The following is a 144,179-nucleotide window of genomic DNA, read 5'->3' as shown; positions in this document are numbered from 1 at the left end:
ATGCGCGGGTTTAAAAACGTCGTTTTAAACGTCGTTTTTTGCTACACACGGTCAATTTCTGTGAAACAAAAACGACGTTTTGAAAAACGACACAAAAAATTCGAGCATGTTCGAATTTTTTTTTGGTCGTTTTTTTGAAGACATAAAACGACGTTTTGCCCACACACGATCATTTTAAATGACGTTTTTTAAAACGTCGTTTTTTTTCATCACAAAAAACGACCGTCTGTACGCGGCATTAGAATCAGGTGCATGGATACGACGGCTAGGACTCAGAGTTACGACGGCGTATCTGGAGATACGCCGGCGTAACTCGTACGAGAATCCGGGCCCTTGTTTTTGGTTCTGAGTACATTTAGGGGTCCATTTATGAAGCAGTGAATGTGACTTTCACCAAACAGCACTTTGAGGCTGCATTCACACCTGAACGCGGCGTATTTTACAGCGATTGCCACGACAAATTGCGGCGTTTTGTCCCGCGATTTGCCGCGACAAAACGCGGTAAAATACACAGAAGGGGTGATCAACATTTTCGGCTATGGCCGAACGCCGCCTGAAAAAAAGGTCCGGGACTTGTTTTGAGCTTCAGGCGTTTTGGCGTTCGGCGTGTGAACCATCTCCATAGCCGACAATGTAAAATCATCCCTCCAGCGTATTAGGGGCTGCTGCGGCGTCGCGCTTCAGGCGTATATACGCCTAGGTGTGAATGGAGCCTGAAGATGAACCTATGATGAATGTGTGCTGAATGTCAGATTTAGGGGCAGATCCAGAAGTCTGTGAGTGCCTGTATCATCTGATCACAGCGGTGGAGGGCTGGATTAGCATTCAGATTGAAGAGAGTGATTTTTTCCCTGCATGGAATCCTGCTAATCACTGTGCACTAATTAAGGACATATTAGTAATTCACAGTTTATGGAGTATTCTCCCTGATTAGTTTTTCTTTGTACGTTTTATCACCTTTTAAGTTAATATTAGCGCATCTATATTTTATATGTTTCACTGTTTGGATTTGGTATCACTCAAGATAGCAGCTATATTATTTGTTTTTTTATTTAGGTGCACGTGGAATTGATTATTTAATTAGCGCTGTAGTATATTTTTCACATTACTTGTTTATTTCACCTACAATCACTATTAGCAGCAATTATGGATATTTTTAATTTCATGGAAAATCGTACTATTGATCTGAAAGAAGTTTTTACCACCAAAACTATCTCTCAAACGGGTGACCTGGATACTAATTTTAGGAAATTCGGGCACCTGATGGAGAAGAAAGTTAGTGCTTGGTGGGATCTCACAACACATGAGCAATATATTAAAGAAGGAATAGTCCCAAGAAGACTGAGATGGGATATTCCTATTAATGATGGGTTAATGGATAATGATTCCATTGAGGAATGGTATAAATTCTTCAATGAAAAAGGTCTGGAAGCTTTGCAATTCCTCATTAAAAGGAAACAACGGAAAATTGCTAATATGAACAAATTAATAGCAGAGTGCAAAACTTCTTTGGAGAGTCATAAAGACACTCCATCCTTTGCAACACTTACGAGCCAACTTAATAAGGTCTTGGAACAAAAAGACCTTGAAATAAAGCAACGAAAAAGGAGTAAATACCTTAGAGATACTAATGACTATCGTCTACATCAAACATTTAAATGGCAATTTAATTTAAAACAAGGTGGGGATGGTTCAGTATCCTCTTCACCTGATAGGGAAGTACGGATTATCTCACCTGAGAGGGATTTGAGATATAGAACACCTGAACCTGGGAGATCGTATGAGGATGACCATAGTAGACATCCAAGGGATCACCACATTAACCCACCAAGACCACCAAGAGATGAACATAATGAACCAAGAACACCAAAACAATGGTGGAAAAATAAAAACAATGGTAAACCCCGATCAAAATCTCCAAGAAAGCCTAATTGGAAGAATAAGGGGAACCAAAAACCATCTAACCCCCCTAAAAATCAACAGGAATCTCAGGGTGGGAACACACAAGGATACCACCATGATCCTTACTATCACACTCAGGATAGAAGAGATCCAAGAGATTATCATGCACCCCCACAATACCATCATACAGGGGGACAGCCGCATGCCTACTATCAAAGGGGACCACCAAATTATGAACATCACCAATATGATGTGAGAAGAAGTCCAGTACCGACTCACAACCAATATGAGCCTCTATCTAGTTATAGAGAGGATGTGGATCCTCGTTCCTCATCTTTTTTAGAGTATCGCCGGGAGGAGAGGTCCTCACCCACGCGTCAAAGGGAGTGCCGAAGCCCAAATCGAAGAGGGGATGCAGAGGGGGACACAAAAAGAAGAAAACTAGAATAGGAGAAGGCATTATCAATCTAAGTGGGATAGACCTAAGCCCAACAGAATTGATAACACTTGATAAGGGTCTCAAGTTTGCCCCTAAGCGGAATTTGAGCAAATTTGATACTTATGTAGACATCAAAAAGTTTACACGCAAACTAAACATCAAGAAATACATGCTAACACAGCCAATAACGTATCAGGCTGTACCTAATATGCCAGGAAGGGTTGAACATAGTCAGTTGAGAAACAAATCACTGTTCAACCCGCAAGTTGTAAATAATCAACATATTGAGGTCTTTTCAAAGATGGTACTGAAAGATTTGGACCAACTTAAAGTGAAGAAGTTACCGAACCCCATGGCCATACATAAGGGTATTAAGATGTTGGAAGAAAACAAAGAGGTTATAATAAGACCAGCCGATAAGGGTGGAGCCATTGTGGTCCTCGCCAAAGACTATTACTATGAAGAATTGGCCAAGCAACTCGAGGACACCAATACCTATATCAAATTACGCTCCAATCCGACAGGAGAATACAAGGAGGAGCTAGTTGACTTGATCTATAGAGGAAAAGAAAAAGGAGTGCTGAACAAAAGAGAAGCTAAATACCTAATACCTGAGGTGTGCCGAGTACCCATTATATATACTGTTCCCAAAGTCCACAAGGATCCTGAGAAACCCCCTGGACGTCCCATTATCAATGGGATTCAATCCATCAGCTCACGCCTAGGGGAGTATGTGGATAGATTTATTCAGCCGTTAGTGCCCCAAACTAGGGCTTACCTCAGGGACACAAAGCATTTAATACAGATCCTTGAGAGCACAGTACTGGAACCTAATTGTGGTTACTTGTTGGCCACAGCTGATGTGGCCTCATTGTATACTGTGATAAACCATGAAGAAGCCATTGGGGCCACAAAATGGGCATTGAACAGTTTTGGTCATCTCATATCGAAACAAAAAAGGTTTATTTTGAGATGTCTTGCATATGGGCTACAGCACAACTACTTCTGGCATAAATCAGAGTATTACCGGCAACTGAATGGTATAGGAATGGGTGCTAAATATGCACCGAGTGTAGCCAACGTGTACATGTCTGAGTGGGAGGAGTCGTCCATATATGAAGGTATGCCGGAGCAGCTCATACTCTACAGAAGATTTATAGACGACTGTATCATCATTTGGAAGGGGGATGAGAATACCCTAACTCAGTTTTTTGAGAAATTAAATGATAACCAGAAGAACATAAAACTCACCTACACTTTGAGCAACACTACTATTCAGTTCCTTGATTTAGAGATTACTATAGACAATCAACAACTAAAAACTAGAACACACTTTAAGCCGGTCCAGAGGAACAGCTATATCCCTGTGGATAGCTGCCACCATGACCCGTGGCTAATCAATATACCAAAGGGTCAAATGCTAAGGATTCGCAGGAATTGCTCAGACCCTGAGGTATTTTTGGATCAAGCTAAAACGATCGGAAAAAAATTTATTGATAAAGGGTATAACAAGGACTTTATAATGGAACAAATACAAAAGGTGTATGAAACTCCACGTACCTCTCTAACACAAGACAAAATCAAGACAAAAAGGCTGGAAACTGAATTACCCATAATTCTAAATTATAACACCCAACACAAGCAACTTGAAGCTATTATAAAGAAACACTGGCCAATTTTGAAAGCAGACAGACAGCTACAGGGAATTTTACCGAGTTACCCACGGGTGGTGTACAGAAGAGCACCAACTTTAAGGGATTTGGTGGCAAAAAATATTCCTGACCCACCAGTGAGAAACAATTTACTCACTTTTTACCAAGGAAAAGGTTTTTTTCCATGTAAACGATGTTTTGCGTGTAGGCAAACCAATTTCAATGGACAAAAATGTTCTAAATTCAAATCTACAGTGACTCAGAAGGAATACAACATAAAGGATCTGATCACGTGTAGGACTGAAGGGGTAGTATATGTATTGGAGTGCTCTTGCTCACTCCAATATGTTGGACGCACGAAGCGCCCAATGTGGAAGCGCATCAGAGAACATGTCCAAAATATCCAAAAAGCCTTCCCCAAACACAATGTGTCTCGGCACTTTGATCTATGCCACCACAACAATCCCAAGGAAATTAAATTTTGGGCCATTGCCAAATACACTCCACACTGGAGGGGCAGTCATAAAGTAAGGGAATTAAGTAAAACTGAGTCTCGCTGGATACATGAGATGCAGACTCTATCTCCCAATGGCCTTAATATCGAATTTGATTTAAATTGCTTCATTTCCAATTCGTAAACATACTCTTGGTTTTGTATTAATAATTAATTTTATTAATATATATTGATTTTTATTCATTATGATGGTTTTTATTACTGTTATTATAGTAATAATCTTTTAACTCTTTAGTACAATTTTTATTACATATTTTTGATGGTTTTATATGTTTTATTGATAATATTGAATAGTGTTGATGCATCTATTTAATTGTATTTTTAAATGTTCATCTACTTATTCTATGCTTGTTGTATATCTGGCCACAAGAGGGCAGTAGATTGCATATGCAAATGCAAATGCACCATTCGCATAGCAAACAACATAGAATGTTTTTAAAGTTTTATATCAATTAAATTTTTTTAAATTTGTTTATTAAAATTATGTGTGTCTATGCATCGACATTTGATCTCACTAGAATTCAGCTATGTGAGTAAAGTTTTGCCGCAATGATGTTTGTCTTTCCCTTTGGTTGCTCACACTAATGTAAACGCTGTCAATGAGAAGGCTATCTAAACCCCAAGCCATTCTCATAACGTATGAACCCATGAGTAAGTCGCGTGCCTGTGACGTAACGCGTAGGGAGGAGCCTGCGATCGAATCCGAGTGCATCGGATCGAGCTGAGGAAACAACATACTGAGTGGCGTTTTCATGCTTTACTGAAAGCCGGGATTCGTGAGTGCATATGTCAATGCTCTGATTACATTTTTTGATCTGTCATCGAATATTGCGCAATGAGATTTTTTCTCTTTTCTTTCATGCAATCCCTGTCTGTGAGTGCCTGTATCATCTGATCACAGCGGTGGAGGGCTGGATTAGCATTCAGATTGAAGAGAGTGATTTTTTCCCTGCATGGAATCCTGCTAATCACTGTGCACTAATTAAGGACATATTAGTAATTCACAGTTTATGGAGTATTCTCCCTGATTAGTTTTTCTTTGTACGTTTTATCACCTTTTAAGTTAATATTAGCGCATCTATATTTTATATGTTCCAGAAAGAATTGCATGGGCGCAGCGTATGTGAGATACGCTACGCCGCTGTAACTTACTTGTTGTCGCTTTGAATCCACAAAGAATTTGCGCCGTAAGTTACGGCGGCGTAGTGTATCTCTCGCGGCGTAACGGTGCCTAATTCAAATCGGCGAGTAGGGGGTGTGTTTCATTTAAATGAAGCGCGTCCCCGCCCTGAACGAACTGCGCGTGCGCCGTCCCTAAATTTCCCGCTGTGCATTGCGCAAGATGACGTCGCAAGGACGTCATTGTTTAGACTTGGACGTAAATTACGTCCATCCCGCGATTCACGGACGACTTACGCAAACGAAAAAAAAATTCAAATCAAACGCGGGAACGACGGCCATACTTAACATAGCAAATCTAACTATACGCCACAAAAAAGCAGCTTTAACTATACGCCGGAAAAAGCCGTCTAGAGACGACGTAAAAGAATGCGACGGCCTCTCGTACGTTTGTGGATCGTCGGAAATAGCTAATTTGCATACTCGACGCGGAAAACGACAGGAACGCCACCCAGCGGACGCCGAAGAATTGCATCTTAGATCCGAAGGCGTACGAATCTAACCTGTCGGATCTAACCCAGATACCGTCGTATCTTGTTTTTAGGATTCAAAACAACGATACGACGCGGGAAATTTGAAAGTACGCCGGCGTATCAGTAGATACGCTGGCGTACTCTCTCTGTGGATCTGGCCCTTACTGTGTTTTAAATATTCCCCTTGGTGTAATGAACCTCATAAGTTTATATCTGGTTTCTGCAGGAGGCCGTACAACGTGTTTGTTCAGCCATGAAGGAAAGAGCTTCATGCTGTTAGTAGAACGACCTCAACGTAACATATAATGCATAAAATAGATGTTTACCACAAGTATGGAGCCAAGACAGTATGTGGAATGGGTAAAATAACTTCAGTGTTTCATAAAATCTATACTGCTAGTATAATACTCCTAGCCTTGAAATGCCCCCCATGAGGAGAGACTGGACCTCTTCAGGAACAAAATCACTTTGTCCCTCTATTCTCCTCAGTTCATAAAAAATGTCCTATCTAACTAACGCACGTTTTTTTCTTTAACCACTTGCAGACCACCCTATAGCAGATTTACTGATACTGGGCGCCCGTTCTCTGCAGAATCACATGAGGCTCTAATTGGCTTCAAAATGGGTGGGCTGGGGGCGCAAAGCACTGCGCCCCGAGCCCATCCAGTTGTGAGACATTAGCAAATTATTGAAAAAGAATATGATCAGCGCATTAATACATTTATAGCACTGAAAAGATGGCTGTGATAACCAACAATTAAATAAACAGTGTGCAAAGAGAAAAGGTCCCATATATGACCACTTAAGACCCGGTCCAAAATGCAGCTAAAGGACCTTGCCCCTTTTTGCGATTCGGCACTGCGTCACTTTAACTGACAATTGCGCGGTCGTGCAACGTGGCTCCCAAACAAAATTGGCAGCCTTTTTGTCCCCACAAATAGAGCTTTCTTTTGGTGGTATTTGATCACCTCTGCGGTTTTTATTTTTTGCTTTATAAACAAAAATAGAGCGACAGTTTTGAAAAAAATGCAATATTTTTTACTTTTTGCTATAATAAATATCCCCCAAAAATATATAAAAAAAAATGTATTACTCAGTTTAGGCCGATACGTATTCTTCTATCTATTTTTGGTAAAAAAATATTGCAATAAGCGTTTATTGGTTGGTTTGCGCAAAATTTATAGCGTTTACAAAATAGGGAATAGTTTTATTGCATTTTTATAAAAAAAATATTTTTTAACTACTAATGGCGGCGATCAGCATGTTTTTTTTGCGACTGCGACATTATGGCGGACACTTCGGACAATTTTGACACATTTTTGGGACCATTTAAAATGCATTGTTTATTGTGAAAATTACAGTTGCAGTTTGGGAGTTAACCACAAGGGGGCGCTGATGGGGTTATGTGTTCCCTGAAGTGTGTTTGCAACTGTAGGGGGGTGTGGCTGTAAGTGTGACGTCATCGATTGTGTCCCCCTATAAAAGGGATGACACTATCAATTCAGCCGGCACAGTGAAGAACGGGGAAGCCGTGTTTACACACGGCTCTCCCCGTTATTCAGTTCCGGGGACAGATCGCGGGTCTCCAGCAGCGATCGGGTCCACTGGTCCCGGTCACGGAGCTTTGGACAGGGTCGCAGCACTGATATGCAGCACTGATGGGTATCCGGCACTGATATGCAGCACTGATGGGCACCGATAGGTGGCACTAATGGAGCACAGATAGGTGGCACTGATGGGCACTGATAGGGGGCACTGACAGGCAGCTGTGATGGGTACTGACAGGCGGCACTGATAGGCGGTACTGATTGGCACTGACAGGTGGCACTAATGGGCAGCACTGATGATGAGGTTCTGACAGGTGTTACTGTAGGGCACTGATTGATAAGGTGATGGGCACTGACTGGCACTGTGGTGAGCACTAGTTGCAATGATTAGCACTTTATTGGGCTTTTTATTTTTTGCTAAACAAACTAAAAAAGACCAACATTTTGGAAAAAAAAAGGTTTTCTTTGTGTTTTTTTTCTCCTTCACTGACGGGCACTGATGTGGCGGAACTGATGGGCACTGACGTAAATGACGCTTTCTACGAACGGCGCATGCGCCGTCCGTGAAAGTATCCCAGTGCGCATGCTCCAAATTAACCCGCAAAAAGCCAATGCTTTCTACGTGAACGTAAATTACGCACAGCCCTATTCGCGAACAACTTACGCAAACGACGGAAAAATCGACGCTGGCCCGACGTCCATACTTAACATTGGTTACGCCTCATCTACATCTCATATAGCAGGGGTAACTTTACGCCGGGAAAAGCCTAACGTAAACGACGTATCTGTAATGCGACGGCCGGGCGTACGTTTGTGAATTGGCGTATGTAGCTGATTTACATATTTCTAGGCGTAAATCAGCGTACACGCCCCTAGCGGCCATCGTAAATATGCTGGTCGTATCTTATACAAATTCTGGCGTATCTGATTCTTTTAATCAGGCGCCAAGATACGACGGCTCAGACTCAGAGTTACGGCGGCGTATCTGGAGATACGCCGGCGTAACTCGTACGAGAATCTGGGCCACACTCTTTAAAGACTTTGTTCAATCCCTATTGGCCCTTTAAAGTAGATTATCCCTACACTACTATCTGTGGCAAGCAATCACTCTGTGGCCCCCTCCCCACTCCTTACCCCTACCAATGCATTCCCAACCTACATCATGCTTTTTTCTCTTCTTTTCCTATCATGACTGTCCTTTTAACCTGTTACTCACTACACCGCCAGCTATAACCTCCCTTAACATGGCCCCTGCTCTGTGTTTATATGCTAAGTAACCCATTGCCAGGGCAATAAACAGAGCTGAACACAGCCTTACATTCCACCACATTTCCATTTCCACCTCTTTCTTGACTACTAAAGAAAGCCTCTGTTTGAAAAACTCATCCACTGGTAGGTAAAGTTATGTACTTATGTTGTAACACTACTTACACAATTGAGTTGTAGACTATAAAGAGTAGGGATGAGCCGAACACCCCCCGTTCGGTTTGCACCAGAACCTTCGAAAGGACCAAACGTTTGTGCAAACATTTAGAACCCCATTGACATCAATGGGACTCAAACGTTCGAATTCAAAAGTGCTCATTTTAAAGCCTAATACGCAAGTTATTGTCGGAAAAAAAAATGGTTTGGGGACCCGGGTCTTGCCCCAGGGAACATGTATCAATGGAAAAAAAAGTTTTAAAAACGGTCATTTTTTCTGGAGCAGCGATTTTAATGATGCCTGAAGTGGGAAAAAAATGAAAAATTACTTTAAATATCGTACCTGCTGGGTGTCTATAGTAGTGGCACGTGTTTAGAACTGTCCCTGCACAAAATTAGATTACTATAAGAAAAAAAGTAATTTAAGACTGCTTGCGGCTTTAATGTAATGTTTGGTCCCTGCAATATGGATGAAAATCACTGAGAAAAATAGCATGGGTTTTCCCGCCCCCCTCCCCCCAGGTCATTACAAAACCCTCTGGCCCTATATACTTTGAACAGCCGTATACAGGCGGTGCAAACAAGACAGGGACTGTAGTTTTGTTGTTAAGTAGAATCTGTTTGAAATTTTCAACTGGTACTTCTTTAAAGTGTAGCTTCAGCCATAAAATCTTTTTTTAAGCTTTTCTGAAAACATAGAGAAGGGTTATCACCCCTGTAACATTTGTTTTGCCGTCTGTGTGCATCTGTTCAGAAGATTGCACCTCACTTTCTGTCCCAATGACAAATGATTTTTTGAAAAAAAATTTTTTTTTTGTGAAACAAGGATTGTGATAAAGCATCAGTGGATAGGAGACACTTTTTACAGAAGAGATTTCCCTTCCTAGGGGTAGATTTCCTCTCGTTTCCTGTTTTCCCCTTCCGTTTGCAAGTAGGAGTCGTTTGTAAGTTGGATGTTTGAAAGTAGGGGCCTGCCGTATATACTCTGCATAAATTTGGGCCCTAGGTGTTGGTGTTGCCACAACACTGTAAGCCCTCACAGTTAGTCTTGGTGGGCGCTGGAACGCCCTGCTGTGAAATATTAGATCAAGAATTGTAATTACATGCCCCTGTTGAACAGGGGCAGAAAAATTGGGCCTTAGGCACTGGTGCTGGTGCCACAACACTGCAACCCCTCACAGATACTCTAGTTGGAGCACAGCAATGAGCCCGCTGCAAAGTATTGCATCAAAAAATGTAATTACATGCCCCTGTTTAACAGGGGCAGAAAAATTGGGCCTTAGGCACTGGTGGCGGTGCCCAGAACCAACAATGTTCTTACAAGCTATCAGCAAGATCATTGAGGAGGAAAAGGATATTCACTCAGCATAACAGGATAGTCACTCAGCATCAGCATAGGCAGTCTTGAAGGGATCTAAAATTTCAAAAAAAATTACTCAGTTACATCAGCATCAGGTGCTTGGTAGCTGGTGGTGATCCAAGCCTGATTAATTTTTATGAAGGTCAGTCAATCGACCGAGTCGGTGGAGAGGCGCACCCTGTGATCGGTTACAAAGCCTCCAGCAGCACTGAATGTGCGTTCTGAAAGAACGCTGGATGCAGGACAAGCCAGTAGCTCAATTGCATACTGTGCAAGCTCTGGCCAGTGATCCATCCTCAAGACCCAGTAAGCCAGAGGATTTTCAGTGGGAAAGGTGTCCAAGTCTGATCTTGCCCCTAGGTATTCCCGCACCATGTAAAACAGACGCTGGCGATGGTTGCTGGAACCGGCCATACCTTGGGGCTGCGGACTAAAATATTGTCTGAACGCATCGGTCAGAGGGCCACCTTCTCCACCGCTCCTCCTGTGACTGACCGAAGCCTCAGCAACACGTTGTTCAGGACCAGAATTTTGTAACCCCCCAGTCTCTGGAAACGCGTTGCACAGACCTTTCTGCAAGGCCTCCCGAAGATGTTTCATCTTCTGCTCCCTCTGTGCCGGCAAGATGAGGTCCGCAACCTTATTCTTGTAACGTGGATCAAGGAGAGTTGTCAGTCAGTAATGATCCCTCTCCTTAATAGCACGAATATGAGGATCCTTCTGCAGGCTTTGCAGGAGAAGGGAGGCCATGCAGCGTAGGTTTGCTGAGGTATTCGGTGTGGAGTCCTCTGGGTCACTGAGGATGAAAGGATCTGCAGCAACCTCATCCCAGCACACGTACAAGTCCATGGGTTCCTTGGGACTGTAATTGATTCCTTGAAGACTGCTGCTGATGCTGAGTGCTAGGCTCCACCTCCATGCTGACACAATCCTCCTCCTCCTCTTCCTGTGTGATAGGCGGGCAAGCAGGAACACTGTCTGGATAAAGGGGGCCTTGAGAGGTAAGGAAGTCCTCCTCTTCCTCCCTCTGTTCTGCCTCAAGGGCCCTGTCCATTATTCCACGCAGTGTGTGCTCCAACATGTGAATAAGAGGGACAGTCTCACTGATGCATGCACTGTCACTGCTCACCATCCTCGTGGCCTCCTCAAATGGTGACAGGACAGTGCATGCATCCCTGATCAAGGCCCACTGGCATGGGGAAAAAAAACAAGCTCCCCTGACCCAGTTCTGCTACCATATTGGCACAGATACTCATTGATGGCCCTCTGCTGCGTGTGCAGCCGCTGCAGCATGGCCAACGTAGAGTTCCACCTGGTGGGCATGTCACAGTCTCAGATTAGACGGTTCTTGGGCAGGTTGTATTCCCTTTGGAGGTCTGCCAGCCGAGCACTGGCATTATATGACCGTCGGAAATGCACACAGACTTTCCTGGCCTGCTTCAGGACATCCTGTAAGCCTGGGTACCTGCCCAAGAACCGCTGCACCACCAAATTAAGGACATGAGCAAAACAGGGCACATGGGTCAGTTGTCCCTGTCGCAGGGCGGAGAGGAGGTTGGTGCCATTGTCTCAATCCACCATTCCTGGCTTAAGCTGGCGTGGCGTCAACCACCTCTGAGCCTGCCCCTGCAGAGCTGACAGAACCTCTGCCCCATTGTGGCTCCTGTCTCCCAAGCACACCAGCTCAAGCACCGCATGGCATCTCTTTGCCTCCGTAACCCCTTGAATGCCCACGGAGCACCGCTGGTTCCGAGGACACATCAGCACAGGAAGAGGCCACAGAGGAAGAAGAAGAGGGGGTGGAGGAGAGAGGTGTGTCACAACCAGTAGTTGCAATTTGGAGGCGTGGTGGCGGAACAACCTCCAACACTACTGTACCTTGTCCTGCGTCCTTCCCAGCTGCCAGCAGAGTCACCCAATGCGCCGTGAAAGATAGGTAACGTCCCAGTCCATGCCTGCTGCACCATGAGTCAGCGGTAATATGCACCTTACCACTGACCGCCCTGTCCAGCGAGGCATGGACATTGCCTTCCACATGGCGGTAGAGAGCCGGAATCGCCTTCCGTGAGAAAAAGTGGCGTTTGGGAACTTGTCACTGAGGTACCCCTCATTCGACAAACTCACGGAAGGGGGCAGAATCTACCAACTGAAAAGGCAGCAGTTGAATTGCTAGCAATTTAGCATTGAACCGCTGGGCATGTGGATGGCTGGGAGAGAACTTCTTTCGGCGCTGAAGCAGCTGGGGCAGGGAAATTTGCTTGGTACAATCTGCCATCGGTGTACCGATAGTAGATTGCCCGCATGTACTAGGCTGTGACACACCTAATTCTACACCTTCAGTCCTATAAGTGCAGGCTTCAGAGAGGACTGAGGGTATAGTGGGGTTGGAGATCCCAGCTGATGAGGGGTAAGGGGAGGTCCGCTTTGTTCTTTGGTGTGGGTCTTTGAGGTACGCTTGCCAACGAACTGCATGGCAGGTCGACATATGTCTGGTCAAGCATGTGGTGCCCAAGCGGGTGATGTTTTGGCCACGCGAGATACGCTTGAGACATATGTTGCAAATAGCAGCGGTGTGATCTGATACACTCGTCTCAAAAAAGGCCCACACCAAAAGAACTTTTGGAATAACGCTGAGACACAGCAGCGCCCTGCACATGCGTAGCTCTGCGTTGTGATGCAGTCGGTGTGCTGCCCTTAAGCTGGCCCCTGGAGGGCATCCTGCTTCGTTGGAGATGTGCCTGTGCCTCCTCCTCCTCACTCCTATCAGGCACCCACGTAGAGTCAGTGACCTCATCATCCCCTCCCTCCTCATCACTGTAGAAAACCTGGCAGTATGCTGCAGCTGGGGTAACATGACTGCCAGATTGCTGCCCTTCTTGGGCACCCCCTTTCTCTGGGCTCACGTTACTGCCTTCCTCTATCTGTGTACCATCATCGGAGCCTTCAAAACGATGCGCATTCTCATGCAGCATATACCCAACACTGTGGTCAAACAGTTCGGGGGACTCCTCAGGAGGGCATGGTGGGGCTAGGGAAGGAGTGAGTGATGCCATTGAGCAGAGGGAAGAGGACGCCTTGGCAGCTGCTTTGCCAGACAAAGTACCCTAAGTCTGGGTGAGAGAGGATGAGGAGGTTGAGGACGGCTTGGTCATCCACTCTACCAAGTCTTCGGCATGTTGCGGCTCAACACGGCCAGCTGCCGAAAACAAGGGCGAGCGTGTCCAACGGCCACGTGCTGATGAGGATGCACCGTGTCCACGACCATCATTGTTGCCCCTAGACGCAGAGCCTGCTTGCCCTCGTGACTCTCTGCCTCTCCTTGTTGTCCTTCCAGACATACTAATGGTCTGCAGAGGACAAAGGCAGTACACACACCTTGTAGCTTTAGGTGCAAACTGCAGAGGACACGGGCAGTACACACCAAGTAGCTTTAGGTGCAAACTACAGAGGACACGGACAGTACACACCAAGGAGCTTTAGGTGCAAACCACAGAGGACACGTGCAGTACACACCAAGTAGCTTTAGGTGCAAACTACAGAGCGAACGTGCAGTACACACCTTGTAGCTTTAGGTGCAAACTGCAGAGGACACGGGCAGTACACACCAAGTAGCTTTAGGTGCAAACTACAGAGGACACGGACAGTACACACCAAGGAGCTTTAGGTGCAAACCACAGAGGACACGTGCAGTACACACCAAGTAGCTTTAGGTGCAAACTACAGAGCGAACGTGCAGTACACACCAAGTAGCTTTAGGTGCAAACTACAGAGCACACGTGCAGTACACACCAAGTAGCTTTAGGTGAAAACTACAGAGCACACATGCAGTACACACCAAGTAGCTTTAGGTGCAAACTACAGAGGACACGGCCAGTACACACCAAGTAGCTTTAGGTGCAAACTACAGAGCACACGTGCAGTACACACCAAGTAGCTTTAGGTGCAAACTACAGAGCACACGTGCAGTACACACCAAGTAGCTTTAGGTGCAAACTACAGAGCACACGTGCAGTACACACCAAGTAGCTTTAGGTGCAAACTACAGAGGACACAGACAGTACACACCAAGTAGCTTTAGGTGCAAACCACAGAGGACACGTGCAGTACACACCAAGTAGCTTTAGGTGCAAACCACAGAGGACACGTGCAGTACACACCAAGTAGCTTTAGGTGCAAACTACAGAGCGAACGTGCAGTACACACCAAGTAGCTTTAGGTGAAAACTACAGAGCACACGTGCAGCACACACCAAGTAGCTTTAGGTGCAAACTACAGAGGACACGGCCAGTACACACCAAGTAGCTTTAGGTGCAAACTACAGAGCACACGTGCCGTACACACCAAGTAGCTTTAGGTGCAAACTACAGAGCACACGTGCAGTACACACCAAGTAGCTTTAGGTGCAAACTACAGAGGACACGGGCAGTACACACCAAGTAGCTTTAGGTGCAAACTACAGAGCACACGTGCAGTACACACCAAGTAGCTTTAGGTGCAAACTACAGAGCACACGTGCAGTACACACCAAGTAGCTTTAGGTGCAAACTACAGAACACACGTGCAGTACACACCAAGTAGCTTTAGGTGCAAACTACAGAGGACACGGCCAGTACACACCAAGTAGCTTTAGGTGCAAACTACAGAGCACACGTGCAGTACACACCAAGTAGCTTTAGGTGCAAACTACAGAACACACGTGCAGTACACACCAAGTAGCTTTAGGTGCAAACTACAGAGGACACGGCCAGTACACACCAAGTAGCTTTAGGTGCAAACTACAGAGCACACGTGCAGTACACACCAAGTAGCTTTAGGTGCAAACTACAGAGCACACGTGCAGTACACACCAAGTAGCTTTAGGCGCAAACTACAGAGCACAAGTGCAGTACACACCAAGTAGCTTTAGGCGCAAACTACAGAGCACACGGGCAGTACACAGTAAGTAGCTTTAGGTGCAAACTACAGAGGACACATGCAGTACACACCAAGTAGCTTTAGGTGAAAACTACAGAGGACACAGGCAATACACCACGTGAGAATACTGCAGCTAGCACAATCAACTGCCTGCCAGTAAATTAGGAAGAACTGATCTAGCTAAACTATACAGTGTATAAATATATGTACAACACCTGGGATGTATATATATCCTCTACACATTGTAACTTTAACTGACTAGCCTGCCTGCTCTATCTACCTAGAAAAAAAGACACTCTCTCTCTCTTAGACAGATCTCTAACCACCGCCACAACACACTACACAAGGCCGACCTGCAGGTGGCCTTTTATAGTGTGGGGTGTGTACTAAACCCCCTGAGCCATAATTGGCCAAAGCCACCCTGGCTTTGGCCAATTATGGCTCTCCGTTTTTTGCGCACTGTGATTGGCCAAGCATGCGGGTCATAGTGCATACTTGGCCAATCATCAGCCAGCAATGTCGCAGTGAATTATGGGCCGTGACGCGCCACTCGAATTTGGCGCGAACGGCCCGTAACGTTCGTATTTCAACGAACGATCGAACATACGAAGTTCGAGTCGAACATGAAGCTCATCCCTAATAAAGAGATTTACATTCGCATGTCTTCAATTCTTGGAGATATAATATCCAATTAACCATGATTGTTGATGTAACACCCTCCTAGTTCAGAGTAGGCTGCTAGGTAAGTTTAGTGGCTCCTCTGTAATCAGTGGCGCAGGGGTTGAGTGCTTAGAGCTGTTCAGTGTCTCACAGACTATTATTCTGCTACTCCTCCTGCATAGGTGTGCGCAGCCTATTGCATAAGGGTGTGCACCCCAAAGCTCAAACTCACATAGGTCTGTATATACACAAAGGGCCAGATTCTCGTAGAATGGCGTATCTTAGGAAAAGTTTGTATTACTTACCTATCGCCCCCACTCCAGCCAGCTCCTGCAGTCTCTGCCTCTCCCCGAAACTCTGGTCTCTGGGCGGTCCATTGGTGTTATCACATACAATGAAGGTCTAATAACACTGCATTGTACGTGGATGAGTCAGGACTGCGACCGCGGCTAGGAGCACCGTAAGCCTCATACACACGATTGGACTTCCATCGTACAAATCCGTGGATTTTTGTCCGAAGGGGCGTTGGCTGTGAACTTGTTCTGCATACAGACGGCAGAACTTTTTCAGCCAACATTCACGAAACTATGTGTTTTTTCTGCTGTTTAGCGTCACCCTTTGGGCAACTTCTACTAATGTTTTCTTATGGTTAGCATTGGTTCGGAGCATGCGCGTTTGTACTTTTAGTCCAACGGATTTGTGTATTTATCTTTCATCAAATCAGTTAATAAGAACACTCCTTGTAGAATGGATTTTACTGCTCTGACAGTCCAAAAAACGCTCAACAGAGCAAGAGGTGAATTACATTTTGTGCAAAGCAGATGCTGCCATGAAAAGGCTTAAAGTGGATGTAAAGTGTAAAGTGGATTTTATTTTTTATGTCACAATGTAGAGAATAAGGCCTCGTACACACGACCGGACATGTCCGCTGAAACTGGTCCGCGGACCAGTTTCCGCGGACATGTCCGACCGTGTGTAGGGCCTACTGGATGGTTTTCCGGCCTAGCGGACAGGTTTCCAGCGGACAAAAGTTTCTTAGCATGCTAAGAAACATGTCCGGTGGAAACCTGTCCGTCGGACACGTCCGATGGTTAGTACACCTAACCATCGGACCGAAATCCCCCGCATGCGTCAAAGTGATTCGACGCATTGAACTTCCTGGGTCGCGCACGTCGCCGCCACATCGCCGCGTTTGCTGTCCGCGGGGATTTTGGTCTGATGGTGTGTACACACATCATACCAAAATCTGCCAGCAGACATGTCCGATGAAAACGGTCCGCGGACCGTTTTCATCGGACATGTCCGGTCGTGTGTACGAGGCCTCAGATTTCCTATCATCTGTGCCCATTCTTGCCACACAGAGTTAATCCAGCTCTGAGCAATCCTCTTTTTATTGTTCAGGGAAATAAAACAGACTTCCAGATAAAAACTAAAGTCCTTGCTTGAGTGACAGGTTATTTACATATCTCGTGCACTAGCTTGCAGACATACACAGCTTCTGTAAAAAGTGCTCAATTCACATCCCCCTCCCCTCTTCCCTCCAGCTCTATGTATATTCTGATGGCTGTTGCATTTTCTCATGGCACTGAACTGTGACTCACTCCATATTTTGAAAACATTTAATCAAAACACAGGGGAGGGGATGTGAATTGTGCACTTTTTTTCAGAAGCAAGGACTTTGGTTTTTATCTGGAAGTCTGTTGTATTTCACTGAACAATAAAAGAGGATTGCTCAGAGCTGGATTAACTCTGTGTGGCAAGACTGGGCACAGATGATAGGAAATCTTATACTCTACATTGTGACATAAAAAAAAAAATTGGGTGTTTACATCCACTTTAAGCCTTTTCATGGCAGCATCTGCTTTGCACAAAATGTAATTCACCTCTTGCTCTGTTGAGCGTTTTTTGGACTGTCAGAGAAGTAAAATCCATTCTACAAGGAGTGTTCTTATTAACTGATTTGATGAAAGATAAATCGCTGACTTTGATTTAAAGGGAAAAAGCAATGAAGAGAGGAATTTATCAGGGATACTGGAAGTAGTACATTGATCCGCACAGTTGGATTCTTGGAAAGACACCTTTACATATTTATAACTTTACTTGTTATTACAAAACACAGTATGCATGATTAAAATATTGCTCCCAGCCGCAGGGTCCCATATATTATTACAGATCAAACATCATTAATGTAAAAATTTGTTTGACTTAATTAGACAAGGTCTGAAACACATCATTGCTGTAATCTCAGTTTTCTTTTTTTTACTAAAACTGGAGCATACAAAATCTGGGGTAGCTCTGCATAGAAACCAATCGGCTTCCAGGTTTTATTGCCAAAGTTTAACTGAACAAGCTAAAGGGAAAAGGTGATTGGCTGCCATATACAGCTGAACCAGATTTTGAGAGCACCTGTTTTAGTAAATCTCCTCCCAATGCAACGCTGTATCCCAGCCTAGGCCAACAAGGCCCAGGCCTAGGGCAGCACTTTGCAGGGGGGCAGCACAGAAAGTGTCCCCGCTGGATTGTGCTACACTGTTGGTGTAACGCAAGCTGTTTCTAATTTTGGCTGTTCTATCATCCTGGACCACAAACCTTCCTCACTGTGCTATATGTTTTCTGCTGTACCATTGGCATGGTTATATCTTCTTAGTCCTCTCCATAAAATTATAAAAAATTTGTTTTTAAAGTAGAACTATAGGCAACACTTTTTTTTTTTCATTTTGGATAGAGTAGGGTTATAGCCCCTGTCAGTTTATTTTTTTTAACATCCCTGTCCCATTGCAGAGATTTCCCTTCACTTTCTTCCCCATAGCTAAACAGGAAGTGATAGGAAATATATGCAAGTTAAGGGAATCTATTCCCCCCAACCCAGGAATTGAGAACTCTCCCCACTCGAAAATGTCAGGGTGGGTTTAAAACAGAAAGGGGTGTGGCCTTGACAGGAAGGGGGTGGGTCATATTTAAATTAGGGGGTGCACAAGTTTAGTCAGGCCTAGGGCAGCACAAAACCTAAATACACCACTGCCCCAATATATAGCAATCTATCAGAGAATTTGTTAACCCATTCACAACCGTAACCAAGCTAACTTATCTACTGAATTGTTAAAGTGTAATCCCAAAAACAAATTTCCTGGGTCTCCTAGGGTTGCCACCCGTCCGGGATTCACCTGGAGAGTCCAGTTTTTGAACCCGGACACAGTATTCAGACTGTGGCTCCCTGAGTAACCAAGATAGTCATACACAAATCTGTTGCCATATTTTTTTTCTGGTGCATATATATATATATATATATATATATATATATATATATATTTTTAACAATAGAGCATTCTGCATTTTTAAACCCGTGTTTTTTGCATACAGTTTTGATGAATTTTGCGTTTCACATTTTATTTTTCTCTTTAACACACTATATCGCTGGTTGCTAAGGAGCGGGCAGAGAAGCCAGCCGTGTCCTTAACAATCGATGAGTCATCAGCAGTCAGTGGGCTTCCCCCCTGACAGCTGAATGTAAATAAAAGAATTGCCGTCAAAAAAATAAAATGTATCCAAAAAAAATAAATAAAAAAAAACAACGTGGGGTTTCCCCCCAAAATCTATACCAGACCCTTATCCAAACATTTAGCCCGACAGGTCGGCATGAACCATACCAAGCCACATGCCCTCAACATGGGGGGCAAAGCACCTTGTCCCCATGTTGATGGGGAAATGGGCCTCTTCCCCACAACCCTGGGCTGTGATTGTGGGGTCTGCGGGTTGAAGGCTTATCAGAATTTAACAAGGAGGCCCCTAGATCCCGATCCCCATTTGAATGGGTATGGGGTACATAGTGCCACCCCAAGGCACCTTGTCCCCATGTTGATGGGGACAAGAGTCTCTTCCCCACAACGTTGGGCTGTGGTTGTAGGAGTCTGCGGGAGGGGGGCTCATCGGAATCCGGGAATGGGAATGAGTATGGGATACCCCACCTATTCACTGAAAAAGTGTAAAAGTGAAGAAAGACAGTGCAAGAGATTTTGACAAGTCCTTTATTAAAAACGAAAAAAACAATTACGACGCCCGCCGCACTGCCGGACCTGAAAAACAAACGCTCCCATGGGCCGCCTGCTCAGTGTGACATTTCACAAGTAAGTAGCTAAGGGGGGCTACCCGGCTACATCTACTGGCGGCCCAGCGTGCACCGGTTAATGACTTCACGGGGCTGACCTTTTTTTCTTTGCTTTCCAGCGGTGGTGGTGGCTGGCATCGCGATTGACGATGGATCTACAGCGGTTAATGTTGTTTTTTTTTTTTTTTTTAATAAAGGACTACTATGTACCCCATACTCATTCACATGGGGGGTGGGATTTTGATGAGCCCCCCTCCCCCAGACTCCCACAGCCCAGGGTTGGGGGGAAGAGGCCCTTGTCCCCATCAAGAGGCCCTTGTCCCCATCTTGCTTCTGGATATGTCCCCAGACAGCCTGGCAGCCAGCTGCCCCCAGGATAGGCCCAATCAACGGCAGCCTGACACATGTTCACCCAGACAGTCGTCCGGGGGGCACAGAACACTGATCACCTGACTCCACCCAAATATATAGATGCTCCCAGCAGGCCAAGGGATCCAATAAAACCCCTGCCCATAGGCTGAGATACCCCATATACCCATAACCTGACCTTGGTTTGCCCTTCTCATATCTAGTACCACCAAGTACCCTGCCACCTAGTGATAGAGGAGAAAAGTGCAACAAGGCCAAGTAGGAGGAAATCAATAGATCTCTAATGCCGCGTACACACGACCGTTTTTTCGGGTTCAACGTTTTTTTCAACCCGATCATTAAAACGGCCTTGCCTACACACGATCGTGAAAAAAAATGCTCTAGCAAAGCGCGTGATGTACAACACGTACGACGGCACTATAAAGGGGAAGTTCCATTCGAATGGCGCCACCCTTGGGGCTGCTTTAGCTGATTTCGTGTTAGTAAAAGACGATTCATGCTTTTCTGTCTGTTACAGCGTGATGAATGTGCTTACTCCATTACGAACGGTAGTTTTACCAGAACGAGCGCTCCCGTCTCATAACTTGCTTCTGAGCATGTGCGGATTTTTCACGTCGTTAAAGCCCACACGCTACCATTTTTTACAAAAAACGACAACGTTAAAAACGTTGTGAAAAAATAGAGCATATTCAAATATTTTTTTTGCCTATTTTTTAGAACCCGAAAAATGCTCTGAAGCCCACACACAATGGTTTTTAATGACATTAAAAAAAATTATTTTTTTAGACCCTGAAAAATGGTCATAATAATTGACCAAACTCCTGGCAAGTAAACTTGTGAGGAGCAACCCTGCCTAAACTCCAGGGTGCTACATGGGCAATGCCCCCATGGTAAATTCTGGGGCCAGTCTAATGCCTGTCTGGCACTGATGGTAAGGACAGGCCTCTTAGAATATGTGAGTTTATGTTTTTTGCATGCTCACTGTATAACTGTGGTTGGTATTGCTGTTTGGTACATTTGTAAAGTTGTTACATTTGTAAAGTTCAATAAAGCTTCAAACTAATCAGCCTCCGTGTCTTTTTGCGGCGGCAAGGTTTTGTTTATTAGCAGGTTATAAATGAGCCTATGCTTATCAGCAGTCAAGACCGCACCTTACAAAATACTCTCTGAAATACTCAGTGGCAGCTTTACATGACATCAACATATCACATGCCTCCCATCTGTCTTCTGAGGATGGGGGGGCACCTGGAGCCAAACACTGCCTGACTCCCAGGGGGCACCGAGCACCAGACTGCCCAGGTACTGGATCATTGCAGAACAGTGTTCAAGATTGCAGAATGGGATCCAGCAAATTTAGCAAATCTCCCACACCCAATATGCTGTGCTGTATTCTGCATACTCATGGCCACACTATGTACAGTGCCTTGAAAAAGTATTCATACCCCTTGAAATTCTGCACATTTTATCATGTTACAACCCAAAAAAAACTTAAATATATTTTATTGGGATTGTATGTGATAGACCAACAAAAAGTGGCACTTAATTGTGAAATGGAAGGAAAATGATAAATCGTTTTCAATCTTGCCACAGATTCTCAATTGGATTTAGGTCTGAACTTTATCTGGGCCATTCTAAAACATGAATATGCTCTGATCCAAACCATTCCATTGTAGCTCTGGCTGTATGTTTAGGGTCATTGTCCTGCTGGAAGGTGAACCTCCGCCCCAGTCTCAAGTGTTTCACAGTGGGGATGCAGTGTTAGTTTTCCGCCACACATAGCATTTTTCTTTTAGGCCAAAAAGTTAAATCTGACCAGAGCACCTTCTTCCATATGTTTGCTGTGTCCCCCACATGGCTTCTCGCAAACTGTAAACAGGACTTCTTATGGCTTTCTCTCAACAATGGCTTTCTTCTTGGCACTCTTCCATAAAGGGCAGATTTGTGGAGAGCACAACTATTAGTTGTCCTGTGGACAGATTCTCCCATCTGAGCTGTGGATCTCTGCAGCTCCTCCAGAGTTAACATGGGCCTCTTGGCTGCTTCTCTGATTATTCCTCTCCTTGCCCGGCCTGTCAGTTTAGGTGGACAGCCATGTCTTGGTAGGTTTGCAGTTGTGCCATACTCTTTCCATTTCAGATGATGGATTGAACAGTGCTCCAGGAGATGTTCAAAGATTGGGATATTTTTTTATTAACCTGACCCTGCTTTAAACTTCTCCACAACTTTATCCCTGACCTGTCTGGTGTGAGTCACATTGGGAGCAGTGGCTGTGTCTGTGAATCCGGCTAAAGGGCTGATCCTGGGTGGCAGTGATGTCATCCTCCAGCCTACTGTCCCCCTTCTCCACCCCCCTCCATTCTCCTCCAGCCTGCTGTCCTCCTCCAGCGCCTCCCCCCTCCGCAGCCGGCTTCCCTCCTCTCCTGCGGACTGCGGGTGGGATGTGTCAGGATGGAGAGCAGAGGAAGGGGCCGGTAAATATGTAATTTACCAGCCCCTTCCATTTCTGATTGTACACAGTGAGCGATCGCTCCTGTGTCCTGTAATAACTGAGCAGAATAAACTGTGATTACTCGGTTTCAGTTTATGAATGGACAGGAGACTGTTTCCAGTCCATTCATCTTCAGTGCTGAGAAAGGGACTGGGGAATTTGTGTCCTCAGTCCCTTTCTATGTCTCAAAGGGGCGATGTGAGGGGTCTGTTTAGACCCCTGATATCCTACCAAAGCACCCCCACAGGGCTGATAAGAAAAAAAAAAATAATAATACATAAAAAATAAAAAAAATAATTGTAAAAAGATTATAAAAATGGAATTGTTAAAAATATATATATAAAATAAAAAATTACTGACACCACTGCCCCCTGCCCTACAAACACTGTCTACTGCCCCAACCCCCTCCCCCCAAAAAGCATTGTGAAAAAAATAAAAAATAAATTAAATTGTAAAAAAATCATTACGTAAAAATATAAAACTTCTGACACCATCCACTGCCTTACTGACATGGTCCACTGCATTACTAACACCATCCACTGCTCTACTGTCACCGTCCTCTGCTCTATTGACACCATCCACTGCCTTACTGACACCGTCCACTGCTCTACTGACACAAATATCTGCTCTACTGAGACCGTCCACTGCCCTACTGACACTGTCCACTGCCCTACTGACACTGTCCACTGCTCTACTGAAACTGTCCACTGCTCTACTGACACCATCCACTGTCTTCCTAACATGGTCCACTGCCTTACTAACACCATCCACTGCCTTACTGACACCGTCCTCTTCTCTACTGACACCAATCTCTGCTCTACTGACACCGTCCACTGCTCTACTGACACCGTCCACTGCTCTACTGACATCATCCACTGCTCTACTGACACCGTCCTCTGCTCTACTGACACCGTCCACTGCTCTACTGACACCGTCCACTGCTCTACTGACACCGTCCTCTGCTCTACTGACACTGTCCTCTGCTCTACTGTTACCGTCCTCTGCTCTACTGACACCGTCCACTGCTCTATTGTTACCGTCCTCTGCTCTACTGACACCGTCCACTGCTCTATTGTTACCGTCCTCTGCTCTACTGACACCATCCACTGCTCTACTGACACCGTCCACTGCCTTACTGACACCGTCCACTGCTCTACTGACACCGATCTCTGCTCTACTGACACCGTCCACTGCTCTACTGACACCGTCCTCTGCTCTACTGACACCATCCACTGCTCTACTGACACCGTCCTCTGCTCTACTGACACCGTCCACTGCTCTACTGACACCGTCCTCTGCTCTACTGACACCGTCCACTGCTCTATTGTTACCGTCCTCTGCTCTACTGACACCGTCCACTGCTCTATTGTTACCGTCCTCTGCTCTACTGACACCATCCACTGCTCTACTGACACCGTCCACTGCCTTACTGACACCGTCCACTGCTCTACTGACACCAATCTCTGCTCTACTGACACCATCCACTGCTCTACTGACACCGTCCACTGCCTTACTGACACCGTCCACTGCTCTACTGACACCAATCTCTGCTCTACTGACACCGTCCACTGCTCTACTGTTACCGTCCTCTGCTCTATTGACACTGTCCACTGCTTTACTGACACCGTCCACTGCTCTATTGACACTGTCCACTGCTTTACTGACACTGTCCACTGCTCTACTGACACTGTCCACTGCCCTACTGACACTGTCCACTGCTCTACTGACACCATACACTGTCTTCCTTACATGGTCCACTGCCTTACTAACACCATCCACTGCCTTACTGATACCGTCCTCTTCTCTACTGACACCAATCTCTGCTCTACTGACACCGTCCACTGCTCTACTGACACCGTCCACTGCCCTACTGACACCGTCCTCTGCTCTACTGACACCGTCCACTGCTCTACTGACACCATCCACTGCCCTACTGACATCATCCACTGCCCTACTGACACCATCCACTGCCCTACTGACACCGTCCACTGCTCTACTGACACCGTCCACTGCTCTACTGACACCGTCCTCTGCTCTACTGACACCGTCCTCTGCTCTACTGACACCGTCCTCTGCTCTACTGACACTGTCCACTGCTTTACTAACACCGTCCACTGCTCTCTGCCCCCCTCCATTCTCCTCCCCCCCTCCCCAGCCAGCTTCCCTCCTCTCTCGCAGGCTGCGGGTGGGATGTGCCAGGATGGAGAGCGGAGGAAGGGGGCGGTAAATATGTAATTTATTTGTAAAAAATCATTACATAAAAATAAAAAACTTCTGACACCATCCACTGCCTTACTGACATGGTCCACTGCCTTACTGACACCGTCCACTGCTCTACTGACACCGTCCACTGCTCTACTGACACCAATCTCTGCTCTACTGACACCGTCCACTGCTCTACTGATACCATCCACTGCTCTACTGACACTGTCCACTGCTCTACTGACACTGTCCACTGCTCTACTGACACCGTCCTCTGCTCTACTGACACCGTCCTCTGCTCTACTGACACCGTCCTCTGCTCTACTGACACCGTCCACTGCTCTACTGACACCGTCCACTGCTCTACTGACACCGTCCACTGCTCTACTGACACCGTCCACTGCTCTACTGACACCATCCATTGCTCTACTGACACCATCCACTGCCTTACTGACACCGTCCACTGCTCTACTGACACCATCCACTGCCCTACTGACACCGTTCTACTGACAAGGTCCACGTTGGGGGTGCGGAGCGCCACCTTCCTGAAATGAGTTTTTGCAGGTTGGGATGTCAGTTCCAGAACAAAATGTAGAATATGCTGCATTTTTCTGCACAGAACTGTAGTGGAATGCGGTAAACCATGCATGCAGGAATGCATTCGGAACACATTTGCATTTCTATGGCGTGCAGTGAAGTGCCCCTTAGTCGCTTGTATTAATGATTCCTATTATAGGGTTACCAGACATCCCCGGTTTCCAGGGACAGTCCCCAGATTGAGGACACTGTCCCTGGACCAAATCTGTCCCTAGTTTTGTCCCCGGATTGGCTTTGAACAGGGGCTGGGGCAATTTCAAAGACGGTCAGTGCAGAATAAAAAAAAAAAAAATCTGAATTGCACCCCGCCACCCACTCCACCGCACCTACTAGCTTAGGGATGTAGGTTTTCCCATTATCTGTGCCCCTTTCTGATGATCATGTGCTGGTCGGAGTGGAAGGAAACATTTCTTCAGTTTCGGGCGCATGCCCATTCAGTTCCGCTTGCATGTTCTTTTGCCTTGGCTCAAGTCCCGGCCAGCCACCTGCCTATCTCCTTGCCTTCCCTGGCGGAGTGATCTTCCCCCACACCCCACCCAGTAGTAGCCGGGGCCCGAAGAGTTATGCCGCGTACACACAGTCGTTTTTCGGCATGAAAAAAAAACAACGTTTTTCAGCATGTCCAAAAAACAAAGTTTTTCCAACTTCATCATTAAAAACGACGTTGCCCACACACCATCGTTTAAAAAAAATGATGAACAAAGCGCGGTGACGTACAACTGCACTCTGAAGGGGACATTCTATTCGCCTTTGGGCTGCTTTTAGCTGATTCCTTGTTAGGAAAAGACGATTTGCGCTTTTTTGTCTGTTACAGCGTGATGAATGTGCTTACTCCATTATGAACGGTAGTTTTACCAGAACGAGCGCTCCCGTCTCATAACTCGCTTCTGGGCATGCGTGGATTTAAAATGTCGTTTTAGCCCACACACGATCATTTTTTACAACCCGAAAAACAACATTTTAAAAAACGACATTAAAAAATGCAGCATGTTCGATTTTTTGTTTTGTCGGAAGCCGAAAAACGATGTGCAGCCCACACACGATGATTTTAACCACTTGGTTACTGCCCCATAGTCAAAAGACGTCCTGTTTTTAAAGATGGATATCTCGGTAACGGCAGCAGCTGCTGCCACAACCGAGGTATCCATCTTTAGTGCCAACGGTCCTGTAAACGATAACGGCGGTCTCCGTGGCGGATTCGCCGCTTACCGGAGCCGTCGGTAGCGGCGGAGGCGATTGGGTCCGTTCGGCAGCTGTGTGGGCATGCGAGTGAGGGAAAAATCCCCCCCACCCGTCCCCATAGCTCTGCTGGGCGGAAGTGACGTCAAAACGTCAGTCCCGCCCAGCGTCTTAAAGAAACATTTTTTTTTTCTGTCATTTGAAAAAATTACAGTTTAATTTTTTTTTTTTTTGCATTTAAGCCTAAATATGAGATCTGAGGTCTTTTTGACCCCAGATCTCATATTTAAGAGGACCTGTCATGCTTTTTTCTATTATAAGGGATGTTTACATTCCTTGCAATAGGAATAAAAGTGATAATTTTTTTTTTTTATTTCAGTGTAAAAAATTATAAACAAAATAAAAATAAATAAGAAAACAAAATCCCGACACAGAAGCGAACGCATACGCGAGTAGCGCCCGCATATGAAAACTGTGTTAAAACCACACAAGTGAGGTATCGCCGCGATCGTTAGAGCGAGAGCAATAATTCTAGCCCTAGACCTCCTCTGTCACTCAAAAAATGCAACCTGTAGAATTTTTTAAACGTCGCCTATCGAGATTTTTAAGGGTAAAAGTTTGACGCCATGCCACGAGCGGGCGCAATTTTTAAGCGTGACATGTTGGGTATCATTTTACTCGGCGTAACATTATCTTTCACAATATATAAAAAAATTGGGCAAAATTTATTGTTGTCTTATTTTATAATTCAAAAAAGTGTTTTTTTTTCCAAAAAAAGTGCGCTTGTAAGACCGCTGCACAAATACGGTGTGACAAAAAGTATTGCAATGACTGCCATTTTATTCTCTAGGGTGTTAGAAAAAAATATATAATGTTTGGGGGTTTTAAGTAATTTTCTAGCAAAAAAAAATGTTTTAGTTTCGTAAACACCGAATCTGAAAAACAGGCTTGGTAATCAAGTGGTTAAATGACGTTTTTAAAAACGTTGTTTTTTTTCATGCCGAAAAACGGCCGTGTGTACGGGGCATAAGACTTGACAGGCTGTAAGGCGGGGGGCAGAAAGTCACTGATTGCCACCATTACTAGTAAAAAAAAAAATGTCCCAGGATTTCATTTAAAAAATCTGGTCACCTTATCCTATTAGAAATATTGAATGTCTGGCCGCCTTGTGTGTGAAATGTGAGTGGAATTGTCATTTGGAATTGGCTCACATAAATAAGGTGCTGCAAACCTAGCCCTGTCTGTGTATACCGGTGTATTGTCACATTCTCCGGAGCTGAGCCCTCTCTGTATCACACACACACTGCCATATTAGGTATAGGCTGAGCCTTCCCGCATCATCAGTGGGCGGAGCCAGCCGAGGAATCCTGCGAGCACAGCCGGGTACACTGCACTGTAAGGCGGAGGCGGCAGCTGGGAAACACCGCGGCTTGGGTTGAGGCCTTCGTAGTGGAAATGGGAGAGCCCGGCGCCGAGAAGGTCTGTGTGGGTTATGAGAAGGGGTGTTGTGGGTGTCAGGAGGGCCGGAGTATTATACGTTTTATACGGCGCTGTCACTGAATTGCGATGCTTGTGTGTCTCAGTGGTGGGTCAGGAAATATTGAAGCCAGGAGGCCTGAATGAATGAGAAGGGGTCACGTGTCCCCATATCTGGGTTAGCACACAGCTCCTGTCTGCAGGAAGAAGTGTGAGTCTGTGTCCGGACACAAAACTTCCCCTGGATGGGGAGGGGGGTTAGAACTGTCTATGACCCCATTGGGGAGATTTCTCCTCACTTCCTGTCCCAGTTACTGGGGTGGGGGGTCAGCAGGACAGGAAGTGAGGACAGATCTCCCCAATGGACTTGATATGGAAGTAAATGTAAACAGGGCTCAAGTGTGACAGGTACTCCAAAAAAGATCCACACTGGAATTGCCTTGACAGGCGGGATGGAGGTGATATGATGCCTTCCCACCGTCTTTTTATCCCTATAATTGCCGAAGTATCACACTACAATTGTGTGCATTGCGGATATTGGTGCGTCCCCTCAGAGCTGCACTCGAGGCGCCACCGCCTGCGCAAAGTGACATTATAGAGGAGTGCTGCTCTCCCCACCAGCAACAAATGAATCACTTCAGCCCCGGACCATTTGGCTGCCAAATGACCGGGCCACTTTTTGCGATTCGGCATTGTGTAGCTTTAATTGACAATTGCGCGGTCGTGCGACGTGGCTCCAAAACAAAATTGACGTCCTTTTTTTTCCTCACAAATTGAGCTTTCTTTTGGTGGTATTTGATCACCTCTGCGGTTATTATTTGTTGTTATATAAACAAAAATAGAGCGACAATTTTGGGGAAAAAACTATATTTTTTACTTTTTGCTACAATAAATATCCCCAAAAAATCTATTAAATGTTTTTTGTTTTCCTCAGTTTAGGCCGTATTCTAAAAAAAATCGCAATACGCGTATATTGATTGGTTTGCGCAAAAGTTATAACCTCTACAAAATAGGGGATAGTTTTATGGCATTTTTATAATATTTTTTTTACTAGTAGTGGCGGCGATCAGCGATTCTTATCGTGACTGCGACATTACGGCGGACACTTTTGACGCTTTTTTGGGACCATTCACATTTATACAGCGGTCAGTGCTATACAAATGCACGGATTACTGTATAAACGTGACTGGCAGTGAAGGGGTTGACCACTAGGGGGCCAGGAAGGGGTTAAGTGTGTCCTAGGGAGTGATTCTAACTTTTGGGGGGGCGTGGCTTACTGTCACACATCACTGATCGCTGCTCCCGATGAGAGGGAACAGACGATCAGTGTTGTGTCACTAGGCAGAACGGGAAGATGTCTTGTTTACACTGGCCTCTCCCCGTTCTGCAGCTCTGTGACCCGATCGCGGGACACCAGCGGACATCGGGTCCCATGGGCACAGAGCTCACGGCAGGGGCGCCCGCACAATGGGCCATTCTGCCGACGTATATCCTCGTGACACGGTCGTCAAGAGGTTAAAAGGCAGCTACAAATACTGTAACTGCTGACTTATATTATTGGGACACTTACCTGTCCAGGGATCTTATTGGGACACTTACCTGTCCAGGGATCCAGCGATGTCGGCACCCCAACCGATGTTTCCATCGACTCTCGGGTGCCACCCCCGCCATTGTCTGTAAGGGAAACTGGCAGTGAAGATTTGCTGCTTCACAGCTGGTTCTCTACTGCGCATGCGTGAAGCACGCTGCACTCTCTGAATGGCCCAGCGGCGGGGGAAGGAGGAGGGGGGGACCAATGAGATATCACCGCGGAAATGGGTACCTGGTAAAAACCCCTCCCCCACATCGGAAGGTGCCAAATATGACAGCGGGAGGGGGAGAGGCAGATAAGTGGAGCTTCCACTATTGGGACCAGTACCGTGAAGCACATCATGGTGGTGCCTGTAGGTTCCTGGGATGTGAAGGTAAAAGTCTTCGGGCAGATCCAAGAGTACGGGTATAACTCACGTAGAATGCCAGGTGTACAAGCACCCAGAAGACAGCCAGAAAACTGGGGCTCATTCACATGGGGGAGGTAAAAGCAGGCGGTTGAACCACAGTTCTGCTGCCCTGCCCCCTCCCACTTCCCCGGCCGCCCCCCTGACATCATGTGCAGAATAAGGATGAGCTCAGGCGTTTTCGCAACTTCATGCACCCGCCAGGAAGCTGACACTCCACAGCGCCAATCACAGGCAGTGAGAAATTTTCTGATCCGCGCCCGCACAGATCTGGAAATGTCTCACTACCTGTGAATAGCGCTGTGGAGTGTCAGCTTCCTGACGGGCACGTGGAGTTGCGAAAACGCCTGAGCTCAACCTTAATCAAACAGCGTGTTGGGATATCGACCGCGACCCATTTACGTAAGTGGGGTTGATTGATAACTACTCTGCAACCGATTGCAATGCATGCGATTGCGGTGGGTCAGTATTTTCATGGTTAAAATTCAGAGTGAAAAGGCGCCATATCTTTGGGGGGAGGGGGGTTCATGGATTTATGTTGCACATGCTTAGTTTTGGATCGGTCCGCAGATGAGAAAAATTTGTTTCCAGCCTGAAAGAAGTAACATTTATAGGTAAAGTTATTCCCGGATCAACTTTACCTAAAAACGCCGATCGCCACCATTACTAGTAAAAAAAAAAAAATGCCATAAATCTATCCCCTATTTTGTAGACGCTGTAACTTTTGCACAAACTTTTGCCGTTATTGCGATTTTATTTTTACCAAAAACATGTAGAAGAATACTGAATACTAAACTGAGGAACATTTTTTTTATTTGGGATATTTATTATAGCAAAAAGTAAAAGGATATTGGGCCGGATTCAGGTAGCCGGGCGCATTGTTACGGCGGCGTAGCGTATCGTATTTACGCTACGCCGCCGTAAATCGGAGAGGCAAGTGCTGTATTCACAAAGCACTTGCCTCCTAAGTTACGGCGGCGTAGCGTAAATGGGGCCGGCGTGAGCACGCCTAATTCAAATGAGGATGAGGGGGGCGTGTTTTATGTAAATGGATGGTGACCCGACGTGATTGACGTTTTTGACAAAAGGCGCATGCGCCGTCCGTGTGCATTGCTCCAAAGTACGCCGCAAGGACGTATTGGTTTCGACGTGAACGTAAATTACGTCCAGCCCTATTCGTGAAGGACTTACGCAAACAACGTAAAAAGTAAAAAATTCGACGCGGGAACGACGTCCATACTTAACATTGCGTACGCCTCATAGAAGCGGGAGCAACGTTACGCCGGAAAAGCCTTACGCAAACGACGTAAAAAAATTCCGCCGGGGGCACGTACGTTTGTGAATCGGCGTATCTAGGTCATTTGCATGTTCTACGCCGAAAATGACGGAAGTGCCACCTAGCGGCCAGCGTAAATATGCATCCTAAGATACGACGGCGTAAGAGACTTACGCCAGTCAGATCTTAGCCTAATTTCGGCATATCTTGCTTTCTGAATACAGAAAGAAGATACGCTGGCGCAGCTTTGAATTTACGCGTCGTATCTATAGATACGCCGGCGTAAATTTTTGCTGAATCTGGCCCATTGTGTGTTTTTTTTTTTTTTTTTTCCCAAATCTTCGTTTTTCTTTTGTTTATAGAGCAAAAAATAAAAACCGCAGAGATGATCAAATACCACCAAAAGAAAGCTCTATTTGTGGGGAAAAAAAGGACGTCAATTTTGTTTGGGTACAGCGTCGCACGACTGTGCAATTGTCAGAGTGATGCAGTGCCGAATCACAAAAAATGGCCTGGTCAGAAAGGGGTTAACTTCTGGTTAAAAGCAGGGTCTTTAACCACTTGCCGTCGCCGCACCGTCATAATACGTCCACAAGGTGGCTCTCCTAGGCGAGATCACGTATTATGACGTCCTGCCTTTTAGCCGCCACTAGAGGCGCGCGCGCGCCCCCCGCTCGCCCCCGACCCCCGTGCGTGTGCCCGGCGGGCGCGATCGCCGCCGGGCACACGCGATCGCTCGTTACAGAGCGGGGACCGGGAGCTGTGTGTGTAAACACACAGCTCTCGGTCCTGTCAGCAGGGGAAATGCTTTTCTTCGGTTCATACAATGTATGAACCGAGGATCAGTGTTTCCCCTAGTGAGGCCACCCCCCCCCCACACAGTAAGAACACACCCAGGGACATACTTAACCCCTTCCCCGCCCCCTAGTGTTAACCCCTTCACTGCCAGTGGCATTTTTATAGTAATCTAATGCATTTTTATAGCACTGATCGCTATAAAAATGCCAATGGTCCCAAAAATGTGTCAAAAATGTCCGAAGTGTCCGCCATAATGTCGCAATACCGAAAAAAAAATCGCTGATCGCCGCCATTACTAGTAAAAAAAATATTAATAAAAATGCCATAAAAATACCCCCTATTTTGTAAACGCTATAACTTTTGCGCAAACCAATCAATAAACGCTTATTTCGATTTTTTTTTTTTACGAAAAATATGTAGAAGAATACGTATCGGCCTAAACTGAGGAAAAAAAATGTTTTTTTATATATTTTTGGGGGATATTTATTAAAGCAAAAAGTAAAAAATATTCATTTTTTTCAAAATTGTCATTCTATTTTCGTTTATAGCGCAAAAAATAAAAAACGCAGAGGTGATCAAATACCACCAAAAGAAAGCTCTATTTGTGGGAAAAAAAGGACGCCAATTTTGTTTGGGAGCCACGTCGCACGACCGCGCAATTGTCTGTTAAAGCGACGCAGTCCCGAATCGCAAAAAGTACTCTGGTCTTTGGGCAGCAATATGGTCCGGGGGGTAAGTGGTTAAAATCTGTTGGGGTCTTCCTCTTCTAAATGGATTCCATTTGCCATCCCATTGAAATTGATAAAGTGACAGTCACATGTGCCGAGTGTCACTATTGTCCTCCCACTTGGCACTATGACCTGCATCAACGTTGGGCAGTCTTCTTCAGAGACATATTTTCCCCCAAGATGGATAGGAAGGTCTGGGAGTGTTAAAGCGGAGGTCCACCTGTTTTTTTTTTTTTTTTTGTTTCAAAGCCAGCCGCTACAAATACTGCAGCTGCTGACTTTTAAAAAATGGACACTTACCTGTCCAGTGCGCCAGTGATGTCAGCAGACAAGGCTGAGCAATCGCTTGGTCCTCTGCTACTTCTGCCGCCATCCTCAGTGAGGGAATCAGGAAGTGAAGCCTTGTGGCTTCACTACCCGATTCCCTACTGCGCATGCACGAGGATCGCGGCGCGACGTCACTGGTCCCCGCTCTCTCCCGGGAACTGTGTGTTTCCCATAAGACATCGGGGGGGGGGTCACGTGACGAGGTTGGACTCCCGCGGGAGTCAGAACCTGGAAGTGGTCCAAATACCTGTCTCAGACAGGTATCTGCACCCCCCTCCCCCTGAAAGGTGCAACATGTGACCCTGGAGGTGGGAGGGATCCAAAAAGCGGAGGTTCACTTTTTGTGTGAACCTCCGCTTTAACCAGTTGCCGACCGGCCGCCGCAGTTTTAAAGCGGCAGGTCGGCTCGGCTGTGCAAAATCACGTAATTTTGCATTTTAACCACTAGGAGCGCTCGCGCGCCCCCTGCTCGCCCCTGATACCGACGCACGTGCCCGGCGGGCGAGATCACCGCCGGGCACCCACGATCGCTCGTTACAGAGCGTAAACACACACCTCCGGTCCTTTCAGGGGGAGAAGTGACTGATCGCATGTTCGTACAATGTATGAACAGCGATCTGTCATTTCCCCTAGTCAGTCCCACCCCCCCTTTCAGTTAGAACACAGAGAGGGAACATACTTAACCCCTTCCTCGCCCCCTAGTGTTAACCCATTCCCTGCCAGTGATCAATGCATTTTTATAGCACTGATCGCTATAAAAATGGCAATGGTCCCAAAAATGTGTCAAGTGTCCGAAGTGTCCGCCATAAGGTCGCAGTACCGATAAAAATCGCAGATCGCCGCCATTACTAGTAAAACATTTTTTTATAAAAATGCCATAAAACTATCCACTATTTTGTAGATGTTATAACTTTTTCGCAAACCAATCAATAAACGCTTATTGTGTTTTTTTTTTTTTTTACGAAAAATATGTAGAAGAATTAGTATCGGCCTAAACTGAGGGAAAATTTTTTTTTTTATATATATATTTTTTGGGCATATTTATTGTAGCAAAAAGTAAAAAAAATATTGAATTTTTTTCAAAATTGTCGCTCTATTTTTGTTTATAGCGCAAAAAATAAGCTCTATTTGTGGGAAAAAAAGGACGCCAATTTTGTTTGGGAGCCACGTCCCATGACCGCACAATTGTCAGTTAAAGCGACGCAGTGCCGAATCGCAAAAAGTGGCCCGATCATTGACCAGCAAAATTGTCCAGGGATGAAGTTGTTAAAGTAGGTGATGACCTCCAATTATAAGGAGATCTATGGTGACAGCATCAACTTTCATTTTTGTAATAGAGACAATGGTTATTTTTAACAGTCCAACATAAACTTACTTGAAAAATCTCCTTTCGTGTTGTGAGTTCTGCCTGTTTGCTAGCCGTCTTTTCCCACAACTTCCTGGGTTCCCAGCATTCTTTGCAGCTTCTCCTCTGCTGTTTACTTTACATTTCTAAGGACTACATATCCCATGGTACCTTGCTACCTGCAAGCAGTGATTCCTGTACTGACTCTGCCTCCTGAAACGCCTTCTTAACCACTTTAAGACAGACCCTGTTTTCTTTATCGTACATCACGGGACACAGAGCGGCATATTCATTACTATATGGGTTATATGGAGTACCTTCAGGTGTTGACACTGGCAATCTCAAACAGGAAATGCCCCTCCCTATATAACCCCCTCCCATAGGAGGAGTACCTCAGTTTTTACGCCAGTGTCTTAGGTGTTAGTCATGGTTTAGCTTGCCTCCGCATCCTTGGGATTAGGTGAGCTACCGGTTCTGTCCAAAAAAGCCTCAGCGCTAAAGTGGTCAGTAACCGGACCCCAAACCCTTGGGGTATAGCCCATAATGCTTTTCTTTTTAGAGAGCTGGACCCTGGGCCCAGAACTTAGAAACCTTTGGGTGCCTAATGTTTTCTGTTGCCAGGGTGCTATATGGGCCCAGGACAGTGGATCCTTCATAGGAACCCAGGGCCTGAAGGTCTAGACATCCCCACGGAGATGGGGGAAGATTGGGCCTCTTGCTTGGCAAAGTCCTGCGGCATGGAGCAGGTAAGTGAGGGGAAAACTTGCGGAACTTGGTTCTTAGCAGGTTTTTTTCTGGGGGGTCACAGGGGACATGCCTAAAGTTATGCACTGCATCTGGCAAACTAGTCACATATCATAAAGATAGGATGGCTCTATATGTATTATTCCCCATAAGATGTGACCTCCCTTGTAGTGTTGGAAAAGCATTGAGTGGGGCCTGTGTGATATAAAAATATATGTGTGTGTCAGAGAGCTGTGCTTACCTGCAAGCCTCCAGGCGATGCTCCATTCAGTCTTCCTCCTCAGAGCCTGCAAAGCAGGCAAAACGCTGACCTCCTCATGGTTCCAGGCTGCAGGCTGCAGTTTGCTGGAACAGAGAGGTCCCTTCCTCCCAAACCCCCCCCCCCCCTCTGTCGGGAGGGGCATTTCCTGTTTGAGATTGCTGGGGGGGGAAGGGCGGGTCAGTGGCTTAAGGAAGGGGCGGCCCTTCCTTGTTTGTTCCATTCAATACTTTGGAACGGGGGAGGAAAGACCAGAACGGCAGCACGGGGCGCCGAGGACTCACAGTGGCCAGAAAGGATATTGCAGTCTTCAGAAGACTGTTTTTCAAGCCTAGAAATAGGCTGTTTTCTTTTCCATCTCATAGTTTTTCTTTGCAATACTACTCAGGGGGACAGAATGTTTTTTTCTTTCCTGGATTTGAAACAAAAACGAAAAAAAAAAAAAAAAAAAGTCATCTAGGGGAGAGGAAGCATTTTTTATCCCCCAAACAGGTGTTTGGGCAATTAACTTTTATAGTTCCAAATACCAATAGGTAGCAGGTGTACCTTGGTATTGTACCATAGGCATCCGGAGAGTCTAAGGTCTCGGACAAAGTTATGCCGCTGCTTTCCCCACAGGGAGCCTTGGGGCCATCGGGATCTGGGGCTGGAGCTGGCGCGGGTCAGTCCAACCCTAAGATGGTCACGGACGAGGTATTACTCACCTCTTTAAGAGAGATGGAGAAAAGAATGGGAAAAATGATAGCCACAGCTATGCGGGGCAGTAAACGGATTAGATCTCCGTCGCCCGAGCGCAGACCCTCAGAAGAGGAGGTCCTTTCCTCAGGGGAATTGGACGACCTCTTGGACAAGGACCAAGTAGGTTCAGGGATCGAAGATCCGGATACAGAGGAGTCTGGAGCAGTCTCCCAAGGGGAGAGCTGGTGGACTCAAGCCTTAACGGACTTGGTCCATAAATGCATTCAACTTGCCAGTACCAGATCTCCAGGTATCTACGGTTTCAGCTTTGGGCTCACTGAGGGCGCCTCAAAGCAATGCAGTATTTCCGATCCACCCTCTACTAGAGGGAGTTTTGTTCCAAGATTGGAACAAGCCAGAAAAATCTTCTTACCACCTAAAAGATTCTCTGCCCTATATCCTATGGAAGATAAATTTTCCAAGAAATGGGCTACTCCTGCAGTGGACGCAGCCATCTCATGTATTAACAAATCATTAACATGCCCTGTAGAAAACATACAGGTATTCAAGGATCCAGTTGATAAACGCTTGGAAGCACTACTTAAGAACTCCTTCACTACTGCAGGGGCAGTAGTACAGCCAGCCGTGGCTGCGATTGGGGTTGCTCAAGCATTATCGGATCAGGTTAAGCAGATGCTTAAACTTATTCCTGCCCAGCAGGCAGAAGAATTTTCGGATGTCCCTAAGGCCATATGTTTTACAGTAGACGCAATTAAGGATTCTATCCAGCAAGCGTCACGTTTATCGTTATCCCTTATCCATATGAGAAGACTCTTATGGTTAAAAAGCTGGGAGGCCGAGCCCCCATGCAAGAAGCTCCTGGTAGGGTTCCCCTTCCATGGAGGACGACTCTTCGGAGAAGACCTAGATAAATACATTCAAACCATTTCAAATGGCAAAAGTACTCTCTTGCCAACTAAGAGGAAGTTTCAGGGGCCTGCGTTTAAACGACAGTACTCCCCTGGGCAGGGGCCCTCTAATGCCAAACAGTATCGACGGCCTCCTGCGAAAGCAAACTTCGGCTTCAACAGCAAATCACAAGGACAGGCTGCTAAAGGCAGAAAGCAGTGGGTTCGCAAACCAGCAAACCCAGCCCCCAAGCCGACCTTATGAAGGGGCGCCCCCACCCACGAAGGTGGGGGGAAGGCTGCGACTCTTTTCAGAGGTTTGGGAAGCCAGCATTCCCGACGAGTGGGTACGGTCTTCCGTGGCCACGGGCTACAAATTAGATTTCCTAAAGGTTTCCTCCTCTTCATTTCCAGGAGTCGAGGATTCCAAACGATCCGGAGAAAGGAGCCGCATTAATGTCGGCATTAAATCATCTACTTTCCCAGGAAGTAATAGTAGAGGTACCAGTCCTGGAACAGGGGCTAGGTTTCTACTCCAACCTATTCATCATCCCGAAGTCCAATTGAGATGTCAGGCCAATTTTGGACCTAAAGATGGTAAATACATACCTAGAGATCCGCTCATTTCGGATGGAAACCGTGCGGTCAGCAGCTACCACACTCCAAAAGGACGACTTCATGGCGTCCATAGACATAAAGGATGCCTACCTTCATCTTCCAATTTATCAGCCACATCAAAGATATCTACGCTTCATGGTGGCTTCGCGTCACTTCCAATTCGTGGCGCTTCCCTTCGGGTTGGCTACGGCCCCCCGGGTGTTCACGAAGGTCCTAGCTCCAATCCTAGCCAAACTAAGGATCCAAGGGGTCACGATCCTAGCATACCTGGACGACCTCCTAGTCATAGATCACTCGTCTCCCGGCTTGGAGCGAGCAGTGGCCCTCACGGTCCAATACCTCGAGAAGTTCGGCTGGGTCCTAAATCGAGAAAAGTCAGCTTTCCTGCCCACAAGGCAGTTGAAATATCTCGGCATGAGATTAGACACAGAACAACAAAGAGTGTTTCTACCTCTGAGGAAGGTCAAAGCCATCAAGGAATTAATCCTACTGGTTCTAAGCAAGAAGGAACCGACTATTCGCCTATGTATGAGATTACTAGGCAAGATGGTGGCCACATTCGAGGCGGTACCATACGCCCAGAGCCACACTCGCATCCTGCAGGCAGCCATCCTGTCAGCATGGAGCAGAAGGCCGCAGGCCTTGGATATCCCGTTGCCGCTCTCATCAAGAGTCCGACAAAGTCTGTGCTGGTGGTTAGACCCTCAGAATCTACTGAAGGGGAAGTCTTTCAGCTCAGTGGCTTGGAAGATAGTGACCACAGACGCCAGCCTGACGGGCTGGGGAGCAATTTTGGATGGTTGCACTCGCCAAGGTACTTGGGCAACGCCAGAGAAGCAGTTGCCCATCAACATCTTGGAGCTCAGAGCTGCTCGACTAGCCCTCAGGGCTTGGACGTCAAAATTGCAGGGGTTCCCGGTGAGAATTCAATCAGACAATGCCACGGCCGTGGCATACATAAATCACCAAGGGGGAACCAGGAGTCAAGCCGCTCAGAGAGAGGTGAGCTTGATTCTCCTATGGGCAGAGGCTCATGTGCCCTGCATATCGGCAATATTCATTCCAGGAGTGGACAACTTTCAGGCGGACTTCTTAAGCCGCCAGACTCTTTTGCCGGGGGAATGGTCTCTGCATCCACAAATCTTTCAAGCACTCTGCCAAAGATGGGGAGTGCCGGACGTGGATATCATGGCATCGAGACTCAACAAGAAGCTAGACAGGTTCATGTCCCGCTCAAGGGATCCGATGGCCTGCGGAACCGATGCGTTGGTTTGCCCTTGGCATCAGTTCAAACTTCTTTATGCGTTTCCCCCGCTCCAGTTACTACCCCGCCTGCGGCGCAGGATCCGGGTGGAGCACATACCAGTCATCCTGGTAGCTCCAGCATGGCCCAGAAGGGCATGGTACTCACTAATCTTAAAGATGGTAGTGGGAGACCCTTGGACTCTTCCTCTACGGCCAGACCTGCTATCGCAAGGTCCGATCCTCCACCCTGCCTTACGGCATCTAAATTTGACGGCCTGGAAACTGAATCCCTGATTCTCAGGGGTAGAGGTCTGTCTCAGAAAGTAATCTCTACCCTAATCAGAGCCAGGAAACCGGTCTCTAGGGTGATTTATTACAGGGTCTGGAAGGCCTATGTAGGCTGGTGTGAGTCCAAGCGATGGCTTTCTCGCAAATTTACCATCGATAGAGTATTAAGTTTTCTCCAGCTAGGAGTGGATAAAGGATTGGCATTAAGCATAATCAAAGGACAGATTTCTGCTCTGTCAGTGTGGTTTCAGCGGCCGCTGGCCACCCACTCGCTGGTTAAGACCTTCCTTCAAGGGGTCTTACGTATTAAACCTCCAGTTAAATCCCCGCTTTGCCCGTGGGATTTAAACCTTGTTCTGTCAAGTTTACAGAAACAACCGTTTGAGCCGTTGGCTGAAATTCCTTTGGTTTTACTGACAAAAAAGTTAGTATTTTTGGTCGCCATAGTTTCCGCAAGAAGAGTATCGGAACTGGCGGCCTTATCCTGTAAGGAACCATATCTTATTTTTCATAAGGACAGGGTCGTTCTCCGCCCTCATCCTTCCTTCCTACCGAAGGTTGTATCCAGTTTTCATTTGAACCAGGATTTGGTATTACCATCCTTCTTCCCTAAACCTACTTCCAGAAAGGAAGGGTTGCTGCATACCTTGGATATCGTCAGGGCCATGAAGGCCTATCTTAAAGCTACAAAGAAGATCCGGAAAACAGATGTGCTGTTCGTATTACCGGATGGGCCCAAGAAGGGGCAGGCAGCTGCAAAGTCCACCATTTCTAGGTGGATTAAGCAATTAATCACTCAGGCCTACGGCTTGAAAGGGTTGCCTCCTCCAGTATCATTAAAGGCTCATTCTACTAGGGCCATGGGCGCCTCCTGGGCAGCACACCACCAGATCTCTATGGCTCAAGTTTGCAAGGCGGCAACCTGGTCTTCTGTCCACACGTTTACAAAGTTCTACCAGTTGGACGTAAGAAGGAATTCTGATACAGCCTTTGGGCAGGCAGTGCTGCAGGCTGCAGTTTGAGACCCTCGGAATCCGGGGGCTCCTCTTTTTTGAGTTAAATTTAAAATTTAAGATTATTTTTCTCAACTAAGTTGGATTTATTATGATTTGAGTATTCTCTAAATTAAATCCTTTTGTCTTGGAGATGTTCTCCCTCCCCTCATTGTGAGCATTGCTTTGGGACATCCCATATAGTAATGAATATGCCGCTCTGTGTCCCGTGATGTACGATAAAGAAAAAGGGATTTTTAATACAGCTTACCTGTAAAATCCTTTTCTTGGAGTACATCACGGGACACAGAGCTCCCACCCCTCTTTTTGGGGACCATTTTGGGAGGCATACTGCTTGCTACAAAACTGAGGTACTCCTCCTATGGGAGGGGGTTATATAGGGAGGGGCATTTCCTGTTTGAGATTGCCAGTGTCAACACCTGAAGGTACTCCATATAACCCATATAGTAATGAATATGCCGCTCTGTGTCCCGTGATGTACTCCAAGAAAAGGATTTTACAGGTAAGCTGTATTAAAAATCCCTTTTTTCAGACTCTGTGTTTACAATTTAAAAACAATTTTTTTTGCTAGAAAATTACTTGGAACCCCCAAACATTATAATTTTTTTTCTAACACCCTAGAGAATAAAATGGCAGTCATTGCAATACTTTTTGTCACACCGTATTTGCGCAGCGGTCCTACAAGCGCACTTTTTTTTTGGAAAAAAAATAACTTTTTTGAATTAAAAAAATAAGACATCAGTAAAGTTAGCCCAATTTTTTTTATATATTGTGAAAGATAATGTTACACCGAGTAAATTGATACCCAACATGTCACGCTTCAAAATTGCACACGCTCGTGGAATGGCGTCAAACTTTTATCCTTAAAAATCTCCATAGGCGACGTTTAAAACATTCTACAGGTTGCATGTTTTTTTCTTATTTATTTTACTTGATTTTATTGATTTTGAAAGTGTTTTTAAAAAAAATAAAAATATTCCTATTACAAGGAATGAAAACATCCCTTGTAATAGAAAAAAGCATGACAGGTCCTCTTAAATATGAGATCTGGGGTCAAAAAGACCTCACATCTCATATTTGGACTTTTTTGAAAAAATTACAACAAAAAAATGTCCTTTCACACGGGGCAGATCAGTAATGATCCGCCTCCGTATGCTCAGCGGGGATCGCTCCGTTGATCCCCGCTGAGCCGGTGGATGACAGGGCGTTCCCCACACACTGTGTAGGGACCGCCCTGTCTTTTCTCCGCTCTCCCCTATGGGAGGATCGGATGAACAAGGACCGTATGTCCGTGTTCATCCGATCAGATCCGCAGACGGAAGGAAAAATAGGGTTTTCTTCCGTCTGCAAAATCGGATCTTTGCAGAGGCGGACGAGATCGTGTGTCAGCGGATGTTTATCCGTTGACACCCGCAATCTCATAGGGACCAATATATGTCCCTTTTTGAGGTCGCTTCCACCCTGCAGTGATATGGAGGTGGGTGGGGGCCATCTTCCCCCTTACTCGTCTCCACACACAGCAAGGGATAGGACCGGATCGCCTCCGCCGCTACCGGCGGCTCTGGTAAGTGTCGGAGGGCACCGGTGAGCGGCGGGAGGGGGGGGCCTTCTCCTGCCACCGATAAAAGTGATCTCGCCGCAGAGACCACTTTTATCTTTTAGAGGATCGCCCGCTGAAGAAGAGGATACTGGGGTTATGGTAGCTAGCTGCTACCATAACAACGGTATTCCTCTTCAAAGTCATCACGTAAAACTGCGGCGGGCGGTCCGTAAGTGGTTAAGGCAGGCTCTGTGAAATGTGTGACACAGCAGTGCCTACTCACAGGATGTAGTGATTAGGGCTGAAATGATTAATTGATATTATCGATAATATTCCATTATGAAAATCGTTGTCAACGATTTTCATTATCGATTAGTTGGTCCACACCTTCCTTCCTGTCTGTCCGGTAAGTAAATCCTCCTATCCTGTGTACAAATAATAAAAATACAATATAGAAATTAATATATGATTTTGAATTTTGACCATAGGTGAGGTTTAACCACTTAACCACCAGACCATATTGCTGGTCAAAGACCAGAGCACTTTTTGCGATTCGGCACTGCGCCGCTTTAACTGACAATTGCGCGGTCGTGCGACGTGGCTCCCAAACAAAATTGGCGTCCTTTTTTCCCCACAAATAGAGCTTTCTTTTGGTGGTATTTGATCACCTCTGCGGTTTTTAGTTTTTGTGCTATAAACAAAAATAGAGCGACAATTTTGAAAAAAAATAATATTTTTTACTTTTTGCTATAATAAATATCCCCCAAATATAAATATATATATATATATATATATATATATATATATATATATATATATATATATAATACATTTTCCTCAGTTTAGGCCGATACGTATTCTTCTACATATTTTTCGTCAAAAAAAAATCGCAATAAGCGTTTATTGATTGGTTTGCGTAAAAGTTATAGCGTTTACAAAATAGGGGGTATTTTTATGGCATTTTTAATAATATTTTTTTTTTTTTACTAGTAATGGCGGTGATCAGCGATTATTTTTTTTTCGGTACTGCGACATTATGGCAGACACTTCGGACACTTTTGACACATTTTTGGGACCATTGACATTTTTATAGCGATCAGTGCTATAAAAATGCATTGGATTACTATAAAAATGCCACGGGCAGTGAAGGGGTTAACACTAGGGGGCGGGGAAGGGGTTAAGTATGTTCCCTGTGTGTGTTCTAACTGTAGAGGGGGTGGCCTCACTAGGGGAAATGACTGATCTTCTGTTCATACATTGTATGAACAGAAGATCAGCATTTCTCTCCCTGACAGGACCGGGAGCTGTGTGTTTACACACACAGCTTCCCGCTATGTAACGAGTGATCGTGCGCCTGGCAGCGATCGCGCCCGCCGGGCACGCGTACGGGAGTCGGGGGTGCGCGCGCCCCTAGTGGCCTGCGCGAGAGCCGACGTATAGCTACGGGCTCTCGCGCAGGGGAGCTGACCTGCCGCCGTAAAATGACGGCGGCTGGTCGGCAAGTAGTTAATATTTCAGCTCTGGATGGAGGAAGGTCTTTGGATGTGTGGTCAGAGAATTCTCAGGTCTGCCATTGCTGACCTCTGTCAATACTGGGTGTCTGGTGTTATACTGACGCCCCGTCTTCAATAATTTGTTTCACTGACCTGGAACAAGTCTGCAAATCAGGAAAGTCAGGAGCTCTTCTTATCGCGCTTGTGGCTGAAATGAATAATGCTCGGGTTTTAGCAAGACAGCCAGACAACTAGAGTAGCATTTGTAATGGCAGAGGTCAGCAATGATTGCCTGGATGTTAGATACATGACAGTTGCTATTACAGTTTTCACTTGTAAGAAGAGCGGCAGCGTTTTTAGTCGAGTATTTATCACACCGCACACCTTTTTTTTTTTTTTTTTTTTTTTTTTTTTTTGCCACTTCAGACTTCACCACTGCGAGAGACTTGCTCATGATTTTATTCATAATTCCGTCTCTACATCAGGTTTAGCATCATTTGTGGTGCATTTCTTTTGCATATTTTTATACTTGTTATTTTTATTTTATTTATTTGTTTATTTTTATATTTTCATCTTTTTTTTTTTTTTTTTTTTTTCACCGTTTAGAACTCACTCTTTTATAGTAAGTACGGAATTTTTAAAAGGTTTTATCTGCGTGACAAAGAAATACCCAGCACCCCATCTCCCCCCTCCCCAACTAAATCCCCCCTCCCCCCCCCTACCCCCCCCCTCCCTTGACCATCCCACGACTCCACTGTAAGAATTCCTTCCCTTAATTGAAAAATGCGTTCCTATTCCTCTCTCAGGTTTTCTGCGAACCTCCAGGACTTTTTAAATTCCATCCAGGGTACCCATATATCCTTTTCCCCTACCTCGTGTTTATAGCTCCCGTATTTTAATTTCTCTCTCCTATAAGTGTCCTCTACGGAGTCGATCCACTCCCACATTTGCGGACTTTTCGCGTCTCTCCATTTAAGGGGAATCAATCGTTTCGCTGCGTTCAATAAATGAGGGATCAGTGAACCCTTGTACTCCTTCTCTGGAATCTCCCCCCCATGAAAGAGAACTACCCATGGGTTATCTTCCACTTCTTTTTTTGTTATTACCTTTATCAGGGCCAAGATTTTTTTCCAATAAGCTTTAATTTTCAGGCAGTCCCACCATAGGTGTGCCATTGTTCCCCTTGACTCACAACCTCTCCAACATTTCTCTGACTCTCCCCCTCTGAATTTTGCCATTTTATCTGGAGTGGCATACCACCTCGTCAAACATTTGAAGTTCATCTCGGCAGTTCTTACATCTACTGCCGAGGTGTGGGTCATTTTCAGGATTCTTCCTATGGTCGTTTTCCCCCTTGGGACCCCTAAGTCCGTTTCCCAATTTTGGATGTATTTTAGCGTGTCCAACTCTTCCGTTTTCTGCAAGTAATTATAGATTTTAGATATATTTCCCTTTGAGCTTTCGATGCTACACAATTGTTCCAATAAGGTGTAATCCTCTTGTGACCTCAAAGGGTGTGGTAGGCGCTTGACGAATGACACTAACTGCAAGTATCTCCACTCGTCGAGCGCCCTAATTCCAATCCTATATTTAATATCGTGAAGTGTCCTAATTTTGCCATCTAGTGTTATATCTTTTAACTGTGTTCTATTTGTGATCCAATTTCCCCCTACTTCTTTTGTCCCTGGAATAAAATATTCGTTTTCTTTTAAATCAATAAAGGGTGAGTTGAATTCTGTTTTTAATTGTTTGTGAAGTCTATCCCAGATCCTCCATGCATTATGAGTAATTGTGTGTGTTGAAGTGTGTAAGGATCTGTGTTGTGGTGGATTCCAAATTAATCTCCCTAACTGTGCCCTTGCTAATGTGCATTCAATATTTATCCATCTTTTGTCCTGGGATTCTTTAGCCCATTCTATAACCCGTGAGAGAACCGAAGCATTATAATACAATCTGATGTCGGGTACAGCTAAGCCTCCCTTTTTCTTGGCCCGTTTTAGAATTTGAGCAGACACCCTGTGTTTTTTATTATTCCAAATATAGTTCATTATGAGGGAGTTAATTATTTTAATGAATGACGGTGGTAGGTATATTGGGACCATTTGAAACTTGTATAGGATTTTTGGGATGAGAACCATTTTTACTACATTTATCCTCCCGAACCACGAAATAGGTCTATTGAATATGTTTTTAATTTCCCTTTTTATTTCGTTGAGCAGGGGGATAAAATTTATTCTATATATTTTCTTGATGGTATTTGCCAGTTTTATTCCCAAGTATTTTATTTCTTTTTGCCATTTAAAATTATATTTCTTCCGCAGATATTGTTCTTCTTCTTTAAGAATATTGATATTTAAAATCTCCGTCTTTTCTGTATTCATTTTGAAGTTTGACACCTCACCATATTGTTTTAAAGTAGCTATTAACTTCGGGAGAGTGACTCTTGGACTACTTATATAAAATAAAATGTCGTCTGCGAAGGCGGATAATTTGTGCTCATCTTCTCCAACCTCTATTCCATATATTTCTGGATTTTGTCGGACCATTGCCAGCAGGGGTTCCAGTGATAAAACAAAAAGAAGAGGGGACAGGGGACAGCCCTGCCTGGTTCCATTTCTCATCTCGAAGGGTGCGGATAAAGATCCGTTGATCTTGATCCTAGCGCAAGGGTGGAAATAGAGCGTTTTGATCCATTTGATCATCCTTGGGCCAATTCCTATACATTCTAGTGTTTGTATCAGGAACCCCCAGTCTACCCTGTCAAACGCTTTCTCAGCGTCTACTGACAGGAATAGACCGGGGGTCCCTCTTTCTTTGATCTGCTCCATGAGAAGAAGTGCCCTGACCCCATTGTCCTTTCCCTCCCTCCCAGGTATGAAACCAACCTGGTCTGGGTGGACAATGGTAGTCATCACCCCCTTCATTCGTTCAGCCAAAATTTTTGCATACAGTTTGGTATCTGCATTCAGGAGTGAGATGGGTCGGAACCCTGAACAATTCGTATTGTCCTTTCCCTCTTTTTTAATGACAGTGATCGTAGCTGTTAATGCCTCTCTGCTCATCTCGTAGTCTCGCCCCAACCCATTGAAATATTGACATAGTCTAGGGACTAAGATAGTACTAAACCTTTGTATGTAGGCCGACGTGAAGCCGTCTGGTCCCGGGCTTTTCCCATTGGGAGTATTTTTTAAGACCTCACTTATCTCCTGTTCAGTAATACGTTCCTCCATTCTTTCTATCTCAAACTCTTCTATCTTCGGTAGATTAGTTTGCCGTAATACTTCCCTGATCTTATCCTGTTTTTCGGCAGGGTCCCTGGTCTTCTGTTGGACATTGTATAGTTTTTCGTAATAGCTTCTAAAAGATTCTGCTATTTTATTTGTCGCGTATACTAAGTCCCCATCCCCATTCCTGATTTTTTCGATAAAATTCCTGGTTTTCTTTTTTCTTATCATTCTGGCCAAGTTTTTGCTAGGTTTATTTCCCCAGACATATCTTTCACTCTCTATCCTGTCTATGAAATTCTTGGTTTCTTGCCCGGCAAGGGCTTTATATTCATCCCTTGTTAAGGTTAACTTACGGAGTGTTTCCCTCTTTTGGCCCTGTAATTTATGTTCCTGTTCCAGCCTATATATCTCCTCTTTTAGTGTTTTTAATTTACTCATTCTTATTTTATTTTTCTTTGCCCCTTCTGCAATAAATATCCCTCTTATATACGCTTTGTGGGCGTCCCACAGGGTTGCTCCTGTGATTCCCTCCTTGTCATTCTCCCGAAAATACCATTCCAATTCTTTCTGTACTCTCTCGACCACAACCTCGTCTCTCAACAGACCTTCATCCAATCTCCATTCAGGTGGAATGCATTTTTGTATGGATGTGCTTATTTTCATGGTTATAGGGGCGTGGTCTGATAGCGTTATGATCTCACAACTTGCTTCGACCACCCTCTCCAAAAGTCTATGGTCTACGAGGACGTAGTCGATCCTCGAGTACGTCCCATGCACAGGGGAAAAAAACGTATAATCTCGTGTCTTGGGGTTAAGGATTCGCCAGACATCCACCATTTGGTTTTGTATCATTTGTTTTTTCAGTAGCTTAAGGTGCTCACCGTTATTCCCCTGAGCATGGGACGTACTATCGAGGCTCGGGCACATACAGAAGTTAAAGTCCCCCATCAACACCACATGTCCCTCTTCAAAATTTTTTAATTTTCTGAGGATTTTACTAATATATTTAGCCGAATTCACATTGGGTGCATACACATTTGCCAGAGTGTAGTCCTCCTCTCCTAGTTTTATTTTCAAGAACAAGAATCTCCCCTCCGGATCATTCAATCTGTCCACCAGTGTGTATCTAACTCCTCTTGCAAATCCTATGGCAACTGTGCTGCCCCAATAGGGGCATAGAATATGAGATGCATAGCCTCAGTTAATATTAGCATTGTTATATAGATTAGAGTTTATATAGTGTGGTTTGCCTATTTTCTCATAGCTAAATCTATGTGTTATCCTATGCTGCCATCTAGTGGCCTTTGTTGCAATGCACATGTTTTTATGTGATTCTTTGAGTTACCACATATTTTCACTGTATGTATGCCCCTCCCTGCTTCCTGTGTGGAGTACTTCCTGTGTCATCTCTTCAGCCAGCAAGCCACATGTAGAAGGACACTCATGTACTCTGCTCAGTACGTAGGAAAGGCATCATCTTTTGACCGTACAATACTATCACCATTCATCTGCTGTTCCTGTTATCTGCTGTAACCCCTGAAGTTAAAGAATAAACACCTCTTTTGAATGAATCGGTATTGACGAGTTCAGCTGTCTGACAAGGATTGTCCACAGTGAGTATATCTGCTTATACAGGCCAGGCATAGAGGTCTCAGCAAGGGATATATCGCTATCACAACAATCGGAGTCAGAATAGCAACCCCCCGAGATCTCGATGAGACTGTATCTCCATAATACCAGACGGGATATTCAGATGACAACAGCTTTATATTGGACTCTAAGGTAATGTGGGTCTCTTGTAGGAAGGCAATGTCTACTTTATACTGCGTAAGTTCAGCAAGAATTTTATGTCTCTTAATATGGGAGTTTAATCCTTTTACATTATATGATAAGAACTTAATATCTGTCATTTATCTCTTTTTTTTTTTTTTTTTTTTTTGAGTTTGAAAAGAATTCTTGTGGAGTCGTTCAGATGGTCTGTGGAGTCGTTCAGATGGTCCCCCTCCCCTTACCCTCCCTTCCCCCACCTCCCTTTTCCCCCCCCTCCCAATTCCCCATCCTCCCCTCCCTCCCCCCCCCTCCCTGGCCCACTATTGGCCTGGGAGCCGCTGGTAGAAGACTCATCATCTTCATCCTCGGCTCCTCTTTCGTGGTGGTGCTCAAAGCACTCCATTGACTCCTCCTCCCTCTCCCCCCCCCCCCCAATCAGCCCCCTGATATTCTAGGCTAACCCAAGCCCCACTAGCCCACCCACTCCGGTAAATCTGGAACGGTCAAGTCCATTTTTGAACAGAAATCTTTGAGTTCTTCCGGAAACCTAAGTCGTGCAGTTTTACCCCCCTTTATGCCTATAAGGCACGCAGGAAAACCCCAATGATATTTTATATTTTGTGCCCGCATCAGCTCTAAAAGGGGTTTCAGGTGTCTTCTCCTTTCTAGCGTTTCTTTCGACAAATCAGAAAATATCTGTAGTTCAGTCTCTCTATATTTCAGGGGGGGTTTCCCCCTAAGCCGTCCCCAAATTTCTGCTCTATCGATATAGTTCCTGAAACGTACCACTACATCCCTAGGACCCAGGGCCGGTACAAGGCAGGGGCGGGCGGGGCGAGTGCCCTGGGCGCTACCATTCCGTATAGGAGGGGGGGAGCAGTTCTGACAAACAGGCCGCCGCCCGCCAGACCAGTACACTTGTGTGTCATATAGACTAGTAGTAAGCGCGGGCAGCGGCAGTGGCTGCCGAGTGCGCTCCACACCTCCTGGCTCCCTTTCCTCTTTTTATACATACTCCCCCTATGGAGTCAGTTGGTCCATTCCAGCGGCGTGAGAGCCGCGGTCAGCACAGCACATCGCAAATCAACAAGTGTTAGGGATTGCTGCCCACTCTCTGCACTGACTGCTATCTCCGCCCCCTGTACCTCCCCCTACCTCGCTCCCCCGCCTATTTTGCAGGCACTCTGGAACATCAGTGAGGCGGAGCCTTCTGGCTATAGATGTTTAAGTGGGCGGGATAGACGTCCAATGAGATTGCACCCGCCGGGATGTGGGTGGTGTCATAGTGAATTGAGCAGTGGGGGAGCCGAGTCTCGAGCTAGTGTGTCCGGACGGAGGTAAACTCATCTAGCAGCACATCTTGGATTCACTTGCAGCACCTCTATGCTAAGTCTGCTGATCTACTGCAGCTTAGCATAGAAGTGCTGCCTGTTACAGTAGCTGAGAAATGGGGAGATGTTTTTCTTTTTCATGTAGCAATGGGAGATATTGGGCTCATTAATGATTGCCACTGCCTGTGTTGTATGCCCTCCTGACCCCCCTAGTGTGTGCCCTCCCAACCCATGTACTGTACCCTCCTGATCCCTGCACTGTGCCATCCAACCCCCCCCCGGCATGTGCCCTCCCACTCTTCCCTCTTGACCCCCCCTGGTGTGTGCTCTACCAGCCCCTGCACTGTGTCCTCCTGACCCCCCCTGATGTGTGCCCCCAGCCCCTGTACTGTACCCACCTGACCCCTATATTGTGTCCCCAGCCCTTGTACTGTGCCCTCCCATCCCCCCATACTCTGGTGTGGGCCCTCCTGTCCCCCATATTGTGCTCTCCTATCCACGTGTTGTGCTCTCCTGACCTTGTACTGTGCCCTCCACCCTCTGTACTCTTTTCTCCTGACCCCCCTGATGTGTGCCCTCCCAGCCCTGTATTGTGCCTTACTGACACCTGCACTGTGCCCTGCCACCCCCATACTCTTCCCTCCTGACCCCCCTGGTCTTTGCCCTCCCACGCCCCACCTGTACTCTTTCCTCCTGAATCCCTGGTATGAGGTCTCCCAGCCCCAGTATTGTGCCCCCCTCAGTGGAATCTGTGGACATGTTTCTGGTGTGTAAGTTTGGTACCTCTTTTGTGTCCGCTTACATGTTTTTGGTGCATAAGTATGCTACTTATTGTTTCTCTGCAGGGATATGTTGTAAATACAGTAAATGGATGATAAAAAGATAAAAATTCATTAAAAACTGTAACTTTCAGCCACCAATCAGTGAGCAGTAATAATGTTCAGTAACCTCTAGCAACCAATCAGTGAGCCTGGACCAGTTTTTGGGGTGTAAGGGTGGAGAGTGAAATTGCATGAGGGGGGGGGGGGCAAGAAAATGTTTTCCCAGGGCCCAATCAATAATAAAGACGGCCCTGACAAGGAGCCCGCGTGTGCTACGCTATAGTACTGCAAAGAAGACTACTGACTACTAAAAAGTAAGCAGAACAGAACCTGTTAAAGCAAGTAATTAAATGGCTGTATTTGGGGGGGTAAGCTGACTGAGGTGATCAGCACTTTGTGTTTTTGTGTTTTTTTGAGCCATGCCTTCTCTGACTAGCAAAAAAAAACATCAATTGCAGCCTCACTGTGCCACCACATGCAGCCACTGTGCCACCACATGCAGCCACTGTGCCAACACATGCAGCCACTGTGCCATCAATTGTCGCCACTGTGCCAACACACGCAGCCACTGTGCCAACACACCATCAATTGCCGCCAGTGTGCCCATCAATTGCCGCCAGTGTGCCCATCAATTGCCGCCAGTGTGCGTATCAACTGCAATCAACGCAGCCACTGTGCCCATCAAACGCAGCCACTGTGCCATCAAACACAGCCACTCAGCTGTGCCATCAAACACAGCCACTGAGTGGCTGCGTTTGATGGCACACTGGCTGCGTTTGATGGCACAGTGGCTGCGTTTGATGGGCACACTGGCGCCAATTGATGGGGCAAACTGGCAACAATTTTATCTGCACTTTGTTAATAAAAAATGGCATTGTTAAAAAAAAAGTGTTTGTGTTATTTTGAGCCATGTTTTGAAACAACATTGATTCTTTCTTAAAAATGGGGGGGGGGGGGCGCAATTTGCCATCTTCGCCCTGGGCACCAAATGGCCTTGTCCCAGCACTGCTAGGACCGGATCTTTCTGTCTGTTGGGGGTTCCCCACTCTGTGAACTCTATCGATCTTGAGGGGCTTGGATTCTACTGATCTCTCCAGTAGGGGATTAAAAATTGTGTTCATGATATCTCTGAGATCTTCATCCCTATCTTCTACCACCGATCTGATTCTGAGGTTCTGTCGCCTGTTGCGGTTCTCCTGGTCTTCGATCCTATATGCAGTCAATCGCTGATTTTCGGTCAGGGTCTTAACTTGCTTTTTCAGGGAGTTAATTTCCTGGTCCTGTTCTTCTATTCTCCTTTCCGTTTCGACCACTCTTTCACGCAGCCCACCGAGATCTATTCTTACCTTGTTAATTTCTGTCTTTATAATATTTTCCATGACGTTTTCCATCCTCTGCAACATTGCGTTCATCTCTGCCTTTGTAGGGGGATGTGTATCTTGGGCTAGCTCCTCAGCATTTGTTTGCTCTTGTTCACTTTCTAGTGTCGTTTCACTTCTAGAGCTCTCCGCACTATCTACCCCTTTCTTTTTATCGCTCTTCTTCTTTTCAGTCTTCTTTGCGAGACCTGGACTTTTAAGGGTCCCTTCTTGAGTCATATATTGCTGAATGGAGCTATTCCCCGAATTATTCTTAGTTGGTTTAGTAGTACCGCCTCTCGTAGCTCTATTCATTTTATTGGAGGGTCTGATTCTCTTCCCCAGTTTGGAAACAGCAACTAGGGAGAGGTCCGTGAAGAGGGGTCAATGGAAGGGGGGACCCCAGGACGAGGGTGTCTCCACTGCCAGTCTACCCCTTTTCCCATTCAGGTTTTATCTGTACCAATCACTCAATACCTATTATGGTCGGGCCTGCCGTATCTTCCCGCTTATCCGCTTATCCTCTTATGCTGGGTATGCCAGCGGTGTAGTTTAGGGGTATTTTTCCTCCTTACTCAGGAGTATCCGCCCAACCAAGTGGTAGACTGCTATAGGCCAGCCACCTTTGAGTCCTACTCCAGGTGTATCCTGTAGGGTTGTATAGTTATAACCGCTAAACCGTTGTTACTTCGGGGACAGTATATAACATGTTCTCCCGTGAATCTCGTAAGTCCCAGCCCAGAGTCTCTATAATGGGAAATGCTCCACAAATGTCCTGTGTGATTTAATACTGTGACTGCACCCTGTATGAGGGTATTACACTCCTTAATCAGTAAAGGCTTACTAGGTTTAATACCGGTGATACCGGTTTATCTCTCTTCCTCTTTAGTCGCAGCACTTCATAGTCAGGACTTACTTATCAGAGCTCCCAAGATCGAGGTAATTATTTTATCGGTACTCCCAAAATCAGAGGGGCTCACTGTATTCCATCACAATCACAATTCAACCTTTTCCCTCTTTCCTTTTTCTCTCCCTCTCCCCTTTCTCAGTGTTCCCAAAGTCCAGGCAAGTATTACTCTATATCACCGACCAGATTTACTTATCCGTTCGCCCCAAGTCAGGACCGGTACTATATTATTACAGGGGAGACTCAAAAAAAAAAACAAGAGAGAAAAAAAAACAAAAAAGAAGAGACGAAAAAACAGGGAGTTCTTAATATTTCAGTTTCTCCTTCCCCAGTGGCTTTTATGCCCTTTATGTAGCAATCTTCAATACAGGTACTAGATTCAATGCCTATCTCAGCTGATCCTTCATTACCACATGCAAGTTTAATATCCTGACCAATTACCACCTGTTTCTGTCAGTCCAACCAGGGTTTTTTTTTTTTTTTCCAATAGGGGTTTGACCTAGTGCTGTGTCTTTAAATCATACCCGACTGGTTTATGCAGTGGGGGGGGGGGGCGAGGATGTCCCCGGGGGAGAGGGGGGGGATCGGGACGGCACCCGACCCTGCTCGGCTCTACTGAGCGTCTCACCCAACCGGAGGACCCACGCTTTCTGCCCGCCTGACAGATCCGGCTTCCTCCGCTGCTCTCCTCCTCCTCATATGCAGCTGCTGTGTTCCAAGCCGCGCTCGCCTCTTCACACATCCGGGTGCGTCCTGGGTCTCGGCTGAGCAAAGGGTCGTGTTGCGCCGAGCTAGATCTGCAGCTCCAGTTTTCCGGATGTCAGCCTCTCACGCTGTCATCCTCCGGTCCTCCGGTCGGCTGCTGGTGTCCTCGGATCCCCGCCGCTCGCAACCTCGAGCCATGGAGCGCGCGGCACCTCCCACCCACGCGCTCGTCACGTCCGCATCCGCATCACTGTCTGCCGCACACCTTTCTTATGTATTTCAGCAGTAAGCTCCGCGGTTAGGAGAGGAGCTGATCTATTTGGATGTGGCAGAACCGCGGTTCTCAACTGCTCTTGAAAACTTGAGTGATGGCTGACAGCTGCCTTCTGGCATCACTTAAAGCCGTGTTCCAGCCCAATTATTATTATTTTTTTTTAAAAGTCAGCAGCTACAAACTCTGTAGCTGTTGACTTTTAATAAGGACACTTACCTGTCCAGGGAGCCAGCAATGTCGCCCCCCGAGGCCGATCCGTCTATCGGATCAGGTGCCAGGGCCGCCATTCCAACTAAGGGAAACCAGCAGTGGAGCCTTGCGGCTTCACTACCAGATTCCTACTGCGCATTTGCGAGTCGCACAGCGCTTTATCGGAAGTACACTCGATAAGAAAGAGAAATGAAAAAAATTTAATATCCAAAAACAAGGGGCCAGATTCACGTAGAATCGCGGCGGCGTAACGTATCCTAGATACGTTACACTGCCGCAATTTTTCATCGCAAGTGCCTGATTCACCAAGCACTTACGATGAAAACCTACGCCGGCGGCCTCCAGCGTAAGGCGGGCCAATTTAAATGGGCGTGTGCCATTTAAATTAGGCGCGCTCCCGCGCCGGACCTACCGTGCTTGCTCCGTTTCCGAACTCCCGCCGTGCTTTGCGCGCCGTGACGTCTTTTTTTCGAACGGCGGCACGCGTAGCGTAATTCCGTATTCCCGGACGGCTTACGCAAACAACGTTGATTTTTAAATTTCGACGTGGGAACGACGGCCATACTTTAGACAGCAATACACTTGCTGACTAAAGTTAAGGCACCAAAAAAAAAGTGTAACTTTGCGACGGGAAACTAGACTAGCGGCGACGTAGCGAACGCGAAAAACCGTTGTGGATCGCCGTAACTCCTAATTTGCATACCCGACGCTGGTTTACGACGCGAACTCCCCCCAGCGGCGGCCGCGGTATTGCATCTTAAGATCCGACAGTGTAAAACAATTACACCTGTCGGATCTTATGGCTATCTATGCGTAACTGATTCTATGAATCAGTCGCATAGATAGAACAACAGATACGACGGCGTATCAGGAGATACGGTGACGAGCGATCGCTCGTCATCTGCTGCGGACGGCGCTGGACTCCAGGACAGGTAAGTGTCCTATTATTAAAAGTCAGCAGCTGCAGTATTTGTAGCTGCTGGCTTTTAATATTTTTTTTTTGGTGGAACATCCGCTTTAAGTATGGCCGTCGTTCCCGCGTCGAAATTTGAATATTTTTTTTTTTGCGTAAGACGTCCGTGAATAGGGATGGACGTAACTCACGTCTAAGTTCAAAAAAATACGTCGTTGCGACGTCATTTAGCGCTATGCACGGCGGAAAATTTAGGAACGACGCATGCGCATTTCATTCGGCGCGGGGACGCGCTTTATTTAAATGAAACCCGCCCCCAACCCACCCAATTTGAAATACACCGCCAGAAATACACTACGCCGCTGTAACTTACGGCGCGAACTCGCTGAGGATTCGAAAATGCGCCAGGTAAGGTACGGCGGCGTAGTGTATCTCTAAAAAGCTGCGCCAATGTATTTCTTTCTGGATCTGGCCCACTGTGTGTGTGTGTATATATATATATATATATATATATATATATATATATATATATATATATATATATAATTTTTGGTAGCGAATAATCCACCTTTTTCAGCAATAATTTAAAATGCATATTTAATTAAACCTGTCACTAACCTGGGCGGCTCAAACTAATTGTTTTTAATGCAATTAACCCCAGTATGAAGATAATTAATTTAGAGCTTCCTCTTCCACATTTCAGTATTCTGTCTGTACACTACCCTGGTCTGGAATGGCACTTTACTGTCAGGAAAAAGTATATTACTGCAAATCACAGCTTTCTTTTTATGCCATATGATTTATTAAAATACATAATATGTTTTAATAATATATATATTTTTTCTTTTGCAGATGAATTCAGAAAATCTAAAAGAGGATGGCAACAAGCACTTTAAATCTGGGGACTATGAAGCAGCACTTTCATGTTATACAAAAGCAATGAAAATATCTACCGACACGCAGGATAAAGCAGTACTACACCGAAACCGAGCCGCCTGCTACCTGAAATTGGTGAGATCAGAAAACTGGGGATTTTTGAATGCATCCTTTAGTCATATACTTTTTCTCCATACATTTTTATTAAATTTTTTTTAAACATTTTTAAACCAAGCTCGCACATACACGATATTGTCGAAAGTATTGGGACACCTGCCTTTTCACGCGCATGAACATTAATGGCATCCCAGTCAATATTGCGTTGGCCCACCCTTTGCCGCTTTACCAGCTTCAACTCTTCTAGGAAGACTGTCCACAAGGTTTAAAACTCTGACCAGCTTCCCTGCCCCTGCTCAAGAACAGCATCCCCTCAACACGATGCTGCCACCACCATGTTTCACGGTGGGGGTGGTGTGTTCAGGGTGATGTGCGGTGTTAGTTTTCCTCCACACGCAGCGTTTTGCTTTTAGGCCGAAAAGTAAAATTTTGATCTCATCTGAACAGAGCACCTTCTTCTACATGTTTTCTGTGTCCCCCACATGGCTTCTTGCAAACTGCAAACAGGACTTCTTATGGCTTTCTTTCAACAATGGCTTCTTTCTTCCATAAAGACCAGATTTGTGGAGAGCACAACTAATAGTTGTCCTGTGGACAGATTCTCCCACCTGAGCTGTGGATCTCTGCAGATCCTCCAAAGTTACCATGGGCCTCTTGGCTGCTTCTCTGATTAATGCTATCCTTGCCCGGCCTGTGAGTTTAGGTGGACGGTCATGTCTTGGTAGGTTTGCAGTTGTGCCGTACTCTTTCCATTTCAGTAGATGGATTGAACAGTGCTCTGTGAGATGTACAAAGCTTGGGATATTTTTTTAATAACCTAACCCTGCTGTAAACTTCTCCACAACTTTATCCCTGACCTGTCTGGGGTGTTCCTTGGCCTTCATGATGCTGTTTGTTCACTAAGGCCCCTTTAAATCTGCGGATCCGTTTTTAGACATCCGCTTGCTTAGCAGGGATCGGCTTATCCGGCGGATGACTAGTCAGTCTCTGCTCTCCTCTATAGGGGGATCAGATGAACACGAACCTTCTGTAGATTTTCATCTGATCTGTAAACCGGATGCAAAGTTATGTTTGCATTCGTCACACTATAGCGGAGAGGATCGGATCGGGGCTGATCGGATGTCAGTGGACATGTCACCGCTGAGATCCGACGGTACATGGAGCGCCCATTCAGGTCCGCCTAAAAAAACTGACAGGCGCATCTGAACGGTCCGCACGTGTGAAAGGGGCCTAATAAACAGAACTGCTGTATTTATACTGAGATTAAATTGCACGCAGGTGGACTCTATTTACTAATTAGGTGACTTCTGAAGGCAATTGGTTCCACTAGATTTTAGTTGGGGTTATCAGAGTAAAGGGGGTTTGACTACAAATGCACTCCACACTTTTCACATATTTAGTTGTAAAAAATCTGGAAAACCATTTATCATTTTCCTTCCACCTCTCAATTATGTGCCACTTTGTGTTGGTTTATCACATGAAATCCCAATAAAATACATTTGCGTTTTTGGTTGTAACATGACAAAATGTGGAAAATGTCAAAGGGTATGAATACTTTTTCAAGGCACTGTAGGTCATCGTTTAATTAAAATATTATCTTTTGCAGGAAAACTACACAAAAGCAGAAGAAGATTCATCAAAAGGTAAATGGGTTTCTGCTCACTTCATTTGAACTATCAGTACTTTAGAGAAAGGTGAACCTTAGTTATTAAGGGCAATATAGATGTAAAAGCTTGTCATCAATGTATCTGAGGTGTGAGTTGGAGCATACCTTTAAATCATCAGTGATGGTGAACCTTGACACCCCAGATGTTTTGGAACTACATTTCCCATGATGCTCATGCACTCTGCAGTGTAGCTGAGCATCATGAGAAATGTAGTTCCAAAACATCTGGAGTGCCAAGGTTCGCCATCACTGGGATGGGATGCAGTGGCGGCTGGTGCTCAAATTTTTTGGGGGGGTGCAAACGAAAAAAAAAGAAGAAAAATTGCAGCCTTGCTGTGCCTATCAAATGCAGCCACTGTGCCATCAATTGTCACCACTGTGCCATGCCATCAAATGCAGCCACTGTGCCATGCCATCAAACGCAGCCACTGTGCCAACAATTGTCACCACTTCGCCATGCCATTAAACACAGCCACTGTGCCATGCCATCAAACACAGCCACTGTGCCATCAATTGTCACCACCAGTGGCGGTGCGTCTATAGAGGGCGCTGGAGCGCCGCCCCCTCTGGCTCTCGCACCGCCACTGATACAATAATAACATAGATTTATGCATTGCATGAATCTATGTTATTGTTGCCGGCCGCTGGTCTATTCAGATGGCCGGACCTTGAGCGCCAGCCACCTAAATAACGGCAGCTGGTTGGCTGTGCGGAAGTGCCTATCAGAGCCAGCTGCCCATTGATGCCACTGTGCCAATTGTCCCCACTGTGCCCTTTAATTGTCACCACTGTACCCATTGTCGCCACTGTGCCCATTGATGTCACTGTGCCCTTTAATTGTCGCCACTGTGCCCATTGTCGCCGCTGTGCCCTGTAAAATGCCCCCCCCCCCACCCGGCACTTACCTTTCTGGGAGTCAGCCATCCTCCTTCCTCGTCCCTCGATGTCTTCTCCTGCCCTCGATGACGCTTCAGCCAATCGTTACTGGTAACCAGAACCGGTGAACCTGATTGGCTGAGACGCCTGTCAGTCTTATCCAAGAAACGCACCCCACGTACGTCCCCTGGATAAGCATCTGGAAGGCTGAGGGCTGTACCGCTGGCTCTGATAGGCTCTTTTGCACAGCCAACCAGCTGCCATTATTCAGGTGGCCGGCACTCAAGGTCCGGCCATCTGAATAGACCAGCGGCCGGCAACAATAACATAGATTCATGCAATGCATGAATCTATGTTATTGTATCAGTGGCGGTGCGAGAGCCAGAGGGGGCGGCACACCAGTGCCCTCTATAGACGCACCTCCACGGATGGGAGGGCCAGATTACCACTACAGAATGCTGTAGGCAACCAAACTAATTGGATAACTAAGAGGACCTCTTTTACACAGAACATTTTTACAGAAAAAAAGTGCATCCTTGTCTCTATTATCTATAGCCCTGGTGCCCACTTTTTGTGCAGACCTCAGGGTCCTGCAGACACTAATCTGTGTTTCCCCATCGCCCTGTTATTGTAGTGTTTTGTAGCAGCCTTATGTAATGTGTCTCCAGTCCACTTTCTCCTGAAGCCTGTCACCAGTCTCCACAATTCCTATAGCATGTTCACAGTCTCTCACAGTTTCTTGCAGCATGTCCACAGTCTCTGATCATCTCTTGTATTATGTCCGCAGTCTTTGACCATCTCCTGTACCACGCCTATAGACTTTGACTATATCCTGTTGGGTCTCTGATATTGGATTTTATGTGCGGCCCTTTACTGATGTCAGGGGGCCGCACTTGAGGCCCCTCATATCAAGAAAGTTGATCCCCACTTGTCTATGGGCACAAGCCTACAGTTCCTTCCTAGTCATAAATCTGGTCCTTAACATGACTGCTAAATTTACTGTACACTTTATTTTTATTTTCCTATATTACTTCTATTGTGATAAATATAATTACTGGTAGGATAGCTATTCATGGTGTCCAGATTTTGTATTCGTTGTCAGGGGTGCTCTTGTGCTGTAGAAACAGATCACACAGAGAAATAACATTCTTTTATGGCTGTTTTTTCTTTCTACAGCTATAGAGGTGGATGGCGGTGATGTGAAAGCCCTATTCAGGCGCAGTCAGGCTTTGGAGAAACTGGGACGAATAGACCAAGCGATACTTGATCTTCGCAGGTGTTTGACGCTGGAACCTAAAAATAAAGTATTTCTGGAGGCTGTGAGAAATCTAGGAGTCCGGGCACAAGAAAAGGTATGTCTGGGAAACATTAATTCAGTGTATATGAAATCTGTGTAAACAAGAACTTAAAGTACACGTACCCAGCAAAGCATTAACTAAGAGTGCTTTTACACTGAAAGCGCCCGGGCGTCGGCGGTAAAACGCTGCTATTTTTAGCGGCGCTTTACTGTAGTTTTGCTGTGCTTTTCAGGCGCTAGCAGGGCGATTTTTAACCCCTGCTAGTGGCCGAAAAAGGGTTAAAAGCACCCACAAAGCAGCACTGCAGCAGCATTTTGCCGGCGGTTTGGTGGCACTGTCCATTGATTTCAGTGAGCAGGGGCGCTTTAGGAGCTGTGTATTTACTGCTCCTAAAGCGCTGCAAAGAAGCTACTGACAGGACTTTTTTGGACGCCCTGACAGCGCAGCGCCCCAGTGTGAAGGCACACGGATGCAGCTGACGCTTTTTTCAGGCGCTTTACAGGCGTTTTTATTAACACTAAAGCGCCTGAAAAATGCCTCCAGTGTGAAAGGGGGTCTTAGGTTAGATTATTAGACCCCTTTCACACTGAGGCGCTTTAGTACTAAAAATAGTGCATGTAAATAGCCTGAAAAGCACCTCTAATGCCTCCCCAGTGTCAAAGTGCTTTCACACTGGGGCTGTGCATTTGCGGGACGGGAAAAAAAAGTCTTTGCATCTTTGGGGGGGGGGGGGGGTGTAGTAGCGCTCCTACACCACCCCTGCCCGTTGGAAGGAATGGGCAGCACTTCCGAAGCGCCTGCAAAGCGATTCAGAAGCGTCGCAACACAGGCACTTTTAACCCTTTCTTGGCCGTTAGTGGGGGTCAAAGGTGAAGCACCGCTAAAACTAGCAGCGCTTTATGCCAACAGACCCGCCGCCCCAGTGTGAATGTACCCTTACAGGATTAAAGCCAGCCATAGACGACTAGAATCTCGACCGGTTCAACAGGAGCCGGCTGAGATTCAAACCATGTACGGGCAGGCTGAATGTACCCCCCCCCCCCCCCAACTGAGAGAACACAATAACTCTTCAGGAGCGATTACCCTGTCAACACTAGGGGTGCAACGGATCAAAAAACTCACGGTTCGGATCGCTCCTTGGATCCCCCTCCCCCCAACGGTGTAATGTCCACATCTCCCCCCCCCCCCCCCACGGTGTAATGTCCACATCCCCCCCCCCCCCCCCCACGGTGTAATGTCCACATCTCCCCCCCCCACGGTGTAATGTCCACATCTCCCCACTGTAATATCCACATCATTTTTTTTTTTTTTTTTTTATGTCACAATGTAGAGTATAAGATTTCCTACCATCTGTGCCCAGTCTTGCCACACAGAATCCAGCTCTGAGCAATCCTCTTTTATTGTTCAGTGAAAATGAACAGACTTCCAGATAAAACCCTGTCTAAATACAAAGTCCATTCCCCTCTCCTTGCTTTGAGTGACAGGTTATTTACATATCTAGCTTGGACATGTTTATCATATGTTATGTTAGTCATAATATGAGGTGATCCACAGTAAAAAGTGAGAAATCCACCCCTCCCCCACATAACACATCCTGGTAATATACAATGACCTGTGGATCACCTCATATTATGATTAACATAACATATGATAAACACGTACAAGCTCATTTTTTGTGTCTTTTTCATATATACATAGTTCTCTTAGAAGAATAATTGTATAATTTTTGGTGGATTGTCACTTATTAGTAAACTTGTGGTGGAATAGCACAAGATGATATTTACAGGTGCTAATTTTGGTTTATGGCACATGATTAGGTAGATATAGGTCCCCCACCAGGGTAGCGCAATCCTTATAGGGATTATTGTATAATGGGGTTTTATATTTTCCATGCACATGTCCTTGCATACATAATACATCCTTATGAAATTAAATGAATTATATCCTAGCCGGATTATTTTCTAAAGAAAGTGTGGGCAGATACTTCAAACACAGTCATTGTTCTGCCTCAACTGAAGGAAACGGCATAGTGACTCAAAGTGACCAGCTTTCAACTGATCACAGCAGTTCAGACTACGAGACAACCGCTGACTGGTTGCTGTGGGTTACAGCGTTACAATGTGTGCTCTTAAAGCGGACCTAAACTCAAAATAGTGATGATTTGCTGTTTTATAATAGTCTATATTCCCATCGCACACATTCCTGGAATGGGCTCTAAAATACCGGGCGCTGCAGCAACCACCAGCTGGATACTGGAACGTGCACGGCACAATATTTTTAGCATACCACGGGTCTTAAGGATAAGTTTGAATTTTTTTTATTAAAGAGAGATCACATCGCAAACAAAAAGGTGCAAAAAGCCGCACAGGACTCCTCCATCAGGCAGGCACTTTTTTGTTTGTGATGTGACCCTTCCTTCAATAAATAAACGTTAGAACTTATCCTGAAGGTCCAAGGTGTGCTGGAAAATATTTACTGTGTCTTGCTGTCTTATAAGGAACATCTAGCAATGTAAATTGGCCCAGATTCACGTAGATCGGCGCATCTTTATGCCGGCGTAGAGCGTATCATATGCGCTATGCCGACGTAACTGTGAGAGGCAAGTGCAGTATTCACAAAGCACTCGCTCCCAAACTTGCGCCGGCGTAGCGTAAATTGGCCGGCGTAAGCCCGCCTAATTCAAAGTAGGAAGGTAGTGGGCGTGTTACATTTAAATTAACCGTGACCCCATGTAAATGAAGGGCTGAACGGCGCATGCTCAGAATCACGTCGCATATACGCCCTAAGATACGACGGCTCAATGCGTTCGACGTGAACGTAACCTACGCCCAGCCCCATTCAAGTACGACTTACGCAAACAACGTAAAATCCGACGGCTGTTCCCTGGTCCATACCCCAACATGACTTGCCCCTGCTTTATGAGGCGTAACTTTACTCCGGACGTACGTATTACGTAAATGTCGTAGATTACAGCGACGGGCGCAAGTACGTTCGTGAATCGGCGTATCTCGGTCATTTGCATATTCGACGCGTAAATCAATGGAAGCGCCCCTTGCGGCCAGCGTAAATATGCGCCCAAGATACGATGGCGTAGGAGACTTACATCGGTCGTATCAAGCCAAAATTCAGGCGTATCTTGTTTCCTGAATCCGGCGCATAGATACGACGGCGCATCCTAGAACTTACGCGGCATATCAGAAGATACGTTGGCGTAAGTCGTACGTGAATCTGGGCCATTGTGCTTAAGGCTGGCCATAGACTGTTAGAATCTTGGCCGATTCAGCAGGAACCAGCTGATATTCGAACTGTGTATGTGCAAGCTGAATGTACCAAGTTGATCGGGTTCAACCAGCCTGTCAGATTTACTTGCGATTATCACTAGCGGCAACTGTAGCTGCTAGCAATAATCGCAGTATTTTCCCAACGGGGCGGCTCCCCCCCACCCTGGGAGAATACAATTTCTCAGCATGAGGGGTTCCACTGTCAACATTGTCTGTGTTGATGTGGGAATCGTACACATTTCTTTCCTGCAACCCATTGTTGCAAGAAAGAAAATTTTCACTTTCTATGGCCTGCCTAGGCAGTGCCCTGAAAAATATAATTTTTTTTTCTTTTTTTTGTTCCGCATTCCACCTGAAAAAAAGAAATGCACATGCTGATTAGGGATGAGCTCCGGCGTGTTCGCACAGTCCACGTGCAGAGCCCGCCAGGAAGTCTGCATGGCGCTGCGCTAATCACAGCCAGGGAGACATTGTCTCAATGCGCGACTGCAGAGATCGAGAAATGTCTCCCGGCGGGCTCTGCCCATGGACTGTGCGAACACGCCGGAGCTCATCCCTAATCCTGATTATTTGACTGGGCCTGGACACTCCTGTTCTGCAGCCTAAGAGCTGCATATCTGCAGTGTGAGAGCATCTAATTCACTGCTGCCTGTGATTCTTAAGCCTCGTACACACGATCGGATATCTGATGGAATCTAATCCGATGGATTTTTTCGTCGGATATCCGATGAAGCTGACTTTCATCAGTCTTGCCTCCACACTATATCAGTCAAAAATCCGATCGAGTCCAACGCAGTGACGTAAAACACTACGACGTGCTGAGAAAAATGAAGTTCAATGCTTCCGAGCATGCGTCGACTTGATTCTGAGCATGCATAGATTTTTGACCGATGGACTTCCATACAGACGATCGTTTTTTTTCTATCAGTTTTTTATCCATAGGAAAAATTTAAAACATGTTCTATTTTTTTTCACAGATGGAAAACAAACTGATGGGGCCCACACACGATCGGTTTGTCTGATTAAAACGGTCCATCGGTCTGTTTTCATCGGAAAAAACGATGGTGTGTACAGGGCTTAAGTCTAGTAAGATTTGGCAATGCCACTATGTCTTTGCCAATTGCTCTCTGGACTTGTTGGAAAGGAAGCCATACATGAAAACCCGAAGTGCATGCCACTTCCTATTTTTGCTTCACTCATTTTGTGGATCTGTTCTTTTTTTGCACCTCTTCAGTTACGTTCTGAGTATTGGCCCACCTGTCATCAGATCACCATTATTTAGGGGGGTGGGGGTGCAGCTCTGACGTGAGAAAGCAAAGTCGCTACTCTTTTAAGTAGGGGTGCAACGGATCAAAAAACTCACGGATCGGATTGATCCTCGGATCAGGAGTCACGGATCAGATCATTTTCGGATCAGCAAAAAAAAAAAAAAAAAAAAATCTTGTTACACCCACCAGAGTTTTAGATTTCACAGTTATTCTTCTCAACACAAAACGGAGCTTATGTGCTTAAATACAGTGTTTGGAAATCCGACAGACTGTTTATTGCTAATGTGACAGAACACCTCTGATTTTTACATTAAATTTACCATTTAAACAGTCCGTCGGATTTACAAATACTGTATTTAAGGGTATAAGCTCTGTTTTGTGATGAAAATAACTGAATCTAAAACTCTGTTGGGTGTAATGAAAGATGTCCACTTGCCCCCATGTCCTCCCATTACAGATGCAGCTGTTAGGGGGGCCTCTCCACAAATACCTCTGGCCCCTTATCTCCCTCTGTCTTGCTATTTTCAGATTGAACATTACAACATTACAATGCTTACTAGGGGTGCAACGGATCTCCTACCTGCAGGAGCTCACAGATGCTGTCTCCACATGTCTGCAGTGAGCGCGCTGTGCGGGGAGGTGTGTCACGCTATGCATTGGGCTCTGGCAAGCACAAGGGGGTGGAGCAAGATGGCCGCCGCTCCGGAGCTAGGCCGAAGCCGGGGACTTTCCTATGGCCGAGGCTCCGGAGCGCTCCGCGGATCACGTGGTGTGCCGATCCGAACGGGGTGGCCCATTTGAATCACGGATCGGTGACGATCCGTTGCACCCCTACTTTTAAGATGCCAGCCTTCACATAGCGAGACGATGTAGAACAAGGCATGTAGTAGGGAAAAGATCTGCTGCAGGGAGCCTACAAGCAAACCCCTTGACTAGTCCTTCACCCTCTGCTTGCCTTTTTTGGGCACACATTCTACAGTAAAGGTCCACTTTAAGTTTTAATATTGTAGAAAATACACCTCACTGTGCCCATGCCTCACTGTGCCCATGCCTCACTGTGTCCATGACCAGACTTGCGTTTAACATGGGTTTATATAGAAGGGGTGCCCGGCTTTAAAAAATCGGTGCTTCCCAACCGTAGGTCCCCCAGACAGCATTGCACACTTGTAGAGGGGAACTGGCGCTACATGTGTGCCAAGTTTTGGGTCCAGGGGCCCTGCGGCCTGTTGGTACCGGGTCCCCAAAGCTACCGGAGAAATTATCGTTTAACATGGCAATCTATGAAAGGGGTGCGCGAATTTGAAAAATCGGTGCTCCCCGACCGTAGGTCCCCTGGACAACAAGCTTTGCATACGTGTAGAGGAAGAGTGGGGCTATATGTGTGCCAAGTTTGGGGTCCAGGAGACCTACGTCCGGCTATTACCGGGTACCCAAAAATCTGGGAGATCGGCTTCGACTCGAGTATATACGGTAAGGTGATTTTTTTTTTCTTTTTAAAAAAGCACATAGTATAATAGGGGGGGGGGGGGGGAGAGTATCTTTAATCTCCTTTCTCGCTGCATGAATTTGCTATTTACAGTATATCAGTCTTAATTTAATTTACCTGGCAAATCACATTCAGTTATAATATTGAAGTTTATTTAACTGTTCTTTGTAGGAAGCAATAAACGGCTTGGTGATTTCTACTCCTGCACTCCCATATAACCGTATTTTTCTTCTGACAGGTGCAGCTCATGTCCTCCACAGATTCCCGCGTGGACCAAATGTTCCGCATTTTGCTTGACCCTGATGAGAAAGATGTTGAAAAGCAGCAGAAGGTACTTGCTAATTGGCACAGACTTGCTGCTGGGTTAAAGTTGCTAAATATCAGATTCCTCACCAAAGCTGCTGGTTTTTACATCATCAGTGTATCATGCTCTGATCCTGTCAGACACAAAGCAATTTTTGAGACAAAATCCTTGGATTGGACAGGATTACTGGCAAGGATAGTTCTCGTGTGACCTTCGCCTATAGCAGCTTTGGAACTTTAGACTTCTTTGTGTCCTTAATAGAAGCTTACTGCTGATGCTCAGGATACAAAGAATAATGACCTCTGCCGTGTGTTTGTTTGTTTTTTTGGTTCACTTTTCTTTTCAAGTTTTTTCGCTGTTTTTATAGGACACATTCTACATTGTATGTACCAGCAGTGTTGCCAACCGTCCGTATTTTTACGGACAGTTTGTAAAAATGGGCACCCCCCCCCCCCCCCCCCCCCCCCCACGTTCGTAAATGTCCGTGGTCGCGGGAATGTGCCAGTAAAAATAACCGAGATCGGTTCAGCTTGGAACTGCTTGGAGATTGGAGGCAGGGGGTGATGGTGGCTGTGGTGGCACCGCAGAGGGGGAGGGAGGCATGGGGGCAATGGAGGCAGGGGGAGATTGGAGGCAGGGGGAGATTGGAGGCAGGGGGTGTTAGTGGCAGAGGGTGTTAGTGGCACCGCAGAGGGGGATGGTGGCACCGCAGAGGGTGGGGGATGGAGACAGGGGTTGTTGGTGGCACCGCAGAGGGGCATGGAGGCAGGGGACAATGGAGGGAAGGGTAATTGGAGGCAGGGGGCCTAGGGGCGTTTGAAGGCAGGGGGAGGTTGGAGGCAGGGGGAGATTGTGGCACCACAGAGGGGGGTGAAGGCAGGGGGTGTTGGTGGCAGAGGGGGATGGATGCAGGGGGTGATGTGACTAAATAATTTGCCCTTATTATATCGAAAATAGCAAAAATATGTTTTTTTACCTTAATATCTACCTTAAATCACATTGCTATTTGCCTAGCGTACTTGTTTGTAGCCTAAATACTGAAATTTGCACCTAAAAATGTAATTTAGTAACTTTTGTGAAATGCCAGTAAAAACATGGCTGCACCAGTAAATTTTGGTTGTTGTGCCAGTAAATTTCAATCTGGTAGGTTGGCAACACTGTGTACCAGTCAGGATGTCTGTGATGACACAACCAATGTAACAGCAGGATAAATGGAGCATGTCTTTAAAATCCGTGACATATTATCTTTTCTCTATTTATTTTTTTCTAGCAATGCCAGCAGAGCAGGTTTTAAACCAACCTGTGCTGCAAAAAATAGGGCGAGGAAAGTGAAAAAAGAGCACTGGACCCAAAGGGTTATTTTACTGGTATTATTTAAACCTTAAAGTGGTACCAAAGATTTACATTTAAAAAAATAACAAATATGTCATACTTGCCTCCACTGTGCAGATCGTTTTGCACAGAGTGGCCACAATTGTCCTCTTCTGGGCTCCCACGGCGGCTCCGCCCTGCAATAGATAACCCCCTCTGAGAAGCTCTCTCTCGAGGGGGTTACCTTGCGTGCTCGGTCCCGTGTCATACACTCGGCGTACATAGCCGCTGAGTGTATGACCCAGCCCCTGCCCCCCGGCGGCCTTGTCATTGGATTTGCTTGACAGCAGCAGGAGCCAATGGCTGCGCTGCTATCAATCTAACCAATGAAGAGCCGAGAAGCCGTAGGGAGAACGACACAGGATCGTGCCCATGGAAATTCGGGGCTCAGGTTAGTAAAACAGGGGCTTGGGGGGGCTAGACAGTGCAAGCATAGGATGCATTAAGGTGAAAAAGCACAAGGCTTTACAACCCCTTTAACCTCTTGGCGCCAACCATACGCAAATAAATGTGGCCTCTCGGTGGGTGGGCCTTAACGCTGAGCGGCCGCATATTTGCGTACCAGCACAATTACCGTCAGTGAATGGAAAGTTCAGATCATGTGACCGCAGTGACAGACAATCACGGCAGCCACATGAACATAAACCCTGCCGGCATCTGAAACCTCTTAAAGAGGCAGGAGGCGCTGGCCTCAAGGGGTTAACCACTTCAGCCCCGGATCATATTGCTGGTCAAAGACCAGGCCACTTTTTGCGATTCGGCACTGCGTCGCTTTAACTGACAATTGCGCGGTCGTGCGACGTGGCTCCCAAACAAAATTGGTGTCCTTTTCTTCCCACAAATAGAGCTTTCTTTTGGTGGTATTTGATCACCTCTGCGGTTTTTAGTTTTTGCGCTATAAACAAAAATAGAGCGTCAATTTTGAAAAAAATGAATATTTTTTACTTTTTGCTGTAATAAATATCCCCCAAAAATATATAAAATTCCTCCAGTTTAGGCCGATACGTATTCTTCTACATATTTTTCGTAAAAAAAATAAATCGCAATAAGCGTTTATTGATTGGTTTGCGCAAAAGTTATAGCGCTTACAAAATAGGGCATAGTTTTATGGCATTTTTTTTGTTTGTTTTACAATTAATGGCGACGATCAGCGATTTTTAATCGGTACTGCGACATTTTGGCAGACATTTCGGACACTTTTGACACATTTTTGGGACCATTGGCATTTTTATAGCGATCGGTGCTATAAAAATGCTTTGATTACTATGCCACTGGCAGGGAAGGGGTTTACACTAGGGGGCGAGAAAGGGGTTAATTATGTTCCCTGGGTGTGTTCTAACTGAAGGGGGGGTGGGACTGACTTGGGGAAATGACAAATCGCTGTTCATACATTGTATGAACAGCCGATAGGTCATTTCCCCCCATGACAGGACCGGGAGCTGTGTGTTTACACACACAGCTCCCGGTTCTCACTCTGTAACGAGCGATCGCGGGTGCCCGGTGCCCCTATTGGCTGCTCGGCGAGATGACGTAATATTACATGATCTCGCCCAGCAGAGCCGACCTGCCGCCGTAAAACTGCGGCGACTGGTCGGCAAGCGGTTAAGGTAATGAAGTTGGTGTAAATGATTTCGTTTTCTCGGGCAGGCAGCTTCTACACTCTTGAGGATCTCCACAGTCCTTGGCTTGTAGTGCAATGTAACGAGAATTGGAATTGAAGCGCCACACCACTGCTAAGAGGTCCAGATACAACTTTATTGCATTAAAAGTCAGAGGTACTATCCAAAAAAGTAGCCAACGTGTTTCGGGGGTCCAAGCACCCCCTTGATCAGGGCTTGACTGGCAACAATGTAAACAAGCCAGAAGTGAACTGGACCTACTATGGTATTTTTTCCAGTGTGAGAAACGCAATGCTGGCAAGTAAAGATCTATGTTCTTATCAGGTGTAATTGATTCAGAAGGTATTGGAACCATTGGATCAGCAGGACAATCAACTAGCATTTTTAGAATGAAAGACGGTACCTGAATTTTTTTTGACAGCACTGGATTCTTTAAAAAGTTTTTTAATTTCCAATACTAAAATATGATACAGTATCCACATGTTGGGTTATACTTGAACCACTTGCTAATTGCCCTTTACCAGTTTTACTGCTACAGAGGCAGAACGGCAGTCTGCCTATGTAAACAAGGCAGATTACCGATCTGTCAGTAGGGAAGGCATGGATACTGTGTTCCTGCAAAGCACGGACAAGGATCCATGTCTTCCCCTAGTAAAAGGACCTTCCACGCTATGCAGAAATGAGACTTATTTTGCGCACTTTAGCTTTAGTAAATAAACCCCTTAGTGTCCCATTTGTCCTCCGCAATATCACAGTCCCACTATAAGTCGCTGATTGCCGCCATTACTAGTAAAAAAAAATGAATAAATAAAAATTCCATTATTATATCCCATAGTTTGTAGACGCTATAACTTTTGCGCAAACCAATCAATATACGCTTGTGTTTTTTTTTTTTTATCAAAAATATGTAGCAGAATACATATTGGCCTAAATTGAAGATATTAGATTTTTTTTTTTTTTTTTTTTTATTGAATATGTTTTGTAGCAGAAAGCCTGTTTTTTGTTTGTTTTTCAAAATTGTTGGTCTTTTTTTTATTTATAGTGCAAAAAAAAATAAAAAATGCAGAGGTGATCAAATACCACAAAAAAAAGCTCTATTTTTGGGGGAAAAAGGACATCAATTTTATTTGGATACAGCATCGCACGACCGCTCAATGGTCAGTTAAAGTAACGCAGTGCCGTATCGCATAAAATGGCCTGAAAGGGGGTAAATTCTCCAGAGCTGAAGTGGTTAAATTAATTTCAGTTTGCATTTCATTGGATAACAATAGCAACATAAATGATCTGACAATTTAGATGGACTGGAATATTATAGGAGCCATAAAGGTTACCAAAGAATTATGATTGGGAGAAAGAGGTGGGAACACCAAGTTAAATTTGAATACTTCATTCATCTTTTATTTGCAGGCGGCACAGAATTTGGTGGTCTTGGCTCGAGAAGATGCTGGAGCAGAGAAGATATTCCAGAGCGATGGTGTCCGTCTCCTGGTGCGACTATTGGACACTAAGAAAGCAGACATGATGTTGGCTGCTCTGAGGACCTTAGTTGGTCTCTGCACTGGTCATCAGCCTCGAGTAAGTTTACACTCCCATTAAGGTTATTTTTTATTTTTATTTTATTCTTTATTACTTGTGTAAGTTAAACAGCATTGTAAGTTTCAAAATTGCCATAGATTGATGGAGATGGAGCAGATTTTCTCAACCTTTTCAACACAAAGGAACCAGGACCATTTTTACGGCAGGGCAAAGGGGGAAGTTGCCCTGGGCCCCATCATTGTTGTCGGGCCCAAAGCAGCTGCCGCATACTTGCCAACTATCCCAGTTTAAATTCCCTTGTTACTTGAAGTTTTAGTCCCGTGCTGTGTCCCGATATCTCAGTGTAAAATTCTGTTGCTGCTTCCCAGCTCTGCCCTATTGCCATGTACAGATGACTCACCTGCAGACCCTGTGTTTACATGTAAATAACCTGCATTGATATGTAAATAGTGGCAGCATTAATATGTAAATATCCGCAGGCAGCAGCATTGATATATAAATAGAGGCAGCAGTCATATGTATATCATGTCCCCCTGAGGCCTCGTACACACGACCGTTTCCTCGACAAAATCCATCAAGAAAAATGCTGGCAGAGCTTTTTTGCCGAGAAAAACGGTCGTGTGTATGTTTTTCGTCGAGAAAACTGTTGTGGATCTCGACGAGAAAAAAAGAGAACATGTTCTCTTTTTTTTCTCGTCGGGAGTCTCAATTTCCTCATAGCATTTCTCGTCGGGCTGGTTTACGACGAGAAATACGTTTGTGTGTATGCTTAGAAACCTGCACATGCTCAGAATAAAGTATGAGACGGTAGCGCAACTTCGGTAAAAGTAGCGTTCGTAATGGAGATAGCACATTCGTCACGCTGTAACAGACTGAAAAGCGCGAATCGTCTCTCACCAAACTTTTACTTAACACGCAGTAACATGAGATTAGCAAAAGCAGCCCCAAGGGTGGCGCCAGTGGAATCGAACTTCCCCTTTATAGTGCCGTCGTACGTGTTGTACGTCACCGCATTTGAGAACGGCGAGATTTTGCCTTGACAGTGTGTACGCAAAGAAAGCTTGACAAGATTCTCGACAAGCCTGACAAGAACCTCGTCGAGGAAAACGATGTTTCATTTACGACGAGATTCTCGGTCGTGTGTACGAGGCCTGAGTTGGAACCCTTCTTTAAGAGAACATGGTGCCACTGCACCCTGAATTTTGGTGCATGTGCCTACGCACATCTCAACCGGTGCATGAGGGTGTCGTTAATAATTAATGGCATTTTTGTGTATCTTCTAAAGGGCAGGATGTTTCTGTGGTGTCAGGAAAGCGATTTTTGCATGTATTCCCGACACGCACAAATGTGAACGCAGGCTAAATGGTCAGTGTAAATCTTCTCATAACATTAGGGCTTGGTGTACAATCCTTTCATTCACATTAATGGCCAGTGTTAAGGTCCCCCTTACATTAGTGGTCAGTGTAAATTCCCACTACATTGGTGACCAGTGTAGAAACTCCTCTTTATATTGGTAATCGTTAAAAAAAAAAAAATCCAAACTTTTGTGGTCAGTTTCGAATGGTAACCAATCGTAATCACTGCCTGATCTGATTCAGTAAACCGATTTTGCGTCTAGCTGCTAATGTATGTCTCAAAGCATGTGGAGAGCAAAATTGCATGGAAGAGGGGGCCCAAGAAAATTTTGCCCAGGGTCCAGTCAATATTAAAGATGGCCCTGAGTGGAACCCTTGAAATAACTTTCCAATCTCGGGGAGCCCCTGCTAATAATTACTATGGGCCAGATTCACAGAGCGAGTACGCCGGTGTATCTACTGATACGCCGGCGTACTTTCAAATTACCCGCGTCGTATGTTTAGTTTGAATCCTCAAACCAAGATACGACGGCTTTTGGCTTCGATCCGACAGGCGTACGGCTTTGTACGCCTTCGGATCGTAGGTGCAATACTTCGGCGCCCGCTGGGTGGAGTTTCCGTCGTTTTCCGCGTCGGGTATGCAAATTAGCTTTTTCTGTCGATCCACGAAGGTACGCGCGGCCGTCGCTTTCTCTTACGTCGTCGCTAGTCGGCTTTTCCCGGCGTATAGTTAAAGCTGCTATTTTGCGGCGTATAGATAGACTTGCCATGTTAAGTATGGCCGTCGTTCCCGCGTCGAAATTTGAATTTTTTATTTTTTTTTGCATAAGTCGTCCGTGAATAGGGGTGGACGTAACTCACGTCATTTCGCGCAAAGCACGGTGGGAAATTTTAAAACGGAGCATGCGCAGTTCAATCGGCGCAGGGACACGCTTCATTTAAATGAATCACGCCCCCTAATCGCCGATTTGAATTCCTTCGCCAGAAATACACTACGCCGCTGTAACTTACGGCGCGAAATCGCTGAGGATTCGAAATTCCCCCAGGTAAGGTACTGTGGCATAGCGTATCACTGATACGCGGCGCAAGTGTAAATATCTGTGAATCTGGCCCTATATGTACAACTCTTGATACATTAGTGTGATGGTCACTTGTGGACATTGGGAAGAATCTCCCCTTTACAGATGGCTAAAAAGATCAATGGTGTCGGTGGAAACTGAGACAGAAATTGCTCATCGCTAGGAATCTCTAGCAAGCTCTGAATGAACTCTGCTCTAGAGATACATAAAACTAAAAAATGTCCATCTGTTATAGACCTGTTTGTGTATTTCTGTAGACCCTGGCTATCCTCGATGCAGTGGGCATGGAGAAGTTTTGTGCAGTGATGGCAATGGATGATGAATCAATCTCTCTTGCTGCTTGCACTGTCCTGAATACCATGTTTGATACCCTGAAAGAAGATATGAAGAAAGATATCCGAGCAAAGGAAGGAGCAATCGTTCTAGGTAAACTACTTGGCGTAATGCAGCAATACAAATAAAGAGGTCGTCTTAGGAAAGTTTTACATTTGTGATTTCTGTCTTTGAAGATCCCTCTAAGGAGCTGAAGTCAATGATCCATCACCTGCTTGAGATGCTAACTCAGTCAAGTGTGTCCTCACATGGCAGAGAGAATTCTCTCAATCTTCTCATCAAAGTTGTACCACGGAAGTCATTGCGTGATGCCAACAATGGGATGACTTTGTGGGTTATTGATCAAGGTAAGCAAATCACTGGCCTATATCCCCTTTTGGGTGGAGCTCCGCTTTAAAGTGCTACTAAAGACAAAACTTTAGTAAGGTTAGGGTTCTAACCCCAGTCAAATTTTATTATTTTATTTTTTGCCATCTGTGCACCACCAGGGAAATTTCATTTCCCTATATCAAAGCTGAAAGTGAGAGGAAATCCCTCCAAAGTGAGGGAATCCTGCGGGTGTGTCTCCAGATCTAATGTCCCCAGTGGAAGATTTCCCCCATTCTGTTGTCAACCCAAATTTTGGGATTTCCTTTTACTTCCACTTTTGATGATAATCGTAAACAGGACAAATAGGGGGAATCTCCGTAACAGGGGCACAGACAGCAATAAGACCTGACAGGTTAAAAAAATTATATATATATATATTTGTTTTACTTTTGTTTACATGTTAATATCAGTATTCTTGCTAGAAAACTAGTTGGAACCCCAAAGCATTATATATATTTTTTTAAAGCAGAGGTCTTGGAGAATAAATAGGTGGGTGTTGCATTTTTTTATTTTTATTTTATCACGTCACGTACTATTTGCGCGGTGGTTTTTTTAAACGCAATTTTTTTTCTTTTACTAAAATGTATTGAAGTTTTGACAAGAAAAAAGAAAGATAGATAGCTGGATTCACGTAGATGTGCCTAACGTTAGGCAGGCGTAGCGTATCTCGTATACGCTACGCCGCCGTAAGTTAGAGAGGCAAGTGCTGTATTCACAAAGCACTTGCGTCCTAAGTTGCGGCGGCGTAGCGTAAATGTGCCGGCCTAAGCATGCGCCGTCCGTGGACACATCCCAGTGCGCATGCTCCAAATTACGCCAAATTATTGGTTTCGACGTGAACGTAAATTACGCCCAGCCCCATTCACAGACGACTTACACAAACAACGTAAAAATGTAAAAATTTTACGCGGTTCCGACCTCCATACTTAACATTGGCTGCGCCATCTTTTTGGTGGAATATCTTTAGGCCTGAAAACGCCCTATGTAAACGGCGTATCTTTACTGCGACAGGCAAGCGTACGTTCGTGAATAGGCATATCTTGCTGATTTACGCATTCTAGGCGTAAATCAGCGTACACGCCCCTAGCGGCCGGCGTAAATAGGCAGCTAAGATACGACGGCGCCGGCGATCGTATCTTAGCTAGATTTAAGTGTATCTCAATTTGAGAATACACTTAAATATACGACTGAGCAGATTCAGAGTTACGACGGCGTATCTACTGATACACCGGCGTAACTCTTCCTGAATCTGGCTAAGAATCTGTACACAATTAATGTATAGGCATGCAATTTCAATACACAGTGTACATATTTTCCAACCTGATTATAGGGCATGAAAGGCAGCGGCTATATAATATAGTATAACAGAAATGAAGCAAACTGTACGAAGTACCTAAGAGCAGACAAAATACCCGTAGGATAGAGATTGTACATTCACATTTAACGAACAAAAGAACAACCGCAAAGCAATCGAGTCAATATCATACTTTTCATTCCATTGCCGCCCTAACGGCTCTGGAGCCCAAATAAAAAGTTTAAATAGGAGTCCTGGCAAAAAAAAAAAACGTTGCGCACCTTCGACTTTGAGCGCTGGGACAGGGGCACTTTTACATTTTATTTTTTATTTATTTCTTTATTTTTGCGTGCTACTCTCATATCAAAAACTTTATGAAAATTCTTGTTGGAATACAACTTTGGAAGTGATGTAATGTAGTCTATTATTTCCGAGCATGCATGGCCTTGGCCGCTCAATATTATTATTATTTTATTTTTTCCGTATAAATAAAATAGTAATTAAATTAAAATTATTCAATCTGGTATCACATGAGAAAAAGTTTTGTGCTTTTCCCTCCAGATAATTTCACAAGAACTGTCATGATTGTCTCTCGAAAGCTGTGTAATAACCAATAGATTATGAGCTGATCACTCTGAATGCAGTTTTTTTTGGCCAATGCTCTCTTAGGGCCAGATCCACGAAGCAGTTACGCTGGCGTATGTATTGATACGCCGCGTAACTGCTAGTTTGCTCTGGCGTGTCTTTGTTTTGTATCCACAAAACAAGATACGCCTGAAGCTGGGCTAGATCCAAATGGCGTACGTCTTAGTACGCCGTCGGATCTAAGGTGCATATTTACGCTGGCCGCTAGGTGGCGTTTCCGTCGACTTCCGCGTCGAGTATGCAAATTAGCTAGATACGGCGATCCACGCAAGTACGTCCGGCCGGCGCATTTTTTTACGTAGTTTCCGTAAGGCTTTTTTCGGCGTATAGTTACCCCTGCTATATGAGGCGTATTCCTATGTTAAGTATGGCCGTCGTTCCCGCGTTGAATTTTGAAAATTTTACGTCGTTTGCGTAAGTCGTTCGTGAATAGGGCTTTGCGTAGAATGACGTTCATGTCGTAAGAATTGGCTTGTTGCGGGTTAATTTCGAGCATGCGCACTGGGATACCCCCACGGACGGCGCATGCGTCGTTCAGAAAAAACATCATTTACGTCGGGTCAAGTAACATTAGCATTAACCACGCCCACATCTTTAACATTTGAATTCCGCGCCCTTACGCCGGCAGATTTACGCTACGCCGCCGTAACTTTAGAGGCAAGTGCTTTGTGAATACAGCACTTGCCTCTCAAAGTTGCGGCGGCGTAGCGTTAATACAATACGCTACGCCGGACTAAAATTACGATCCGCTACGTGGATCTGCCCCATAGTGTATACTAGGCATAACTTGCAGTCACCATACAGTGTCATATTGGGACAGTCTATAGCCCTATGTAAGATGATGTCGGTTACACAGGGTTGTTTCTCCTGCTCCCCGGCAATCAAACGGAGCAGTGGGGGAAACTGAGCAAAGGTGAACGTGGGTGCTGGGCCAGGGGAAAAATGGCAACCTGTTGCTTTGCTGTGCTGGGGAAAAGCGTAGATTCACTTCAGGTGTACGTTATTGTCAACTTCAGCGGTCATTGTGAAACCAATCCTGTGTGTCTGAGCGTGATTTGGTATGATGGAGAAGACCAATAACTCGAGGGGGGCGGGTATAAGAGGGATGGTGCTGGCATTCAAAAAGCAGCTTTAGCAGGTATAGCTGAAACGTATAGCTGCCATAGTATAGGGATGTGATTTTTCATTTAGCTCATGAAGCTTGTTGATGTGTGATTAATTTAGCCCACGAAGCCTGCTGCATTATGAACAGCTTGATTATAGGCAACGCACACATAAAGGTCAGTGTGATGACACACAACATACTAATGATTTGGATTTTTTTCCTTAAGGGTATTTAAAAAAAAAAAAATAGAAAAAAAACGTCATCTGGAAGTGAAGTAATGCCGCGTACACACGACCGGAATTTCCGACAACAAATGTTTGATGGAAGCTTTTGTTCGGAAATTCCGATCGTGTGTAGGCCCCATCGGACATTTGTTGTCGTAATTTCCGACTAAAAAATTTGAGAAGAACAATTGCTAACAATGTGGCGAAACGTCACAATGATGCAAATAGAAGAATGGGTGGGAGCTTCATATAAAGTCCCACCCATTCTTCTATTTGCATCATTGTGACGTTTCGCCACATTGTTAGCAATTGTTCTTCAAAAACGATAGGGATGGAGGTGCATGACTTTACCCAGCCATGACCTCATTTAAAGTCCCAAATTTCCCCTCCCCCTTGTACTAATAGAAAATTTGAGAGTTGGTTCTCAAATTTATGGGCAACAAAATCGTAAATTACGATCGTGTGTGGACAATTTGGACGCACAAAATTCCACGCATGGTCTGTATCAAGTACGAGACGGAAGCGCTCGGTCTGGTAAAACTAGCGTTCGGAATGGAGATAGCACATTCGTCACGCTGTAATGCCGCGTACACACCATCACTTTATGTGATGAAAAAAAATGACGTTTTTAAAAACGTCACTTTAATTGACCGTGTGTGGGGGAAAACGTCGTTTTATGTCTTCTAAAAAAACGACCAAAAAAAATTGAAGCATGCTTCAATTTTATGTGTCGTTTTTCAAAACGTCAACTTTTACTTCACAGAAATTGACCGTGTGTAGTAAAAACGTCGTTTAAAACGACGTTTTTTCACCCGCGCATGCCTAGAAGCTAGTTATGAAGCAAGCTTCAATGGAAAAACGTGGAGAACGTAACCTCGCTTTGCTAGAACATTGTGAGAAAAACGATGGTGTGTAGGCAACTTCGTCTTTGAAAATTGAAGTTTCAAAAACGTCATTTTTTACTTCACAGAAAATGTCGTTTTTTTTCATCACATAAAGTGATGGTGTGTACGGGGCATAACGGACTGAAAAGCGCGAATCGTATCTCACCAAGCTTCTATTAACACGACTGGTATTTGAACTTCCCTTTTCTAGTGCCGTCGTACGTGTTGTAAGTCACCGCCTTTTTGACGTTTGGAATTTCCGACAACATTTGTGTGACCGTGTGTATGCAAGACAGGTTTGAGCCAACATCCGTCTGAAACAAATCCACGGTTTTGTTGTCGGAATGTTCGATCGTCTGTATGCGGCATAACACTGCGTCATACATATGGCTGGCACAAGTGACAAGAATAAGAATATCGATGTTGCATGTGATTGCCATGGTTTGCCTGGAATCTGGGGGATCAGTGCTGCTCTTCCTAATTTATATTTGAAAGATTTCCTGAGTTATTATCCCTCTGTAGCAGTGCTGCTGGAAATGTTCTATTTATGTTGCTATTTTTGTTAGGTTTGAAGAAAATCCTTGAAATAGGAGGCTCCCTAGTGGAGATCCCGGGCAGCCTGTCGGTTACAGAGACCACCAGGATGAGCGCCTCTGTGCTTCTAAATAAGCTCTTTGATGATCTCAAGTGTGACGCAGAGCGAGAAAATTTCCACAAGCTTTGTGAAGATTATGTTCGGTAAGAAGACTTTTTAAAGGCAACCTTTCATCTTTCAACGATGAAGATCAGTTTAGAGGCAGATCTAAAACTGGGTATAATGTGTGTTTTCTTTTTTTCTCTCTATTATTTATCTGTTGCAATATCCCTAAAGCAAGCAGTAACCCAGTCTTGTCACATACTAATTAGTTGTGAGTATAAAACATGCATCTTCAGTTTACTGTTTGCGGGTGTTTTACTAATTCAGTGGATGTGTATGATGCTTCCCTTTCCTCTACATTACCAGAGTATTATAGCCAAACGCAAACATTTAATATGTTGCAGATTACCAATTCCTAAAGAGATTGTAAAATCACATTTTCTTCCTTTGTTATTTTTTTTTAAACATGTTATATTTACTTGCTATGTGCAGTTGGTTTTACACAGGGCAGCCTGGATCCTCCTCTTCTCTGGTCCCTCTTTGTTGCTCCCGACCCCTCCCTCCTGTCGAGTGCCCCCACAGCAAGCAGCTTGTTATGGGGCCACCTGAGTCGAGTCACAGCTCTGTGTGTCCATTCAGACATGAAGCTGCCATTCGGCCCTGCCCCCTCTCTCCCCTGATTGGCTAACTGACTTTGATTGACAGCCGCGAGACCCGCTGGTGTGTCTCAGCCAATCAGGGGGGAGAGTCCCAGACAGCAAAGGGACTCATGGACATCACTGGACAGAGATGGGGCTCAGGTAAGTATAATGCCGCGTCCACATGACCGTTTTTTATGGCGTGAAAAATTATATTTTTTTTATGTCATTAAAAATCACCATGTGTGGGCTCCAGAGCATTTTTAATGATGTGAAAAATGGGCATTAAAAATTTAGAACATGCTCTATTTTTTCGCGTTTGGTTTTCACGTTGTCTTTTTTCACGTCTGAAAAAAATGGTCGTGTGTAGGCTTTAACGATGTGAAAAACCGCGCATGCTCAGAAGCAAGTTATGAGACGGGAGCGCTCCTGCGCAAATCACCGTAGCTGTACGGGGAGCGCTTTAAGGTGTATAGGGTGCACGCGTGCATGCCGTGTCCCCAAGGAGCCGATGCACGTGCCTGGTGGCCGCCATGTCCGCCGGGCACTCGAGATCGCTCCTGACACAGCGGGAACGGGGATTTGTGTGTGCAAATACAGGGATGAGGAGACTGATCTGTTGTTCCTAGTATATAGGAACAACGAGCAGTCTCCTTCCCAAGTCAGTCCCATCCCCCCACAGTTAGAACACACTGGGGGAACACATTTAACCCCTTGCTCACTCCCTAGTGTTAACCCCTTCCCTGCCAGTGACATTTATTCAGTAATCGGTGCATTTTTATAGCACTGATCGCTGTATAGATGTCAATGGTTCCAAAAATGTGTCTAGTGTTCCGATCTGTCCGCCGCAATGTCGCAGTCCCGATAAAAATCGCAGATCGCCGCCATTACTAGTACTACTTGAACTACAGGAGAGTCAGGACGCTCTCTACGTTGCAGATAGAGAAAGGAGCTGTGTGTTAGTGGGAGTCCTGACTCTCCTGTAGTCCAAGGGAGGGGGCGAGCACGACACTCCACACCAGGGAGAAAGCCTCGCATTACTGTGTGGAGTTACAGACAGAAGAACAGGAAGTGAGGATTTCTTAGAAGAAATAAGGACATTTAAAAGCAAAATGGAAGGATGAGGTAAGTGAAGGAGGACTGCACTAAGGTAAAGGAAGCTATTTAGGGGGAAAAAAATCCTTTACAACCCCTTTAAGATCAAAAACGCAGGGACAGGACCTCAAATTAACAGGAAAAAAGCTCAAAACCAATCTTAGAAAGTATTATCTTACTAATAGAGTAGTTAATGCTTGGAATAGAGCGCGGTAATGCAGCTAACAGTAAGTGGATTTAAAAATGCTTGGGACAAACCCAGATATATAGGGCCAGATTCACAGAAGAAGTACGCCGCAGTATCTGCTGATACTCCGGCGTACTTTCAAATTTGCCGCGTCGTATCTTTATTTGTAATTCACAAACAAGATACGACGGCATTTGGCTAAGATCCGACAGGCGTACGCCTTCGGATCTTAGGATGCAATACTTCGGCCGCCGCTGGGTGGAGTTTGCGTCGTTTTCCAGCGTTGGGTATGCAAATTAGCTTTTACGGCGATCCACGAAGGTACACGTGTTCGTTACGTCGTCACTAGACGGTTTTTCCCATCGCAAAGATAAGCCTGCTTTTTCATGGCTTACTTTTAGACCAGCCATGTTAAAGTATGGCCGTCGTTCCCGCGTCGAATTTCAATATTTTTTTTTTTTTCGTAAGACGTCCAGGAATACGAAACGACGTAACGCACGTCGCCGTTCAAAACATTACGTCGGGGCGACGTCATTTCGCGCAAAGCATGGCGGGAAATTTTCGCACGGAGCCTGCGCAGAACGTTCGGCGCGGGAGCGCGCCTAATTTAAATGGTACACGCCCCATTTGAATTAGGCGGGCTTGCGCCGGACGGCTTTACGTTACACTGCCGTAAGTTTACACGCAAGTGCTTGGCGAATCAGGCACTTGCGCTGAAAACTTGCGGCGGTGTAACGTAAAGACGATATGTTACGCCTCTGCGATTCTTTATGAATCTGGCCCTTAGTGTTTTTTTCTTGTTGGCAGCCTTGTTTATTCTCTTAATTTCTCATTTGCAGGAGTTGGTTTGAAGGCCATGGTATGGATGGGAAGCTGCGTGCCATACAAACGGCCTCCTGCTTATTGCAGGGCCCATCGGAGGCTGGGAATCGGACTCTTGAACTGACAGGCATAATGGAGAGTATTCTAGCTCTGTGCGCCTCAGAGCGGGAGATTGATCAGCAGGTGGCAGTGGAGGCGTTGATCCATGCAGCTGGCAAAGCTAAGCGAGCCACCTTCATCACTGCCAATGGGGTGACCTTACTGAAAGACATATACAAGAAAAATGAAAATGATGCCATCCGCATAAGAGCCTTGGTGGTATGCCGCTGTCCTATGTGTGATCGTGTTACAAATACATTTAATATTCTTTCTTTTTATATCTTGGATGTCTACTCATCAAATCTCTTATCTATATTATTGTGCAGGGTTTGTGTAAGCTGGGATCAGCGGGTGGCACAGATTTCAGCATGAAACAGTTTGCAGAAGGATCTACTCTCAAGCTAGCTAAACAGTGTCGCAAGTAAGTTAGTGTTTATAGTGGCATATTAGTACCCCGACCTTGAGGTGCGTGTCATAAAGTTAAATGTTACTTCATGTTACTTGAGACCAATTTGCTTTTTGCTTTGTAGGTGGTTGTGCAATGAGAGTATTCAGGCGAGCACCCGCCGCTGGGCTGTGGAAGGCTTGGCCTATCTAACATTTGACGCTGATGTTAAGGAAGAATTTGTAGAAGATAAAGCAGCGTTACAGGCAATGTTCAATTTAGCAAAGGTACAATTTTTCCATAACATTTAGTAATTACTTTGTAATTCTGCCATTTTTAGTTCTACAGCAAATACAAGGGCATGATGTGCATATAGGGGAACGGAAGGCCATTGTATATAAAATCGGTGAGAGTGCCAACACTTATGATATGTACAAATAACAAATTTCTAAGTAGGGTCATGTCACTTTAGTGATCCTGTGGCTGCTGGCAACTAACCAGTAGCACCATCTCTAAACAGAGAACACTTACCTGCTCCTATGGCATTTCTCTCTCATTGGCTCAACCAGCAGGGTGTCCCATGTCAGCGAGGGAGAATTTATTAGAGCAACATTCAGCAGTATTTTGGCTTGTGAGGCAGTGATGTTGCAGGGGCAGATGATCATGCTGCTGGTGATTGTCAGCCAGTGTGTATGAGTGAGTGAGTGAGAGACTTGTAAAGCGCAACACATGCGAACTGAATCGCCTCTGGGCGCTGTATCCATTTCATGGGTAAGGAACCCCTTGACCTCAGAAGAGATGGGTTTTAATCTTTCTCCTGAAGGCCAAGTGGTCCGACTCCAGTCGGATGGTGGTTGGTAGTGCATTCCACAGGCGAGGTTCTTGGACTGCAAATCTTTGATCTCCTTTGGACTTGTATCTGGCTTTGGGTATCTGGAGGAGGTTTTGATTGGTGGATCGCAGAATTGCGATTGGGGTTATGGGCTTTTATTTTTTCGCATAGATATTGGGGGGCATTGCCTTGAATACACTTATGTATTAGACAGAGTGCCTTGAAAGTGATTCTGTCTTTTACTGGCAACCAATGAAGGGATCTCAGTGAAGGTGAGATTGATTCCCATGGTTTTTTCCCAGTCACTAGTCGAGAGGCCGTATTTTGAACGACTTGCAGACGAGTGATTTGGTATTTGGGGAGTCCTAGATAGAGGGCATTTGCGTAGTCGAGTCTGGAATTGATGATTGTTCCCACCACGACTGCAATGTCCTCTTTCGGGATAAAGGGGGTGAGTCTGCGTAGTAGGCGCAGCAGATGGTGGGATCCGCTGCATGATTGTCTATGTACTGTGCAGTTCTGGAATTCTCTCTAGCTGCTTGCCGACTGCCCACCGTCATATTACGGCGGCAAGTTGGCTCTCCTGCGCGAGAGCCCGTAGCTCTACGTCGGCTCTCGCGCAGGCTACTAGGGGCTCGCTCCCGTGCGCGTGCCCGGCGGGCGTGATCGCTGCCGGGCACCCGCGATTGCTCGTTACAGAGCGGGGACCGGGAGCTGTATGTGTAAACACACAGCTCCCGGTCCTGTCAGTGGAGGAAATGCTGATCTTCTGTTCATACAATGTATGAACAGAAGATCAGTGATTTCCCCTAGTGAGGCCACCCCCCCTACAGTTAAAACACACCCAGGGAATATACTTAACCCCTTCCCCGCCCCCAAGTGTTAACCCCTTCACTACCAGTGTAATTTTTTTAGTAATCTAATGCATTTTTATAGCACTGATCGCTATAAAAATGCCAATGGTCCCAAAAATGTGTCAAAAGTGTCCGAGGTGTCCGCCATAATGTCGCAGTACCGGAAAAACGCTGATTGCCGCCATTACTAGTAAGAAAAAATATTAATAAAAATGCCATAAAAATACCCCCTATTTTGTAAACGCTATAACATTTGCGCAAACCAATCAATAAACGCTTATTGTGATTTTTTTTTTTACAAAAAATATGTAGAAGAATACGTATCGGCCTAAACTGAGGGAAAAAAAGTTTTTTTATATATTTTTGGGGGATATTTATTACAGCAAAAAGTAAAAAATATTTTTTTTTTTTTCAAAATTGTCGCTCTATTTTTGTTTATAGCGCAAAAACTAAAAACCGCAGAGGTGATCAAATACCACCAAAAGAAAGCTCTATTTGTGGGAAAAAAAGGACGCCAATTTTGTTTGGGAGCCACGTCGCACGACCGCGCAATTGTCAGTTAAAGCGACACAGTGCCGAATCGCAAAAAGTGCTCTGGTCTTTGGGCAGCAATATGGTCCGGGGGTTAAATGGTTAAAGAACAATAGAATTGTCTAGGAAAACAAAACTAAAATCATCCGTTTATTATGCAGTATGAGGCTGGGTCACATGGACCGGAAACAGACAGTTTGGCAGGAACTGGCCGACTTTCAGCTTGTGTGTACAGCTCCCTGTGTGATAGAAGCCGGTCTCACTACTGGCTTCTGCTGAGCAGGCATGCTGGAAACCAAATGAAAAATAGAAAAATTACCGCGCTAAATGTGAATATCTAAAATGAGCAGCAACTAAAGGTGAAAATACACACCAATAACAATAAAAAGAATGTAGCTGCGCTGTGGCATACAAATGGTAAGTAAGTAAATAATAATGTGAATATAAACAGGAGTGAATTCTAGATGTGACCAAAACTATGAATAAAATCCAAATCAATAATAAGTGAATGAACAAATTGTGATGTGAAGAATCAAGATGGTCAATGAAGTCCAAATTAACATAACACAAACAGCACCAAAAAGTCCTCTTGAGTAAATAACATGGAGGAATTCCACCACCATAAAGTGAATGCACCGCAAGAAATGCGCGCTTACCACAAGGCAAGCATGGATGGCTTGCGGCTGTAAACCCCAGCCCGGGCTTTTACACCAGAGACACAGAGTGCAGCAACTAAGAATGACACTAGAGCAGGGGTGGCCAACCAGTGGCCCGCGGAGCCCTCTGATGTGGCCCGTGACTTCCTGCTCTGGAATGGCGGGTTGGCAAGCCAAGATCGCAGGTTTCCAACCCGCCATACCACAGAATCAGTGTTGTGAATGAAGCTGGTGGTAGAGAAAGAAAGTGGCTGCGAAGCAGAGCCCCATAAGCCGATGCTTCCACTACAGCGCCGGCTTTTGCCACAGGTGGAGTCTATGGCAAAGTTCAGCTAACCCGCAGCATAGACACAGGTGCACTACGTTGCACCCGCGGTGAGGGTAAACCGCAGCACATCAGTGTGAAAGGAGTCTTGGGCCCTTTTCACACGATCAGCCCAACCAAATGGGACCCTCAATTTGCCTCTATAGAGTGACAGATGTCTGTTTACGCCCACCTACCTCCAATCCGAAAAACAGAAAGGAGTTTGTCCCCTTTCATCTAGGCGGATCAGAGGGCCTATAGAGTAGCCGTGACCTGTCATTCACCCGCTCCACTCATTGTGGCCCTCGGCTGGTTACCAAGTTGCTTAAGTGGCCCTCGCACTTCAAAAGGTTGGGCACCCCTGCACTAGAGTATCACTGGATGCTTGTACAAGTTTGGATGCCAACCAAGGAATTCGGAGTACCGGAAATAAAAAGGGGACTCTCCTCATGTGTTCATCTGTGGTAAGCGCGCATTTCTTACGGTGCATTCACTTTATGGTGGTGGAATTCCTTCATGTTATTCACTCAAGTGGACTTTTTGGTGCCGTTTGTGTTATGTTAATTTGGACTTCATTGACCATCTTGATTCTTCACATCACAATTTGTTCATTCACTTATTATTGATTTGAATTTTATTTATATTTTTGGTCACATTTAGGATTCACTCCTGTTTATATTCACATTATTATTTACTTACCATTTGTATGCCGCAGCGCAGCTACATGCTGGAAACCAACATCCAATCAGCTCTCACAGCCAATTATTGCGAGCATTGATCTGTGTGTTCTGGCGAGGAGGGGGAAGTCCCCCTGTCGTGACACAATACCATAGTTTGGGAGAGCGACGCACTGCTGGGTTGAAGGAAAAAATACGTATAGTGTGTACCCTGCTTAAAGAGGAGTTCCACCCAAATTTGGAACTTCCTCTCAATCCACTCCTCTCCCCCTTACATGCCACATTTGGCATGTAATTTTTTTGGGGGGGGAGTGGGGGCTTCAGCACGAGTGGGACTTCCTGTCCCACTTCCTCCTTCCTGTAGGCGACTAAGCTTAGTCGCCTTCAGGAAGTGGCTGCTGTAGGCGATCGCCTAGGACACGTCACAGGTCCTAGGCGATCTCCTGGCCAATTACACGGCGCGGCGCCGGGCCGCGCCGCTCGCGCATGCGCAGTGCCGCGCCGCTCGCGCTCGCGCATGCGCAGTGGGTGCCCGGCCGTGAAGCCGAAAGCTGTCACGGCCGGGTGCCCACACTGAAGATGAAGACGCCGGCCGGGGAGGGGGGGAGAGGAGCGGAGCCCCGGCCGGCGCGTCGCTGGAGCGCTGGAGCAGGTAAGTGCCTGTTTATTAAAAGCCAGCAGCAACACTTTTTGTTGCTGCTGACTTTTAATAAACATACAAATGGCTGGAACTCCCCTTTAAGGCTGGCCATAGGGGATTATTGTATTGCTATTGTATTCTGCTGTCAGAAAGTTTTCCAACAGTCCCGTTGAACATTTTTGGATCAGAATTTGTCTGGTTTAGCAAACACTGAGACAAAGACTGAAACTTGGACGTTTAAAGAGTGCCCATAGACTTTCTGCTGTCTTGCCATATGACTGAAGAAGGTCCTCTCATGCCCTAAAAGTGTTTTACCCTAAATGTTTTAAATTTCAATCTACCAGAGTAAAGGGTAGATCAGGGGGCCCATTTATCTACTTGTATGGCCATCATTAAATTATCCATGGGCATGAAATGGCAGCTGAAATACAGTAGCTGACTCTTGAAAGCCTTTTCACAAAACATGCACAGTTGTTTTAGAACAGGGGTCTCCAAACTTTCTTAACAAAGAGCAAGTTTACTGCCCTTCAGACTTTATGGGGGCTGGACTAGGGCCAGTGGGAGTAGAAAATGTCCTGGTGTCCAGTGGGAGTAAACAATACGTTATCTTTGGTATTAGTGGGAGGATTAGTGCCTCATTGTTGCTGTCAGTGGGAGGAATAGTGCCCCATTGTTGGTGTCAGTGGTAGGAATTGTGCCCTTTTGATAGTGTCAGTGGTAGGAATTGTTCCCTTTTTCAGCAGGAGGAATAGTGCCTCATCGTTGGTGTCCGCGACAGAAAGAGTTCCCTAAGGCCTTGTACACACGACCGAACATGTCCGCTGAAACTGGCACTGTCCGACCGTGTGTAGGGCCTACTGGACAGTTTCCCGGCCTAGCGGACAGCATGCTAAGAAACTTGTCCGCTGGAAGCCTGTCCGTCGGACATGTCCGATGGTTAGTACGAGTCATCGGACATGTCCGCTGGCCCGAAATCCCGCGCATGCGTCGAATTGAGTTGACGCATGCGTGGAAGCATTGACCTTCCGTGTCAGAGAACGTCAGTGTCGTCTACGTCACCGCGTTCTCTGTCCGCGGGGATTTTGGTCTGATGGTGTGTACACACATCAGACCAAAACCTCCCAGCAGACATGTCCGATGAAAACGGTCCGCGGACCGTTTTCATCGGACATGTCTGCTCGCCTGTACAAGGCCTAAGGGCCAAATAAAGACCAGCATAGGGCTGCAGTTTGTAGAGCGCTGCTTTAGATGATCGTACCTTTTTATGCAGTCAGCAGACACACCTTGTGCCAGGGGAAACAATAGTATTCATTAGGGATGCACCGGTACCGATCCCTTTTTTTTTTCCGACAAGTACTGATGCTTGGGCTCAAATACCCGCCGATACCGAGTTCCAATATCTTTTGTGGTGCGATTTCAGCGCATACAAAATGAGAACCCAGACTGAAGTCACTATGACAAGCCTGGATTAACACAGGAGCAGTGGGGGAAATAGCATGCGCTTTGGACAGGAATTGCACCACATTCCTGTTCAAATCGCATGTGATTTTCTGCAGTGTGAATTGAGCCCATTCGTTTTGTATGGGCTCAAATCGCACAGCAAAGGCATCAGAGCATTTGCATGAGTACAAGTACTTGTGCAAATGCTCATTATCGGCACCGGTGTAACCCAAGTATTCATTTGTGAAAACCCATTGCAGGCAATTCATTCCCTTCTCCCATTCAAGCATTAACATTTAGATTGCTGCACACACATTAAAATGAAAGGTAGAACACATTAATGGGAAGCTAGACAACAATACAGACAGAACACAAAGAGGAAGGTTTGGTTTCCTGCTACTGTTTATTGCATTTATAATTATGTTTTTTAAATAAAAATATCAAGTCGTATATACTCTTTCTTTTTATATGACCCACAATGTTTAAGAATGCTAGTTGCTGTTTGAATATTAATGATTGTGACTGGTTATTAATCAAGTTGTTTCTTTTATCTGTTCTAGTCACAAGACAAGACGGTCCTTTTTGCAGTTGCATCCACCCTGGTAAATTGTACAAACAGCTATGACCGGGAAGAAATAGACCCACAGATGTTAGAACTGGCAAAGTATGCCAAGCAGCACGTTCCTGAGGAGCACCCAAAGGTGAGAGGTCACCTGGTCTCCATTGAAGATGCTGGAATTGCATATTGTGACTATGGGGTAGATTTACTAGAACTGGAGAGGGCAAAATCTGGTGCATCTCTGCATAGCAACCAATCGGCTTGCAGGTTTTATTGTAAAAGCTTAACTGAACAAGCTTAAGTTATAAGCGGATTGGCTACCATGCACAGTTGTACCAGATTTTGCACTCTCCAGTTTTAATAAATCAACCCTTTTGTGTTTTTCACTGTACACTCAGCCATATTTATGGTTTCTATGGTGTCATTAACTGTAGGATAAGAAAGAATTTGTTGAGGCGCGGGTGCAGAAGCTACTGGCGGCAGGAGTGGTGTCAGCTTTGGCATGCATGATGAAAAATGAGAGTCCGGCACTAACCGATTCCTCAAGAGAACTGACATCCAGGTAATTCTGTCCTTTTCTTTTACAAAGATTTTATTCAAATTTTTAGCAGGTACGATACAAAAAACTGTTGACCTTGCCTGTAATTCAGAGCTGACCTGTGCAAACGTCCTGTGCTATCCTACAGAGCAGGGATATGCAATTATCAGATTTCTAGCTGTTGCAAAACTACAAGTCCCATCATGTCTCTGCCTCTGGGTGTCCTGCTTGTGGCTGTCAGAGTCTTGCTATGCCTCCATGGGACTTGTAGTTCTGCAAAAGCTGGAGGTCGACTTATTGCATATCCCTGCTATAGAGGCTATTTAGCCTTGCCAGTTCTTATCTTGGAATAAAGGGTGCTTGGTATTGTATGTTGTGGAGACCTGAGAGTGTGCATGGTTACATATTTTAGAAAAAACACTGGGCAGGGCTGACAACACACAGTTCACAAAAAATCTGTGTTGTCAGCCTACAACAGGTATGAGCTCTACCAACACCAATTGTGTACAGTAAAACCTTGGTTTGCGAGCATAATTTGTTCCAGAAACGTGCTTGTAATCCAAAGCAGCTTTTTTTTTTTTTACAGGATATAAAACAGAAGAGAGGCACCTCTAAGTGTAGCAATAAGTTGCTAAATGTTGTACTTTCATTAAATGTAACCGTATTGCTACACTTAGAGGCTCCTCTCTTCTTTTTTATACTCAGTTGTGACATGACGCTACTCTTATATCAAGACATCGCTTGTATATCAAGGGAAAATTAATTAAAACATTTTGCTTGTCTTGCAAAACGCTCTCAAACCAAGTTACTCTCAAACCAAGGTTTTACTGTACTTAAAAAACACAGCCCACTGTAAATTTTTGGTTTGCAAAAAGTTGTATCAAAAGCATAGAATAGACAACCTTAAAATCCAAAATCATTCAATCGTGACATTCGTGCAGATAAAACTCCATTTCCACCATACATACCCACATCCAATGACCATTAATATATAACAATGGGAACTCTAGTGTATAAAACACAGTGGTAAAGCGGACTCCCTCAATCATGCCAGTACAGAGGGATGATTGATGTATATACATATACAAAGGTCAGTGCTTGGCTGAATTCCTGCAAGGGATGTATAGAATATGTCTTGGACTGGTGAAAACCTAAAATCCTGGAAAAAGCACACGATTAGATCAATTCAGCACTAGTCTTTAGTGTTTATCTGAAGAAGTGTTAAAGGGGTGTTCCAGCCAATTTTTATGTTTATTAAAAGTCAGCAGCTACAAAAAGTGTAGCTGCTGGCTTTTAATAAACATACACTTACCTGCTCCAGTGTTCCAGCGACGCGCCGGCCAGGGCTCCGCTCCTCTCCCCCACTCCCCGGCCGGCGTCCACATTTCAACTGTGGGCACCCGGCCGTGACAGCTTTCGGGTTCACGGCCGGGCACCCACTACGCATGCGCGAGCGGCACTGCGCATGCGCGGCCCGGCGCTGCGCCGTCTGATTGGACAGGAGATCGCCTAGGACCTGTGACGTGTCCTAGGCAATCGCCTACAGGGAGGGGCTGCTGTAGGCGATTAAGCTTAATCGCCTAACCAGCCTCTCGGCGGAAGGAGGAAGTGGCATGTAAGGGGGTGAGGAGTGGGATAAGCGGAAGTTCCAATTTTGGGTGGAACTCCGCTTTAAGGAGGTAGCTGAAAAAGCACAAAATGATAAACCGTGGTCCAGAGGAGAATGTTGATCAGGATTGCGTTCACAATCTGTATATCATAGATCGCCATGTAAATGTAAAAGCTGTAATGGAACCATGTCCTGAAATCTCCTCCCTCGCACTGTGCTGAAGATCACAATGGGAAACCAAAACTTGGGTGCAAGCTACCAATCCTGGTCCCTGGTGGACCATTTGTATTCCAAGGGGTAAAGTCCCAAACAAATATGCAGTTCCAATGATATGTTTGGTAAGTGATACTTATCGTATCCTTCGAAGCATCAATGTCATCGGCACAAGTTGAATACCAGTTCCTTGCCGGAACTGCCAAGCCAAAAACAATCAAGTGAGATAGCTTAACAGGTTTTGCCGGCTGCTTCAGAGGCTCAGAGGAGTGCGAAGCTGCCCCCCCCCAAGCTTTAAATGGCGATCGTTGTGTATCACCTTACGTGCCACATCTATGTCCTGGCATGTTACAGGTGTGCCCGCCGTCTTGCTGCGTGAGCCGCGGAACATCCACGTAACTCACAGGGCGGCTCCACGCTGCATGTCAGGTGATTACGCAAGTGTAGAACATTAACTTCAATTATAAAAATGAAAAGTGTTGGCTGCTTGGAATTGACTCCATTTCAAAGGAAAACTAAATTGAGAGGAATATGTAGGCTGGCATTACTCTCATGACATGGTTGATATGTAATCCATTTCTTTCAGTACTTCCTAAGTCACAGGCTGGGTGCAAACCTTCCAGATCATGTATGTCATTTGACAAGCATTCTGAACTTGCTCGCAGCCATAACTCCATGTGTGGCAAAATGTTAAGTTTTCATACATGTGTGTGCCTTATCCTTCATGTTTGCATTGGTGTATGGTGGTGATGGCGTGTTCTTCTTCTTTCTTTCTTTTTTTTTTATAATTTTTCTTTTTATTTACCTTTATTGCTATTACAAGGGGACTAACAAGCCCCCTGTGTGATAGCATGGGCAGATGATAGGTTATCTATGTAGAGATATCAGGGGTCTCTGCTATAAACAGTCGAATAGTAGGATGTTTATACCATACCTTAGTAGAAGGGGTTAACTGCTTTAAATCTGACATATAGCAGTTTTACTGCTACAGGGTGGCAGCTATATGCCGGATCACATATATATGCATGATCTGACACTTTCAGGTAAGGGGCGTGCATGCCTGCCACTGGCCGCTTGCTTCCGCTGTGTGTAGCCACAGCAGAAGCCAATCGGCAGGTGCCGAATATTCATTGTCTGCCGGCACCTGCCGATCATCAGGCAGAGAGACAGAACTGTGATCTGACTATGTAAACAAGGCAGATCGCGGTTCCTGCTGGGGGGAAGGGATGGAGTTTGTGTCCCTGCAAAGCAGATAAAAAATTCCATCTCTTTCCCTAGTGAAAGCAACTCTCACAGTATAGTAAAACACTGGCTAGGCACATAGTTAACCCTTTGATTGCCCCTGATGTTAACCCCTTCCCAGCCAGTGTCATTAGTACAGTGACAATGCACATTTTTAGTACTGATCACTGTATTAGTGTCAGAATGTCCGCCGCAATATTGCAGTCCCGCTATAAGTCGTGGATTGCTGCCATTACTAAAAAAAAAAATTATCCCATAGTTTGTAGACACTGTGGCCCAGATTTTTAAAGACTTACGACGGCGTATCTCCAGATACGCCGTCGTAAGTCTGAATGGCCACCGTCGTATCTATGCGCCTGATTCATAGAATCAGTTACGCATAGATTTGGCCAAGATACGAGCGGCGTAAGTCTCCTACGCCATCGTATCTTGGGGTGCATATTTACGCTGGCCACTAGGTGGCGCTTCCGTTGATTTCTGCATCGAATAGGTCAATGAGCAAGATGCGCCGATTCACGAACGTACGTACGGCCCGTCGCATTTAGTTACGCCGTTTACGTAAGACATACGCCGGCGTAAAGTTAAAGCTGGTCTCTAGGTGGCGCAGCCCATGCAAGGTATGGACGTCGGAACAAGCGTATCTTTTTACGTTGTTTACGCAAGTTGTACGCGAATAGGGCTGTGCGTAAGTTATGTTCACGTCATAGGCAGTGTTCGACGTATCTTAGGCATTCTATCCGACGCATGCGCACTGGGATACGTCCACGGACGGCGCAAGCGCCGTTCGTTCGAAGCGTCATTTATGTGGGGTCATGTTTAATTTACATAAAACACGCCCACCTCTTTATCATTTGAATTACGCACGCTTACGCCGGCACATTTACGCTATGCCGCCGTAACTTAGGACGCAAGTGCTTTGTGAATACTGCACTTGCCTCTCTAAGTTGCGGCGGCGTAGCGTAAATACTATACGCTACGTGCGCTCAATGTAACGCCACCCTACGTGAATCTGGGCCTATAACTTTTGTGCACACCAATCAATATACACTTATTGTAGCAGAATACATATTGGCCTAAATTTATTAAGAAAATAATGAAAATAAATACATAAAATTCTTGGATTTGTTTTATAGCAGAAAGTGAAATTTTGGGGTTTTTGTTTTTTCCCCACAATTTTCGGAATTTTTTTGTTTATAGCGCAAAAAATAAAAACCACAGAGGTGATCAAATAGCATCCAAAGAAAGCTCTATTTGTGGGAGAATAAGGACATACATTTTATTTGGGTACCGAGTTGCGTGACTGCGCAATTGTCAGTTAAATTGATGCAGTGCAGTATGGCCTGGTCATGAAGGGGGGTAAACCTTCCAGAACCTTGATTGGTGTGCAGGGGTTTAAGTGTTTTTTATTTTTTTTGCACCTTTTTTCACTGATCATTCTAACTGACCTCAACACTTTCCAATTTTGTTCTCATCTCTAGAGTCTTTTTGGCCTTGGTTGATAAACCAGAAGAACGCGGAAACGTTGTAGCTCAAGGAGGAGGAAAGGTAATGAGTTTTCTGCTTTTATATTGTAATAAACCTTCAGTTAATTATGTGTGAAAACTAATAGTAACTTTTCTAATTCAAATTGAAGTAGAAGCTAGAATATTTACATCTTCTCTATCAGTCTAAGGCCTTAAAGTGGTCGTAAACTCTGTACTACCACTTGTACCTACAGGCAATCCTATAATAAGGCTTTACCTGTAGGTACTGTGAATATCTCCTAAACTTGCACAGTTTAGGAGATATTCAGAGTGCGTGCAGCCGATGACATCACTGGCTTACAATGCTTGATCTTCAGAGCCCACGCCAAAAACAGTGGCTCCAGCAAGTGTGCGCGGAAGAGACGTCATCGTGCCCCTGGCCACATGTAGCCGGAGGCCGTGAACCCAGAAGGAACACTGGGGGGAAATGTCTGCCGTCTCAGCAAGACATTTCGGCGCTGGTGGGCTTCGTTCTCAGGTAAGTCTGTGCTAGTATGCAATGGATGCTACCACATTATGACATTGTCTTGCAGGGAATTTTCTTTTTTCTTCTTTATCACCTGCGGTTTACAACCGCTTTAACCACTTCCATACAGGGCTTTTATACACACCTCCATACCGGGCCTATTCTGGCACTTCTCTCCTACATGTACAAATCATAATTTTTTTGCTAGAAAATTACGCAGAACCCCCAAACATTATATATGTTTTTTTAGCAGACACCCTAGGGAATAAAACGACGGCCATTGAAACCTTTTATTTTGCACGGTATTTGCGCAATAATTTTTCAAACGCCTTTTTTTTGGAAAAAAATTGTTTCATGAATTAAAAAAATAACAAAACAGTAAAGTTAGCCCAATTTTTTTGTAAAATATGAAAGATTATGTTACACCGAGTAAATGGATACCTAACATGTCACGCTTTAAAATTGCGCACACTCATGGAATGGCGCCAAACTTCGGTACTTAAAAATCTCCATAGGTAACGCTTTGAAATTTTTTACAGGTTACCAGTTTAGATTTACAGAGGAGATCTAGTGCTAGAATTGTTGCTGGCACTCTAGCGCACTCGGCGATACCTCACATATGTGGTTTAAACTGCGTTTACATATGTCGGCGGGACTTGCGTGTGCGTTCGCTTCTGCGCGCAAGCTACTGGGGACAGGGGCGTTAAAATTATTTTTTTTTTTTTTTTTTTTTACATATTTATTTCTTTTTTTACACTTTTTTTTTTTTTTTTTTATTATCACTTTTATTCCTATTACAAGGAATGTAAACATCCCTTGTAATAGGAATGTGTGTGACAGGTCCTCTTTATGGAGAGATGCGGGGTCATTAAGACCCCACATCTCTCCTCCAGGCTGGAAAGCATGAAATCGGTGAAAAAAAAATTCACCGATCTCATGTTTACTGTTGCTTAGCAGCCGCAATCGCGGCTTTGTTTACTTACGGGGACCCGGGCGTGACGTCATCACATCACGCTCGGGTCCTCCGACGGTCATAGAGATGACTGGTGACCATCTGGTCACCAGTCATCTCTATGCTTCCTGCGAGCGCCGGACGATTCGTTCTCCGGGCCCCCGATGGCACGGGAGAGCCCGGAGAAGCGGCGGGATGGGGGGGGGTGTCCCCTCCCGCCGCCTGTAAGAACGATCTAGCGGCGGAACCGCCGCTATGATCATTCTTACGTTGTGCAGAATCGCCGGCACAAGAGAAGGATATCTGAATGATGCCTCTAGCTGCAGGCATCATTCAGATATCCCCCCCCACAAAGCCCAGGACGTCATATGACGTCCACTCTGAACGGCAGAGGTTCTTTGTGGACGTCATTTTACTATGGGCCGGTAGGGAAGTGGTTAAGGACAATGATGCAATTTTTTGTATTAAACTGATGGCGACAGATGGCAGCATATACTGGTACTACCGGGATGTAAAATGAGGGTAGAGGGTGGACTTGGCTATATACACTTGGGAAAGATGCATTGACTGATAAATAGCATTGTGTCCCTCGTACTTCTAGAGGGCACAGCCAACATGACCTGTTCAAGGCAGGCTGGGAAGAGTGCTGTGGGGACATCATCTGGGTGTAATACAACTCCTGCATTTGATACAAGGGATTTGAAAAGTTGCACTGCAGCACACAGCCTGGTTTAATGTCTTTTTAAAATAGTAGTAAACTCTTGTTTACTTTTACCTACAGGTAATCTTATAATAAAGCTTACCTGTAGGTAAAATGAATATCTCCTAAACGTGCATTATTTAGTAGATATTCTCGGGAGCAGCAGCTGGTGACGTCACCGATGCATGCATTCTAAAGGAAAGGTACACACATGCTGTTCCTTCAGAGCTGTGTGCGGCGGGCATGCGTGGGAGTGACATCATCACGGCTCAGACAGCCAGGGTCCGCAAACCCGGAAGCAAGACTGTGTGGAGATGGATGCCTCTGGAGGGCTTCATTTTAAGATAAGTGTTTCATAATGTGCTAGTATGCGGTGTAGACTAGCACATTATGATATTGCCTTGCAGGGGGAAAATATATATATATATATATATATATATATATATATATATATATATATATATATATATATATATATATATATATATATATATATATATATATATATATATATATATATTGTTTGTGTGTGTGTGTGTATATACCGTATTTGTCGCGGTATAACGCGCTCCCGCGTATACCGCGCACCCCTAAAGTGGCCCCCAATCCTGTGGAAAAAAAGTTTTTTGTACTTACAGTTTTGGTGTCTTGCGCGGCGTCCATCGGCGGCCTCGTCGGGTCCGGCGTCCTTCTGCGGCTTCGGGTGTCCTCTTCGGCGGGTCCCGCGTCCGTCTTCGGTGGGTCGGGTGTCCTCTTCGGCGGGTCCGGCGTCCTTCTGCGGCGTCCTCTCGTCCTCCCCGCTCGTTTCCCGCCACGAGTTTGAATACTGCGCCGTCATATACCGAGCGCAGTACACTCGTGAATCTTCGGGCAGGCTCGGCAACTGTCGCGCTGATGTCCTGTACGCTCAGGACGTCAGTGCGAGAGGCGTTGAGACTGCCTGAAGATTCACGAGTGTACTGCGCTCGGTATATGCCGGCGCAGTATTCAAACTCGTGGCGGGTATCGGCGTATATCGCGCACCCACGATTTTCAGGGCAAAATAGTGCGCGGTATACGCCGATAAATACGGTATAGGTATATATATATATATACATTATATTTTTTATAGCGTTTACTACCACTTTGATAGTGAAATTATAGAATTTTGGCAGGGTGGAGTATTTGTTACCCCACATACGCACCACTTGAGGTTTTGACATTGCTTTGTAAGATTCTTTGTTACTGAACTTCATAACTTCTAAATGTTTTTCCAGACCTGGGGTGTATATTGAGCAGTATTTTATAAGACTAACTGGAAGTTATAGCAATCACTATTTTCAGCAAGTAGGACCAAATAGAGCTAAAACAAAAGGTAGCGAAAAGATAGTACTACTGAAATAGCAGTCATTGGGTAAAGAGCTGCTGATAATCTGTTTTAGATTTCACGACTACGTTCCAGTAGGATGTATCGTATATGGTTTATTTTGCATGTTATCTCTGGCTTCTTCCGGGTGCCGTTTTTCAGCTGTGGGGTGATGTCACTTCCATACATGCACGGGTGTCATTCATCCCGGTGTACTGGCACCATGTTAGAAATGTAAACTGAGCTGCACATGCACAGCTTAGTGAACAATTCTGCAGAGGATTGGGAGTAGACAGGTAAGTTTTTAGGGCCTATTTGTTCATAAATGTTGTTTATTATTTATCTGCCACTTTAATAACTAGACGACATTAGAAGTTGATGTACATGTATGTTTTGCTGTAGGCTTTATTACCACTGGCATTAGAAGGAACTGAGTTGGGGAAAACCAAAGCAGCACAAGCACTGGCCAAGATAACCATCACATCCAACCCTGAAATTGCATTTCCGGGTGAAAGGGTAAGATTGTAAAATCTGGAACACTGATTACTGTATGAATTCATTATAAGAAAATGAGTGTGGCGTTTTTTGCATCGCTTTTTAGCACCATTTATTTGGTTCTGTGTATACACAGAGCAACAACTCGCCACACAGATTTGTGAACGTTCCATTTATGGACATGATGGTATTATTGCTTTGACTGGTATTTATTGCTGTGATGAATATAGTATTTGTCTATGTAGTTTTATTAAAATAAAAGGTGTATACATTTTTTATTTTTTTACAAAGCAGCTACAGCCTGAGTAGAAAGCTTCTGTGTAGGTGCAATGGTCTCTAAACAGAGGTTACAGCTGTCCAGTCATCGGGGAGTATGCATTTTACTGATTGCAGAGCTCTAGCTGTGACTTGGCAGGGAAGGCATGTCGGGTCTCTGTAATATATTTCTGTTCTCTGCACCTAGACCTGGAGTGTTTTCTGTTGCACCTACCCACTAGTTACATTCACGGAATTCCCAGTGGTGGCCACTCCATTAGAGGCGCAGCAACCCTAATCTAAATGCAGGGTGCCGGACACGTGGATTTTAATAATTTTTTTTCTTTTTTGAAGACAAGGGGGCTCCTCACAGCACTGTGTAAGTGTTACAGCCGCCTTAGTCACTTTTACAAAACCGCCGATTGCTGGCTGAAGAAAACCATAACGATCATGGCTGCAGCTATGATCTTATAATAACCACGTGCTGACAGGATGTTTATATATGTATGTTGGTCAGCAATAGCTAGATTCAGGTAGAGTTAGGTCGGCGTATCAATAGATACGCCGACCTAACTCTGAATCTGCGCCGACCTAGGTTTAAGTGTATTCTCAAACAGAGATACACTTAAACCTATCTAAGATACGACGGCCTGCGCCGTCCTATCTTAGGGTGCAATATTTTGGCTGGCCGCTAGGTGGCGCTTCCATTGCGGTTGGCGTAGAATATGTAAATCCATAGATACGCCTATTCACGAACGTACGCCCGGCCGACGCAGTACAGATACGCCGTTTACGTAACGCTTTATCAGGCCTAAAGTTATTCCATCAAATAGTTGGAATAGTAATGTTAAGTATGGCCGCCGTTTCCGCTTCGAAATTCGAAAATTTTACGTCGTTTGCGTAAGTCGTCCGTGAATAGGGATTTACGTCCACATCGAAATCAATAGGCCCGTGCGGCGGACTTAGCCGCAATGCACACTGGGAAATGTAGGCGCCCGGCGCATGCGCATTTAAATAAACACGTCAATCACGTCGGGTCAAGCCTCATTATCATAAAACACGTCTCCTCAGACAAATTTGAATTAGGCGCCCTTACACCCGCCCGCTTTAGGCTACGCCGCCGTAACTTCGCAGGCAAGTACATTGTGAATCATGTACTTGCCTCGCTAACTTACGGCGGCGTAGCTTAAATGCCTTAAGCTACGCCGCCGCAAGTATGCACTTGCCATCCTGAATCTAGCTACAAGTGTTTAATTGATCTGGTTAATGCACCAGGAGGGGTGAGACCGACGCCAATGAAAGCTAGCATGTGACCCAAACCCCCAGACTCCATCTGCGATTTAAAATATCACTTTCAGCTTACACCCTTGTTAAAGGATGTCTATTTAGTGCACTATTTTACTAGTTCCTCACCTTGTACCCGCAATCATTCTTTTAATTATTTTACCGCTGCAGTGTCAGTTTTTTTAGTGCAGTGATATTGTCAGTTAATCGGGGGGGGGGGGGGGGGGGGTTAGGGGGCAACATTAGGGCTCATTCACAGAGGAGCTCAGCCCTGTGCAGCCTGGAGAGACATTTATTTACTAATTTATTTTTGTACTACTGCTGAGCTGTGTGCAGGCAGCCCATAGACCGTGAATGGGGGTGAATGGGTATGCATTGGCTGTACAGACTCCCCTGCACAGCTGAGTTCCACAGAGCCACTGTGTCCGGGTCTGTGCACCTGTCCCTGCATACCTGTGCGGGCGAGTCTGTACATCCAATGTGTACCCGTTCACTGTCTACACCGTTCAGCAGTAGTAAAATGAAAAAAAAGTAAACAATTGACTTTGCAGTTGCATGAGGTTGAGTGCCTGTGTGAATGAGCCATTAATAAGGGAGTTGTGCATAGTCAATACATTGGGGTTGATTTACTAAAACTGGAGAGTGCGAAATCTGGTGCAGCTCTGCATAGAAACCAATCGGCTTCCAGTTTTATTTTTTTGTCAAAACGTAATTGAACATGCTAAAGTTAGATGCTGATTGGTTTCTATGCAGAGCTGCACCAGATTTTGCACTCTCCAGTTTTAGTAAATCAACCCCAAGGTCTTCACTTTTATAGAAGCGTAGTTACAATTTCCATGAGCCCTAACAAGCAAAATGAATCTAAAATGCAACAGACATGAGGTCTAAAAAGTTGCCAACTATTAAAGTGTAAGTCCAGGCAAAAACAAATTTAGGTGGATTCAGAAAGACTTCTGAATTTGCACCGGGGCTAATTTAAGCGTATTCTGGAAACCAGATACGCTTAAATTAGGCTCAGATACGAGCGGCGTAAGTGTCTTACACCGTTGTATCCTAAAGTGTAATTTTTAGGCTGACCGATAGGTGGCGCTTTCATTGCGGTCGGCATAGAATATGTAAATCACTAGATACGCCTATTCACGAAAGTACGCCCGGCCGACGCAGTACAGATACGCCGTTTACGTAACGCATTTTCAGGCCTAAAGTTATTCCATCAAATAGCTGGAATAGTAATGTTAAGTATGGCCGTCGTTCCCGCGTCGAAATTCGAAAAATTTACGTTGTTTGCGTAAGTCGTCCGCGAATAGGGATTTACGTCATTTACGTCCACGTCAAAACCAATAGGACCGCTACGCCGCCGTAACTTAGCCTTGCTAACTTACGGCGGCGTAGTTTAAACACGAAACACTACGCCGCTGCAAAGTTAGGGCAGGCTTTCTGAATCCAGCTAATTGACTTTAAACCTGCTCTCTGCCACATTCTAAGCCTAAGCTATCCAACTCTGTAAAGCAAAAATCTCTGTACTTGCTGATTCAGCAGCTGATCCGGACTGGTTTCCAGCAGCCGAGGCTCTGTGCAGGAGAGGACCGACAACCACTGGGAAATGCCTGGCCTGGGAAGTGATGTCACCCATAGACTTACTATGGGGCCTTCGTTGTCGGCTGCCTCTCCTGCACCCACCTCCACACTGAAGCCGCCACTGACAGCTGATGCTGGGACCGGACTGGATCGGCTGCAGAACAGGCAAGTATAGAGATTTTTTGCTTGACAGGGTTAGATACAGGGCTTTTTTTCAGGGGGAACTTGGGGGAACTCAGTTCCACCACCTCTGGCTCAGACCCTTTGGTGCCTGCTCACCACAATCACTTGTAAACACAGAAGTCTGGTTTCTGTTTTTACAAGTGACAGCTTTGTAACCCCCTGAACTCTGCACTCTGTATGTAATGCAATTCTGGTATTTAATGCCCCTTTAAGACCCTCCTACTGTTTGTGAACCCTGAACGGGTCGTGGTTGAGTTCCTGCACCTATTTTCTGAGAAAAAAAGCTCTGGTTAGATAGATTAGGTTTTAGAATGTGGCAGAGAGCAGGTTTAGCGTTTAGGTTTTGCCTGAACTTCCACTTTAAACTAAAGGTTTTTGGTTCATATTGAATAGAAAAGGGTCTCCAGTGTAAGCATTTAACCACTGATGATTTGCAAACTTCTGTTTCGCTGCTTTCACAGATATATGAGGTTGTCCGGCCGTTGGTCAGCCTTCTTCACCTTAACAGGACTGGCCTGCAGAACTTTGAGGCACTAATGGCATTAACAAACCTAGCAGGAATCAGTGAGCAGTTGAGGTGAGTCACTTTATCAAACCTCAATTTGGCTTTTAACATTATATTGTCAAATGTCAGATGAAGCAATACATTTAAAGATGCCACAGAATCACTTTAAGGACCGTATATTGTGCCCTGCAGGAGTAAAATCATCAAGGAGAAGGCAGTGCCCATGATTGAGGGCTATATGTTTGAAGAGCATGAACTGATCCGAGCAGCTGCCACTGAATGTATGTGCAACATGGCCATGAATGAAGAGGTGAGGCTGAGGTGTAAACAGTAAAATTGTACTCCGTACTATTATCCTGGAAATGTACTGTTATCCTGGAAATGTACTATTATTCTGTAAATGTACTATTATCCTGGAAATGTACTATTATCCTGGAAATGAACGTATTCATTTTTTGTGTCTCTGTAAATTTTTAACCGAATTGTTATGGAAGGCATACTTTACAGCTACACGCTTTGCATTTATTCACTAGTTTTCTAGCCCAGTATCCATTCAGTATGGACAACGGGGCTGGTTTATTTCCAAATTTAAAAAAGTGTGGGGTTGATTTACTAAAACTGGGGAGAGCAAAATCCTGCTGCAGTTCTGCACAAAAAACAATCGGCTTCCAGATTTTATTGTCAAATCTTAAAGTGGATGTAAACCCCAATTTTTTTTTTTTTATGTCACAATGTAGAGAATAAGATTTCCTATCATCTGTGCCCAGTATTGCCACACATAGTTAATCCAGCTCTGAGCAATCCACTTTTATAGTTCAGTGAAAATTAACAGACTTCCAGATAAAAACCTGTCTAAATAAAAAGTCCTTTCCGTCCTCTTGCTTCGAGTGACAGGGTTTTTACATATCTCGTGCACTAGCTTGGACACATGCACATTCCTGGATGTTTATCATAATATGGGGGGTGATCCACAGTTCATTGTGAGAGGTAATGTATGTCACTCGAAGCAAGGGGACGGAAAGGACTTTTTATTTAGACAGGTTTTTATCTGGAAGTCTGTTAATTTTCACTGAACAATAAGAGGATTGCTCAGAGCTGGATTAACTCTGTGTGGCAAGACTGGGCACAGATGATAGGAAATCTTATTCTCTACATTGTGACATAAAAAAAAAAACTTTAAAGCGGATGTGCCATGGGAAAAAAATCTTAAAAGCCAGCAGCTACAAATACTGCAGCTGCTGACTTTTAATATTAGGACACTTACCTGTCCTGGAGTCCACCGCCGATCGCAGCAGAGGACGAGCGATCGCTCGTCTCTCTGCTGCTCCCCCCGTCATCCACGCTGAGGGAACCAGGAAGTGAAGCGCTGCGGCTTCACTGCCCGGTTCCCTACGGCGCATGCGCGAGTCGCGCCGCGCCCGCCGATTGGCTCCCGCTGTGTGCTGGGAGCCGAGTGTTCCCAGCACACAACGGGGGGGGTGACGGGATGTGACGGAATGCCCATCTTTTGCCTGTGAATGCCGGGCCGGAAGTGGGTGCAAATACCTGTCTTTAGACAGGTATCTGCACCCCCCTCCCCCTGAAAGGTGTCAAATGTGACACCGGAGGGGGGGAGGGTTCCGATCAGCGGGACTCCACTTTAGGGTGGAGAACCGCTTTAACTTAACAAGCTGAAGTTAGAAGCGGATTGGCTACCATGAACCGCTGCACCATCTGGAAACATTGTTGAGACAAAACAGAATGCGTAAGGCAGCCTTTCTCAACCTTATCAACATAGAGGAACTCCTTAAAATAACTTCCCAGTCTTGGAGATCCCCTGCTAAAAATGACTATATTTGCAACTCCTGATACATTAGTGTGATGGTCAGTGGGAAGAATCCTCCTTAGACTTGTCATTCGGATGAATTACCCCCTTACAGATAGCTTAAAAGATTATTGGTGTCATTGGGAAAGGAGGCAGAAATTATTCATTGCTTTAGGAACCCTAGCAACTTCTGGAGGAACCCTGGTTGAGGAACCCTGGCGTAAGGAAGCACAGTTATGGCACATAAAACAGAGTACATAGAGGTGCGAGCGTTAGAGGGATGCACCAGAGCATGGCGAGGAAAAACATATACAGGAGCTTGGTAACGCAAACCGTAAAACGATGGTTTTGAGTGAAAGGTGGAGGTATAATGGTTCCAGTAAGGGGTGCTCCTTGTTACCCGTTGTGGGTGCCTCTACAAAGACTGGGAAAATAGAGGGTGGCAAATAATTCATAGGAGTAGCAATAAGGACACAAAAAAGTAAAAGGGGGTGCAGGGGGGAAACTGAATGCAAAGGGGGGATGTTTGCCTGGGATGGACAAAGAGAGGGGGAATGGTCAAGGGATAGACCCACGTGGACCAGTGTCCAGGAGACGGAAGGGCATCAGTGAGTGACATCAACCAATAGTCAATTATATTCAGTCAATATTCAGGTGGGTGTTACAGGACAAATTCTGTTTTTATACAAAGTCTGCTAAAGTTGTGTATGGGGGAATAGCAGAGGATTACCTGAGAATATTATCAAAAAATGCACATGGCTGTAAACTGGATGTTTTGTCTAAAACTAGAAAGGAAGGGGTCTGACTTGTATTGCTAAGAATTGTTTGTGAACTTTAATATTTCAATTACACCTGTAGGGCCTCTCTGTAGGGGGTAGCTAGCTGTCAAATCTTGAATTCGAGAAGGCGGACACACTGGGGTTGATTTACTAAAACTGCAGAGTGCAAAATCAGATGTCGTTGTGTATGGTAGCCAATCAGCTTCTAACTGCAGCTTGTTCAATTAAAGCGGTTGTAAACCCGCATATAAATATATATATATATTTTTTTTTTTTTAACCCTGCAAGGCAAAAGCCATAATGAGCTAGTATGCACTGCATATTAGCTCATTATGAAATACTTACCTCGGAACGAGGTAGGGAACTTACCTGGTCCACGCCGAGCGTGTCTTCCGGGTATCGCCGCTCCAGCGCTGTGATTGGCTGGAGCGGCGATGACGTCACTCCCGCACATGCGCGCGTGAGATTTAAATCCGGCATGGGTCGGCGGGGCCGGCCCTTCAGCCGAGGATTCCCGCTGCAATCAGCGGCGCATTGCGAGGGGAATATCTCCTAAACCGTACAGGTTTAGGAGATATTCTTTATACCTACAGGTAAGCCTTATTATAGGCTTTCCTGTAGGCAAAAGTAAAAAAAAGTGGGTTTACAACCACTTTAAGCTTTGACAAAAAAAAAAACCTGGAAGCTGATTGGTTTCTATGGAGAGCTGCACCAGAATTTGCACTCGCCAATTTTAGTAAATCTACCCCACCATGTGCTGATGAGGTTGTGACCAGACCAGGGCTGGAGTAAGATTTCTTCTCTTTCTGCAGGTGCAAGAACTGTTCATAGCAGAGGGAACAGATCGCCTAAAGCTAGTTATTTTATACAGTGGAGAGGATGACCCCCGTCTACGTCGTGCAGCTGCTGGGACTGTTGCTATGCTGTCCTCCCTGCATCCCAAGATATGTCAAAAGATTCCTCAAGCGGTAAGAGATCCTCGTTTTCCACTTCTATTTTGGAAAAACAAACACCTTTGTATTGTAATAAATTGTTACAGGTCATAAGGACCCTTTAACAAGGGCGTTCCGATCAGGTCTGCCTGTCTTCTTTTCAGGCAGATCACATCAGAAAGCTCCATGTGGGTCTATGTCTTGTGTCTTATGTCTAGGTCTTGTGTCCATTGACACCCGCTTTTCTCAAAATCTGTCCAGGTCTGGAGAAAAAAAAAACAGAAAAAGACTGCATCCTTTTCCCTTTTTCTTGACCTAAATGTGACGGATCAGGGATGGCAGCATGATGTAAATGTACACAAGTCTGTTTACATCAAGCTAACCAATGGGTCCACTCCTGTCTGCTGTCAAACTGTGGACACAAACTAAACAGATCTCAAACATCATCTGTGCCATTCAACTCCAGTTCAGCAGGGAATTCTCTCACAGACCCCCAGCTGAACGGAGAAGAGTGACTCAGTGTGAAAGAGCCCTGATACTAACGCAGTGGGCACTTTACAGATATGATTCAAACCCGTGATTGAAAGTGTTCATAGGCAAAATAAAAGTTCATGGAAAAGTAATAGGAGGTAAAATTTCTTTCTCTCTTTCAAAGTGTAAAGTCTTTAAAAAAAATTAATTCAAAAAATTCTTCCACCACACCTGATGTGAGATAAAGTGATTCCTTCACCAATAGAAATGGCCACTCACCAGAACGAACAGCCTAACACTCTCGTGCTTCGGCACAATAGCGTGTAATAATTGGTTCAAACCATAGGGCGAGCTTTCATTCTCAATCAAGTAGTGAATAAGATCCTCATAAATAATGAAGAAAGTATAACATAGTGTGATAACGTAAAACCAGTTTAATAACACACCACATAAAACTCTGCAAATTATGCACTCACACAATGCCAAAAAGGTAAAAACGTGAATAAACACAGCAGAAATCTCCTTAATATTGTGCAGCTGGCAAACTACGGTCACGGCGGACCAAGGAAAGAATGACTTATTCATGGTTATCCCATGAATAAGTCAGGTTTTATGACGAAACATGTCGGGGGCATGGCTATAATCTGACCTCTTGACCACCTACCAACGTGAGAGGCCAGTGCAGTGTCTTGCTTGCGCTAGTGACCAGCGCCTGTTCGTTTTTTGCTTCACGCCATTTTCTGGGGGCTATCAACTTAAAGTGTGGATCGAGTGCCGTGAGTTACCTGGATTTTCTTTCCTTGGTGCGCCGTGACCGTAGTTTGCCAGCTGCACAATATTGAGGAGATTTCTGCTGTGTTTATTCACGTTTTTACCTTTTTGGCATTGTGTGAGTGCATAATTTGCAGAGTTTTATGTGGTGTGTTATTAAACTGGTTTTACGTTATCACACTATGTTATACTTTCTTCATTATTTATGAGGATCTTATTCACTACATGATTGAGAATGAAAGCTCGCCCTATGGTTTGAACCAATTATTACACGCTATTGTGCCGAAGCACGAGAGTGTTAGGCTGTTCGTTCTGGTGAGTGGCCATTTCTATTGGTGAAGGAATCACTTTATCTCACATCGGGTGTGGTGGAAGAATTTTTTGAATTAATTTATTTTAAAGACTTTACACTTTGAAAGAGAGAAAGAAATTTTACCTCCTATTACTTTTCCATGAACTTTTATTTTGCCTATGAACACTTTCAATCACGGGTTTGAATCATTTGGACTTTTACATTATTATATTGTGTTTATTTATTCACTGTGTGGCTCATACACACATGAGCGCTGTTTATATATAATTTACGGTTTAATTTAATATTTAAACACGTTATATATACTTTGTCATATACTTTTTTCTAAAAACAGCAGCTGTGATTCTCTTTGATTGTTTAGTCCTAAGCGCAGAGGTGTGTGTCATTAGGGCCCGTTTAGTTTGATCACACACTTTGAGTCACATCAATGTTAAGCTTGGTACACACTATTTGTTTTTCGTTCAACTCAGCGGGTTGAACGGGAAAAAAAACTGTCAGCTCCGGTTGGAGCTGATGTACTAACGTTCTGTTTTAGTACAGCGATCTCCCCCGCTGAGCTGTTCTGACAGGGGTGTGGAACACTCCAAGCAATGCTCTCTGCAATTCGTCGAGAGCGCTGATCGAGAATTGGTTGGCTGCTGATTTTTCAGCATGCTTGTCAGACAGAAGTCGTCCAAACAGACCGGCTGGCTTACACACGAGCTTGATGCCGGCTGTTTTTTTTTTTTTTGAACCGGTCGATGTCGTCTGGCATTCGGGCCGAGTGTACGGGACTTTACTGTCATTGTAGAAGCAATTGTAATACAGTTAGTAGGAAGATATAATCCTGGGTAGCCAGGCTGGCCAGGTCAGAGTGTTTTGTGTTCTTGATTTATTATTCTGCTTTTGCGGGTCCATAGTGTTTTGTTCCACAGTTGTGCTTTTCTCATAAGATTGAACCAAAGTTTTTGATACATTAAAGCGGAGCTCCACCCTAAAGTGGAACTTCCGCTCATCGGAACCTTCCCTCCTCCGGTGTCACATTTGGCACCCAATTCCGGGAGTCCTCTCTGCGGGTAGTGCGTAACAACCCCCCGTTGTGTTTTGGGAAACACGCGGCTCCCATAACACTGCAGGGACCAGTGAGCATGGCGCAGCACGACTCGCGCATGCGCCGTAGGGAACCGGGCAGTGAGGCCGCAATGCTTCACTTCCTGGTTCCCTCACCGAGGATGGTGGTGGGGGCAGCAGAGTGACGATCGCTCATCTTCTGCTGCCGACATCACTGGACTCCAGGACAGGTAAGTGTCCCAATATTAAAAGTCAGCAGCTGCAGTATTTGTAGCTGCTGACTTTTAGTATTTTTTTTACGGCGGACATCCGCTTTAAGTGCCGGTTTACACAGGGGCAACCCGACTTGCAGCGCGACTATGCAAGGCGACCTGCACACGACTTCTGCGGCAGCTTGCTAAATGACTTCTATATAGAAGTCAATGCAAGTCGCCCTGAAGTCGTCCGTAAGTAGTACAGGAACCTTTTTCTAAGTCGGAGTGACTTGAGACGCTCCTATTAGAACGGTTCCATAGTACAGAATGGACTGTGACTTGTCAGGCGCCTAAGTCGCCTGACAAGTCGCCCCTGTGTGAACCGGCACTAATACAGGATATACCGTATTTATCGGCGTATACCGCGCACTTTTTCCCCCTTAAAATAAGGGGAAAATCGTGGGTGCGCGATATACGCCGATACCTGCTTCCCACACTGAGTTTGAACTGCACCGCCGACATATACCGAGCACAGTACACTCGGGTACATTCGGCCAGGCTCGGCTTCGCTCGCGGTCACACTCTGTGACGCCTCCTTTATGCGTGAGAAGCCGAGCGTGCCAGAGTGTACTGCACTCGGTATATGTTGGCGGCGGCGTTCAAACGCAGCGCTGGAAGCGGGGATTCGACTGAGAGATAGTACGGGAGGACACCACTGATGCCGCAGACGGACGCCGGACCTGACAAGGACGCCGGGCAAGACACCAAGGAGGGGCATTCAAACTGTAAGTAATTTTTATTTTTTTTCTAAAATTTCCCTTCTAGGTTGGGGGTGCGCGCTATACGCGGGTGTGCGCAATACCCCGATAAATACGGTATGCATAATTGAGATATTTGTTACGTTTGGATATCCTTTTTTGTACATGCATTGCAGTTTGCTCAGCCTATTACTGTACAAGGTACATAAAGTCAGCAGTGAGACACTAAATAGAGTAGAGAAATTTAGCTTGGACAACCCTACTTGCTCTGTAAGTCTATAAGCCATAGCACATATGTATAAGCTCCAAAAAAAATCATGAAAATGATCAGTTATTACATTTTTATTGTAACATTTGATGCTGTTCTCTTTGAATCGTGATGATATAATAATTATATGCTACACTCCAGTATGTCCTTTATTTATTTTATTATATATGTTATTATATCTTTCTAGACTACTCACTGGCTGGAAATTTTGCAGTCTCTGCTTCTCAGCGAGAACTTAGAACTGCAGCACCGAGGTGCTGTCATTGTCCTGAGCATGATGACTGCAGACAAGGAGCTGGCACAAAAGCTGATGGAAAGTGAAACATTTGAGATCCTGACTGTCATTGCAAAGAATGAAGAAGACGAAAAGAAAAGAGCAGTGGCACAAATTGCACAAAAGAGTCTGACCAAAGCTGTGGAGTATGAATTAATTAAGCCCAATGTGTCTGCAGAGTCTGAATAAGGATTGGGGATTGCGTGTTACATTCTGTGTATGATACTCCTATTGGCAGATTTACAAGACTATAACAAAACTGCCTATAGAGAGCTTCTTGGACCAAAACAGCCCCCAGCTTCTGGCCTGAATCTAGATTAAATTCTGTTTGATACATGATAAAGACTGACCAAATATGACATTATCAATTGTTTGCACTGTAGCAACCCCAGCTGTGTAAGCGGAGTATCTAGCAACCAGGGGTAGCCTACTCATTAGCCTGTGGTTGTCCAATTAGACTAAAGGGCCATACACACGGGCCGAATATCGGGTGGCATCAGCCGCTTCAATAGAAACCGTCCGACATTCAGCCTGTGTGTGCGGCAGTCAGTCTGACAGAAGCCGGCCTTCCCCTCAGCTTCTGTCAAAGGGACATAACTGAAAAAGGTCTACTGATCGGCACCTGATCAGCACTCTCCGCCAATAGCCAGAGCACTGACCGGTGAGTTCTGGCGGGCGTCCCCCTGTTAGAACACAATAGCCCAGCGCGGAGATCGCTTTACTAACGTTGGATAGTTAGTACAGCAACTCCTCCTGAGCTCTTCACTTGACCAAAAAGAAAATGACTGGTCTGTACCACGCTTTAAAGTAGAACTATAGGCAACACTTTTTTTCATTTTGGATAGAGTAAGGGAGGGTTATAACTAGGGTTGTCCAGATACCGATACCAGTATCGGTATCGGGACCGATACCGAGTATTTGCGGGAGTACTCGTACTCGCGCAAATACCCCCGATACCTAAATAGAATACTTCCCCCCCCTGCCGCTGCCGCCGCATCGCGCCGCCGCATCGAGGGACATGGCTAGAGGGACATTGCTGCATATGTGAGGGACATGGCTAGAGGGACATTGCTGCATATGTGAGGGACATGGCTGCATATGTGAGGGACATGGCTAGAGGGACATGGCTGCATATGTGAGGGACATGGCTAGAGGGACATTGCTGCATATGTGAGGGACATGGCTAGAGGGACATTGCTGCATATGTGAGGGACATGGCTAGAGGGACATGGCTGCATATGTGAGGGACATGGCTAGAGGGATATGGCTGCATATGTGACGGACATGGCTAGAGGGACATGGATGCATATGTGAGGGACATGGCTAGAGGGACATGGCTGCATATGTGGGGGACATGGCTGCATATGGGGGGGACATGGCTGCATTTGGGGACACATTTAAAAAAAGTATCGGTATTCGGTATCGGCGACTACTTGAAAAAAAGTATCGGTACTTGTACTCGGTCCTAAAAAAGTGGTATCGGGACAACCCTAGTTATAACCCCTGTCAGATTTATTTATTTTTTTCCCCCACCATCTGTGTCCCATAGCAGAGATTTCACTTCCTGTCCCACAGCCAACATCCTTGCAAATGAAGGGAATTGCTTGGGGACCCCCAGGTCACCAGAACGAGTCCCCAATAGAAGGTTTACTCTCTATTACTTTTTAGGGGATTTTTTGGGTTTCAGCGATAATGGTAAACAGGACAAATAGAGAGGGTGAATCTCCTTAACCACTTAAGCCCCGGACCAATATGCTGCTAAATGCCCAAAGGCGTTTTTACAATTCGGCACTGCGTCGCTTTAACAGACAATTGCGCGGTCGTGCGACGTGGCTCCCAAACAAAATTGGCGTCCTTTTTTCCCCACAAATAGAGCTTTCTTTTGGTGGTATTTGATCACCTCTGCGGTTTTTATTTTTTGCGCTATAAACAAAAATAGAGCACCAATTTTGAAAAAAATGCAATATTTTTTACTTTTTGCTGTAATAAATATCCCCCAAAAACATATATAAAAACATTTTTTTTCTCAGTTTAGGCCGATACGTATTCTTCTACCTATTTTTGGTAAAAAAAATCGCAATAAGTGTTTATCGATTGGTTTGCGCAAAATTTGCGCGTTTACAAAATAGGGGATAGTTTTATTGCATTTTAATTTTTTTTCGTGACTGCAACATTATGGCGGACACTTCAGACAATTTTGACACATTTTTGGGACCATTGTCATTTTCACAGCAAAAAATGCATTTAAATTGCATTGTTTATTGTGAAAATGACAGTTGCAGTTTGGGAGTTAACCACAGGGGGCGCTGTAGGAGTTAGGGTTCACCTAGTGTGTGTTTACAACTGTAGGGGGGTGCGGCTGTAGGTCTGACGTCATCGATCGAGTCTCCCTATAAAAGGGATCACACGATCGATACGCCGCCACAGTGAAGCACGGGGAAGCCGTGTTTACACACGGCTCTCCCCGTTCTTCAGCTCCGGGGAGCGATCGCGACGGAGCGGCTATAAACGAATAGCCGCGCCGTCGTCCCGGATCGCTCCCCGCAGGAATCCGCCGCACGTAGACCCCCCACCCGCTAGAAGGCAAGGACGTATATATACGCCCTTCTGCCTGTCCGTGCCATTTTGCGGACGTAAATAGTCGTGCGGCGGGCGTTAAGTGGTTAATGGGGGGCACAGACGGCAATAAACGCTGACAGGGGTTCTAATCCATCACCACTTTATCCAAAACGAAAAAAAAGTTTTGCCTTTTAATTAAACTTGTATAGCAGCAAGTCATAAGCTTTTTTTTGTGCATTGGTATCTTCCAAGCCAGTCGTTCTGATTTTCCAGTGTGAGGTTTTCAGTAAGAACAGTAAATCATTCCAGAGTCCTATTCACTGCTCATATGTAAGATTGATAATGTACAAACATTGCTGATGTTTTGTTGTAAGAAGATGCTTTTATCACTAATTACTCTTTAAAAGCATTTTAACAATATACTGCTGGCTGGCTGAAATACCATAACCTGACCTTCCGTCTTATTTTAATATTTGTATCTTTTGACATTCCCCCGGATTCCTCCTTTGAGTTGGTGCCGAGATGTACATCCATATAATTTTAATGGCAGCAATTTCTGGCACATAAGGGCTGTTAATGCTGCTGAAGGAACAGAGGGATTCATCAAAGTGTCTGTAATAATAGGCTTTGTTATGAATCGAATATATAAATAACTTGTATGTACTTCAGAAAAAATTACTGTGCTTTTGGTTTACAAGAAAGGCCCAGACCGTGCAAATGTCAGTTTATATATTAAGCCCTTGCAGGGAATAGGAGGACGGGGGAGATTCAGTTTAACTACACATCAGGAGAAGTGCGGTCTAACCTAAAAACTTTAGTTTAGAACAATTAGGCCCAGATCCACAAAGAAATTACGCCGGCGTATCTATTGATACGCCGCGTAATTTCTAAGATGCCCCGTCGTATCTTTGTTTTCTATCCACAAAACAAGATACGACTGAATGTGGGCTCGATCCGACTGGCGTACGTCTTGGTACGCCGTCGGATCTTAGGTGCATATTTACGCTGGCCGCTAGGTAGCGCTTCCGTCGATTTCCGCGTCGAGTATGCAAATTAGCTAGATACGCCAATCCCCAAACGTACGTCCGCCCGGCGCTTTTTTTTTAACGTAGTTTACGTAAGGCTTTTTTTGGCGTAACGTTACCCCTGCTCTATGAGGCGTACGCAATGTTAAGTATGAACGCGAATAGGGCTTTGCGTAAATTACATTCACGTCGTCTAGGCATTGAGCGGGCGTAATTTAATTTGAAAATCCGACGTGATACTGAGCATGCGCGCGCATGCGCCGTACGAAAAAAGCGTCATTTAAGTGGGGTCAAGCTTGTTTTACATAAAACACGCCCCCCTGTTCATCATTTGAATTCCACGCCCTTACGCCGGGAGATTTACGCTACGCCGCCGTAATTTTAGAGGCAAGTGCTTTGAGAGTACAGCACTTGCCTCTCAAAGTAGCGGCGGCGTAGCATAACTACGATACGCTACGCCTGCCTAAAATTATGCCGGGCTACGTGGATCTGGCCCTTATTCTTTAGGCAACTATGTGTTCCATGTGGGCTTTACACCATGGACATACCAGGATTGGGGATTGGTGAGTATAAAGCCCTGTACACACGGCCCAGAATCTCGTCAGGAAAAAAACGTTGTTTTTCCTGACGAGATTCTTGACAAGAATCTCTTGCCGGCTGAGTGTACAGACTCTCCATTCAAAAGAACCGCCATTCTTTTGAATGACCCGAACGCAGTGACGTCAGCGACTACGACAAACATGCGCTCGTCACATTCGATGCCGTCGCCGCCATCTTGCTACACCCTACCTATGCCTTGGAAGCTACCGCGCATGCGTCTAAAGGCCTCGTACACACGGCCGAGGAACTCGACGTTCCAAACACATCGAGTTCCTCGGCCAGTTCAGCCCTGAAGCCGCCGAGGAGCTCGGCTGGCCGAGAGCTCCCATAGAACAACGAGAAAATAGAGAACATGTTCTCTATTTTCTCGACGAGTTCCTCGGCGGCTCCATCGGGCTGAAAGTGTACACACGACAGAGTTTCTCGGCAGAATCCGGCTCTGACCGAGTTTCTCGCCGAATTCTGCCGAGAAACTCTGTCGTGTGTACGAGGCCTAAGTCATTTCGAGCATGCGTGGGTTTCCACGGCGACAGGCAAGTATACAGACGCTCTGTTTTTTTGTCAGGAAAGCACTGCCGAGAATCACAACGAGAAAATAGAGAGCAGGTTCTCTATTTTTCTCATCTAGATTCATTCTAAACAGTTTTCTTGATGTGAAACCCCAAAGCCTCGTACACACGCACGGTTTACTCGGCAAGAAAGCTCTGCCAGCAGCTTTCTTGCCGAGAAAACCGTGCGTGTGTACGAGGCTTAAGACTTTGGTGGGGGGAGTGAGATCCGTTAAAGAATAATTGATTTTCTTTCTCGTTCATTGAGGGAGACAAGAAGTCTTCATCTTTGGGTTACTCTGCTGTCTACAGGAGAATTGTCAGCATGCCTCCATTTTTTGCTACTGTAATAGAAGAATTGATGACTCCATGAGTAGGCCAAATAAGTGAATCCTTGCCTTGTACCTTGCCGTGTTTACAATGGCTGTTGAAGCCCAGGTTTTGTGGGCATCTGTGATTCCTACAATGCTAAAAGCTAGGCATCTTCCCACAACATCTGTCATCAAACATGGAAGGTATACAAGGGCCACAAAATCTAGCCAGAATTCATGGTCCACCACTCCACACCTACCACAGGATCTTTATTTACTAAGAGTCTAAGTTCTGTCTATGGTATTGTCTACAAATGGCTGTGTGCACCTACAGACCTCCAAAAGAGGGAATAATATTGGTGTCTGCTGAAGGGTAGGGAATTAAAATGTTGCCACAAAATGTTATTAAAAGTTAATAACATGTTTAGTAATATAAACATCATACACCAGGCCTCGACAAAATCCAGGCGCCAGGTCGCAATTGCGACAAGAAATTGTGACCTGGCGCCTGGGGAAGTTAAGGGCTGCAGAAGGCCGCAAAGGTGCGGCCTCAATTATCGGTCAGCGCTAGTGCGGCGGCCCCACGCCCGCCGGTAATTCAGGCTGCGGCTTTGCAGCCTTTACAGAAGGAAGCTGAGGCCAGCAGTAGGCCGCAAAGCCGCGGCCTCAATTACCGGCCGGCGCGGGCCGGCCGGTAATTGAGGCCACGGCTTTGAGGCCTTCACAGAAGGAAGCTGAGGCCTGCAGAAGGAATCTAGGAGTGGCCATTGGCATTACATTACATGACAAGTAGCAAAAACAGCAGTTCTAATGTGTTTTTTCACTGCCATCTTCTTCCCTCTAATTAGAACCCCCAAACATTATATATATTTTTTATTCTAACACCCTAGAGAATAAAATGGCGGTCATTGCAATACTATCTGTCACACCGTATTTGCACAGCAGTCTTACAAGTGCACTTTTTTGGGGGGAAAATACACTTTTTTTTTATTAAAAAATACGACAACAGTAAAGTTAGCCTAATTTTTTTTTTTTATATTGTAACGGATAATGTTAAGCCGAGTAAATCGATACCCAACATGTCGCGCTTCAAAATTGTGTCCGCTCGTGGAATGGCGACAAACTTTTACCCTTTAAACTCTTCATAGGTGATGTTTAAAAAATTCTACAGGTTGCATATTTTGAGTTACAGAGGAGGTAGAATTATTGCTCTCGCTCTACCAATCGTGGCGATACCTCACATGTGTGGTTTGAATAACCGTTTACACTTTGGGGGCGCTACTCACGTATGCGTTCGCTTCTGCGCGCGAGCTTGGCGGGACGGGCGGCGTTTTCTGGCTCCTAACTTTTTTAGCTGGCTCCTAGATTCCAAGCAAATTTGCCAAACCTTGTCATACACATTTGCAATACACAATTATTTTCATCAAGAGATTTCAAGAGTGTATGAATCAATTTATTCTTAATTGTATTATGAGATCATCAATATAATGTAAAAATTTACTTTATTTCATTTTATATACTCCTAAGAGTAAAACAATGAAGATTTATTTTTTTTTTTTTTTTTTTTTTTTATTCTTAAAAAAAACTTAGGTTTTATCTGCGTGACAAAGAAAAGCCCAGCACCCCATCTCCCCCCTCCCCAACTAAATACCCCCTCCCCCCCCTACCCCTCCCCTCCCTTGACCATCCCACGACTCCACTGTAAGAATTCCTTCCCTTAACTGAAAAAAAAAATGCGTTCCTATTCCTCTCTCAGGTTTTCTGCGAACCTCCAGGATTTTTTAAATTCCATCCAGGGTACCCATATATCCTTTTCCCCTACTTTGTGTTGATAGCTCCCGTATTTTAATTTCTCTCTCCTATAAGTGTCCTCTACGGAGTCGATCCACTCCCACATTTGCGGACTTTTCGCGTCTCTCCATTTAAGGGGAATCAATCTTTTCGCTGCGTTCAATAAATGAGGGATCAGTGAATCCTTGTATTCCTTCTCTGGAGTCTCCCCCCCATGAAAGAGCACTACCCATGGGTTATCTTCCAATTCTTTTTTTGTTATTACCTTTATCAGGGCCAAGATTTTTTTCCAATAAGCTTTAATTTTCGGGCAGTCCCACCATAGATGTGCCATTGTTCCCCTTGACTCACAACCTCTCCAGCATTTCTCTGACTCTCCCCCTCTGAATTTTGCCATTTTATCTGGGGGTGGCGTACCACCTCGTCAAACATTTGAAGTTCATCTCGGCAGTTCTTACATCTACTGCCGAGGTGTGCGTCATTTTCAGGATTCTTCCTATGGTCGTTTTCCCCCTTGGGACCCCTAAGTCCTTTTCCCAATTTTGGATGTATTTTAGCGTGTCTGACTCTTCCATTTTCTGCAAGTAATTATAGATTTTAGATATATTTCCTTTTGAGCTTTCGGTGCTACACAATTGTTCCAATAAGGTGTAATCCTCTTGTGACCTCAAAGGGTGTGGTAGGCGCTTGACGAATGACACTAACTGCAAGTATCTCCACTCGTCGAGCGCCCTAATTCCAATCCTATGTTTAATATCGTGAAGTGTCCTAATTTTACCATCTAGTGTTATATCTTTTAACTGTGTTCTATTTGTGATCCAATTTCCCCCTACTTCTTTTGTTCCTGGGATAAAATATTCGTTTTCTTTTATATCAATAAAGGGTGAGTTGAATTCTGTTTTTAATTGTTTGTGAAGTCTATCCCAGATCCTCCATGCATTATGAGTAATTGTGTGTGTTGAAGTGTGTAAGGATCTGTGTTGTGGTGGATTCCAAATTAATCTCCCTAACTGTGCCCTTGCTAATGTGCATTCAATATTTATCCATCTTTTGTCCTGGGATTCTTTAGCCCATTCTATAACCCTTGAGAGAACCGAAGCATTATAGTACAATCGGATGTCGGGTACAGCTAAGCCTCCCTTTTTCTTGGCCCGTTTTAGAATTTGAGCAGACACCCTATGTTTTTTATTATTCCAAATATAATTCATTATGAGGGAGTTAATTATTTTAATGAATGACGGTGGTAGGTATATTGGGACCATTTGAAACTTATATAGGATTTTTGGGATGAGAACCATTTTTACTACATTTATCCTCCCGAACCACGAAATAGGTCTATTGAATATGTTTTTAATTTCCCTTTTTATTTCGTTGAGCAGGGGGATAAAATTTATTCTATATATTTTCTTGATGGAATTTGCCAGTTTTATTCCCAAGTATTTTATTTCTTTTTGCCATTTAAAATTATATTTCTTCCGTAGAAATTGTTCTTCCTCTTTAAGAATATTAATATTTAAGATCTCCGTCTTTTCTGTATTCACTTTGAAGTTTGACACCTCACCATATTGTTTTAAAATAGTTATTAACTTCGGGAGAGTGACTCTTGGGCTACTTATATAAAATAAAATGTCGTCTGCGAAGGCGGATAATTTATGCTCATCTTCTCCAACCTCTATTCCATATATTTCTGGATTTTGTCGGACCATTGCCAGCAGGGGTTCCAATGATAAAACGAAAAGAAGAGGGGACAGGGGACAGCCCTGCCTGGTTCCATTTCTCATCTCGAAGGGTGCGGATAAAGATCCGTTGATCTTGATCCTAGCGCAAGGGTGGAAATAGAGCGTTTTGATCCATTTAATCATCCTTGGGCCAATTCCTATACATTCGAGTGTTTGTATCAGGAACCCCCAGTCTACCCTGTCAAACGCTTTCTCAGCGTCTACTGACAGGAATAGACCGGGGGTCCCTCTTTCTTTGATCTGCTCCATAAGAAGAAGTGCCCTGACCCCATTGTCCTTTCCCTCCCTCCCAGGTATGAAACCAACCTGGTCTGGGTGGACAATGGCAGTCATCGCCCCCCTCATTCGTTCGGCCAAAATTTTTGCATACAGTTTGGTATCTGCATTCAGGAGTGAGATAGGTCGGAACCCTGAACAATTCGTATTGTCCTTTCCCTCTTTTTTAATGACAGTGATCGTAGCTGTTAATGCCTCTCTGCTCATCTCATAGTCTCGCCCCAACCCATTGAAATATTGACATAGTCTAGGGACTAAGATAGTACTAAACCTTTGTATGTAGGCCGACGTGAAGCCGTCTGGACCCGGGCTTTTCCCTTTGGGAGTATTTTTTAAGACCTCACTTATCTCCTGTTCAGTAATACTTTCCTCCATTCTTTCTATCTCATACTCTTCTATCTTCGGTAGATTAGTTTGCTGTAAAATTTCCCTGATCTTATCCTTTTTTTCGACCGGGTCCCTGATCTTCTGTTGGACATTGTATAGTTTTTCGTAATAGCTTCTAAAAGATTCTGCTATTTTATTCGTAGCGTAAACTAAGTCTCCATCCCCATTCCTGATTTTTTCGATAAAGTTCCTGGTTTTCTTTTTTCTTACCATTCTGGCCAGGTTTTTACTAGGTTTATTTCCCCAGACATAACTTTCACTCTCTACCCTGTCTATGAAATTCTTGGTTTCTTGCCCGGCAAGGGCTTTATATTCATCCCTTGTTAAAGTTAACTTACGGAGTGTTTCCCTCTTTTGGCCCTGTAATTTATGTTCCTGTTCCAGCCTATATATCTCCTCTTTTAATGTTTTTAGTTTACTCATTCTTGCTTTATTTTTCTTTGCCCCTTCAGCAATAAAAATCCCTCTTATATACGCTTTATGAGCGTCCCACAGGGTTGCTCCTGTGATTCCCTCCTTGTCATTCTCCTGGAAATACCATTCCAATTCTTTCTGTACTCTCTCGACCACATCCTCGTCCCTCAGCAGACCTTCATCCAATCTCCACTCTGGAGGGATGCATTTTTGTATGGAAGTGCTTATTTTGATGGTTATAGGTGCGTGGTCTGATAGCGTTATGATCTCACATCTTGCTTCGACCACCCTCTCCAAAAGTCTGTGGTCTACGAGGATGTAGTCGATCCTCGAGTACGTCCCATGCACAGGGGAAAAAAACGTGTAATCTCTTGTCTTGGGGTTGAAAATTCGCCAAACATCCACCATTTGATTTTGTATCATTTGTTTTTTCAGTAGCTTAAGATGCTCACCGTTATTCCCCTGAACATGGGACGTACTATCGAGGCTCGGGCACATGCAAAGGTTAAAATCCCCCATCAACACCACATGTCCCTCTTCAAAATCTTTTAATTTTCTGAGTATTTTACTGATATATTTAGCCGAATTCACATTGGGTGCATATACGTTTGCCAGAGTGTAGTCCTGCTCCCCTAGTTTTATTTTTAAAAACAAAAACCTCCCCTCCGGATCATTCAATCTGTCCACCAGTGTGTATCTAACTCCTCTTGCAAATCCTATAGCAACCCCCCGAGATCTCGATGATACGGTGTCTCCATAATACCAGACGGGATAATCGGATGAATATATCTTTATATTAGACTCTAAGGTAATGTGGGTCTCTTGTAGGTAGACGATGTCTGCTTTATACTGCGTAAGTTCGGCAAGAATTTTATGTCTCTTAATATGAGAGTTTAATCCTTTTACATTATATGATAAGAACTTAATATCTGTCATTTATCTCTTTTTTTTTTTTTTTTTTTTTTTTTTTTTTTTGAGTTTGAGAAGAATTCCTGTGGAGTCGTTCAGATGGTCCCCCTCCCATTACCCTCCTTTCCCCCCCCACCCCCCGTTTCCCTCCCCCCCCTTCCCCCCCTCCCCCCCCTCCCCCCTCGCCCCAGCCCCCCCCCTCCCTCCCTCCCCCACCCTGGCCCTCTCTTGGCCTGGGAGCCGCTGGTAGAAGACTCCTCGCCTTCATCCTTGGCTCCTCTTTCGTGGTGGTATTCGGGGCTCCCCCTTGGCCCCCCCCTCCCCACCCCCTCCCCCCACCTCACCATCCCGCTTCTTAAAGTTCCATGCTCGACCGAGCCAATCTAATCGACCCAATCAGGGAGTTCGGGAATTGTTATTTCCATTTTAAGGCAAAATACGTTCAGTTCCTCCGGGTACCTAAGTCGTGCTGTTTTACCCCCCTTTATACCTATGAGGCACGCCGGGAATCCCCATTGGTACCTAATATTTTGTGCCCGCATCAGTTCCAAGAGGGGTTTCAAGCATCTCCTCCTTGCCAGTGTTTCTTTCGCCAGATCGGAGAATATTTGTAAATCTGTGTCTCTATATCTCAGGGGTGGTATTCCCCTAAGCCTACCCCATATTTCTGCCTTATCGACGTAATTCCTGAATCTCACGACCACATCCCTTGGACCGTATTTTTCCATCTGTTGGGGGTTCCCTACTCGATGCACTCTCTCAATCTTAAGGGGCTTAGATTCTACTGATCTCTCTAACAGAGGGTTAAAAATTGTATTCATAATGCTTCTAAGATCTTCATCCTTTTGTTCTATCAACCCCCTGATTCTGAGGTTCTGTCGCCTGTTGCGATTCTCCTGGTCCTCGATCCTATATGCCGCCAGTCTCTGATTTTCAGTCAAAGCCTTTACTTGCTCTTTCAAGGAGTTTATTTCCTGATCCTGCTCCTCTATTCTCTTTTCCGTCTCTACCACTCTTTCACGGATTCCTCCAAGGTCAATTCTTACCTTGTTAATTTCTGTCCTTATGATATTTTCCATGACATTTTCCATCCTCAACAGCATTGCGTTCATCTCTGCCTTTGTAGGGGGCAGTGTATCTTGGGGTAGCTCCTCTGCATTATTTTGCCCTTGCTCGCTTTCTAGTGTCGTTTCGCCTATAGAGCTCTCCGCACTACCTGCTCCTACACCTTTTTTTGTATCGATCTTCTTCTTTTCTGTTTTTTTTGCGAGTCCTGGGCTTTTAAGGCTCCCTTCTTGAGTCATATATTGCTGTATGGAGCTATTCCCCGTTTTATTCTTCACTGGTTTTGTAGTGCCACCCCGCGTCGATCTATCCATTTTGTTGGAGGGTCTAATTCTCTTCCCCAGTTTGGAAATGTTTTTTTTTTTTTTTTTTTTTTTTTTTTTAATATATTTAGGCCCCTTATCGGCCCACAATCTCCTTCACCGGTGTATGCTCCCGCCTTCCCTTAACTACTACCCAAACCCTGAGCAAGTAGATATTTTAGTAAGGAGAAGGCCCAAGGAAAGCAGGGGTCCCGGACTGAAGGGAGAGGGCCAGGGGCAGAGCAACAGAAAAGAGGACGTTTACTGCTTCAAGCAGGATTACTGGGACTGCCGGATTCTCTTCTTATAAGGAGAATACCTACAGTGTCTTTACTAAGTTATCTCCTGTGTTACAGCCACCCAATATATCCTGATTGTTCCAGAAAGTGAGGGAGATGCTTTGTGTCAGGGAGGATCTTGATAATCTTTTCACTTTTCACTGTCCCCCATTCATCAAAACTGGGATTTTCCAGCTTCTCATAATCACAGTGCGTCTTATCCCAGTAATGTCTAGGAAAATAAGATATTTGTGACCACCCTCCTCCAATATGAATTTTCCCTCAGGGCGCTAATTCTTCAAAGCCCAGGCCATCTGAGATGTCGGTAATTCAACCATATGAAGATCATTTAGGCCACTCACAAGAGGAGAGATCAGAAATTATATCACCCTTTAAATTGTCCTCTTATTTAGCTCCACAGACCAGCCTGAGCCAATCGAAGCGCTTCCATACAGTTCTATTCAGTAAGGACAGGGAGCCAGACTCTTAAGTAAATCATAAACAGCAAGCAGTGTAGAGATATTGCAACAGGTGGAGAACTAAATTAGTCCAGATGTCATACCCCTCAGATATTCCCTCTATTATTTCATCCTTATGCCAGTATGAGTTATAAGTTCAGTTACATTTTGTCTTCATATTCCCTTCAATTGCAGCTGTCACAAATAACAAACCCAGTAAAGGACTAGCATCTAGTCATTGTCCAATTTTTACATAAGAGGGCACCTTATGGGGTATAGGTGTACATACTTCTGAAGGGCAATGTCATGCCAAACGGGGGGGTCACGGGGGGGGGACCCGATCAAACTCGGCTCTACTGAGCGCCTCACCAGACCCTTTGGATATCCTCCTGGACCGCTGCCCGGCTGCTTGTCTCCGGTGGATTTATGGGCTTCTGAGAGCCCCGCACGGCATGCTCCGATTGCCAATCGGCTTCCTTTCATCCAGTGCTGAGTGCGCAGCAGCTTCGGTTTCTCCGGCGCAGTGTGTCCAGCAGAAACTCGTCTGCCGGCGCTCTTCATGTAAAGACCCCCGAGTATGTCTGGTCCCGGCGGGGATGGGATACCCGCTCGTTCCCCGCAGCGTCCAGCCTCTCACGCTATAGTCTGCGGGGCCACGAGCGGTGCTGACGGGGCCTCAGAGCGGCGTGTGTCTCCTGCCGCCATCGCGCCGTCCTACACCTCCCACCTCACTCGCGCTACGTCACGTCCTCATCACGTCCAATGAAGATTTATTTAATTACTTTTTTTTTTTTTTTTTTAACATATCCAATATAATTTCCACATTTGATGTGCCTTAAAATAAATGTCACGCAGTGGAAGTGTACTGACAATCTGCTGATCAGTCATTTTAGCTGAGAATGAAGACATTGCTGCTAGTGACTGTATTTTGCTATTCCAGCATATCTGTCACTGATGATTCTGTAAGCTATGTGCAGACACTGGATGATGGGTCAGTTGTTGGGTAATGACCGAGGAGCTCATAAATCAGTTGTTTTTATTCCTTCCACAGATATACTGTACATGTTTGTGTCTTTCTGTAATAAAATGAGATAAGCAGTCACATTATGGTGAGGTGGGACAATGTATAACAACGTAAGGCTATCTAAGCTGTTCGGCTGATGACCTACGGGTGACTTTGCTGCCAGCGATCCTGCCGCTGGCGATCCGTCCCAATGGCCAGTGTCAGGATCGCTAAAGCCCTGTACACACGATCAGATTTCTGAAGGAATCAAATCCGATGGATTTTTTTGTATCCGATGAAGCTGACTTTCGTCAGTCTTGCCTACACACCATCAGACTAAATTCCGACCGTGCCAAAACGCGGTGACGTAAAACACTACGACGAGCCGTAAAAAATGAAGTTCAATGCTTCCAAGCATGCGCCGACTTGGTTCTGAGCCTGCGTGGATTTTTCACCGATGGAGTTCCACGCAGACGATCGGAATTTCCTATCGGTTTTTTATCCATTGGAAAAATTTAAAACATGTTCTATTTTTTTACACCGATGGAAAAAAGACAGATGGGGCCCACACACGATCGGTTTGTTAGATGAAAACAGTCCATCGGTCTTTTTTTCATTGGACAAATCGATCGTGTACACGGCTTAAGAGCCTGCCCATTTGTCAGTATGGAATCACTCTGAGGACGCAATTTGTCGCTACCATTGCTTAAATTCAAGCTTAGCAGCGTTCCGGACGCAAATGGAGCGACAAACTGCTGCGAATCAATCAGGACGCATGGGCAGCTTCTTAAGCCTGGTACAGGCATACCCCACTTTTAAGTACACAATGGGGTTTATTTACTATAACTGGAGAGCGCAAAATCTGGCTCACTTCAGCATAGAAACCAATGAGCTTCCAGGTTTTATTACCAGGCTTAATTGAACAAGCTGGGGTTAGAAGCTTCTTCTATGAGGAAGTGAGCCTGATTTTGCGCTTTCCAGCGTTGGTAAATAAACCCTATTGTGTACTTAAAGAGTTTGTAAAGGAAAACATTTTTTTTTATCTTAATAGCTTCCTTTACCTTAATGCAGTGCTGTTTTCATGTCCTCATTGTTCGTTTTTGCTCTCAAGTTGCTGTAATTCTTCTCTGATCTCCACACTTCCTGGTTGTCTGTTTCCTGATAACCACAGTACTGGGAGCTTTCTCTCTGTGGTCACTAATCAAGGAGGTGTGATTACTGTGGGCCAGATTCACAAAGAGTTACACCGGCGTATCAGTAGATACGCCGACGTAACTCCGAATCTAAGCCCGTCGTATGTCTAAATGTATTCTCAAACTGAAATACACTTAAACATGCCTAAGATACGACGGCCTGCGCCGTTGTATCTTAGGGTGCAATATTTACGTTGGCCGCTAGGTGGCGCGTCCATTGAGGTCGGCGTAGAATATGCTAATGAGTAGTTACGCCGATTCACGAACGTACGCTTGCCCGTCGCAGTAAAGATACGCCGTTTCCGTAAGAGATACGCGGCGTAAAGATAAACATGCCCCCTAGGTGGCGTATCCTATGTTAAGTATGGGCGTCGTTCCCGCGTCGAAATTTTGAAATTTAACGTTGTTTGCGTAACTCGTCCGTGAATAGGGCTGGATGTCAATTACGTTCAGGTCGAAACCAATGACGTCCTTGCGACGTCATTTAGCGCAATGCACGTCGGGAAATTTTAGGGACGGCGCATGCGCCGTACGTTCGGATCATTTGAATTAGGCGGGCTTGCGCCGGGGAATTTACGCTACGCCGCCGCAACTTTACAGGCAAGTGCTTTGTGAATCAAGCACTTGCCCGTAAAACTTGCGGCGGCGTAACGTAAATGCGATACGTTACGCCGCCGCAGATCTACGTGAATCTGGCCCTGTGTGTCTAGTTTCTAGTTTCGTTTTACAAACCATCACTGCTCTATGGCTCTGTATTGCACAGAGGCAGGAAACAACAGCAAAAACGAAACTAGAAACTGCAGGTACATTATATGATTGATTTTTATAAATTTTTAATCTTTTTTAAAAGGAATCTGTTAACTATTATGTCTCTATACCCTGTAAACAGTAATTTCAGCAAAAAATTTTTTTTATTTACAACCCCTTTAAAAGTGGGGTATGCCTGTACACACTACTATTTTTTTTTTCTGACAGTGGTCGGAGACACTGTACTAACAATCCAATGTTAGTACAGTGTTATTCCCTGCTGAGCTATTGTGTTCTGACAGGGGGGGATGGCCCCATGCCAGAACACTGGTCAGCAGTCTTAGCCATTGGCTGAGAGGGCTGATCGGGAGGCGGTCAGCAAACCTTTGTTGCTCATGACCCTCCTGTTGGACCGGCTGCTGTACACATAGGCCGAATGTCGAACAGTTTCTATTGAACCGGCCGATGCTGCCAAAAAATTCAGCCCATGTGTTATGGACTTAACTGTCACCCAAGGTTTCAGCCGCGGCCTTTTATTTCCTGCTGACCATCCAGATGTTGTCCGAACCTTTCGGAGATGACAAGTGTCGGATAAGGAGCGTTGTATCTCAGTATGTTTACTATTCTTCTGCATTGTTTCTTTAGAAATGGTACATTCCTTTTTTTGTTTTGTTATTTTCACAATTCACATTTCAATGTTCTTCTCAATGTCATTCTATTGTTTTCACATATTTCTTTTTATGACAAGTTTAACAAAGACTAGCACCATGCAATGAAAATCGTTTACCTGCCATATAAAGAATAAAAAATAAAGGAACAGAAGTTTTTTTTTCTTCATCTCCTTCTTACAAATGCTGTGTTGCGCAAAACGATTTGATGAAAGCCCTGTTCACATCTATGCTAATCTTTTCACACAGTGCTCCATAAACGCATTGCAGCGCCTTGCTTTTCATTTTCAATGGCTTCTCAGCAAGGTTATACAGAATAAAGAAACGCACCTGCTTCTCTGTGCACATCAGGGGTCAAGTCCTGGGGAAAAAAGTGTGGGAACTCCCACCCAAGATCCACTCCCCACCAAAAAAAAAAAAAAAGTATACGCTCATATGCATATATATTTCACAGATAATACAGTGCAAGATTTATTTAAAGTGCCAGTTTACAAAAACAAAATAAGTTAACTTGTCAAACTAACAGAATAATCACACATACCTTGGGGTACTTGGTACTGGCCTGGCTGGTCTCAGGGTGCTGTACCCCCCCATGTCCACCTCTGGGTTCATCTCTGTACCCCCATGTCCACCTCTGTACCCCCCATGTCCACCTCTGTGTTCACCTCTGTACCCTCTCATGTCCACCTTTGTACGCCCCCATGTAAACCTCTGTACCCCCCCATGTCCACCTCTGTGTTCACCTCTGTACCCCCTCCACCCCTGTCCCCCCCCCCCATGTCCACCTCTACCCCGTCCACCTTTGTGTTCACCTCTGTACCCCCATGTCCACCTCTGTACCCCCTCATGTCCACCTCTGTGTTCACCTCTGTACCCCCTCATGTCCACCTCTACCCCCGTCCACCTCTGTACCCCCCCATGTCCACCTCTGTACCCCCTCCACTGTTCCCCCTCATGTCCACCTCTGTACCCCCTCATGTCCACCTCTACCCCCGTCCACCTCTGTACCCCCCCCTCCCATGTCCACCTCTGTACCCCCTCCACCTCTGCCGCCCCCCCGTCCACCTGTGTTCACCTCTGTACCCCCATGTCCACCTCTGTACCCCCTCATGTCCACCTCTGTGTTCACCCCTGTACCCCCTCATGTCCACCTCTACCCCCGTCCACCTCTGTACCCCCCCATGTCCACCTCTGTACCCCCTCCACTGTTCCCCCTCATGTCCACCTCTGTACCCCCTCATGTCCACCTCTACCCCCGTCCACCTCTGTACCCCCCCCTCCCATGTCCACCTCTGTACCCCCTCCACCTCTGCCGCCCCCCCCCCCCCCCCCGTCCACCTGTGTTCACCTCTGTACCCCCATGTCCACCTCTGTACCCCCGTCCACCTCTGTATCCCCCCATGTCTACCTCTGTACCCCCTCATGTCCACCTCTACCCCCGTTCACCTCTGTGTTCACCTCTGTACCCCCCTATGTCCACCTCTTTACCCCCTCCAACCCTGTTCCCCCCCCCCATGTCCACCTCTACCCCCGTCCACCTCTGTACCCCCTCATGTCCACCTCTACCCCCGTCCACCTCTGTGTTCACCTCTGTACCCCCTTATGTCCACCTCTACCCCCGTCCACCTCTGTACCCCCTCATGTCCACGTCTGTGTTCACCTCTGTACCCCCCCCTCCCATGTCCACCTCTGTACCCCCTCCACCTCTGTTCCCCCCATCCACCTGTGTTCACCTCTGTACCCCCCATGTCCACCTCTGTACCCCCTCCACCTCTGTAACCCCCCCATGTCCACCTCTGTAACCCCCCCCCCATGTGCTCTGTGTTAGTTCCTACCTTTGCACTTTCCTATTCTGAACCACAAGATTTGATTGGTTGCTAGGACCACCTAGCAACCAATCACCTGCTACATCTCCGGCATTTCCTGTCCTCTGTTTAACGCTGCCTTACCATCTCTCGCTTTCCCTGCTGTACTCCTGCTCGCGGCGCCAGTCCGTATGTCACCCGGGTAGCGGTACAGTCCACACCCGACTCGGGCACCCCCACACCCTGTCACAGCTCTCTCCCTGCACTGTCCGTTTTTTACACGCCGCGGCCGCCCGACAGACACACCATGCTCTCACTGCTGCATACAGGGGACTTGGAGGAGGGGGGGTGCTGTAGCCGCCCGACACCCCCCCAGCGTGTGACACCCGGGGTGAATCGTCCCCGCCCCCTAGTTAGTACGCCACTGCAGAGGCTGCTCGAGTCCTGCAAAGGGAACGACGTTCCTGCTGTAAAATAAGTGCAGGGACGTCGTTCTCACGCGTTCCCGCAGGACTCGAGCCCTGGTGCACATGCAATAAAGAACAATTACATTGCCATGGTGTGCTGGGAAAAAATTAAGCGCCCACTTTTTGCGATTCGGCAACTGCGTCACTTTAACTGACAATTGCGTGGTCGTGCGACAATTTTGAAAAAAAATCGATATTTTTTACATTTTGCTATAATAAATATCCCCCAAAAATATATAAAAAAAAACATATTTTTTCCTCAGTTTAGGCCGATACGTATTCTTCTACATATTTTTGGTAAAAAAAAAATCGCAATAAGCGTATATTGATAGGTTTTCCCAAAAGTTATAGCGTCTCCAAAATAGGGGATAGTTTTATGGCATTTTTATTAATATATTTTTTTTTTTAACTAGTAATGGCGGCGATCAGTGATTTTTATCGTGACTGCAACATTATGGCGGACACATCGGACACTTTTGACACATTTTTGGGACCATTGTCATTTATACAGTGATCAGTGTTCTAAAAATGCACTGAAAATGACACTGGCAGTGAAGGGACTAACCACTAGGTGGCGCTGTAGGGGTTTAGTGTGCCCTAGTGAGTGATTCTTACTGTAGGGGGGATGGGCTGTGTGTGACAAGACAGTGATCACCACTTCCAATTACAGGAAGCGGTGATTCCTGTCATTGTCACTAGGCAGAGCGGGGAGATGCTTGTTTACATCAGCATCTCCCCGTTCTTCCTCACTGTGAGACGATCGTGGGTATCCCCGCAGCGATCGAGTCTGCGGGACCCGTGGTCGGGCTCGCGGCGGGGCACGCGCGTCCACAATGCCGTGATCTTAAAGGGGACATATATATATACGTCTTTCTGCCTGTCCGTGCCATGCTGCCGACGTATATAGTCGTGCGCTGGTTGGCAAGCAGTTAAAGAGTAGTTGTAAAGGCTCAAGGTTTTTACCTTTTATGTATTCTATGCATTAAGGTAAAAAACCTCCTGTTTGCAGCGCCCCCCCCAGCTCCTCCAATACTTACCTGAGCCCCATCTAGATCCAGCGAAGATCCTAGATCCTGCTACTGTTAATCACAGCCAGTGAGCCAATGAGTAGAGAGCAGGGGCAGGGCTGAGCCACGCTCCATGTGTGATTGGACACACAGAGCAGTGGCTCGAGAGTGGGCCACCTTGGGTGCCCCCATAGCAAGCTGCTTGCTGTGTGGGCACTTGGCAGGCAGGAGGGGCCAGAAGCACCGATGGGGGACTCGAGAAGAGGATCGGGGCTGCGCTGTGCAAAACCACTACACAGAGCAGGTAAGTTTGACTGTATTTATTTATTTTTAACCACTTAAGGACCGGACCAATATGCTGCTAAATGACCCAAGGGGTTTTTACAATTCGGCACTGCGTCGCTTTAACAGACAATTGCGCGGTCGTACGACGTGGCTCCCAAACAAAATTGGCGTCCTTTTTTTCCCACAAATAGAGCTTTCTTTTGGTGGTATTTGATCACCTCTGCGGTTTTTATTTTTTGCGCTATAAACAAAAATAGAGCTAAAATTTTGAAAAAAATGCAATATTTTTTACTTTTTGCTATAAAAAATATCCCCCAAAAACATATATACAATTTTTTTTTTCCTCAGTTTAGGCCGATATGTATTCTTCTACCTATTTTTGGTAAAAAAAATCGCAATAAGCGTTTATCGATTGGTTTGCGCAAAAGAGCGTTTACAAAATAGGGGATAGTTTTATTTTTTTTTTATTTTTTTTAATACTAATGGCGGCGATCAGCGATTTTTTTTGTGACTGCGACATTATGGCGGACTCTTCGGACAATTTTGACACATTTTTGGGACCATTGTCATTTTCACAGCAAAAAATGCATTTAAATTGCATTGTTTATTGTGAAAATGACAGTTGCAGTTTGGGAGTTAACCACAGGGGGCGCTGTAGGAGTTAGGGTTCACCTAGTGTGTGTTTACAACAGTAGGGGGGTGTGGCTGTAGGTCTGGATGTGTATGGAGTGTTGTTGGAGAATAGGGATATTATGGTTCACCTTTACAAATAAAATATAAAGGCGAACTGGCCCTTTAAGGTCCCCTGACTCCAGTAAGGTCACCAGTGTCCTATGGGTGCAATCTTCTTTATACTCGGTAGGGGGAGCGCTTGCACTGCAGATTCTTTTTCACGCATGCGCAAAAACATAAACAGCTTAGTGAAGCCGCTGTAAGAAGAAGTAGTGCGGTTCTCGTTCCTGGGTTGTGTTCGCTGCTTTCCATGTTATGGTTCGGCTTCGGGTTCAGAGGATTCGGGCAAGTGGGAGAAGGGGAGGGGCAGACCTTACCCGGGCCCGAACCGGTACACATTAGAGGGTCAGACCCGGAGCGGAGGAAGATCCTCAGAGCGGCTCCCTCCTGGAGTTACTCGGCTTTGGTGACAGGTGCGACACCTAGTGGTCACATGTGATATCGTCCTGGTGTACTCACACATGGGGGCTGGCTGATTGAATGGGGGAGGGGTTCTGGTTTTGTGCAGCAAACATAAGCCATGGTGCAGTACAAAGCACACCATGGAAATATAAGTCACTCTGTACAGCTGTATGCTGATCCCTGTGTGGCCATGCATCCTGAGAACAGCTATAGACAGAGAAACATGCTCTGTGCTTGTTCTAGATCGGTGGCCAGAATTGGGGCAGACAGACCAGGCGATGAGCATTTTCAGGAGGAGCTGAAAATGGCTTCCCTATATTTATTTTATATTTAATTTCTATATAATATTTATATTACATTGTTACACGCTGCACAAACTGTGCAATATAATTCATGTATAATATTATATTTATCTATGGCTATATTTATATTTTAATTTATATATTTTTTTATTTAATAATTTGTATATATTTTTAGAATATATATAAAAAAAAACATACACATATATAATATATATATATATGTATGTATGTATGTGTGTGTGTGTGTGTGTGTGTTTTATTTTTTTATTTATATATATATATATATATATATATATATAAAAAACCTACACACACACACACACACATATATATATATATATATATATATATATATATATATATATTAATATATGTGTGTGTATGTATGTATGTTTTTTTTTTATATATATATATATATATATATATATATATATATATATATATATATATATATAAAAAACATACATACACACACACACACACATATGTATGTATGTATGTATGTATGTGTGTGTGTGTGTGTGTGTATGTATGTTTTTTATATATGTATATGTGTGTGTGTGTTTTTTTTTTTATGTATTTATTTTTATATATATATATATATATATATATATATATATAAACCTACATACATACACATATATATATAATGTGTGTGTGTGTGTATGTATGTAGGTTTTTATATTTATTTATATATATATATATATATATATATATATATATATATATATATATATATATATATATATAAAACACATATACACACACACACATATATACATACGTGTGTGTGTGTTTTTTATTTATTATTTTTATATATATATATATATATATATATATATATATATATATATATATATATATATATATATATATATATATATATATATATAAACACACACTTTATAATCTTTGTCTCAGTATGGATCTAATTGAACATTCCTCTCCTTCGTGTTGTTTGGTTTTATGGATGTGGTGAGTTGATTTACTAAATCTGAAAAGTGCAAAATCTGGTGCAGTTCTCCATAGAAGCCAATCCGCTTCCAGGATTTTTTTTTTTTTTTTTACAAAGCTTATTTGAACAAGCTAAAGCTGATTGGCTACCATGCACAGTTGCACCAACCTTTGCACTCTCCAGTTTTAGTAAATCCACCTTTATTGTGTACTACCTGCTCATACAACAAATTGTTTCTTACTGTGTTTTTTTATTAATAGGCAGTGAGACTATTCCCGGCCTACAGCTACACATACACACGCTGCCTATGATTGGCGGTGTGCAGTGTCGGCTTCCTGGTGGGATTGCTCATGTGGGTTGGATCCCAAACATGTCCATTTAAAAAAAAAAAAAATGGACGGATAAGCTCAGGCGTGTTCGCAACTAGCACGTGCAGAGCCCACCAGGAAGTCGGCACGGCGCTAATCAGAGGCACTGAGACATTGTCCTGTAAGGATGAGCTCCGGCGTGTTCGCATAGAACACGTGCAGAGCCCGCCAGGAAGTCTGCACCCACGCTGCGCTAATCACAGCCAGGCAGACATTTCCCGATCTCTGCAGCCGAGCATCGGACAATGTCTGCCTGGCTGTGATTAGCACAGCGCGGGTGCCGACTTCCTGGCAGGCTCTGCACGTGTTCTATGAGAACACGCCGGAGCTCATCCTTTATGTCCTGATGCGCGGCTGCAGAGATCGGGAAACGTCTCACTGCCTGTGATCAGCACTGTGCCAACTTCCTGGCGGGCTCGGCACATGCTAGTTGCGAACACGCCTGAGATCATCCTTACTTGTAAAGTCCCCCACACACACACACACAGTTTCATTTAAAAAAAAAAATAGAAATGGACTCAGGCATGTTCGGGTTCCTAGTCCCAACCCACATGAGCAATCCCACCAAGAAGCCGAGACTACACACCGCCAATCATAGGCAGTGTGGGTATGCGTAGCTGCAGGCCGGGAATAGTCTCGCTGCACACCGCCAATCACAGGCAGTGTGGGTATGTGTAGCTACAGCCTGGGAATAGTCTCGCTGCCTATTAGTGATGAGCTCAGGTGTGTTGGAAACCCCACGTACCCGATCCCGCCAGGAAGTCGACACTGCACAGCGCCAATCACAGGCAGTGTGGGTATGTGTAGCTACATCCCGACAATAGTCTCGCTGCCTATTAGTGATGAGCTCAGGTGTGTTGGAAACCCCACGTACCCGATCCCGCCAGGAAGCCGACACTGCACAGCGCCAATCACAAGCAGCGTGGGTATGTGTAGCTGCAGGCCGGGAATAGTCTCGCTGCCTATAAGTGATGAGCTCAGGTGTGTTGGAAACCCCACATACCCGATCGCGCCAGGAAGCCGACACTGCACAGCGGCTGAGGGCAGTGGGGGCTGAATGGTGTGCCTGCTCTTCCATCTACACCTAAACACAGACATCTCATGCACCGGGGCTCAATGCTAAATGTCTAGTGTGCACAAGGCTTTAGCCACTCAGTTTGGAATTGCCTAAATAAAATAATTGTGATGGCGGAGGTGATGAAACCCTTTTACTGATAAAATGGAAGTTCTTCCAAAATGAAGAAACTGCTCCATGTGTGGATAGCTGATGAATGAGGACACATCAGATGCGGTGCACGCCCTGTCACTGCTGCAGACGAAGCACGCCTGCCATGTGAAACGCGTTGCCTCGCCTTTTGCCCCTGCCATTGTCTGTCATTGCTTTTTGTCTCATGATTTTATCTCCTCAATAAACTTTTCTATTTTTGCATCTAATATGTGAGTGCTGCCATCCTATTTTTTTGAAGTTCTTAAAGTTCTCTCCGGTTTTCTTGCAGTTTCCACACACTGACATGAATGACTTAGGCTGCATTCACACCTGAGCGTCGGTCGTTTTGTCGCGTGTATTCATCCTTTTTTGCGCGTTTGCATACAGCGTCGTCCAATGTTTTTGTACTTCCACGTTTTTTATTTTAGCCAATAGGAAAAATGATCATCTTTTCATCACTTGTTGCTATGTTGGTAGATTTTTTTAATCTTCTGCCTGGGTGAAATGTTCTATTGATTAAAGCGACGAAACGCCCGTACGAAACGCTCGTTGTCTCGCTAGTCGCTTGAATCAAGCGTTTCCATTACTTTCTATGGGAAATGGAAACGCTCAAAAACGACCAAACCGCCCAATACGCGCGACAAAAAAGGGTCCGGAACTTGTTTGAGCTTCAGGCGTTCGGCGTCGGGAGTTTTGGAGTGGAGATGTGGACCATCTCCATAGGGAATAATGTATTTTTTCTCCTCTAGCGTATTTGATTGTCGCGCTTCAGGCGACAAAACGCTCAGGTGTGAATGCAGCCTAAATCAGGTTTTCAGAATATTTTTTTGCCTTGCTGTACATTCATAATGACATGAATAGAAGTAATGAATGACAATGGGAATAGTCTTGCTATGATTTGTGGCTCCTGTAAAGTCTGGGTTTGTTTTTCAGATGACGGCTCTTTGTTTTTGTCCGGATTCCTTGGTGGATCTCCCCGGCAGTGTCTCGGTCTCAGCGGCCTGGATTGTCGGGATGTCCTCCCATCAGAGAAATACATCATCGTTCTAATGAAGGACAGGGTGGAGTGCTGGAACACCAACTCCCTACATCCCCCCGATGGAACGCTGCCAGAGCCCATGTGGAAAATGGAGGTGTCCCCTGGAGATAAATCCGGTAAAGGCAATTGGCTTACCTGACATTTAAAGCACAGGAGGCAATATTTTTACCAAGTCCTTTTGTTTTCTGTCTATGCAGATATCAGTGTGAGGGTATGACAGGGTTCGACAAACCCCGGGCGCCAGGTAACAGACCAGCGCTGTCAATAGCAGGGACAGGACAGCTGGGGAACCTCACAGGGGCAGAACACCAGGCCCCGGTGGCAAGACAACCTTTGCAACCCTGAAAGTTCTCCCACTGCTTTGGACCCTCTATTTTCTTGGTGTGCTGGTGACATATATCTCTTGTTTTCTGCCACCCTGGGGGGCCCCAGTATAGTAGGAAGGGAGCTCACTGCAGAACACGTGAAAGGGCCCGTTGTGGAATCGTAGTAAATGGGGAGATATATATATATATATATAATTGCATTTTATAGTTGGCCCCCTACTTTTGTCCCTGTCTCCCCATGTGCCCCCCCTAAATATGAAAGCTGGAGACGCCACTGATTTTCGGATCGTGTGTACGGGGCTCTAGGGAAGAGATTTATTTTGGATACATAGTTTTATTTTTAGGAATGTTGCTGATGATATCACGATTGCTTAAATATAATATTTAAATATGTGCTCTGTGTAAATAACATTATAATTTTTTGTAATATTTGCAGTCTTCCCCTTGGTGGGCAATGGATACGTATCACACCAACCTCCATTCTTCAGGGAGCTCCCCACCCCGGTCCAGGCTCAGAGGATTGCACTGGGGAACGAGCACATTGTACTGCTGACCACTGATGGGAAAATAATGACCTGGGGGGCCGGCAGGTAGGATATTGTCCACCATCCAAACATCGATATTGTGCGCCATCAACAGAGAGGGGATACATGAAGAGGAGGACAGAACAATTGTTGTCTATGCATTCTTGTGAAGGTGATGGACCCACAAACCCCAGTGCTGTATAAAGCTGATCCCTAATTCTCCTCTCCATTTTTAAATATTTTTTTTTGAAGCCCCATGTGTACTAGAGACCCATCTCCACATATTGAACCTTTCCCTACACCGTCCTGCACCGACGTCCATCTGTCTTTTCTCACCCACGTAAATTTGACTAGTAACGATACACAGGGGCTGATTTTCCCCCCAAAAAAGTAACCTTGTATTATACTTTTATATTGACTTCAAATGTCCTATCAAATGTGTAGGAAGCCCATGCTCGTCTTCTGGTCTTCTCTAGAGCCTCTTCCATCCTCTGGAACTCCTTAAAGGGGTTGTAAAGGTGAATGATTTTTTTCACCTTAATGCACCCTATGCATTAAGGTGAAAAAACATCCGACAATACCGCCCACCTTCAAGCCCCCATTATACTTACCGGACTCCTCTTCGCCGCTCAGCCTGGCCGTTGATTGGCTACACTGGATGGATTGAAAACAGCGCAGCCATAGGCTTGCGCTGCTGTCAATCACATCCAATGACGCGGTGCGCCGGGGGGCGGAGCCGAGTGATACAGTGAGCGGCAATAACCACCGGCTATATCACGATAGCGCGCCTGCAGGAACTCAACACCATGCAAGCTCTCATTAAGGTGTTAAGTCCTTGCGGGGTGGAGCTGAGACAGCCGCCAAGGGACCCCAGAAAACCAGGTTCTGGGCCACTCTGTGCAAAACGAGCTGCACAGTGGAGGTAAGTATAACATGTTTGTTATTTTAAAAAAAAACTTTACACCTTTTAACTCGATCTATCTTCCGATCTCCTACCCTGTCCACCTTTTAGGCGATTCCTAAAAATGTATCCCCACCTCCATCTAATAACTGGACTTCTTCTATCTTCTTCATCAGCTCATCCCTTAGTAGGGCCGGATTTACATATGTGCGAGTTGGATGCGGTTTTCACCACATCCAATTTGCATGACATGTGGAGCCGGTTCACACATGTCCAGGACGGCCACGGTGTGGTTTCCAAAAGGGTCCTGTGCATTTTTGGGTCTGGCTCAGGTGCGAATTCAAGCAAAAAAATCGGAACTGAATCGCACCTGAACTGGTGAACAGAAACGCACAGGACCCCAGGCTGGAAACTGCGGCCGCACATATGTGAACCCGGCCTTATTGGCTTTTGTATTACTTGACCCTCCCTCATAGATTGTAAGCTCTCACAAAATTCGAAATTTCGTAAATTCAAAAAATAAAAAAATGAAAAATTCGAAATTTCGAAAATGAAAAATTCGTAAATTTGAAAAATAAAAAATGTCAAATTCAAATATTCGAAATTTTGAATTTATGAATATTCGAAATTTTGAATTTATGAATATTCGAAATTTCGAATTTATGAATTTTCGAAATTTCGAAAATAAAACTTGAAAATTCGAAAATGAAAAATTCGAAATTTCGAAAATCGAAAATGAAAAATGTGAAATTGAAAAATTTGAATATTCGAAAATTCGAAAATTCAAAAAAAAAAGAAAAATTCGACATATTTCTAAAAAATTCGAAAATTCAGAATTTCTAAAATAAGAGAAAAAAAAGAAATTCGGAAATACAAAAATTAAAAATTCGTAAATTCGGAAATTAAAAAATTCGGAAATTTAAAAATTCGGAAATTAAAACATTCGGAAATTTTAAAATTCGGAAATTCGAAATTTCGGAAATACGAAAATTCGGAAATTCGAAAATTCGGAAATAAAAAATTTGTTGATACAAAAATTCGGAATTAACGAATTTCCAAATTTTCGTTAAACGAATAAGAAACGAAACAAATTGCACATGTCGAATACATGGATTGACATTGAACCAGCTGAATTTTGATCTGTCTATGGCCAGCTTTGGTAGACCAGTCCCAATGAGAAGGGATAAACACGTTTTGATTTGTTCCTTTTTCTTTCTTAGACATGGACAGCTGGGACACGGAGATGTAGAAGATGTCTGGGAACCTCGTATAGTGGAAGCTTTACATGGGGTACCAATGAAGGAAGTGGCAGCTGGAGGATGGCATTCTGCCAGTATCAGTGGTAGGCGCTATGAGATATTATTATTTCCATTGTAGATTGTCACAGGTGCATGTAAGTCTATGACACTGAGAAACAAATTGTATTTGGGTAAAGCCATCCAATGTGATAGGTCAGTGTTGTGTGGAATCTCTCCTGGCTTCCTCGAGATCTTTTGATTTGGACGGAGCGGTCTCCCCTCCTGATCTGTCTTCTCCAGCCAGTATATAATGGTCTCATTGTCCTCGCCGAGCTGTCTAAACATTTGTGGAGAATGCAGTAAGTATCCTGCCTTGTTTTTCCGTAGCTATCAGGTAGCCAAACCCAGAACTTTTCATGGGGATGTCCCATCTCTGGAGTCCCGGTGTTCTGCCGAGCTGGTTCCTCCTATCGAGATGGTTCCCTGTAGACTGCGCAGGCGCAATCCGAGGCGACGGAAATCTCCGAGCGGGAGCAGCTGTAGACGCGCTCGCTCCCGATGCCTGATTATAGACGCCGCCAATGCTTAGTAATACACGGCGCTCTATGCAGCAAGAGGCGGATGTGATACTGAGCAGTCCTTTTTTGGGGGATGGTTTTCTCAATAAAATAGAAGTCTCAAAGCCGCCCCTTGCTGTAAAGAGCGGCGTGGATAACCAATCAAAAAAGCACTGCTCAATATCACATCCGCCCCTTGCTGTGTAGAGAGGCGTATACTATAGAGCGCAGTGTATGAGCAGGCATCGGGAGGGAGCTCGTCTAAGGCCCCATGCACACGAGACGCTGTTAAACTCGAGTTCAGAGGCATTTGGGCATTTTTTTGAACACATTTAATGTTATCCTATGTGTCCATGCACACATTCACGTTTTTTTGCGTTTTAAAGCAGTTGGGTTTAGGCTTGTTTTTTCAGATGCAAAATTTTGGGTTCAGACGCAAACGTTTTTGCGTTTCAAAGCTTTGGGAGGGTCTACAATGTCTTTGTTATGAACGCTGATAGCCGCCAACGCGGTAAAACGCCGATAAACGCGGCAAAACGCTGCAAAATTCGCGGGAAAACGAGCGTTATAAACGCCGGTTTTTGCCTTTGAAAACTTGAGTTTACATGTGTTTGCATTTGCTTCTCGTGTGCATGGGGCCTAAGCTGACAATCAGCTGTTGAGGCTCGGAGATTTCCGTGGTGTCCTATTGCGCAAGCGACGCGTCTGCACAGTCGAGGCAGGAACCTATCCGATGGAGGAACCAGCTCGACAAGACACCGGCTTGCTCTTCCTTGAGACATTTTCCCTTGTTCACATCATTACATTTTCCTGATGGGGGGAGGGGGGGTATTGTGTATAAAAGCTCATTTGAACCCCTGCCCTGTGATTGGGAATGGTGCTCTCACTGTATGAAGCATATCTATGCTCGGAATGTAAAATTATATTCACTTCTACATTGTATTTCAAAATGTTCTAGCCTATATTCCTATTCTAATGATCTTGAAGTTTGTAAATTTACTTTCTGATGATCCCCACACAATTACTTCCTTGAATTCTGTAACATGTAGTCACTATGTCCTGTGAGAAGGCACTGCTGTGTCACACATTTCACAGAACCTGCCTTCTGAACTGCTGAGAGGAGGAGTTTCAGGAGGTGGAGTCCAAGGATTACTGCTTGCAGACAGCAATGTACCATGGGATATGTAGTTCTTAGAAATGGAAGGTAAACGGCAGAGGAGAAGTTGCAAAGTATGCAGGGAATCCAAGAAGTTGTTGAAAGAGATGGTCAGCACACAGGCAGCACTTATAACGTGAAAGGAGATTTTAAAACTTAAAAGAGAAGTATACCCAACATTTGTAACGTTTGTTCTCCTGTGGATCACAAGAGTGCAGTTCATTCTGCACTCCTGTGACATGGCTTCAGCAGACAGCGGGCTGAAGTCTGCTGACATTAGACAGCCGATCCAGGCTTGGCCAAGATTGTGACCATAAATGCACTGGCACCTGGCTCAGCCTCTTAGCGAGCCACCAATCCCCATTGACAGCCCAGCACTACAGTGAGCGTGGGGGGGGGGGGGGGGGTGAAGAGCCAGTGACTGACAGTCACCAACTCTCTGCTCACCAAGAACTGAGCGATCGGCAGTGTTTGATCGCTCAGTTCTCAGACTTGGATCTGACGAGGAACAGATTCTGCATCCTAAAAGCGCATTATCGCACCTATAGCGTTAAGGAACAGTTAGGATGTGTTGTACAGACGTTGATGCTGCGTCAGGCAACTCTTCTCAAACGCCCTGTGTGTGGGAAATAATCACTTTTGACGCTTTGCAGCCACGCGGTAAATGCCATAGGCGCATTTAAAGTGCGTTTAAGGTGCGGTTGTGGTGCATTTCAGTAGAAGTGAATGGAGGCAGTTGCAACGCGTCAGTGTGCGCCTCTCTGCAGGCAGCGTATTTGGCTTAGCAGCAACACTAAGGCTGCATTCACATCTAGGCAGACAAAATCGCGGCGTTTTGTCCCGCGAATTGTGGCGACAAATAGCAGCGTTTTGTACCGCGATTTGCGGCGACAAAACGCTGCGATTATCCGCCTAGATGTGCCCCTTGATTGTCCCCCTATGGAGATGGTTCCCATCTCCTATGCCGAAAGCCGCCTGAAAAAAAAGGTCCGGGACTTTTTTTCAGGCGGCAGGCGTTCGGCGTGGAGATGTGAACCATCTCCATAGAGGGCAATGTTAAATCATCCCTCTGGCGTCTCGGGGCGGCAGCGGCGTCACACTACAGACGACAAAACGCCTAGGTGTGAATGGGCTCTAAGGCTGCTTTCACATTGGGGATAAAGCCGCGGTGACGGTATAGCCACGCTATTTGTAGCGCCGCTATACCGTCGTATTTACCGCGATATTCGGGCGCTAGCGGTGAGGTTTTAACCCCCGCTAGCGTCCGAAAAAGGGTTAATACCGCCCGTGTTGCGGGCGGTATTACCGCGGTTTCCCATTGATTTCAATGGGAAGGCACGGTATAGGAGCGGTGAACACACCGCTCCTATACCGCAGTAAAGATGCGGCTAGCAGGACTTTTGGAGCGCTCCTGCTAGCGCACCGCTTCAGTGTGAAAGCCTTCGGGCTTTCACATTGAACACTACAGGGCAGGTTTTTTTCATGCGGTATAGCGGCGCTATTTTTAGCGCTGTACCGCATGAAAAACGCCTCAATGTGAAAGGGGCCTAACGCTGCAGTGTGAATACCTCCATCTGCTCCCTATTGTAATAATTATGAGTGGCATTGTTAGGCATTCGGAAAGCGTTTAGGCTGCATTCACATCTAGGCAGACAAAATCGCTGCGTTTTGTCCCAGCGAATTGCGGCGACAAATAGCGGCGTTTTGTACTGCGATTTGCGGCGACAAAACGCCGCGATTGTCCGCCTAGATGTGCCCCTAGATTGTCCCCCTATGGTGATGGTTCCCGAACGCCGAAAGCCGCCTGAAAAAAAAGGTCTGGGACTTTTTTTCAGGCGGCAGGCGTGGAGATGTGAACCATCTCCATAGAGGGCAATGTTAAATCATCCCTCTGGCGTCTCGGGGCGGCAGCGGCGTCACACTACAGGCGACAAAACGCCTAGGTGTGAATGGGCTCTAAAACCGCAACCCAACCGCCTATTTTCAACGCCTGTGTGAAAGCGCCCTGTGCTTTTTATAGGCTAAAGTGATGTGTCCTCAAGCAGCCCCCTTAAGAAGCAGAAGTGTGGTTGTAACCCCCAGTTTTCAGCACAAAGGCCTTAACAAGCTAGAAGAAATGCAGTGACCCGGTGGCTAGTTTGACTCCTTAGAACGCATCCATAAATGAAAGCTCAAGGTTTGGTGGGCTTGCCTTACTCCTGATGTATTGAGTAACCACACTGAAATGTTTCTTCCATCTAGAAGGTGGAGACATTTATTGCTGGGGATGGAATGAATCTGGCCAGCTTGGGCTCCCATCAAAGACACAAGCACAAGAGAGTAAGTTCATTTGCGGTGCGTTTTCTCAGCAGCTTGTTATGTGACATTATAGACGGCAGTGTTTTATTTCTGCTCAGGAATGATCCTTCGGGATGTGAGTGCAGAGGATGAGGATGATGAGGACAGTGGATATATTGCAGTCCAGTCCTTCCCAGCATTGATTGACCTCCCTCAGGAATCAGAAGCTTCAAAGATAAGCTGTGGGTCCCGTCACACGGCTGCAGTAACACGTAAGTACTTGCAGTATTTTCCGGTCTACATCTCACATGGGCATTGATAATGTAACAAATTCATATACATGAACTGACTACAGCCTATTAACCACTTAAGACCCGGACCTTTAGGCAGCTAAAGGACCTGGCCAGTTTTTGCGATTCAGCACTGCGTTGCTTTAACTGGCAATTGCGCGGCCGTGCGACGTGGCTCCCAAACAAAATTGGCGTCCTTTTTTTCCCACAAATAGAGCTTTCTTTTGGTGGTATTTGATCACCTCTGTGGTTTTTATTTTTTGCGCTATAAACAAAAATAGAGAGACAATTTTGAAAAAAAATCAATATTTTTTACTTTTTGCTATAATATCCACCAAAAATATATAAAAAAAATATTTTTTCCTCAGTTTAGGCCGATACGTATTCTTCTACATATTTTTCCTAAAAAAAAGATCACAATAAGCGTTTATTGATTGGTTTGCGCAAAAGTTATAGCGTTTACAAAATAGGGGGTATTTTTATGGCATTTTTATTAATATTTTATTTTTACTAGTAATGGCGGCGATCAGCGATTTTTTTTTTATTTTTTTTTTAATTTTATTTTTTTGGGTACTGCGACATTATGGCGGCCACTTTTGACACTTTTGACACATTTTTGGGACCATTGGCTTTTTTATAGCGATCAGTGCTATAAAAATGCATTGGATTACTATAAAAATGCCACTGGCAGTGAAGGGGTTAACACTAGGGGGCGGCGAAGGGGTTAAGTATGTCCCTGTGTGTGTTCTAACTGTAGGGGGGGTGGCCTCATTAGGGTAAATGACTGATCGCTGTTCATACATTGTATGAACAGAAGATCAGCATTTCTCTCCCTGACAGGACTGGGAGCGGTCCCCGCTCTGTAACGAGCGATCGCGTGTGCACGAAACGCTAAAACGCTGTAAAAACACTTCAGTGTGAAAGGGGTCTAATAGTTTGCAGCAACATCCACACAAGTAGGACACCCAATGTTAGAGGTGATTTATTCTTCTAAAGCAAATGCACTTTTTCAAACTGGTACCGACTAGTATTCCAACGCTCGTCCTCTTCTGCGGACGGCGCTGGACTCCAGGACAGGTAAGTGTGCCGATAATAAAAGTCAGCAGCTGCAGTATTTGTAGCTGCTGACTTTTAATATATTTTTATTCAGCGGACATCCGCTTTAACTGATGATGCCTTTGGTTGTTAGGAGGTTGACAGCTAGAAGGTTGTAATGGTGCACAATGAAAACCTGTGGCTTTGTGTAACTAATAGAGAGGCTTCAGCCACACACCGGCTTGAGAACAATTTTTAGGTATTTTGCTAAGGCCTCCCTGAATAAACCTCAAGGCACCCTGGTTGCAAAAGGCTAGCTTCTAGCAACCAAAGTGGTTGCAATGTACAACTAATAGGCTACTGATGGGTTACTATGGCAGCTGCAGTTCATCTAATTTTCTTCACTGTTCTTTGCAGGTTCTGGCGAGTTGTACACCTGGGGGTGGGGTAAGTACCGTTTATTCCCTTATTCTCAGAAGAAAAAAAAACTGTTAATCAGGCAACAATGAAAATGTAGAACATAGAGGAAAACATATGGTTTTACTATCTAGTGATCCTGCCAGTGGATCCTTTTATTCTTCACTTCCTGTAACAGACCAAGCTGTCCAGCAAAAGAAGAAGTTACAGGGTTGGGACAAACCATTTACCACTGACGAGGGGCGCTGCCTACAGTCCGCGTTTATTCATCTGTTTTTAGGTTCAATAAATGTTTATTGGTTTACAAAGTAGAAAGCATTTCCATAGAAAACTTTAATTGTTCAGAGTGTATTCGTATCAAGTACACATTAACAATAAACGCAATCGCGGTACGTATGGCGTCACAGATTAACCTGTGTGCTTACTTATACCATGAGCCATAGACATGGAAGAAAAGGGACAGGGAATAATGGAAAGGGGAAGTACGGGGGGGGCATTTATATGGGATACACCTTAATAAAATGGGAATGGTTGGTGATATTAACTTCCTGTTTGTGGCACATTCGTATATGTGAGGGGGAAACTTTTCAAGATGGATGGTGACCATGGCAGCCATTTTGAATCAAACTTTTGTTTTTTCAATAGAGAGAGGGTCATGTGACACATCAAACTTATTGGGAATTTCACAAGAAAAACAATGGTGTGCTTGGTTTTAACGTAACTTTATTCTTTCATGAGTTATTAAGTTTCTGACCACTTATAACATGTGTTTAATGTGCTCTCCAGTGACATGCGTCGAGTGCTACGCTGAATGAAGCTAGGACAGCCACTGATGTTTCTTCATTAGATCCCTTTCACACTGGATACGCCTATAGCGGAGCGTTAAAATCGCGGTAAAACACAGCGATTTTACCGCAATTTTAAGGCGTATCCAGTGTGGAAGGGGTCTAATGAAGAAACATCAGTGGCTATCCTAGCTTCATTCAGCAAGAGCCCACAGCGTAGCACTCGCCGCATGTCACTGGAGAGCACATTGAACACATTTTATAAGTGGTCAGAAACTTGTAAATAACTCATGAAAGAATAAAGTTACGTTAAAACCAAGCACACCATTGTTTTTCTTGTGAAATTCCCAATAAGTTTGATGTGTCACATGACCCTCTTCCTATTGAAAAAACAAAAGTTGGATTCAAAATGTCCGACTTCAAAATGGCCGCCATGGTCACCACCCATCTTGAAAAGTTTCCCCCCTCACATATACTAATGTGCCACAAACAGGAAGTTAATATTACCAACCATTCCCATTTTATTAAGGTGTGTCCATATAAATGGCCCACCCTGTAGATCAAATGGCAAACATTGGTTCTGGGTCTCTTTTTTTTTTTTTTACCCCCAGAAAGGTTAAATTGAACTACAAGCGCCTGTTGGTACTTGTTGTAGTTTCCCATACATAGAACTGACACGGCTGGGTGGGCGGAGACAATATTTGTGTCGTAAATTGCCTCCAGCATTGCTCCCATT

At 45.2% G+C, this 144,179-nt stretch overlaps 2 protein-coding genes across 2 annotated transcripts in view; both read left to right on the top strand.

Annotated features, from left to right (window-relative positions):
* The first annotated feature begins 28,327 nt into the window (after nucleotides 1-28,327).
* On the top strand, nucleotides 28,328-109,444 carry UNC45A (unc-45 myosin chaperone A). Its single transcript, XM_040342480.1, has 20 exons — nucleotides 28,328-28,481; nucleotides 56,104-56,262; nucleotides 57,851-57,887; nucleotides 59,963-60,138; nucleotides 66,358-66,450; nucleotides 70,821-70,988; nucleotides 73,641-73,809; nucleotides 73,893-74,063; nucleotides 78,804-78,975; nucleotides 81,634-81,934; nucleotides 82,042-82,136; nucleotides 82,246-82,387; nucleotides 88,595-88,735; nucleotides 89,028-89,155; nucleotides 93,674-93,740; nucleotides 97,584-97,697; nucleotides 101,438-101,553; nucleotides 101,674-101,791; nucleotides 104,877-105,032; nucleotides 109,009-109,444. Exons 1-20 carry the CDS (start codon nucleotides 28,458-28,460, stop codon nucleotides 109,282-109,284), a joined length of 2,823 nt encoding a protein of 940 aa, XP_040198414.1. The 5' UTR covers nucleotides 28,328-28,457; the 3' UTR covers nucleotides 109,285-109,444.
* A 20,367-nt stretch (nucleotides 109,445-129,811) lies between these two features.
* Nucleotides 129,812-144,179, top strand: part of RCCD1 (RCC1 domain containing 1) — a 17,680-nt gene continuing 3,312 nt past the window's right edge. Inside the window, exons 1-7 of the mRNA XM_040342479.1 lie at nucleotides 129,812-130,077; nucleotides 133,832-134,053; nucleotides 134,700-134,853; nucleotides 136,909-137,030; nucleotides 140,881-140,958; nucleotides 141,036-141,188; nucleotides 142,659-142,688. Of these exons, the coding sequence (XP_040198413.1) occupies nucleotides 129,915-130,077; nucleotides 133,832-134,053; nucleotides 134,700-134,853; nucleotides 136,909-137,030; nucleotides 140,881-140,958; nucleotides 141,036-141,188; nucleotides 142,659-142,688 (922 nt within the window). The 5' untranslated portion in view covers nucleotides 129,812-129,914. The remainder of the gene's footprint in view (nucleotides 130,078-133,831; nucleotides 134,054-134,699; nucleotides 134,854-136,908; nucleotides 137,031-140,880; nucleotides 140,959-141,035; nucleotides 141,189-142,658; nucleotides 142,689-144,179) is intronic.

The sequence above is a fragment of the Rana temporaria genome, chromosome 3, assembly GCF_905171775.1.
Source record: "Rana temporaria chromosome 3, aRanTem1.1, whole genome shotgun sequence".
Lineage (NCBI taxonomy): Eukaryota > Metazoa > Chordata > Amphibia > Anura > Ranidae > Rana > Rana temporaria.
This window is presented reverse-complemented; position numbering and strand designations above follow the sequence as displayed.

Excerpts from the sequence above, each read along its gene's own strand:
- UNC45A (XM_040342480.1), top strand. The coding sequence starts at position 28,458 with ATGGGAGAGCCCGGCGCCGAGAAG. Across the intron at positions 74,064-78,803 it reads TTTGTGGGTTATTGATCAAG|GTTTGAAGAAAATCCTTGAA; the intron begins GTAAGCAAATCA and ends TATTTTTGTTAG. Across the intron at positions 101,792-104,876 it reads ACATGGCCATGAATGAAGAG|GTGCAAGAACTGTTCATAGC; the intron begins GTGAGGCTGAGG and ends CTCTTTCTGCAG.